The 120,857-nt window shown below is 36.5% G+C and overlaps 4 protein-coding genes, 1 non-coding gene and 2 pseudogenes across 12 annotated transcripts; 4 read left to right on the top strand and 3 right to left on the bottom strand.

Moving 5' to 3' along the window:
• Positions 1-28,194: 28,194 nt before the first annotated feature.
• On the top strand, positions 28,195-35,160 carry LOC131165963 (trihelix transcription factor ENAP1-like). Of its 3 annotated transcripts, none has more exons than XM_058124149.1 (2): positions 28,195-29,482; positions 34,737-35,160. In XM_058124149.1, exons 1-2 carry the CDS (start codon positions 28,582-28,584, stop codon positions 34,748-34,750), a joined length of 915 nt encoding a protein of 304 aa, XP_057980132.1. In that variant the 5' UTR covers positions 28,195-28,581; the 3' UTR covers positions 34,751-35,160. The 3 variants fall into 3 exon arrangements, 2 of the variants coding, with proteins under 2 accessions (XP_057980132.1, XP_057980131.1); XR_009139694.1 differs by having other exon boundaries at positions 28,277-32,017; positions 32,106-35,160; XM_058124148.1 differs by having other exon boundaries at positions 28,277-29,504.
• Positions 35,161-47,798: 12,638 nt separating this feature from the next.
• Positions 47,799-51,689, bottom strand: LOC131165942 (uncharacterized mitochondrial protein AtMg00810-like; annotated as a pseudogene).
• A 1,969-nt stretch (positions 51,690-53,658) lies between these two features.
• LOC131166390 (LOB domain-containing protein 21-like) lies at positions 53,659-54,473 on the bottom strand. The gene has a single exon (XM_058124905.1). It carries the CDS (start codon positions 54,204-54,206, stop codon positions 53,691-53,693), a length of 516 nt encoding a protein of 171 aa, XP_057980888.1. The 5' UTR covers positions 54,207-54,473; the 3' UTR covers positions 53,659-53,690.
• Positions 54,341-54,414, top strand: TRNAI-AAU (transfer RNA isoleucine (anticodon AAU)). Its single transcript has one exon. It is a non-coding gene; the product is annotated as a tRNA-Ile (tRNA).
• A 108-nt stretch (positions 54,474-54,581) lies between the features above and the next one.
• LOC131165941 (U-box domain-containing protein 1-like) lies at positions 54,582-70,833 on the top strand (annotated as a pseudogene).
• Positions 68,414-103,438, bottom strand: LOC131166360 (UTP--glucose-1-phosphate uridylyltransferase 3, chloroplastic). 6 transcript variants are annotated; one of them, XR_009139806.1, is made up of 21 exons: positions 102,615-103,434; positions 101,350-101,530; positions 101,117-101,266; positions 100,814-100,975; positions 100,521-100,693; positions 100,358-100,424; positions 99,131-99,297; positions 98,729-98,887; positions 96,589-96,680; positions 96,379-96,476; positions 95,038-95,115; positions 94,823-94,918; positions 93,563-93,637; positions 93,393-93,484; positions 93,148-93,310; positions 92,732-92,792; positions 76,938-77,054; positions 76,348-76,549; positions 73,727-76,203; positions 73,518-73,602; positions 68,414-68,756 (listed from the first exon to the last, which is right to left on the bottom strand). XR_009139806.1 is itself a non-coding variant. In XM_058124842.1 (17 exons), exons 1-17 carry the CDS (start codon positions 103,298-103,300, stop codon positions 76,942-76,944), a joined length of 2,610 nt encoding a protein of 869 aa, XP_057980825.1. In that variant the 5' UTR covers positions 103,301-103,438; the 3' UTR covers positions 76,676-76,941. The 6 variants fall into 6 exon arrangements, 2 of the variants coding, with proteins under 2 accessions (XP_057980825.1, XP_057980823.1); XR_009139805.1 differs by having other exon boundaries at positions 73,727-76,200; positions 102,615-103,418; XR_009139807.1 differs by having other exon boundaries at positions 96,379-96,473; positions 102,615-103,418.
• On the top strand, positions 73,787-75,784 carry LOC131166361 (U-box domain-containing protein 1-like). Its single transcript, XM_058124843.1, is given in 9 exon segments — positions 73,787-73,864; positions 73,866-74,197; positions 74,199-74,328; positions 74,330-75,125; positions 75,128-75,239; positions 75,241-75,377; positions 75,380-75,525; positions 75,528-75,738; positions 75,741-75,784. Coding segments are annotated over 9 exon segments (1,986 nt in total).
• Positions 103,439-120,857: the final 17,419 nt, after the last annotated feature.

Below are 120,857 nucleotides of genomic sequence, written 5' to 3'. Positions count from 1 at the left end.
ATAAATTTTAGGGAGGATTGTGAAATTTGTCAGAGATTTATGTGATTTTTAAAACCTTAGATATGTCTCTAACCTAAACAAGTTATACTCAAACCCATACTAAGAACACCCAAGTTTCGCAAAATAGGAACTTTTTAAAAATAGAATGTATAAGTATCTATTAAAATTCCTTTTAAAATCAATAGATGGGCACACAAAAAAAAAAAATTATTAAAACTACATTGCAGGAAAAAAGAAAAGAAAAGAAAGGATTGTAGAGTGCGAAGAGGTCATTTTCTTGCTTAATTAAACTTAATAGTTAATATGATAAATACAAAATTTTTATGTCACGTTTGGAGCTTTAAAAATATGATTAGAAAATATATAAAAGAGATGTACAATTTGACATGGGTCTATATAAACATATTAAAAATATAATTGAAAACTATAAAATAGAGTCGTGTTATGTGACATGAGCTCGAAATCATATAAGCCCATGTGATAGGGTATTCGTGAGTGCAGTAGTGTGTATCCAAACCCCGCATTGCTACACTCACTAATGCTCTATTACACGAGTTCATATTATCGCGAATGCGTATCACTATCTATTTTTTCTGTAAAGGGGAAGGGTAATCACAAGGCCATCGTGAATGTGTGTTGGGTTGCCTTCCCCTATTTCTCCTCTTTCCACGCTATTCTCGTGATGGTCCAAGATGTTCCTTGCTTCTGCTGAATAGGAGGATTGTAAAAGGATAATAGTGGTTGACAAAGTGAAGCATGGTTCTCAGACAACAAAAAATATTTAGGGCCTATTTAATTGTATACTACAGTTTTTAGTGTTCATTTTAGTTTTGAAGAAAATTAAAAAAAAAATTTAATTTTTTAGTTTCACAATAGTTGTATATAAAAATTGGAAAACAATAAAAAATTCTGTCAATATTTGATTGTAAAATTTTTTTTTTTTATTTTTTATTTTTAAAGAATTACAAAAATGTCATTTTATAATTTTCTAAATTTGTATAGAAAATTAGATAATATTTTATTATTTTTAGATTTTTGTTTTTTATTCTGTATTTGATAACATGAAATTTAGATTTTTTTCACTTGGATAACAAAATACAGCATGGATTCATATCGAGTTTCTTTCAAATTCAAATCTCAAAATCCATGATTTATCCCAACATTTGAAAAAAAAAAAAAAAAAAGGATCCTAGTTCGTATGTAATGTTTAACTTGCACTTTCCAAATTTGTATTTTTGTTTGTAATATGCTTCACTTGTTTTGTTAGTGAAAAAGATAAAACCTACAAATACAATTAGATTGGAAACTAAACAATGTTCCGTTGATGTCTGAGATGAAACTAGCTTAAGGATTCTTAAATTAGCACCCTTAACTAGTTTTTAAAGGGTAAAACAAAATTAAAATCAAACCATTTCTAATTTTCATTTATCTATATGTTTAATTTTGATAATGGATCATTATATCTGGCACACCTAAATTTTAAAACAGTAAAAGTGCAAAAATTAAGGACTTATTTAGTTTCATTTTTATTTTAAAAGAGTTATGAAATCATGAAATTAATTTTATTCTTTCAACAAATATTATATATATATATGATCTTCTTTTATTTTTTATTTTTTATTTTTTATAATTCGAAATTCCAACCTATTTGAGTCCTTCAAACCCCAATGCTATATCAACTATAGAAGGACGTGATTGATCTCACAACTAACTTTTGATAAATCAAAGAACTCCCTTTTACTGTTTTTGGGAGCATGAATTTTGGACTTCGGATTTGAATTTGAGTGGATTTAGATAAATTTTAATAAAATTTTGTATTATATTTTATCCAAATCTAATAAAAATTTAAATCCAAAGGTTATCTAAATATAGGGTTTGTGTTTACGGAAAAGAAGCTATTCCTCACAAGGATTTCACATAGGAGATCACGAATATTTATCGTGCCCATTTTATGCCTTCTTTGCTACGCCCTTCCATGGTTGTTTTCCCCTTGCTTCTCTTCTTTATCAATCTTGTAACTTTCCAGAAAATATCTGCTGATATAATAATAATAATATTTATAATAATACATCATCGTGACATCTCTAATACAATACTTTTACATTCCTTTTTTTTTTTTTTCTTTCATTTTAATCATAACACATATATACATGATAATATAAATATTACATTTGCCCATTCATTGCCCGCGGAAGTAAAAATAGACCTATCCATAACTATATATACCAGAATACTGCCTCTCAACCATTACTATACCATCTTTCTCAGACAGAACTATAATCCAAAACTCTAATCATTTATATACACAGATCCAAACTAACACTTACTCTATTTGTAATATCTACACCCCGTCCTTGAGCTCCTAGGCCTGGTTACCTGGTGATCCTGAAATGTTGAAATATTAATGGGGTGAGACACCTCTCAGTAAGACGGCGTCAACGGTTTGGCTTTTAACCAGTCAATTATGTAGTAACCCGAACCCAGAAAATAAAATAAAATAAATATAAAAGAGAGAAATAAAGGAAAATCAAAAGAAATGAAGGAGTTTGGTTTGGCAGGGCCCAAATCGTCGACAATTTCACAGAGGGTGAGAAAAACCATCGACGGTTTTCAGTTAACTAGGCGAGTCAATTGCCAAATCGTCGACAGTTTTCTCTCGAGCTTGCTTGCCTATAAAAAGAGGAAGGCTGATTTTTTTTTAGAAAATTCAAACTCCCTCTCTTCTCTCTGCTAGGGTTTCAAATTTTAAGGGTTCTCTCAGGTTTCTCTCACTCTCCTAAGGCTACTCGAAGTGCGTGCATATGCTCCGGGCACAGTTCTTTTGTTTCAACTCGTAGGAGCTATTTTTCAGCTGGTTTGGGAAAAGTTAGGGTTTCGATTTTTTAGCATCTCGGGTCGTTTTTCGGGAAACAGGTAAGGGAATTATAATATGTCAGCTAATCATATGAGTTCTACTGGATTGAAAATTTAGGATATATTATATGTATATTGTAGTGCTCCGAACCCTTTATCCCGGGTCCGACGCGTTATACCTGATAAAATAATCCATAATCCATAATATACGCAGCGGAATACATAACCATAGTCTCCACATATTATAATACTAGAGTTTACTAATTCTAACTACCAATCATAATAAATTAATCATCCATCAATATTCAAATATATGCATGTCTCCAAAACATTATCCACTAATATCAGTATGTTTTACAACTATCCTTTCATAACTGAGTTAAAGCATAAAGATATAAAACATAAAATATACATATCAGAATTAACATAAAAATATACCCTTTTTCTTAAATCTTCCAAAAAATGTTATAAAATCTCGAGCTTTTAAAGCTCGATCCTGAGAAATCCTGAAAAAAATGAATTCATATTCGGGTGAGACACATCTCAGTAAGGGAAGAAATAATATATTAAAATAGTGTGTGGCCAACATGAGTTTATATATGACATATTATTTAACATTTGAAAATCGTTAACATAATTTCTGAAATCATTCCCTGAACCTACTCAAATACATGCAAATGTTTAACCCACGAGATTACCCGAGGATAGGGGTGATTACCCGCCCATACAAGTAGCACCCCTCTGCTCTGATACCTAGGCAACCCAAAGGGCGCAGCTAAAGTATACCAGGGCACTCACCTTACTCAGTAAGCCCTCAAGTGTTAAATTAATCCCGTACTCATGCATTCAACAATAGTTTACCGGCAAAGGCCCTAAAGATAGGGAATTCTACCCCCCCATACAAGTAGGTTCCCTCTGCCCTAGCGCGTTATGCAGCTACTGCCACATCTGAAGCTACTAGTGCACTCGCCTTACTCAGCAAGCCCTTAGGCGAAAGGTACGCCTCGCCCAATCGTAACATGTTCTACGTACATACATACTTCTATTATCATAATACATCATTCTTTTCTGTCATTATACATTCACGCACATTCATTCCTGTTCATAACTTAACTTTGCATTTCGTTTCACTTTAAGTGACTCTTTCCCATTTACATCATTTACATTTGTCATTTCATTTCATTGTCATTTCATCGTCATTTCATTGCATAACATTTCATTTCATTACTTCGTACTACAGCTGGTCTTTAGCCATCATCAGTTAGTCTACGTAGAAACGTGCTAAATCTGCTAACACAGCTCCTTTTAGCTGTCATTAGTTAGTCTACACAGAAGTGTGCTAGATCTGCTAACATGACTCTCTTTCAGCTGTCTTACATTTACATGGTTGCATTTAACATATACAGGCAACATTGTCCATATCATATTTTTTTTTTCATTACTTTACTTACTTAACCTGCATCTCATACATTTAACATATATTTGCACAGAATCTCATGCCACACAATTTAGCAATAAAAATTCATACACTGCCTGTAAAATAAGTCAACCAACATTTAATGTTTATATCCTGAAAATACTTTTCATTTCTTACTTAATTATCCTGAAAATATTTCCCACTTTCATCAATTCATTTTTGCATATACATATCTAATAAACAGCCCTAAACTCGAAAAAATATAATTTAAACAGTTGGCATTTTACCCATACTGAAACATATACACGTACATATAACACAATTTTATTTTTCCATTAAATTCATAAATATTTTGATTTAATATATATTTTTCCCTTTACCTGGTTTCTTGAACTACGCCAACAGGGACTCCGAAAAATACCTACAGCGCTCACCCGGATCCTGAAATTAAATTCCTAATTCCAATAAATTATTCCTGAATAAAATATTATTTAAATATTTCCTAGAGCCATAATTCCTAAATAAATAAATATACCCTTAAATTTAGCCAAATTGCCAAATTTCTCAAATCCTACTCTCGCTTTGGAGTAGGGCCTAGAAACCCCCAATTGAAAAATTACCTACGCCAAAATGACGACAATGACGATTAGGACCCCGTGGTGGTGCCTGATCGTCGATTTAACAGTAGATTTAACCAAAAATTAAGAAATTGAGGAAAAATTACCTTTTCCCAGGAGCAGTACCTAAGCCGTTCCCATGACAAATCTGCTCCAGTAGAAATGTCGGTGGCGGAGTTAAGAACCCAACGACACCTTCCGTTCTCCGATTGGTCGAATATTCATCGAGAAATGAGAGGAGAGAGAGAGACGGAGACGGAGACGGAGACGGAGAGTGGAAGAAGAAGAAAGTATAGAGAGACTGAGAGAGAGAGAAGCTGAGAGATGCAGTATCCATCTTATTACCTTTAATATATATATTATATTATTAAATCTTATATATATATATATATATATATATATATACTTTAACTTATATAAATATATTATAATATATATATATATATATATATACTTTAACTTATATAAATATATTATAATAAACTAATATATATATATATATATATATCTTTATTTAAATTTTTTTTAATATTCTTTTATTTAATTAATTAATTTAATAATATTAATTAATTCATTAATTAATTAATAATTACTCATTTTGTTTTCATACTATTTTTTTTATTTGTTTATTTAATATATTAATTTAATAGTGTTTAACCATTTAATTAATTAATAATTTTAATTAATTTTTTTTTTCGGGTTATTACATATATAGTTACGACTTTCTAGGAATTCCGAGCCTAGGGTTTGATTAACCAACTTTATTTTCAAAACCAACCGATTAAATTCAAATATGACATTTTTAGATTAAAGTACTCGACCTTTTGAACGTTTTCACTGGTTGGAAATTTGAGATTTGAAACAATAGGGGTATTTTACAACGAACCAAATGCAGTAGGGTTGATTATCTCCGTTTTTCTTGTATTTAGTTATATATATATAGTAAAATAACAAGTTGGAGATACTCATACCCTTATTTTCAGTACAATATTTATTTTCTCAAGCAGTGTGTATTTACGAATTACCTGATGAAAAGTTGTGTGGCATGAGTACGGTTTTGATTGACATAAATGAGCAGGTTTTGTGTAATACTGATATGATACGACGACTATATGTTGAGATATGATACGACAGCTATATGCCGATATGTGATGTGACAGCTAGATATCAATTTTACCGAGACAGTATACAACAGATATTTTTACCGAACTATGAACAACTTATATTTTATGCAGTCTCATAAGATGAGTTATGATTTCAATTTTATACATTGTAAATTCCATACATGACCGTAGAGCCCTATTGATATGATGGTATGCTATGAGCACAGTATCGTTGCTATATATATATATATATATATATATATATATATATATATATTATAGGGGTGCAACCACACATCTTCGGTAGAGTGTGGATATAAGAAAGACGATTCGTGGCCTAGGTAAAGTACTCCCCAATGCAGAAATTTTGGGGCTCCATTCGATGCAGTAATTCTGGATGACTTTGCCTTCGGACATAGGGTAGGCACCATCGTACTACTTTATGTTGACTTAGAAATAGTCGGCCGACTACATTTTATGTAGCGACCCAGAAAATATGGATATTTAAATATTAAGAGAGAGAAAAATAGAAATAAAAAGAACAGAAGGAAGCTGCTAGGCTTCGTCGACGAACATAGGGTTTCGTCGACGAAGGCTTTATTAATTTGGTCGACGAACACAGGGTTTCGTCGACGAGAAAATACCGAGAGGGGTTCTGAGGCAGCCTGAATTTCGTCGACGAATACAGGGCCTCGTCGATGAAATTTGTAAAGGACTCGTCGACGAACACAGGGTCTCGTCGACAAAATCCGCTATTTATATATACGGAATCCGGGGAAAAATGTCATTTTTACGAAATCTCTCTCTCTCCTCTCTCTCTCTCTCTCTCTCCCTACAACTCTCTCTCCCTTCTCTCTTCATTTTCGGCCCCACCAGTTGCTGGATCGACGATCCGAGGCTACCACGACGCTCCTGGTGGAATTCCCTACAAGTTTGCCGGAGCGGATCGTCGAGAAAACGAAATTGGATTTCATCCCAAATTCTGGGTAAGGTCTTTTATTGAATTTTTGACTTCCTGACAGTTATAGAAATTGATGTAGACTAGGAAATACTGATGTTTTGTTCTGGGGGATTGCGTTTTCAGGATGTTGGGTTAGGAATCCTGCGGCTATACAGCTAGATTTTTATAAGGGCTTTTCAAAGTTGAGGTAAGGGAAATATGCTATGCTAGGAGTTTTAATAGAGTTAATAGAGATTTCATAAGCATATTTTTATGTCAGTTTATTATACTGTTTTTATAGAAAATAAGCATAAATGTTTGTGTGGCCTAAGTAGACTTTTCATGTGAAGAATGAATTTATACAGTTGTTATGAAACATCATACTATACTAAATACAAAGATATAGATAGTATATACAGTTTTATATGAATAGTTCATGAAACGGTTATATACATATATCCAAATACATGTATACAGATACTAAGATCAGTATTTTATATTACAGTTTATTATAGAACGGTATATACATATATACAGTGATATAACATGCCATGTTTTTCCTATTACCATAACATACAGAACACAGATAGAGTATATATATACAGAATACACAGATAGATATACAGAGGTAGCATCAAGATGCTACAGATATAGTGTTTACAGTACAGAGAGACAGAGTTATGGTAATTTTGGAAACACGATGAAAATTGTAAAAGAGTATATATATATATATATATATATATATATGTATATATGTATATATATGTATATATGTATATAGTATCAGATCCCTGAGGAAAGTTACACAGACAGATACAGATTACAGAGTACAGTACTGTTGCTAGATATAGATAGAGTGCAACCACATAGCTCAGATAGTATGTGGGTACCGTCAGCCGTGCTCGGAGAGTATGCAGCTCCCCAGTACACTAGGTTGAGGGGGCCGGTTTGACGAGGTAGTAGGCAGTCCCGAGCTTAGGAGAGGATGCAATTTGGCCGGGTTGAGGTAGTATAGAGTATGATGACCTCTCTGGAGGGCCGACCAGATAGAGTCCCGCCTACGGGTCACACAACCCTGTCATGAGGGGTCAAATCATGACGTATAGAGTCCTAGGGATAAAAGCACAGTTATATATATATGTTTACAGTTTTACAGTATAGTATGATATTATCAGTATGAAAAGTAGAAAATACAGACGATACAGTGTATTTTAAATTGAGAAAGATAGATATTTTTACAAATTGTTGCTTTATAGTTCAGTTGCTATATTTTAAGAACTTTTAACTTAACTGCCACACACTAGTAATAGCATATTTCCACTTACTGAGCGTCGACTTACCCCTTTATTCTCATATTTTTCAGGTGAGCCAGCTAGACGAGCAGATCAGGCTCGCGGATAGAGTGTAGCCCATATCACCCTAGTTATGGGGTGAGTTTTTGTCAGAGTAGTGTATGTTTTGGAATAGATGATACTTGAGGGACTTTTTTGTATGGTTTGTATATTCTGGGATCTGGTATTGTACAGTTTATGTATAAATGATTTTACGACTTATGTTTCCGCTGCGTAGGAATGTTTATAGTATATTTTTTTTTTAAATGATAAGAATTTTGAGGTCGTTACATTTTAGGTCCAGCCTACGGGCCGCACAACCCCTCATGGAGGGAAGCATGTCGTATGTTATGATTAGCGTGATGACACTAAGTAAGCAGTATAGGTTGTATCTGTAGAGACACGAAGAATTATAGAAATTAAATGATAAAAGAGGGTGAAAAAGGAAGCGTTTTTCAATGAAGCAGCTTATTGGGATTGTCGACAAGGATACGTGTCTCGTTGACGAGGAATTATCGAGAGGGGTGTTTCAGGGCCTAAACTTTGTCGACAAGGAATAAGTGCTCGTCGACGAAACTCCTTCTTTCTCTCGTCGATGAGATGACGTGACTCGTTGACGAGTCTGCATTTTATAAATATGCTAATCCCGGGTTTTTGGTGAGAAATTTTGCATGTGGAGTCTCTCTCTATAAAGTTTTGCCCTCCTCACCTTCTCTCTAACTTTTTGGCCCGATTCTTTATTGGATCGACGATCCGAAGCCGCCACACTATTCCTAGGAAGTTTCTCTTCATTTCTACAAGAGTGGATTGTTGGTTGGGCCGACTTGGGCGCCATCCCAAAATTTGGGTAAGATAGTTAATTTCAGTTTTATTGGATATTTGGTGTTTCTGTACTGAGGAGAATATGTTAGGAAGGATAATACTGAAGTTTTGTTAGAAAAATGTTAATTTCAGGGTATTGTGCTGGGAACATTGCAGGTATAGGATTGAGTGTTTTGTGGGCTTCTTAGTAAGCTAGGTAAAGGGATAAACTATGTCAGAATTTTTCATGAAATTATTTATTATTTTACAGTATTTAATTTCAAGAAAGTATGTATATTATATAATTATGTTTGTGAAATACTGTTATGAACAGGGATATGATTTAAACGTGTTTAATCAGAAAATATGATTTCGGAACAGATTTTACATTCATGAGGTTACCCTAATTCTGTGTGGCATGAGTTTAATTTCCATATAATTGTGTATATTATAATAGAATGTTTTTCCCAGATCAAGCATGATATGATAGTTTTCAGGACAATTATAAATAGTATAGGAATCATGATTTCACATATTAAACAGTATAAAAAAATTATGTTCAGTATATTATGTAATGCCGGCGTAGATGCCGTGATTCATGTTATGTTATGCCGGAGCAGATGCTGTGTTTCATGTTATGTTATGTCGGCGCAGATGCCGAGGTTCATGTTGGCGCAGATGCCATAATCTAATGGTTATATGTTGAATTGTATTTTGTGGTCGGGGGCCAAATTTTTGGAATAACAAGAAATATATGTGAACTGATATTTTAAATGATAATTTATATTATCTAAATTGCATGATATGCTTTAGGAACCCTGGGGACCAGTGTATTGTGAGCACGGTACCGTTGCTAGTTAGACCATGTGCACCCACATTGTCTGGATAGAAGTGTAGGGGGTCCAGCCGACCGCCTGTGTGAGGTTGAAGTAAGACCATCGGACCTTCAACTTTGCTGTGGATGCCTGCAAATGTGTTTGCAGAGGATGTTGTTTTTGACTTTGTTTGGGCTAATCACCCAGACTTAGTCCAACCTTCGGGCTGCACAACCCGTGTCATGGGGATGTAAATGGTGTGTTTGTCACAGGATTTGTCTTATATGTATATCTGTTAATTTATGTGAATACAGTTAATTAATAAGACAACTTTGAGGGCTTACTGAGAAAGGTGAGTGCCCTGGTAGCAGTAATGGTACTAAAGCAGAGGGAAGCTACTTGTATGGGCGGGTAATCTTCCCTATCCTCGGCTAATTGTGTGTGTGAGTGTGAAATAAGAATGTTTTTCATAAATGTGTTTATCTGTTTGATGAACTGGTTATTTTCTGTACACTAAATGCATACTAGTCACACACAGACATTAACTTAGACTTTCCCTTACTGAGTTATGCCTCACCCCTACTTTACAAACTGTTTTTTTAGGGAATCCTAGAGATCGGGTCTAGCATGCTAGAGGAGTCGGGCTAGTGGTGTAAATTTTATGTAGGTAGTGTGTAGATAGAAATTTTATTTTTGTTTAATTTTATGAGATGTAATTATGTGGAAATGGATATATTTGTGTATAAAGATAGTTAGAACTCTGGTAATGTAATTTGAGGATTTTATATTTTATTTTCACTGCATATATGTGTTTTATATATATGATGAACAAGGTATTAGGTACACTAACGTCACTAAGTAACACTCCGGGCCCACATGGCGGGTCGGGGTCGTTACAGTTATTAAATATAGAAATGTTAGTAGCTTCACCTGGTGGTTCAGTAGCTTCACCCAATTATTTAATTGTACTAGACATGCATGAGTTTGATATAATACTGGGTATGGATTGGCTGACATCTAACTAAGCTAATATTAGCTGTCGTTTGAAAGAAGTGATTTTCACACCACCAAGGAAGCAAGAATTCAGGTTTGTGGGGTCGCAGGTGTGTTCCCCGCCTTTGTTAGTTTCAGCTATGCAAGCAAGAAGGCTACTCCTGGATGGTTTTCAAGGGTTTATGACTTTTGTAAAAGAGATGTCAGGAAATGAATTGAAGCTTGTTTATACATCAGTGGGAAAGGAGTTCTTAGATGTTTTTCTAGACAAACTATTTGGTTTGCCTCCTGATCGCGAGATAGATTTCCCTATTGATATACTTTCCGGGACGGCACCGATCTCTAAAGTTCCTTACAGAATGGCTCCAACAGAGTTGGGAGAGCTAAAGGATTAGTTACAAGACTTGTTGAATAAAGGATTTATTCAGCCTAGTGTATCACCGTGGGGAGCTTTAGTGTTATTTGTAAAGAAGAAGGACGAGTCTATGAGGATGTGTATAGATTACAGGGAAATTAATAAGATGACAATCAAGAACAGGTATCCTCTACCCCGTATAGACGATCTATTTGATCAGTTTCAGGGTACGCGGGTCTATTCCAAGATTGATCTCAAATTAGGCTACCACCAGGTGAAAGTAAGAGTAGAAGATGTTTCAAAGGCAACCTTTAGGACCAGGTATGTGCATTATGAATTTCTCGTTATGCCTTTTGGTTTGATGAATGCTCCTACAGTATTCATGGATTTGATGAATAGAATCTTTCATTAGTATTTAGACTGGTTTTTTGTAGTTTTCATTGATGATATACTGGTCTATTCGAAGAATTTTTAGGAGCATGAGGTATACTTACAGCTGGTACTTCAGATGCTCAGAGAAAAGATATTGTATGCCAAGTTCAGTAAATGTGAACTTTTGTTGGAGAAAGTGACATTTTGGGGGCATGTTATATCAGGGGATGGAATTTCGGTGGATCCCAATAAGATTGAAGCCGTAATGAATTGGGTCAGGCCGAAGAACGTTCAGGAAATTAGGAGTTTCTTGGGACTAGAGGGATATTACCGTCGGTATGTTGAAGGATTCTCAGCATTATCAGGGCCTCTAATGCATTTGACTAAAAAAAATGTCAAGTTTGAATAGGATGACAACTGTGAATAGAGCTTTCAAGAACTGAAGTAGAGGCTTGTCACTACACCAGTGTTGATCATTCCGTCAAGGGGTGATGGTTATGTAGTTTACGGTGACGCATCTTTGAAAGGGCTCCGCTGTGTACTGATGCAACATGGTAGGGTCGTAGCTTATGCCTCCCGACAGTGAAAAGAACTATCCTACCCATGATCTGGAATTGGCTATAGTGGTGCACGCGTTAAAGATTTGGAGGCATTACTTGTACGGTGAGAGATACAAGATATTCTCCGATCACAAAAGTTTGAAATACTTTTTCACCCAAAAGGAGTTGAATATGAGACATAGGAGGTGGTTGGAACTTATTAAAGATTATGACTGCGCTATCAGTTACCACTCAAGGAAGGAAAACGTGGTAGCTGATGCTTTAAGCAGGAAATCAGTGGGACTAGCAATGATAGCTATAGAGGTGCAGCTTCCGATTCAGATGCATCTGGAGAGACTCGATGTAGAGTTGGTAGAAAGTGACCCTCAGACATTTATTGCCAGTCTGGTAGTGCAACCTACTTTACAAGAAAAAATTAAGATAGCTCTAAGAGATGATGCATAATTAGTAGAGCTGATAGCTAAGGTGTAGGACAGATAGGGAGAGGAATTCAATATTTCTGATAATGGGGCATTAAGGTTCCGTTCCAGGTTGTGCGTGCCTACAGATATGGACATCAAGTGGGTGATCTTAGAGGAAGCTCACGGGTCCTTGTACACAGTTCATCCAGGTAGTACTAAGATGTATAGGGATCTGCGAGAGTCTTACTAGTGGAGTGGCATGAAGAGGGAAATTGTCGAGTTTGTACAGTAGTGCCAGACGTGCCAGCAGGTAAAAGCTGAGCACCAGGGGCCAACGGGCCAGTTGTAGCCACTTTATATCCTAGAGTGGAAGTAGGATCATGTATCTATGGACTTTGTAATGGGTTTGCCATTGGCATTGTGTGATGACTCGAATAATAATGGTATTTAAATAATAAAGAGGAAGGGAAAATTGTCAGAGCCTCGTCGACGAACACAGGGGATTCATCGACGAGGGTATAAGAGGACCTCGTCGACGAAGAAAAGATTCATCGACGAGAAGATACCGAGAGAGGGTTTTAGGGAAATCTGAAATTCGTTAACGAAGGTGCAGGTTCATCGATGAACTTTCTACAGGACTCGTCGACGAGGTGACGTGTCTCGTCGACGAGGTGACGTGTCTCGTCGACGAATCCAGTCCTATAAATATCAAAAACCCAGATTTAAACTTCAAAATTAAGAAATCTCTCTCTCTCTCTCTCTCTCTCTCTCTCTCTCTCTCTCTCTCTCTCCCCCTTTGGCTCCCTCCTCTTCTTCCTTTGATTTTGGGCCGAATTTTCGCCAGATCGACAATCTGAAGCCACCACGACGCTCCTGGAGAAGTTCTCTACATATCTGCCAAAGCAGATCATTGGTGGAGCTCCATTGAAAATCATCCCTGAGTTGAGGTAAGACTTTTTAAGCCAAATTTGGTCCTACTGTAGTTATAGGAAATGATATTCGCATGAAAATACTAAAGTTTAGTATTGAGAGTTTTCATTTTCAGGTTATTGATTAGGAAACTCTACGGGTGTGTGATCAGAATTTATAGGGGCTTTCTCAATAGTCAGGTAAGGGAATAAACTAAAGTAGTTATCTTCCATGCAAATTATTATTATGTATGAGTAAACTTATTTTTAGGAAAGCATGTATTATATCAGTATATTACAAAGGAAATGCACGTTTGGGAAAATACTGCTATTATGCTAAAATGTATATATATGTATGAGATGCCAGAAATCATGATTTTTAGAATACAATGTATGACTTTATACAAAAAATGTGTGGCATGAATATTACCTTACGTGAAATGTATTACGATATGACTTTGTTATGAATGAAGCATGTTTTCAGGAATATGAAATGTTACAGTACAAATGATATTGAAAATACATGATAATTGATTTATTTTCAGAATGATATATATATGAAATGATTTTCGGCGCGAGGCCGTATTTATAAAATGTTTGGCGTGAGGTCGTATTTATAAAATGTTCGGTGCGAGGCCGTATTTATGAAATGTTCGGCGCGAGGCCGTATTTATGAAATGATGAAAAATTCTATAATATCATGTATTATATGTTATCATAACCCAGATGTTAGTTTATTTTAGTTCAGGAGCACAGTACCGTAGCTTATAGATCAGCTATCTATGATCAGATTAGTGCTAATCACCCCATGAGGGGGTGGGAGATGGATAGTCGATGTGGCTTTCAATAGAGTGTGGACGTCCACCTGGCAATCCGGACCAAGGTGTGGCAAGCCCATCGTACTTACAGACATTTTTGTCTCAGCAGTGGTCGGCCACCTATTGTCGGGTCCTGCCTTCGGTCTGCACAACCCGTCATAGGGGGTAATACATGACATTAGCTAACTACTCATCCTGGGTGTGTTTTCAATATTATGAGCTATAACAGACATTTCATGACCAGTATGAATTATTAGAAATATGAAAGTATATGATTATTCCATCATGTTATGATATATGTTTTTAGATATATGAAATGTACTGAGTATGTATAACTGCAATAAATATTCATGTTGTCATACAATTGTATTTAATTTATTTTCTCTTACTGAGAAGTGTCTCACCCCCGAACATTAAATGATTTTTAGGAAATCCAGAGTAACTGGCGGGTCAAGGCCGTCGTTGAGTGAGTTGAGCTTTCCTACTAGAAGGGTAAGGGTTGATCTAGGATTAGAAGATTTTGTTGTATGATCCTAGGGTTATTTTGATGTTTTGGAGATTGTATATAAATACATTATTTTGGTGATGTAGTGAACTCTGGTATTAGGTATATTATGTATTCTATGGTTTTGAGAATGTAATTTATATTTACTGCTGCTTAGGTTTCCACTGTGATTGACAAGTGTCCCCGTTACCAACGGGTTCGGGTTGACTTTTCTATTTATTATGTTTCATTTTATATTAAGATTTTAAGGTTGTTACACACTGCATGGTTAGAATGCTATTTGGGTGGTCGTTGATAGATTGACGAAGACCGCTCACTTCATTCCTTTTAAAGTCAACTACTCTATGGACAGACTGATATAATTATATATTTAGGAGATTGTTCAACCCCATGGAATGCCAGTATCTATAGTCTCGTACCATGACCCACACTTTACATCATGGTTTTGGAAGAGCTTGTAGGAGGTTTTGGGGTCTCAGTTAGCATTCAACACCGCTTTTCATCCTCAGACAGATGGTCGGATAGAGAGAACAATCCAGGTGCTTGAGGATATGTTGCGAGCGTGTGTATTGGATTTTGGGGATCGCTGGACGCAGTATTTGCTGCTGGTTGAATTTACCTACAATATCAGTTATCAGACTAGCATCGGCATGACACCTTGTGAGGCGCTCTATGGTAGGAGATGTCGATCTCCTCTTTACTGGGATGAGATTGGTGAAAGGTGAGTTTTGGGACCAAAAATTGTGCAGCAGGCGTACGATAAAGTTTGGCTTATCAGAGATAGGATCAGTGCAGCTGTAACGACCTGCTATTTAAATTTTTTTAAAAATATACTATAATATTCTACATGCTCTAATAACATACTGGGGGTAAACCCAATCATTAACCTAAACAGCAAGAAGCAGAAATCAAATAAACATATTCATACATAATCATATATAATACAATACCAGAGTGCTAACATGTTTCCCAAATTATACACATACCACTGTTCCCCCAACATCCTCAACCAGTGAGGGGTACACAAAAATATTCCCAAAAATATACTCACTCTCTCTTTGACAGGGCAGTACTAAAGCCCCTCTATTTGCGAGCTTGGTCTGCTCGCCTATCTGGATCACCTAAAAAATGATTCAACACTAGGATGAGACAAAGCTCAGTAAAACGAAATATGCTATTACTAGTGTGTGGCAAATGAGTTACAATATTATACAAATCTGTTTTCATGTAATCATGTATCACTGAATCTATAAAGCACAATACTAGAAATATAGTCCTCATCTTTATCTGTTGCTTAACATTTCCGTACTTTAGGTTTCTATGCAAAATACTACTAATATGTGTATATATTTTCCTGTTTCTGTAAAGCCGTATAAACAGAGTAATAACTGTAAACCTACCCGTGGATAACTATGTGTTGTGATTTAACCCCTCATGACAGGATTGTGCGGCCCGTAGGAGGGATTCACCCTGGTTGGCCAACTAGGAATAAATCACTATACTTCATAGTCTGATCAGCCCTCCTCAACCCATATCTGATATGGAGTCTGTCCACTCGTGGTGTAACGTCCCTCAATCAAAATACAACATAATAAATAAATGGTCAACCCGAACCCGTGGGTAGCAGGGACACCTGTCATACACAGCGGAAAACCTAACAGCAGTAAACATAAAAAATCCATACATCCATCCATAAAGCATAATACCAGAGTTTTCTATTAATATCAAAATACTATTCATATGTACAATCTCCAAAAAGTCAAAATAACACTACGACTATGCAACAAAAATCTCCTAGTCCTTGCTCAGGGCTTACCCTTCTAGTAGGGAAGCACCAATCACTCAACGGCGGCCCTGACCCGCCGGTCTCCCTAGGTTTCCTGAAAAATATATTAATATTGGGGGTGAGACACTTCTCAGTAAGGGAAAGTAAACTAAATACAGCTGTGTGGTAACATGAATATTTAAAGTGCTTATACATATACAGTACATTTCATAATTCTGAAAATAATCATAATATCATACTGAATAATCATGTATTTTCATATTCGTTAATAAATCATAACATACATAAACATCTGTTATAACTCGTAATACTGAAAATCAACCCCAGATGAATAGCTAGCTAATGTCATGTATTACCCCCCATGACGGGTTGTGCAGCCCGAAGGCGGGACCCAACAATGGCTGGCCTACCATTGCCGAATCAAATATGTCTGTAAGTACGATGGGCCCGCCACACCCTGGTCCGGACTGCCAGGTGGACGTCCACACTCTACTGAAAGCCACATTGACTATCCATCTCTCATCCCCTCGTGGAATGGTTAGCACTAATACGGTCTCGTGCCAAATCTGATCTACCCATAGCTACGATACCGAGCTCCTGGTCTGAACTAAACTAACATTTTGATTGTGATAACATATAATACATGATCATACATAACATCATTACTGCCTCGTGTTGAAAACATAGATACGGCCTCGCGCCGAAATCATACGTATGGCCTCGTGCCAAAATCATAGTAAATATGGCCTCGCGCCAATAATATCAATACGGCCTCGTGCCGATAGCATAAACACATGGCCTCGTGCCAAAATCATATAAATACGGCCTCGTGCCGATAACGTAAATATGGCCTCGCTCCAAATACATTTTAGGTAGTTACATTTGAAAATAACTCATTTATCATATATTCGTCAACTTAATATAACATAACCCATCTTTCCAAAATACCTGAAGATGTATTTTACTCGTAAATACATTCATATCATATCTCATTTTGCGTAAAATAATATTCATACCACACATGCTTTATTAAAAGTCATACTTCATATTTTGAAATCATGATTTTCTGACATCTCATACATACATATACTTTTTAAGCATCATAACAGTATTTTCCCAATCGTACATTTCATTCATAATAAACGAATATATCATATGTTTTTCTGTAAATAAATCTACTCATAATCAATAATAGTTTGCATGGAAAAGAACTGCTTTAGTTTACTCCCTTACTTGACTACTGAGAAAGCCCCTCAAATTTCCTAGCCTGACCCCCATAGGATTTCCTACTCAATACCTTGAAACTCAAAATCCCCAGTACTAAACATCAGTATTTTCATGCGTACATCAATTCCTATAACTACCATAAAGTCTAATTTGACTTAAAAAGTCTTACCTCAACCTAGGGATGATTTTCAACTTTGTTTTCCCAACGATCCGCTCCGGCAAACTTGTAGGGAACTTCGCTAGGAACGTCGTGGTAGCCTCAGATCTTCGATCCAGCGTAAAACTAACCCAAAATTGAAGAGTGAGAGTGAGAGAGCCGAAGAGGAGAAAGAGGAGAGAGAGAGAGGAATCTTCAAATGAATTAAAAATCGGGTTTTTCCATATTTATACAGGGGATTTCATCGACGAGCAGCACCCTTTGTCGACGAATTCTCATTAATTTCGTCGACGAAATTCAATTTTCGTCGACGAAATTCAGTCGGCTCCAGAACCCCTTTCGGCTTTTTTTTGTCGATGAAGCCCTGTGTTCATTGACAAAATTATTGAAGCCTTTGTCGACGAAGTCTACGGCCTCCTTCTGTTTTTGTCTCTATTTCCCTCTCTCTTTATTACTCAAATTTCCAATTTAAATTCGGGTCATTACACGTGGGCTTTATGCGATCGACCTTTATACCACGTATTATCTGAATAGGTAGTTGCACTCTATAAACTGTATGTAGCTACCGTACCGTGCTCTGTAAACTGTATGGTCCAATAGGGTCTGATACTATATAATACATTTCTATATACAACTATCTGTTTTACCATGATTCTGTATAACTATATAAACCATGACGCTGTAGAAAACTGTATCTATATCACTGTGTTTCTGTAATGAACTATAAAACTATATGTCATGGTATTGTAAAACTGTATAATCATGGTATTTCTGTAATTGCTGTAAAATACATTCACTGTCTATATATTCTATAAAAACATATCTCTGAAAATACTGTAAAACAAGTTTCTATACTATATCTATATTCTCAAGCCACATAATAATTTTAAAACATATTAATCACATTTGGCATACTGTGTAAAACTCTGCTGTAAACAATACTTTGGTGGAATATTTATAATTTCATATTGAAGACATTCTCATATAACCTAGCATAACATATTTCCTTTATCTGTTTTCTGTTAAAAATCTCCTACTATTATGGGTCTAACACCCGCAGGGTTCTCTACTCAACACCCTGAAAATCATAAATCTCAGAACTAAACATCAATATTTCTTGACCTACATCATTTCCTATAACTGTCAAGAAGCTAAAAACTGAATAAAAGACCTTACCCTAGATTTGGGATGAAATTCAAATTCGTTTCTCCGACTATCCGCTCCGGCAGACTTGCAGAGAACTCTACCAGGAGCGTCGTGGTAGCTTCAAATCTTTGATCCGGTGAGAAATAGGCCTGGAAATGAAAAGAGAAGTGAAAGGGTTCGTGGGAGAGAGAGTGGAGAGAGAGAGCACTGTGAAAATGTGATAAAAATCTGGTTTTTATCTATTTATAGGGCCAGATTCGTCGACGAGACACGTCACTTCGTCGATGAATCCTTTAGTAAATTCGTCGACGAAACCCTGTATTCATCAACGAAATTTAGAGTAGCCCAAACCGTCTCTTGGTATTTTCTCGTCGACGAAACCCTGTATTCATCAACGAAATCTGGCAATTTCCTGAAATTTTTATTATCTCTAAAATGCGATGTCGTCGACGAAGTCCACGGCCTCCTTCTATTCATGTTTCCATTTTCTCCCCCTCTTTATTGTTAAAATACTATTATTCTTCCGGGCCGTTACAGTAGCTCAGAGTCGGCAGAAAAGCTACATTGATACGCATCGTAGGGAATTGGAATTTGAAGTTGGGAACTATGTATTTTTGAAAATAGTGCCATTGAAGGGAGTTATGAGGTTTGAGAGGAAGGGTAAGTTAAGCCCTAGGTTCATTGGTCCTTTCGAGATTCTTGAAAGAATAGGGTCAGTTGCGTATTGGCTTACTTTACCACCAAAGAATAGGGTTAGTTTCCTATCGGCTGACTTTACCACCAGCTTTATTTAGAATTCACGACGTATTGCATGTTTCCATGTTAAAGAAATATGTCATAGATTCCTCCTATATCATCAGTTATGCCGAGTTAGAACTCAGTGATACTTTGGCTTGTGAGGAAATTCTAGTGCAGATTCTGGATAGGAAGGAACAGAAATTACGCAGTAAGAGGATTCCACTAGTAAAAGTTCTATGTAAGAATCACGTAGTGGAAGAAACTTCTTGGGAGTTCGAGGAATAGATACTACAAAAATACCTGCATCTGTTTAGTGGGGAATAGCAGTAATTAGGAAGAGATACAAGTAGATATGTAATGTTTCTTTTGCAGGTTGATCAATGCATGTAATAGTCTTTTTGGTAGTAGGAAGTATTTTAGTTGTGGGAGAATTTTTATATATATATATATGTAATATCCCAGAACCTTGAATGTAACCATGATATTCCTCCGCCATAAGTGAGGGTAAGTAATAAAATAAGTAGCCCATTTTCTTTTAGGGATGGTGAATCGCTCAAATAGTAAATTTCGAGAACGAAATTTTTATAAGAATTGGAGAATGTAGAGACCTGGAGAATTATAAAAATTACATAATAAAGAGAGTCGCGTTCGTCGACGAAGCGACTTATTGGGATCGTGGACGGGGATACGTATCTCGTCGACGACGAGGAATAACTGCTCATCAACGAAACTCCTTCTTGCGCTTGTCGACAAGTCTGCATTTTATAAATATGCTAAATATAGGTTTTTGGCGAGAAATTTTGCATGTGGAGTCTCTCTCTCTAAAGTTTCTCCCTCCTTACCTTCTCTCTAACTTTTTTGGCCCGATTCTTCGTCGGATTGGTGATCCGAAGCCGCCACGCTACTCCTAAGAAGTTTCTTTTCATTTTTGCAGGAGTGGATTGTTGGTTGGGCCGACTTGGGCGTCATTTCAAAATTTGGGTAAGATAGTTAATTTTAATTTTATTGGGTATTTGGTGTTTCTGTACTGAGGAGAATATGTTAGGAATGATAATACTGAAGTTTTGTTGGGGAAATGTTAATTTCAGGGTGTTGTGTTGGGAACACTATAGGTGTAGGATTGAGTGTTTTATGGGCTTCTCAGTAAGCCAAGTAAAGGGATAAACTAAGTCAAAATTTTTCATGAAATTATTTATTATTTTACATCATGTAATTTCAAGAAAGTATGTATATTATATAATTATATTTGGGAAATACTGTTATGAACAGGGATATGATTTAAACGTGTTTAATCAGATAATATGATTTTGGAACAAATTTTACATTCAGGAGGTTACCCTATTTCTATGTGGCATGAGTTTAATTTCCATATAATGTGTATATCAGAATAGAATGTTTTTCCCAGATCCAGCATGATATGATAGTTTTTAGGGCAATTATAAAAACAGTACATGAATCATGATTTCACATATTAAACAGTACAGAAAAATTATGTTTAGCATATTATGTTATGCCGGCGCAGATGCCGTGTTTCATGTTATGTTATGCCGGCGCAGATGTCGAGGTTCATGTTGGCGTAGATGCCATAATTATGTATGAAAAGACAAAATTTATGAAATATGAACATGACAGTTATTATTATGAAATACGAAACAACTATGTTCAGTATATGGAACTTATTATATGATATCAGAACCCGGATGACATGGTTTAGTTCAGTTTCAGGAGTACGATACCGTAGCTATATGTTCAGAATTATGATAGTACTACTACATGACCAGTAGTGTGGGAGATGACAGTCGATGTGACTTCAGTGTAGAGTGGAGTAGTCCCCCTAGTAGTCCAGGACTAGGTAGGGGCGGGCCCATTGTACTTACAGACTTATGCTTGATTTAGCATGGTCGGCCAACCATTGCTAGGTCCCACTTTCGGGCTGCAAAACCTAGTCATGTGGGGGTAAGACATGACATCAGCTAGCTATCCATTCTGAATGTATTTCAGTATTGTATAGTTATATAAGATGATTTTCATGTTAGTAATTTAGTACGTTATATTATGTTATGAGGAATCATGTTTTATTCAAGTATGATATTAACAGTTTTTACCAAATATGATGTATATGTACAACACGAAAATACTCATGTTGCCACACACTGATATTAGTTTATTTCCCTTACTGAGAGGTGTCTCACCCCAACTATATATAAACATTTCAAGGAATCCAGGTAAAGGAGCAGACCGAGCTCCGCGACAATAGAGACCGGTGGCGCTACCCTGTCTGAAGGGTGAGTTGTTGAGCTAGGGTCAAGTTTATTTTTGGGTTATGACCCTAGGGTACATTTGGCCTTTGGGGTGGATGATTGTATATATAACAAGTTTAGTAGAACTTTGGTTTTGTGGCTGGCTGGATATATGTGTGTGATTACATTTCCTGCTGCACAGGTATTAGAATGGTATTTTGGGTATATCCCTAGTACCCATAGGTCCAGGTTGTTTATGTTATTCAGTGGAACATGATTTCAAAATTATTTATTATATTATATTATATATATATATATATATATATATATATATATGGTAAATTAGGCAGGTCGTTACAGTATCTTTTAGGCATATATGGGCATATTTACTATAGAAAAGACTATATTGAGCCAGCAGTATATATTTTCAGATATACAGTTCAACATTGTTTTGAAATGTCAGTTAAATGATTTAAAAGTTAGCAGTAATATGCACACACGAAATCTCATGTTAGTCACACACTGATAATAATATAATCTGTCTTACTGAGAGGTGTCTCACCCTATTATACAATTCATGTTTCAGGTCCTTTAAGGGATCGAGTTTAGCATGCCACCAGGATGGTTTTGATCGTTGCTTGTTTTGTCAGAGCTGGAGAGTCATAGACAGTAGCTATGTTCCTTTTGGGGTTGTAATAGCAGAGTATGTATGTATATAAGTATGTATGTATGTTAGGAAACAGTTATATATTCTGGTAACCTTTTAGAGGATGTATGTTTTTTTTTTCACTGTGTGTGTTTATACAGATCACTATAGAACACTCCTTCCCCTTGTTTGGGCGGATTGTATGTGTATGATATCAGAAAAATGTATGTTATGTATGTTTAGTAGCACTCCGGGCTCACCTAGGGGGTCGGGGCATTACAAATTATTTACCGTTTTACCTTTACTGGCCCGCAGTAACTCAAAACCGTTGATGGTTTTCTGAGCTCATCCAAAACCGTTGATGATTTGACATGTGCCAAACCAAATTTCCTCTTTTCTTTATTATTTTTTTATTATCACTATTTTCCGAGTCTCTACAAATCCCTTCCATGTCATCTTATGATGGTCACATAGTAAGTAGTATTGTTGTTTGTATGGATAATTTTAAAATTAGTAAAAAGTAACTTTTTAACTTTCTTGTATAAATATTAAAAAATCAGGAAATAATGTACTGTCTTTTAATTAATTAGAAAACTAAAAAAATATTTTCTAAAACTAAATGAGTCATAATTTTCAACAATCAAGCCTAAAAAATTGTAATATTACTTTAGTCAAGATTTTAAATATAGAAAATGAAATAAAAGGAGTGAGGACTTTTTTTCATTATTTTAATAGTTTATTTAAATAAAGAAGAAGAAGAATAAAAATAATTGCTGAATTTATCTTCAAATTTCCTCTCAAAGTTCTCAAAAAATTTATAATTTGAAAATTCGAAAATAGCACAAGAAAATAAAAAACCTTTCCATTAAAAAAAAGTTCTTCTTCATTTCATCTTTTATAGGAAGAAAAAGATCTTATTAAGGGTGAGTTGTAGCTACCCGAATTTTGTACAGCGGAAGACCTCAAATTTATTATACCAGAGTACTAAACAACCTCATTATAACAATATCTCCAATAACACATCCTTAGAAATTTTAAATTCATTACCAAAAATAACAAAATTAATATTTAATCCAAACTGCTCTTTCTAATCCCACCCACACTTCCGTTACACAACTCTGATTTTCGGTTAGACTCCTCAAGGTATCTGAAATGTATGAAAATATATGGATGAGACACCTCTCAGCCGTGCAGGTGAGCAAATTACTCCTGGACGGATGACGTCTCCCGCACGTCTGACATACCGGGACGATTGGCGCACCCTGATTTCCCTGAGGTCCAGCCATCTGCCTCTGATCTCCCCTATCGCAACCTTCTCTCCATGGACCCCTACTGGAGTCAGCCTAAAAACCCTAAGGCGCAAGCCTCTTCCTCTGACTCTGAGCTGCTAAACCCCTCTAAACCACTCTCAATAATCGCAGCTCTATCTACAATCTCTGTGAATGTCTGAGCCCTAAAACCAATCACCTGCTTAAAAAAGTTCTGCCTCAGTCCCTCTTCAAACTTCCTTGCCTTTTTCTCTTCATCAGGTGCTAGATGCGGAACAAAACGCGACAACTCGATAAACCGAGTTGCATACTAGGATATGGTCATCTGCCCCTGTACCAGATGCAGAAAATCTGTTGCCTTCGTGCTCTGAACGATAGAAGGAAAATATCGCTCGAAGAATAACTCCTTGAATCGATCCCAAGTCACTAGCACTGAAGCTGGCCTCTGCTCCTCTATCAGTCGCGCTGCTCTCCACCAGCGCTTCGCCTCCCCTGTCAACTTAAATGCTATAAATACTACCTTCTGCTCATCCGTACATGGAAGTACCACCAATGTCTCTTTGATATCCTGTACCCAATTTTCAGTTACGATCGGGTCATCTCCTCCGGCAAAGGATGGGAGCTTCATCCGCATAAACTGCTCGATCGAACAGCCACGCTCCCCAGAGCTCCTGGTCATCTCAACCATCACCTGCTGAGTGACGCTACGCAGTACACCATCTGTATCTTCTCCACCTATGCTGGAAGGTCCTGGCCTATCCTTCCCGGCATTCGTGCCACTACTTCCTAGGTCCATCTTGAAAATAAGAAACACACTTAAGCACTTTATCTCCTATACGGACCTATCATGTACCAATTCAAAATTAATTACCTTCCCTAACCTTAACTCAATATCCAGTTCTGTCACCTAGACACACGACCCGACAATAGTTTATTATGGTTTTCCTGAAATCGTCACCCCAGGAAAAACACAAAAACCACCACGGAAATCCTGTATCCATACAACCGAACAAACTTCAAATCCTTTTCGTATACGCTGGTATTGCTTCTGCTGCACTCTAAAGTCTATAGAACCTAACAGCCTAGGCTTTGATACCAAATTGTAACAACCTGCTATTTAATTGGATTTTATATATATACTATAACATTTAAAATGCTATGATACCATATTGGATTAAACCCAATCATCAACCTAAGCAACATGAAGTAGAAATCAAATAAATATAACCATACGTAGTTATATACAATACCAGAGTACTAAAGTATTTCTCAAAATATACATATATGTCTGTTTTCCAGAATACCCTCAACAGGCTGGGGCTATACAAAGATTACTCCCAAAAATACTCAAACTACTGTCAGGGCAATACCGAGGCCCCTCTATCTGCGAGCCTGATCTACTCACCTACCTGGATCACCTGAAAAATGTTAAATTAATAAGGATGAGCCAACGCTCAGTAAGACGAAATATGCTATTACTAGTGTGTGACAAATGAGTTACAATACTGTGAAAATCTATTACTATATAGTCATGTACCACTGAATCTGTAAAGTACAATACCAGAAATATAATCTTCGTATTTTACCTATTGCTTAACATTCTTGTACTTTAGGTTTCTATTCAAAATACTGCTAATATATATATATATATATATATATATATATATTCTGTTTCTGTAAACCTGTATAAACATAATAATAACTGTAAACTTCCCTGTGGATAACTGTGTATCATGATTTAACCCCTCATGACAAGGTTGTGCGGCCTGTAGACGGGATTCACCCTGGCTGGCCAACCAGGAATAAACACTATACTCCATAGTCTGATTAGCCACTCCTCAACCCATATCTGATGTGGAGTCTATCCACTCATGGGCTCTATGCGATCGACCTTTATACCACGTATTATCTGAATAGGTGGTTGCACTCTATAAACTGTATGTAGCTACGGTACCGTGCTCTGTAACTGTACGGTCCAAGAGGGTATGATACTATATAATACATATCTATATACAATTATTTGTTTTACTATGATTCTGTAATAACTGTATAAACCATGACACTGTAGAAAACTGTATCTATATCAACTGTGTTTCTGTAATTAACTGTAAATCTGTATGTCATTGTACTGTAAAACTGTATAATCACGGTATTTCTGTAATTGTTGTAAAATATATTTACTGTTTGTATATTCTATAAAACACATCTCTGAAAGATACTGTAAAACATGTTTCTGTACTATATCTATATTCTCAAGTCACACAGTAATTTTAAAACATATTAATCATATTTGATAAACTATATAAATCTCTACTGTAAACAATACTCTGGTGGAACATTTATAATTTTATACTGAAAACATATTCAAATAACCTAGCATAACATATTTCCCTTACCTGTTTCTTGCTAAAAATCCCCTACTATAACGAGTCCAACACCCGTAGGGTTCTCCACTCAACACCCTGAAAACCATAAATCTCAGAACAAAACATTACTATTTCTACGTCTATTACATTTCTTACAACTTCTAGAAACTCAAATTCTGAATAAAAGACCTTACCCTAGATTTGGGATGAATTCCAACTTTGTCCCACCGATGATCCACTCCGGCAGACTTGCAGAGAACTCCACTAGGAGCGTTGTGGTAGCCTCAGATCGTCGATCCGGCGACTGACGGAGCTGAAATCGAAGAGAGAAGAGGGAGAGGTCGTAGGAGAGAGAGAAAGAGAGAAAAGAGCGGTGTTGAAATTCTGTGTAAAATGAGTTTAAACAAAATTTATATTGCAGGATTCGTCGACGAGTCACGTCACCTAGTCGACGAGTCCTTTAATAATTTCGTTGACGAACTTCCTCCTTCGTCGACGAATTTTAGTCTGTCCCAAAAACCCCTCTCAGTTCTTTTCGTCGACGAAACCCCTGTGTTCGTCGACGAGGTCTGGGGAAATTTTCTTGGAATTATCACCTTCAAGACGCAATGTCATCGACGAACACACCTTCTGTTACTGATTCCATTTCCCTCTCTCTTTATTATTTAAATATCATTATTTTTCGGATCGTTACACTTACAATCACAAAAATCTTAAATTTGCCCAATTATGCAATAAAACAATATAACTCATGCCCCACGATTTATATAATAATTATAATTTTATAAATTACGTGAGGAATTCTCATAAATATATACTTGGTAAATTTAAATAAAAATGCAAGTATGATCAACTCCCCGTATTTAAATTTAATCCCCAATATATTTAAAAACCCATATATGATCAAATTCTCGTAGTATAATTTAATTCAGACATATGAATATAATTAAATTTACATAATCAATTAAAATCAGACATATTTTTAAAATAAAAACTGAACATAGATTTAATTAATTTCATGTACTCAATTTAAATCGGACATATTTTAAATAACATAAATCTAATTAAATTCACCTACTCAAATTTAATTAGAAATATTTTTAAAATAAACTTAACATAATTTAGTCCACTTATACTAGCTCTGGAGTGATGCTTACGACATGCAAAAAACGAAATCTCTTCAGTTAAATTTTTGAAGAGCGGAGTTGGGATCCGAGAATGATGTTGTTCTGTAATTTCGCAGAGAAATGCAAGAAAAATTGATAGAGAGAGAGAGAGAGAGAGAGAGAGAGAGAGAAATTGAGATAGGTTGGGGACTGAGGTTTCCTTCAGCCTTCCTTCTTTTATATATATATATATATATATATATATATATTATAATATATTATTATATTATATTATATAATTAATTATTATTTTTTGATATATATATTTATATTTATATTTTTTTTACACTTTTATTCATATTATTTTCGAGATCGTTATATAAGTTTAATCCTTTTTTTTGTTCTAATTTTTTTTTAAAGTAAAAATTAAATATAACATGTTTAGTAATCAAAACTTTTAAAAAATAATTTTAATTTTTTTGAAAAGTTGTTAAAAGTTACAAATTTTAAACTTGAAAAGATAAAAATTATTTTTTAAATAAATTATTCCATTATATTATTATCTCCATTTTATCATTTTAAATATATTTAGACATCTTACAATTTTTTTACTGAACAGTTTCTAAGAACTTATTTTTCAAAAAAGAGTAAATATTTTTAAAATAATATAAATAAATTCTTTTATATTGGTCCTTTTAAAACAGTGACGCTTAAACCTTCAGTCCATTCCCTGCCGTTTTCATTTCTTTACTCTCCTTCCAAACAGAGTCTTATGTTGTTTTTATTTTATTTTATTTTAATTTTTATCTATTTACCGCCACTGCTGAAGAAGAGAGAATGATCGTAGTGATAGGCTTCCAGTGGTATTACTGATTTGTGCGAAGTCCAATAGAAAGCTGACGTCGTCGCCGGTCAGATGCACGGCCAGCGTCCCTTCTTCTCCTCTTCACTCCTTTTCCTTTGCTCCCTGGGCCCCGATCCATGCTTTTCATTCTCATCTCCTCCCTTATTCCTCCCCAATCCCCACTACCACCACTCTTCGTCACCGGCGTCCCTTAGCATCCCCCTCCGCCACCACCATCACCGCGAACCTCTACTCTCTCCTCCGCTCTATGGAGAGCCAGGCTGCTCACAACACCCCCCGGTTCCACCACCCAAGGTCTGCCCACCACGGCGGCAGCGGCAGCGGTAGCGGTGGCGGCGGCGGCCGCGAAGACTGCTGGAGTGAGGGCGCCACCTCAACCTTGATCGAAGCGTGGGGAGACCGTTACGTTCTGCTCAGCCGCGGTAATCTCCGTCAGAAAGACTGGAAGGAAGTCGCCGATGCCGTTAACTCCCGTCAAAACGGCGTTAAGCCCCGTAAAACCGACGCCCAATGCAAGAATCGAATCGACACATTGAAGAAGAAGTACAAGCTTGAGAAATCAAAGTCCTCGCCATCTAAATGGCCGTTTTATTACCGTCTGGATTCGTTGATCGGAGCCAACGGGGCTCCGCCGGCGTCTAAGAAGGTAACCGCCCCGGCTTCACTTCATAGACCTGCCGTTACTTTTACCGTTAAGCCGTCGAAGGAAAAGCTAGTCCCTAACCGTAACCGTAACCGTAACTCTAACCCTAGAGCAGTCGCGTTCACCGGTGGGTCGAGGCTGAACTCGGGGGGTTCCACCGAAAGCTCTCTCGGCGATGGTGATAGAGGAGACGACGACGGCGACGACGACGATGATGGCGGTGATGATGTGGTGTGTGATGAAGGAATCAGGAAACATCGGATGGAGTCTGTGGGGTTCTCCGATGACTCGGCGTTTCGGGAACTGGCGAGAGCGATTCTCAAATTTGGGGAGATATATGAGAGGATCGAGTGTTCGAAGCAGGAACAGATGATGCAACTGGAGAGGCAGAGGATGGAGTTCACCAAGGATCTGGAATTTCAGAGAATGAACATGTTTATGGAAGCTCAGCTTGAGCTGGAAAAGATTAAGCGCCCAAAATGTGCTGCCTCCAACTCCAACTCAGGTGATTTTCAAGACACCGAATTGTACGTAACATTTGGTTCTGGTGGTACTTTCGGAAATTTCTTTCTTGCTTCTTATCACTGAAATCAATATGAAGTTTAGCTTTCATGCTTCAAAAAGGCGTTAATTTAAACGATGTTCATTGGATTATGCAGTTAATTTTTTAGTTTTCTGGATTTGATCTTTCAATTGATTTACATTGCAGGCTTAAATTGTGGTTTGATGAGAAGCAGAGTATTTAAAAGATTTATAGTTAATTTATGTGAATGCTTTCTGAGTGTTGGTTATGATAATAGATTTGAAGTTGTTTTCTGTAGAGTTCTAAATATTGGATGAAGTGAGAGCAAGGAGAGTTTGGTGAAAAGCTATTTTTTTTGAATAGGGGGAAAAGGTCAGTCATGAAAAATCTGGTCCCTGATGAATTTCTTTGGCCCTCAGCTGCCTAATTCCTAAACAGGTTTTCTCCATTATTTGGTGCTTAGATCATGCCGCTTCTGATATGTACTTCTGTATGATGGAAGCAATCCCCCATTTTTACCAGACCTGTAAGGCTTAGCTGATGCATAGCTTCCAGTTGTTCTTCTCTTATGGTTCCAGTTTATTTTTCTTTTGTTGATATTGATGAAACACTGGAAGATTGGACATGCTGCACAAGTTTAGACAACATTATCGTAATGGTTATGAGTAAACCCTAAATCCTAAACCCTGTTGCTTAACATCCACAGTTCCTTCTTGTCCTAGGTTGGTGATTGGAAGTGAGCGTTTTTCCAGATTTCCTTTTTTGGAACATCTAGCATCATGTCACTAAAATTTTTTACGTGATTTTGAGCACTTTTTTCTTGATCAGTTCCTTCCCCTTTCCATTGATAACTTTGCCAATATGATAACCTTATGTTTGGGAGTTCGGAGTTGTGATTTAGATTTGAATTTGTGTGGCTTAGATAAAAAAAAAAAGTTTAAAATTATATTTTGGTTTGCCTGAAGCAATACAAATCAGATATAAAGTCTATCATCGCAAACACAACCAACCTAAAAGTGTTTCTTCTTTACAATTGTACATGGTTTGACCTTGAGCTTGCCATGACATCTATCCATGCTTGCTTAGTTTTGTTTGGACTGGACTTGACAAGCAATCAAAATGCCTAGGCTTGATGATGCCAACAACAACAACAAACTAGTCTTAAATCGTACTATAGATTTTTCCCCAAATTTTGATCAGACCTGTAAGGCTTAGCTGATGTATAACTTCTTGTTGTTCTCTCATGGTTCCAGTTTATTTTTCTTTTGTCATTATTGTTGAAACACTGCAGGATTGGACATGTTGCACAAGCTTAGACGACATTACCCTAATGGTTATGGGTAAACCCTAAACCCTGTTGCTTAACATCCACAATTCCATCTCGTCCTATGGTTGGTGATTGGGATTTAGCTTTTTTCTCTGGTTTTTTTTAGGAACATTTAACATTGTCTTATCCAAAATTTTGACGTGATTTTGAGTACTATTTCTTCTTGATCAGTTTCCTCCCCCTTTCCATTGATAATTTTGCCAATATAATAACCTTGTGTTTGAGAGTTTGGAGTTTTGATCTTGGATTTGAATGTGTGGATTTAAATAAAAAAAAAAAGAAGATACAGTGTAAAATTATATTGAGATTTGTCCAAAGTCGTACAAATTCAAACATAGGGCCCAAAATCTGTCATTGCAAACACAACCAACTTGAAGGTGTTTCTTCTCTGCAATTGTACATGGGTTGACCTTGAGCTTGTCGTGACATCTATCCATGCTTGCTTAGCTTTGTTTGGACTGGACTTGACAAGCAATCAAACTGCCTCGGTTTGATGATGCCAACAACAACAACAATCAAGCCTTAAGTCCTGCTAGGTAGATTTGGATACATGAATGTCTTTTTTGCTAATTTGCATGATCGTGGGCAATTTAGTCATGAAGTATCTTTACTATTTAGTGGGAAAGCAAGAATTTTCATTAAAGTTAGTTTTTTTTTATTAAGAACATTATCTTCAAAGCTTTGACGCCTTTTTATCATCTTTTTGGACGAGTATTTTAATGAGTTTGAGTTAGCATCAAGTGATATAACTTCAAGTAGGTTTGTGCTCGACTTCGCTGACAATTTTATGGGATTCAAGTTGAGGGAGAGCCTTGGTTCATTGGTAAGGTTATAAGGTTGTAAGATTACATAAATCGTGCCATCTTCAGACCCCTGAGGGGGCAGGAGCCCTGTACACTAGGTGTTGTGTGTGTGTGTAAATGAATATATGTATATATATTATATTCTTTCTATGAGATTCAAATTGACAGGTGTTTGATGGCTTTGATCTTTGTATAAAGATCAATGAGAACTTCCCCAGCTTTTTTATTGCAAAAATTTATAGTTTTATTTGTGACGAATCTCAAAGTTGAATATGATTCATGTCCTCTGGTTTTTTCTGTGAAGGATTTCTTTTAATGTATCCTGTAGCTCATACTTTGTCCATTTGTTACTCTGCGTGTTATTGAATGGATAACTTAGTAAATCAGGTGACTTGGATTTCCTGCTCTTTGACTAGTTACGGTTTTTGGTACTCCCATGGAGCTGTCTGATGAAAATTGTAATGAGCAAAATCAGGTGACTTGGATTTCCTGCTCTTTGACTAGTTACGGTTTTTGGTACTCCCATGGAGCTGTCTGATGAAAATTGCAATGAGCAAAATGCCCTCCCCAGTTTGGGAGTGGGATTTTTTTTTTCCCCGTTATTTGAAAGAGGTATATTTGAGGGAGCAAAATTATTTGGAGAACAGATATGGGAGTTAATAATTAAGTTGTGTTATTAAAGCCTGGACTTCTATTAGATCTGCGGGGAGAACAGTTTGGTTCAACTGCAACATAATTGACTCTGATGTTAGCTTATGTGCTAAGAATTTAGGATTAGTGTTGAATTTTGATCCAAATATTCCTTCTAAAGCTACTTTATAAATGCAGCTTGAACCTTGACAACTCTTGGTTCACATTCCACATATTTCCATCTGTCCACTTATGCATTTCTCATTTAGGCTGCACATATTTTTTGAATGTGTTGAAACTTAAGAATTTAATCTGTTCGATGTGTGTTTTTTTAGACTTGTATATTTAAGAATCCTGCTCTTCATTTTTACATGCATGTGGATGTATGAGGGTCCCGTAGTTGCAAGAAATTTTACTGATCCACATACACAAGGTTGTCAGAATTGAGATCCCATGTAGGATCATTGGAGGGTCCACAGGATTGGACTGTAGGATCAGATCGAGGATTGAAGATTCTACTTACAGTGCAAAATAAATATTAAAAATTTATATATAGAGACTTTTATGACAATTTTTAAGACTAAAAATTTGATTAGCATGTGTAAGAAGTTGAAAAACACATTTAGAAATGTAAGCTACAAAAAAAGCTTTTCTGCTTCTCTGCTTCTCTGCCACTGTAATTAGGCTAGTAGAATGATCATTCATCAGTGATCATTTGAAGTATAAAAATTTAGGATTTTGAGTAACCATAAGAAGGAAAGACGAGCAGAGAATCAAAGAAACAGTTAGCAGTCAGCAACTGTTGTTTGAAATTAGAAGGGAATCAGAAGAAATTTACTTAAGAGCTAGCTCTCTGGTTGTTGAAGGTGACGCTAGAGCTTTCTACATCTGTAAGATTGTATAAAGGAACAAGAACTCTGCAAGCTTATAAAACTCCAGAAGAGCAAAAACCCAAGAACTCCAAATTTTATTGAACAAGAAAAACTCTGTAAGAAGTGGCCCAAGAAGACCAGAGCTGATTGAACAAGAACAATTATGCAAGCTCATTGAACAAGAACTAAAAAATAAAAATACTACTGCTATTGAAAGTTCTCTGCAAGCTGTACTTTTTCCTTTCGAGCTATCAAGAGAGAGGAGAGTTCTCTGCAGGCTGCTGCTATGGGCATGTATATAAAGTAAATGAACCTGGGTGCTATTTTGCCTTAGATGTAAAGGAGTTGGGCCAAATGGGCCAACAGAGCTGCAACATGTAACTATTGGGCCAAGTAAAATGTATCTTGGACCTCATATTTAAAGTCCAAACAATAAAAAGGGAGTCCAGTTCACTAAGTAGAATTGGTAGAATACCACGTAGGATTCAGATTCTATGGTTCTGCTTGCCTACAATTCCAATTGGGATTCTACCTGAATCTGAATCTATACACAATTTGAATCACGTGGGTAAATCTAGGTCGTAGGATCGTAAGTTTCTATGATCCAGATTGAGATTTAGATAATGATGTGCGCACGCACACTTGCATGTTGAATGTATATATGTGCATGTTTGCATATGGTAGTTGATGCAGTGTGAAAAAACACAAATGATTAAATGGAGAACCTGGTGGCAAGTAGAATTTTCAATCGTCAAACATTATGTTTGGTTTGTAGAATGGCATGGTGTAAGAATGGAATGGAAAGAAAATTTGAATGGCGAGTCTGATGAAATTGAGTGATAAAATCTATTCCATGCCATTCCTATGTAGTAAACGTGTAAAAAGTTGTTGATGTTTATGCCTTGTCAAGTGTTAAGTTTTTTTTTAAAAAATTTTATTCTAAAAATGTTATTCCAGGATGATGATTAAAACAATAATTAGAAAGGGAATGAAGGTAAGTGAACATTCAGGAGGTAGTTGCTAGCTGGTTCCATCATGTTAAACCAAGTGCAGGGAGGTATATTTGATTCTGAAACTACATAAACATGGCAGCATGGTTTGCCTAGTTTCTATTGTGTATTGTTAGGGAAATGGGGAAGGTGGACTCATAAGACACGCCCGGGCACATTTTTCTATGGTTCAAAATGCTTGGTCAAATAATTTTTGGAAATTATTCTGAAATTGTGCTGGAGCGGCATATTCAACTGTTATTTTATGCTTCCCCTGGTTTGCCCTTAGCTTTTTAACATGCCTCACACTTCCACATTGGATTCCTGCTTCACTGCTTAGTAATTTTTTTCCTTGTTCCTGCCCTCACTGTGGTATCATATGTGGTATGTATGTGTTTTGTGCTCATGAGGTCTTTGTGGTTGAGAATATACCCTGCATGAGTGATTTGGTGTCGGCATAAGATTGATGTCCCTGCACTGCTTGGACGATTTCTAGTGCTAGTGAATCTTTTTGCTCTTTTAGATCATCTTCTTTTGCATGGCCAATTACTTCAATGCAAGTGCTTTCTAGTTAGGACTCTTATAAGCATTCTGTAAACATGACATCACAAACAGGGAAGAAGCTATAGCGGATGAGATGGAATGAACACTCTGAAAAGCCTCTGTGCAAGCCTTGTTTGAAGCTCTCACTTCATTTGACCACCATACGCACATTCTGCATTGGAAGAGATGTGGAGTTCTGATTTTGAAGCATTTCTAAGATATTATATCCCTGTATGAGTCCACGATTTTCTTTTTAATAATTTAATCTGTAACATGATTTTGTTGGCTCAGCCCAGATTTCTTCTACTTATATCAACGCTTCTTATACTCGGCTTTCATCTTTTTCCCCATACTGGTCCTATGTAATGACGGTTCGGGGGTGAGAAGATGTGTGATTGAACTTCTGTTCATTTCTTCTTTATTTTTTTCTTTTATTTTTATTTTTATTTTTTTGAGGATAGGACATCCACCTTAATGAAAGATCATGTTCAAGATATTTCCTCAGTGTTCTTTTACCATTTTAAGGTTTCTCTGCCCCTATGCCTTTTTGAGATTTTTAAACTATAATTGAGGCATTGCAACTGATGTAGTATAAACAAATTCTTCTATCATTAACTTATGATAAGTGATCCTTATATTAAATAATTATGTTTGGATCCTTAAGAGTAATGTCAGTGCATGACCTTTCAAGCATTATCTGATCAATTTTTTGAAAGCATAGCCTGACTTGACTTCTTCAATCTAACTGTTACTTTTTATTATTCCGTTACTATTCAAGATTTCTCTTTCAATCAAAATTTTTTCATTCATCGACTTTTCTAGATAAACTTGTATTTCTGGGTCCGTGGATCAAGAACCCAAAAATTTGTTCTCGTGTGGTTGTGATCGTGAAGGCTTCCTAATCCAATACCGAATGACATGGCAACATGTGATTGGAGAGAGCATTGTAAGGGTCAGCCAATGGCAAGGTGCCGCGCGTTGTGAAGGCTTCCTAATCCATTGCAGAATGACACATGGCAACATGTGATTGGACAGAGCATTGTCAGGGTCAGCCAATGGCAAGGTGCCACGCGTTCCAAACCCTAACCTCAACTTCGATTTAACTCTGTGGTTGTTTGCAGGGGCAAAAGATGGTAGCCGCACGTGGGGTTAGTGACGCTGGAGGGCCATTGCTGGGGGCACTCCCGACTTCACTACTCAGCTCTGTATCCCTTGGCGTGTGATGTGAGGTCACCCTTACCCATTTGATTGTGCTTGCTTTGTGATGGGATGGTTGCTGCTTCTTCTTAGAGAGAGAGAGACGTGGTGGGGTGGGTGGGGTGGTGACGGCGGTGGCGGTGGCTGGGGGCGGTGGTGGTGGTCACACTCACGTCACTCTGCTGTCTGCCTCTGCCATCTAATCAAATATATGACTACTTGTCATAAAGCGGGATTTTATTCTTGAGTTTTTTACGAAAATATTTAAATTAAAATGAAATAAACATAGTTATAGAAGTGGATGAGCTAATATTTATAAAAATAGACTCAACCCAAAATAGAAAGTCGATTTCAGTATTGAACACAAAATTGAAATGTGAAGGAACGGTTCTTGTGAAGCCGCCTGCGCCCCTCGGCAACCCTTCTCGCCCAATCCCCGGCCTATTTTTTTTATTCTTCCCTCCGTCTGTCTCCTTACCATTCATTTCTTCACCTTTTTAATCATAATATTTGTTATTATGCTGATATTTTTTAGTACTATTATAGGAATTAGTTTTTTGATTTTGATTTTTATTGAAAAAATAATAGTTCTTACTGATTTGAAAATAATTATTTGTTGATGTTTTGTTTGAAACAATATTTATTTGACTCAATTAGGAATTAATATTTGTTGAGAAATTTAATAACTGATGCAAACTAACTAATAGTTCTTGTAGGATTTGCAATTGTTGAGAAAAGAGTTTGCTAACATGGTCTTGATTTTTTCGGTGTATTCAGAATAAAGTGACCGATCATAGTAATTTGTGTCTTATATTAGATGGATACCCTAATATTATTGAGGTCATTGGTCATAATGTTGATTGAAAATTGCCTTATGCACATCATAAGTTTTGATTACATCACGTCGACAGTAACTCAATAAGAGGGTGTAGAAGAAAGTCACATTAAATTGTGTAACAAAATAGACATACGAGAGGGCAGTACGAAGATGAGCTGCGATTTTTACCACGAAGAAGGTCACAATCGCATTCGGTATTCAAAGAGGACTACATGTCATTGTGGAGCCGGATCATCACATTAATGTCTACTTAATGTGCATATTATGTATGATTTTTGTGTTTATCTCTATACATATTATTAACATACAGTTTGTTTTGATTTGTAATTATTGTAAGTATGATGTATTGATCTTTCTAATGCACTATTTTCTCAATATTTAAATAATAACCCCTTTCTTGTAAATGTAGGCTTTATAGCCGAATCACGTAAATTATTATGTTTTCTCTAAATGAAATGGCAGACAAAATTTACCATCGGTCCATCATTGTTTATTTAATATATTATTGTTAAGTTAATTTTTTTTTTTTTTTGTAATATAAATTAGAAATTTTCTAATACTTAATAAAAATTTTCACTAAGGATATGTTTGTTTTTTCGTATCTTTCTACAACATGGATCCCATTCCGATCGATCATTCACTCCTACGTTGGGTGCTTTCCATTCCTCCCATAGGGCATGAGAGAAGGATCATTCTGATGTCTTTAAAGGGTGTTAGTGTGCACATGCACTAGAGACATAGTGGCATGTTGATCTTAGGACCATTCCGTGGATCTGTCGTGTAACGCCCTAGACTCGTCACGTAGGGCCCAGAGTGTTATGAGACCAACACGCGTCTTTGATACCATTCACGCAGCGGAACTAATAAAATAACGTCAAACAAAATATACCAGAGTTCTATATCAACATACACAGATCCATATAATTACAATCTCATTCTTCATATTACAAAACCAAAATTAAAATATAGTAAACATAAAGTAAAATACATATCCGTTCTAATATATTCAACTCACAAAACTACCCTGTCTTGGAGCTATCTAAACTCGATCACTTGGATAACCTGAAAAGATTAAATCATCGATGGAGTGAGACACCTCTTAGTAAGGAAGAAATAATTTACAACAATGTGTGGCTGAAGTATTTGATATATAATTAAAATAGTCATACAAACGCATTCAAAATCTGATAGTAGCCAAGGTAACGTGTTCATAATTACACCATGGTCAATTTCTCTGTCCTCTAATCACGCGTCCACATACATAAATATTTTATTGACAATTCCCGAGAATAGGGAAGTCTACCCACTCATACAAGTAGATTCCCTCTACTCTAGTGCTAACACCAGGACACTCACCTTTCTTAGTAAGCTTTTGGGTTATGTATCTAGGTAAAGTCTCCGAGAATAGGGAAGGTCACTTGCCCATATAAGTGGCTTCCCTCTACTCTGGTATTCACAAATAATTACCAAAGTACTTGCCTTCCTCAATAATCCCTCGGGTGGAGCAATCTACTTTACCATAAATACTTAATTAAAGTTACTCACAACCAATGCCAATCATTTCACAAAGCTCCATTCAAGATAATTCATACAGTCTTCAATCATACCCACACAGGGTCTATGTCCACACAAAATGTAATCGTCCACACTGGACACTAGCACACACAACATACACGTCCACACAGGACTGTCAATTATACAACATACATATCCACACAGGACTGGTCCACACAGGACTAACCAATCACACAGATTACACGGTCCACACAGGACAAACCACTCACACAACATACATGTCCACATATGACTAGTCCACACAGGACAAACCAATCACACAACATACATGTCCACACAAAACTAATCCACACAGGACAAGACAAACACCTTGTTCATGGTAAATAGGTAAACGACCTCCTTATACCACTGTCAATGTTTACCTCCCAAAATAGACGCTCATATAACAACCTTCTCATACCACTGCCAAAGTTATATGACGGATATACCAGGTACGATATAACGACCTCCTCACACTACTGCCAATGCTATATCTTAAATTACATGAACCACAACACAAGTCAATAGCAAACTAATCATTCAACACATCCACAGTTCTACCACAGTATACACAACATCAGTATCTGCAATCAACCAGTATATTCAACCAAACAAAAATCACAACCAACAATATTCACAATCGCCATATATTATCATTCCACAGTACTCGCAACCATTTAAATTTTCAAAGCTATTTTCATGCCACACAATTTTTCCCAATATATATTATATATTTAAAAATTGTATTTTCAATACCAGCATGGTTCAGAAAATTATACCTGAATATGTAGAAATTATACCAAATATTAGTTAGTTTAAAATTAATAAAATACTGTTATAAAGTATTTCCCCTTACCTGCTCCTCGAGATTCGTCCTAAAATAAACAAAAACAAGACCTTGTATTTTAAAATTTTCAAATTCCTCAAATCTCAGAAAAATACCCTTATAATACTACCTAGGCTCCAAATACCTCAAAATAATAATAAAATCTTAAATTATCTCACTTACCTTGGTTTTGGGATATTTCCCAAACTTCTCAAATCGAAAATCTACTCTGCCTATATTGCAGAGAATCTTTCCAGGAATCTCGTGGTGATTTCTCATCGTCGAATGGAGCTAAATCTGACCTAGAATCGAAGAGAGAAGGCAGAGGAGTCATGGGTTAGAGAGAGAAAGTGAAGAGAAACAAAATTCCTCTGTTGAAATCTAATTTTTGCCCATTTATAAGCAACTTGCCACGTGACCTCGTTGATGAGACATCTGGACTCGTTGACGAGCCCAAGAACACCACTCGTGGACGAAATCGGGAGCTCGTCGATGAGATTCAGGTATCCAAAACTTTATCTCGGTAAACCTTCATCTACGAGACAAGCATACTCAGTGACGAGACTCAGAAGGTTCGTCGCTAACGAGAAAAATCCAGCTCGTTGACGAGCACCTATCAATTACCCCTTAAAATTTCTTTCCCCCCTTTCTTCTATTTTCCCCTTTTCCTTTTTATCATCTTCTTATTATTTTAAATATTTAAAATTTTTCGGGTCGTTACACGTTGGGCAAGTTTTTATCCACTGTACCAGATTTGGAACATTCAACTGGACCACCATCTGATTAGTACATTGCTTGTAGTGGCCTGAACAATAATACCATTTTAAATATTAGAGGGAGAGAAAATAGAAACAGAAACAGAAGGAGGCCGTAGACTTCGTCGACGACATTGCATTTTGGAGATAATATTAAATAATAATAATTTCAAGGAAATTGCTCAGCTTCGTCGACGAACACAGGGTCTTGTCAACGAAGGTCTTCAGAATTTCATCGACGAACACAGGGCTTCGTCAACGAGAAAATACCGAGAGGTGGTTCGGGCTATTCTGAATTTCGTCGACGAACACAGGGCCTCGTCTACGAATTTTGTGAAGGGCTCGTCGACGAACACAGGGTCTCGTCGACGAACCTGACCTTATAAATAGTGGAAATACGAGATTTTTATTCATTTCTCTCGCCGCTCTCGCTCTCTCTCTCTCTCTCTCTCTCTCTCTCTCTCTCTCTCTCTCTCTCCTACGACTCTCTCTCCCTTCTCTTTTCATTTTCGGCCCCACCAGTCACCAGATCGACGATCCGAAGCTACCACGATGCTCCTGGAAGAGTTCTCTACGCATCTACCGGAGCGGATCGTCGGGAAATCAGAGTTGGAAATCATCCCAAATTCAAGGTAAGGCCTTTTAGTCTCCTTTTGGCCTTATGGTAGTTATAGGAAATGATACAGGTAGAAAAATACTGATGTTTAGTTCTGGCAAATATTGGTTTCAGGGTGTTTTGTAGGAGGCCCTATGGGTATCAGGCTAGAGTACAGTAGGGGCTTTTTAGAGATAAGGTAAGGAAAATTATGCTATGCTAGGCTATTTCTAAATATTATACAGTTTATTTATTTATGAAAATTATGTATTAAAGTATGGTGTGGCTTGTGAATATGTATGTAGTACGGGGATATGTTTTACGAATGCTAGCTTCATGATTTTAATGAATTTCAGTACCATAATTTTATGGATTTACGTATTATGATTATGTGAACTTTAGTACCATGATTTTATGGATTTTAGTACCATGATTATGCGAATTCCAGTATTACGAATATGCAATTCCATGTTATGATTATTCAAACCTCAGTACATTATGCAGCATCATGGTTATTTCAGTACTTCAGAATCATGGTAAATCAGATAGACATGTATATAGAAATATATTATACGATATCAGACCCTGTTGGACTTGCAGCTACAGAGCACGGTACCATTGCTACAGATACTATGTTACTTTATGAGTTCAACCACCTATTCAGATATAAGTGGTACGGTCGACCACCTAGGCCCTAGAATAGGTTAGGCTCCCCATCCAGATATGGGTTGAGGAGGGCAGGTCGACTGACAGAATTCAGTGATTTATTCCTGGTTGGCCAGTCAGGGTAAATCCAGCCTACGGGCTGCACAACCTCGTCATGAGGGGCATGTCATGACATAGATAGCTACAGGGAACAATTTCAGTTACTATTACTTATGTATTGATTTACAGAAACAAGGATCCTACTATATACACTAGAAATATTTTGAATTATAACTATAATACTGATATGTTAAGCAATAGGGAAAAGGGGTGGTGTGCTTTATTATTTGTACTGTATTTTTGTACTCAATTATTCATGTTTATATGAAACAGATTTCATAATATACAGTAGCTCATTTGCCACGCACTAGTAATAGCATATTTTCTCTTACTGAGCGTTGGCTCATCCCAGTGTTGATCTATTTTTCAGGTGATCCAGGTAGGTAAGCAGATCAGGCTCGCAAATAAAGAGCGTCTGTAGTACCCCATCAGAGAGTGAGTATCATTTTGGGAGTGATTTTGTGTAGCCCTAGCTAGTTGAGGGCATTTTTGGGGATACAGTTATGTTGTATATATATTGCAAAACAATTCAGAACTCTGGTATTGAATGTAATGGTTTAGGTTATGTCTATATGATTATGCTTCTCGCTGCTTAGGATAATGTTATGGTATCAGAGTATGATAATTATTATAGTGGAAAAAAAAATCAATTAATTAAGCAGGTCGTTACATTGCTGGAGTGCTGGAGGCCTGAGACTCACACGTTTCACTTTCCCTACAGAGAGGCGACAGTAACGCTGCAAGATGTCGCCATCATTACAAGATTAACAATAGACGACAATACTATTACGAGCACGATACAACATGATTAGCCTAGCCTTTGTCTTAGACTCCCTAGATGTGACCTCCTACCAGTCAGAGCAGACAGTCTAGATCCTTACTATCAATGGTGTGGATGAACAACGACCTACCGAAACTTGATAATGATGTATTGGAGGCAACAGATCCCTCATCCACCTCACACAAGGTACGACCCAAATGGTCATTATAGGAATCTGCACGATTGTGATCAACGCGGAAATTATAACACTGATCGGCGTACCAACTACGATCGTACCCTCGAGATGTGGCTGTGGTAGTTGGACCATGTCGTACACATACTAATTGATATTCCACTCCCTAAATCTACATATCTGTGGGTTGAGGATGGATATAGTTAGTGGTATCAATATATCATTATTCGCTACATCAGTAGGGCTATTTGTAACGCCTCGACCCTCATTACGGTCCCGGAGTGCTACTACACTTGTATAACACACCCGTCTCTGATAAACATACATATACAATCCGCCTTGAAAGGAACATACGGGTTTTTCATACTGATCTGTATCTTCATGCACAACAAAAAATATAAACATTCATACGGAATCTAATAGACATACCAAATTTTCTAACTGTATCCTTACATACATTCATTCGTACTTAAAACATAACCTGTTATTACATTCCCAAAAATACATTCTGAACTAAATCCAGTACATATACAAAACTCTTACGTAGACTAATAACAATGCTTCGCTCCAAAATCCCTCTATCAACTAAGACCAATGCCTTGCAAGACCTGAAACAAAGGTTGTATGTTGGGGTGAGACACTTCTCAGTAAGGTGGACGATATTACATCAGTGTGTGACAACATGTGTTTAAACTAGTGGAAATTCGTTACATACTTAAAGCATTCTCAATCCTGTAATATAGGAGATATATAGATATAATTCTGGAAATAGATAGTTTAGCATTATAACAAGTGAGAGTTCCCAAGGTTAGGGTACGGTATAAGCTCATACACTTTACAATCCCTCCGCTCGGTACTCAAACCTGTGACTTTACCCATTTTAGTTTTTAAATCATGTATATGTATATTTAGAACACCATCCAACTTAGAAACAATCATAACTATGCCAGTAATTACCCCGTGGCAAGGGTTGTGCGATAATAAAGCACTGATTGAGTCCTATTCGTGCAAGCATCATCATGCATAACAGTTATTATATTCCAAGTGAACCTCCTCCACCTGGTCCGTTAATTCACCAGTGGCTCTTCATTCTAGTCGACTATCTCGACACCTACACTGAAAACATAGGTGTGGTTGCACTGTACCTGAATTATAGCAATGGTATTGCGCTTTAAGCTTTTTAAGACTTCCCCCAGTAACAAGCTGCGACCCAATATCATATATACAATTTACAATAATACATATTAACCTGTTTCCAATTCATAAATCATCTGTGCTGTTTCAGTATTTTTCACAAACTCATTCATTCATACTGTGGTATAAACTGACACACACACACACTCTCGGTTTAACCCTTTTCACATATAAAGCTCGGTATCTAACCGACAATTATTTTATGCATTTTCTGACAACAATTTGGAACTACAGTTCCCATATTCCATATACATATTTATCAGTTCAGTATATTCCATTTCATATCATATGTCACACTCATTTAGGTAAAAACCTGCTATACATAGTGTATAATTCATAAAATATCATTTGAACTGCGAATAAGGGTTTCAAGCATTTCCTACTTTAAGTTTAATGCAAATAAAGTGGTTTTGAGAAGTTTGGAGATCAAATGTCAAAACCCTAGTTTTTACCAAAACTGTAAAATCATAAAAATCGAAACTTTTACCCCATGAAAATTTGCAAACAAGCAGTCATAACGTGCATATAAACATAAGTTAACTTTCTAGCGGTTTAGTTTAAACAAATCTCCTTACCTTTTTGCATAAAAACGAACCCGAGCGGCTCGAAACGGTAAACTTCTAAAACTTCAATCCAGTGAAAATGCGTATCCTTGCTAGACCAAGGGTGAGAGAGACAAATGGGACCCAAAACGGAGTTTGAAAAGGCTCTATGGAGAAAAGGTTCCAAAACCCTAGGTGAGAGAAGAGAGCATTTTGAATTTTCTAAAAAAAATGAGCTTATTTCTATTTATAGGCAAATAGTCCCAGAGGAAAACCGGCGACGGTTTCCTCTGTCACCACAAAACCGGAGCTAGTTTTGTGGTTGACCCGCTTGTTTGACCCAAAATTGGTGACGATTTTTCTCTAGTTTAGAAAACCGTCTATGGTTTTATCCTAGACTAGTCCAATTCCTTATTTTTCTCTCATTTTCCTTTCTTTCTCTCTTTAATACCCTTTTTCTTTTATTTTTCGAGTTATGGTTCCTACAATCTCCCCTCCTTATAAGAATTTCGTCCTCAAAATTTGCTAACCGATACTAAGCATATTCTACCTTACATCAAAGATCTATGGAAGAGTCGACAGCTACTCACATAGCGGCTCTGACCCAAGTTTATTACCTGCCATCACTTATGGCAGAGGAATATCGTGGTTACAACGTGATGCTTCGGGAGATTACAATATACATATAAAACTCTCTCGAAGACCATTCTTGCTTTAACCTGAACCACCTATTCTGCCATACATACTTACATTCTTACTTACCTCTCTCTCTCTCTCAGCTTTCATATATATATAATCAAAAGTAAGGTGGTTTTTTTGTAATTATTTAAAACATTAAAAACTATTTGCATGAACTAATAGCATGAAAACTGTTTATTATTATTTTTCAAATTCCTATAAATATTGTAAAAATAAAAAATTAACTCATTTTTGTAATTTCCTTTCAACCATTTTTGCAAAATTTTCTATTTATTAATAAATCCAAAAAAAAAAAAATTGGAACAAAATAAAAAAAAATTTAAATAAAATGAAAAAGGTGAAAACATAAATTGGAAGAATGTTGCATGCATGGAAAAGGTATAAAAGAAATCTGAGTTTTTCTAAATCCATATGAATTCATATTTAATTAGAACCGATAGGAGATATGTAACGACCCGAATAATAATGGGATTTAAATAATAAAGAGAAAGGGAAATGGAGACAGTAACAGAAGGAGGAAGTCGACTTCGTCGATAAACACTTCGCGTTCGTCAACGAATACAGGGGATTCGTCGACAAAGGTATAAGAGAATTCGTTGACGAATACAGGGGACTTATCGACGAAGAAATACCGAGAGAGGTTTGAGCCGACTGAATTTCATGGACGAAGGACTGATTTTCGTTGACGAAATTATTGAAGGATTCGTTGACGAATGACGTGGCTCGTCTACGAAATCCCCAGTTCTATAAATATGAAAAATCTGGATTTTACTTCATTATTAAGCAAACATTTCTCTCCTCTCTCTCCCCTTCAATTCTCTCTTTCTCTCTCTCATCGATTTCGAGCCAAATCTTCACCGATCGACAATCCGAAGTCACCACAACGCTCCTGGGGAAGTTCTCTCCAAATCTGCCGGAGCGGATTATTGGTGAAAGTAAGGTGGAAATCATCCCAAATCCAGGGTAAGACTTTCTACTCAATATTTGGATTTTTGACAGTTGAGGAAAGTATTATACACGTAGAAATATTGAAGTTTAATATTGGGAGTTTTCATTGTCAGGGTATTGGTTAGGAAATTCTACAGGTGTTTGACTAGAATATTTTGGGGGTTTTCTCAGTGTCCAGGTAAGGGGATAAAATAAGCTAGATCTTTTTTGAGAAAATGTATGTATATATATATATAGCATTTGATTCCTGGAAAATAAATATATTTATATATGATATATGATCTATATTTGGGAAATATTGTTGAATATGATCGTATGTTGAATATGGAAAACTTGTTTAGTGTGACATGAGTAGAAATGGCTATGAAATACTGTTTTTCTAGAAACGTGATTATGATACGGATTTTCTGATGGAAAATCGGCGTTTGGACCAAGATTTTATATATATACGTTTTGCCGGCGTACGGGCCGTGCTATGTGTATGATTTGCCAGCGCACGGGCTAGGCTATGATATGATTTTCCGGCGTACGAGCCGTGCTATGGATGTGATTTTCTAGCGTATGGGCTGTGCTATGATATGTTTGCCAGGGTACGGACTGTGCTATGATGTGATTTGCCAGCGTATGAGCTATGCTATGTTTTCCGGCGTACGGGCCGATGATTTTCATAATACACATTTATACGCAAAATGATATGATTGATGTGAAAATAAATGATGTGTGATATCTATGTATCACAGTTTAGTATATGTTTTATGATATTAGAACCTGGTTGGCTTGGTCTAGGCTAGCACTTGCACGGTACCGTTGCTATGTGTCCATGGTCCTCGTGATTATGATATTTGTGTTAACGCCGCTGTACGGAGTGGTGTGAGATTGAATAGTCGATGTGGTCATTAAGAAGTGTGTGTGATCACCCCTGGTGTACGGACCAGGTCTGGCAAACCCATCAGACTTACAGGCAGTATGTTTGACTTGGCAGTGGACGGCCAACCATTGTCAAGTCCCGCTTTCGGGCCACACAACCCAGTCATGTGGGGGTAATACATGACAACTGCCAGCTAACCTACTAGGGACGTTTTATGTTATTATTATTATGATATGAGATGAGATATGATAATGAAAATGCAGTATGTTCTATCATGATTTTATATATGTATATATATATATATATATATATATATATATATATATATATTCCCAGATTTGATGAAATAGTTACTGAATATGTTATGTATGGTATATGTAGAACACGAAATACTCATATTGCCACACACTAGTATTAGTTTATTTCCCTTACTGAGAGGTGTCTCACCCCTAAACTTTATAAACTTTTCAGGAGCCCCAGATAGGAGAGTGGGAAAAGCCCTGCTGATATAGTGCTGTTTATCTACCCTTTTTGAAGGGTAAGTTTTGTAGGGACAGATAGATTTTGTGGGGAATGTCCCTAGATATGATTTTTGGGATGTGTATTCTGAGATACAGTGATTGTAGTAACTATGGTATTGTGATGTATGATATGATGAGATGTATGTGATTGTATGTTTCCTACTGCCTAGGCTTCTGCTATATGTTCTGATATATCCCTGGTACCCACGGGTCTAGGTGGACTTTGATCTACTAAGCTGGAATATGTGATATTGATTTTGTTATTATTATGGGAAAAAAAAATGTGGAAAAATTAAGCAGGTCGTCACAACATAACTGGCTTTTGTTAAACCCATAGAACAGTCGGAATCACGTCATTAACCCCTTCTCTCAACTTCCATATATATATAAAATTAAAAGTAAGGTGTCCTTTTTTTTGTAATTATTTAAAATTATTTATTATTATATTTCTATTTCCTATAAATATTGTAAACATAAAAAATTAATTCAACTTTGTTATTTCCTTTTATCCCTTTTACAATATTTTTAAAATTTTTTATTTATTAATAAATAACAACTAAACCAAAATTTAAACATATATGGGAAGCACGTTACATGCATGAAGGGGCATAGCCAATATTTTAATAGTCGATTCTCTCTCGTCTCACTCCCCTGATTCTAGTGCCTCTTATTGAGAGAGAGAGAGAGAGAGAGAGAGAGAGAGAGAGAGAGAGAGAGAGAGAGAGAGAGAGAGAGACAATATAAGAGAAGAGAATTGTATTGAATGGTGTAATTTGTATACAAGAAGGGTATCCTATTTATAGTCTATTCTAATGGAAAAGTTTGTTTATCATCCCAATGTGGGACAAGTGTTATATACATTAACAACTCCTCTCAAACTTAAGGTGGCAAAATGGAGACCAATTTGAGTTTGGAAACTAAATTCTGAAGGCGTCCAGGAAAATGCGTCTTAGTGAAGATATATGCAGCTTGATCAGTAGAAGAAACTGATAATAGTCCAATCGTGCCACGAGTGAGATGATGATGTATAAAATGACAATCAATCTCAATGTGTTTTGTGTGTTCATGGAATACATCATTGTGAGCAATCTGGATAGCACTTTGATTATCGCAGCTAATGATAGTAGCAGTAGAATGAGTGACGCCCATGTCTTCAAGTAACCAACGAAGCCAAAGAAGTTCCTGAGTTGTATCAACAAGAGCACGATACTTAGCTTCTGTGCTTGAATGGGCGACGACTATTTGCTTCTTGCTGCGCCAAGAAATAAGAGAGTTGCTAAGGAAGATGCAGTAGATAGTGGTGGATCTACGATCAGTGGGGTCACCTACCCAATCTGCATCTGAGTAGGCATGAAGCTTAAGTGAAGAGTGGGCAAAGAAATGGAGACCATGAAATAGGGTTGTAGCGCCCCGAACCCTTAAACCCGGGTCTGGTGCGTTATACCTGATCATATCCTCATAAATCATATTCCATAACATACGCAGCTGAAAACATGATCATAATCTCCATATAACATAATACCAGAGTTTACTAATTCTAATTACCAACCATAATAAATTAATCATCCACCAGTATTCAAATATATGCGTGTCTCCAAACCATTATTCACTAATACCAGTATGTTTCACAACTATTCTTTCATAACTGACTTAAAACATAAATTATAAAACATAAAATATACATATTAAAATTAACATAAAGATATACCATTTTTCTTATATCTTCCAAAAATGTTATAAAATCTTGAGCTCTCAAGCTCGATCTTGAGAAATCCTGAAAAAAATGAATTCATATTCGGGTGAGACACATCTCAGTAAGGGAAGAAACAATATATTAAACTCAGTGTGTGGCCATCATGAGATTATACATATCATTTTATAATATTTGCAAATCATTAACATAATACTGAAAGTCATTTTCTCGTCCTAAACAAACATATGCAAATGTTTAACCCACGAGATTACCCGAGGATAAGGGTGATTACCCGCCCATACAAGTAGCACCCTTCTGCTCTGATACATTTAGCAACCCAAAGGTCACAATTTAAGCATACCAGGGCACTCACCTTACTCAGTAAGCCCTCAAGTGTTAGATTGATCTCGTACTCACGCATTCAACAATAGTTTACCGACAAAGGCCTTAAGGATTGGGAATTCTACCCGCCCATACAAGTAGGTTCCCTCTGCCCTAGTGCGTTATGTAGCTACTGCCACATCTGAAACTACTAGTGCACTAGCCTTACTCAGCAAGCCCTCAGGCGAAAGGTACGCCTCACCCAATCGTAACATATTCTACGTACATACATACTTCTATTATCATAATACATCATTCTTTTCTGTCATTGTACATTTATGCACATTAATTCATGTTCATAACTTAACTTTGCATTTCGTTTCACTTTAAGTGGCTCTTTCCCATTTACATCATTTACATTTGTCATTTCATTTCATTGCCATTTTATCGTCATTTCATTGCATAACATTTCATTTCATTACTTCGTACTATAGCTGGTATTTAGCCATCATCAGTTAGTCTACGTAGAAACGTGCTAAATCTGCTAACACAACTCCTTTTAACTGTTATCAGTTAGTCTACACAGAAGTGTGCTAGATCTACTAACATGGCTCTCTTTCAGCTGTCTTACATTTACATGGTTGCATTTAACATATACAGGCAACATTGTCCATATCATATTTTATTTTCATTGCTTTACTTACTTAGCCTGCATCTCATACATTTGACATATATTTGCACAGAATCTCATGCCACACAATTTAACAGTAAAATTCACACATTGCCTGTAAAATAAGCCAACCAACATTTAATGTTTATATACTAAAAATACCTTTCATTTCTTAATTAATTATCCTGAAAATATTTCCCACTTTCATCAGTTCATTTTCGCATATACATATCTAATAAACAACCCTAAACTTGGAAAAAAAATATAATTTAAACAGTTGGCATTTTACCCATATCGAAACATATACATGTACATATAACACAATTTATTTTTTCATTAAATTCATAAAAATTCTGATTTAATATATATTTTTCCCCTTACCTGGTTTCTTGAACTACGCCAACAGAGACTCCGAAAAATACCTGCGGCGCTCACCCGGACCCTGAAATTAAATTCCTAGTTCCAATAAATTATTCTTGAATAAAATATTATTTAATACTTCTTAGGGCCATAATTCCTAAATAAATAAATATACCCTTAAATTTAGCCAAATTGCCAAATTTCTCAAATCCCACTCTCGCTTTGGAGTAGGGCCCAGAAAACCCCAATTGAAAAATTACCTACGTCAAAATGACGACAACAACGATTAGGACCCCGTGGTGGTGCCTGATCATCGATTCAATAACAGATTTTATCAAAAATTGAGAAATTGGAAAAAAATTACCTTTCCCTAGGAGCAGTACCTAAGTCGTTCCCACGACAAATCCGTTCCAATAGAAATGTCGGTGGCGGAGTTAGGAACCCAACGGCACCTTCTGTTTTTCGATCGGTTGAGTATTCGTCGAAAAATAAGGGGAGAGGGAGAGGCGGAGATGGAGAGGCAAAACGACGAGAGAGAGCTGATGCTCTCTGCAATTTCCATCTGCAGAAGAAGCTTCAGCAAGCTTCTGTATCTTGTTTTTTTTTTCTTTTTTTTTTTTGTTCTTTCTTTAACTTACCTTAACTTAACTTTACTTAACATATATATATATATATATATATATATATCTTTATTCCATTTTTTTACTATTTATTTATTTAATTTAATAACATTTAATTAATTCATTAATTAATTAATAATAATTATTATTTTTATACTATTTATTTTAATTTGTTTATTTAATGCATTAATTTAATAGTGTTTAACCACTTAATTAATTAATTATTATTATTATTTTTAATTTTTTTTCGGGTTATTACAAGGGTCCCCTTGATGTACCTGAGAATGTGAAGTACTGCAGCATAGTGGAGAGTGCGAGGAGTAAAGGAAATTGACTGACAATGTGGATGACATGAGAGATGTCCGGGCGAGTCACTATAAGATAAACAAGACTCCCAACCAACTAGCGAAATAGGGTGGGGTCATCTAAAGGTGTACCATCCATATGAGTGAGTTTTGAGTTGAGATCGAGAGGTGTGGTGCATGTCGTACTATCTGTGAGTCCTACTCGAGTAAGAAGATCTGAAGCATACTTGGCTTGAGAAAGATAATATCCTTCAAAGTTAAAAGTGATCTCAAGTCCCAAAAAGTAACTGAACTTCCCAAGATCTTTCATCTCAACATGTTGGCTGAGATGGGTCTTAAGAGCCGAAATTCCGGATGCGTCATCTCCAGTGATGATCATATCATTGACATAGAGGAGAAGAAGTACAGTCCCTTGGTCTGATTTGCAGATGAAAAGGGTGGAGTCATGCGGGCTGGAAGTGAATCCAAAATCTCCAACAATGGTACTAAACTTGGCAAACCAAGTCCGAGGAGCTTGCTTGAGACCATATAGAGCTCGACAAAGTTGGCAAACTTGATGCGGAAGATGATAAGAACCAGGAGGAGGACACATATACACTTCTTCAATAAGTTCACCATGAAGAAAGGCATTCTTCACATCCATCTGAAATAAACCCCAATGACGAATGGCAGCAACTGCAATTAAGCTGCAAACGGAAGTGAGACGAGCAATCGGAGCAAAGGTCTCCTTATAGTTGATCCCATACTCTTGGGTAAACCCTTTTGCTACCAAGCGAGCTTTGTACCGCTCAATGGACCCATTAAAGTGAATTTTAATTTTGTAAACCCACTTGCATCCCAGAGCGTGTTTTCCAGTTGGCAGGTCCACGAGATCCCAAGTGTGTGTGTTTTCGAGTGCCTATAGTTCCTCATCCATTGCTTTCTGCCAAAGAGGGTTAGAACTAGCTTCACGATAAGACTGAGGTTCATGCTGAGTAAAAGTAGTGGACAAAACAAAGTCACGAAGATGAACATGAGTTTTTACCCTATCACTTCGTCGAGGAGGGAGATCAGGAGCTATTGGTGCGGATCCATCAGTAGAGACAAGTTGCTCAGAAGTAGGCAAGGTGGATGACTCAGGTGGAGTATCTGATGACATGTTAGGTGGATCTGTTGCTGGGGAAGTTGACTCAGATGAAGAGCTTGTCTCATGAGTATCGGGAAAAAGATCTGTGGGGAGATTGGTGAAGAGGTGCGAGGTGTTATCGTGCGATAGTTGAAATTTGGATATGGAAGCAAACATCTTGTGTTCCCAGAAAACAACATGACGTGACACTCTGAGACGTTTGGAGTGAAGATCCCAACATTTGTAGCCTTTGTGTTCAACACCGTATCCCAAGAACAACCTAAGCGGGATCTAGGTTCTAGTTTGGTATGCTCATGGGGCTGAAGGAGAACAAAACATGCACAACCAAATATCTTAAAGAGTTTTATAGTCTGGAGGGTGACCATAGAGACGTTCAAAGGGTGATTGATTCCCAATGATAGGAGAAGGCACACGGTTCTTGGTGTAAACAGCAGTAAAAATAGCTTTACCCCCAAAACGGTCAGGACACAAACCAAATATGAGAATAGCACGAACGGTATTAAGAATGTTTCGGTATTTGTGCTCAGCACGCCCATTTTGTTGAGAGGTGCTGGGACATGAACGCTAAGAAAGAGAGCCATGTTGGCTAAGAAAATTAAGGACTCGAGAATCTGTGTATTCAGCCGCATTACATGCATGAAATACTTTCATATTGCAAGAAAATTATGTTTTGACCATGGTAGCAAAATCAATGTATAAAGGGGGTAAAATTCAAATAGGTTATGCATAAAAAATATCTAGGTGTAACGAGAGTAATCATCAATAAGAGAGAATTAATAAAAGAGAGTTAAGATGATCTTATATTGACTTGAGATTGTCCACAGTGACAATATGAGACTAGATACACACCAACACCTCTTACTTCATTAATACATATTTTTAATATTTTCTTAAAAGAGAGCTGACTTTTAAAAAATTTGTTCTCCACCTTTTCACTCCCCCAATAGTGTTACATAAATTTTAAATATAGAACTGACTTTTAAAAATTAGTTTCCTTCATTTAAACTCTTGAAATGACATTTAATCTAAAGCTTACTTTTAAAAAAACTACTTTACTTAAAATCCTACAATTATGTTTATTCCAATTTAAATTAAATCTCTCCCCAAAAGCACTCTTCAATTCCACTCATCATTTTAAAGCCAATTGTGCAAAACGTTGTTGTTCATGTGTCTTGGTCTAAAAGAAAGAATTTTAGAAGAAAAAAGTTTAAACTAATCATGCACCTGATGGAATCGGGAAGAAAGGAAAAAAATTTAAAAATTGAGTTTCTGGTGCTCCTATTGGGTTTTGTAATGATTGCTGCACTGTACTGACACTGCAAAAATTATCCTCTGGAGAGTTCTCTTACCAATTTTGCTTACTTATTATGGAAGGAGGCAGGCAGCTATCGTAGCTCGAACCATTGCCACCAAATTAATGGATTTCGTTTCATTTTCTAAAATTGCCTTCTGCTTTAATTTAAAGTTTACCTCTTTAATTAGATGAATGAGAATGAGAGTCGTCAGTCCCCATGCATCGAAATTCCCAACACGGCAGCACCCCCCTCTCCCACCAGGTTAATTATAAATCGCTAGGTGAGCATAAACTGAAGGCCTAATTCTATGAAATGGGAAACAGAGACTGAAAGAAAAAAAAAACAGAGCTGCGAAACGAAGAGTGAGATAGATTATACACATCAAAACTCAAAATGATTCACATCCGACAAGAAACCCTGATTCAAACAATCACCCCACAACGGAAACAAGTCGGGCAGAAGAAGCCCCTCCACGTCCACGCAGTTCTCCACCGGGAGCGGCGGTGCACCGCCAACGCAGAGGAAGCGGGCGAGGCGGGATCTGGCGACGGCGAGGTCGTGTTGGAGCTCGGCCATTTTGGTCTGAAGCTGAGCAATGGCGCCAATGCAGCCGTAGACGGGGTCCCTGAGGCGGAGCTCCGCCTCGTAGGCGAGGGAGTTGACGGTGTCCTCCCGGTGCTCCTCCGCCACCTCCGTGAGGATCTTGCTGACATTGCTGGCTCCGAACACCTTGTGGACTCGGGCGAACTTCTTGGGCTCGTCGGACCGGAAATACGGGGCGAATATACAATTGGGGCCGCATCTCCTTTTCAGCAATTTGCAAGCTGCGCAGGATGAGGTGGAGCGAGCCTCACTGCTCCTATTACTACTACTACTACTACTGCTTCTAGGCCTCATTTCAGTATTCTGAAGTGTCCTGCGATCTCTCCTCTCCTAGTGTCCTACGCACTGGCATTTATAGGGGCTCTTGGCCTCGCGCAACCCCTCCTGCCGAAGGTTTTTGTAGATAATTTTGAGTTTTAAAACCGTCCGGCCTATTAGCTCAGTTGGTTAGAGCGTCGTGCTAATAACGCGAAGGTCGCAGGTTCGAGACCTGCATGGGCCAATTTTGTTTTTTTTCCCCGGTTTCAGTTTAAAGGTGTTCTAAAATTGGAGAACAGGACTCGAAAGATCCTGAGCTTTATGTCTCTACGTATTTAATAATAATTTGAGGTAGGTTTGGAAGAGGTGGAGGCCATACATGAGGGTGGGAGAGGCAATAGGCCATGAGTGATGGGTGAGGGTTTTGCTGGGCAACACAAACACTGGATTGAAGGCTTTGAAAGAGACCCTTCAGCGAAGAGTACTTATAAATGAACCATGTGTCTTTCTTTTCTTTTTGAATTATTGGGCAGAAAGGGGAAGCGGGGTGGGTGGGCTGGTTCAACAGAGTTGTATTTAATCATATAGGGGATGGTTCAGCAGGAAATATATAATATATATATATATATATATATATATACGGACACCCCGGAGAGAGAGAGAGAGAGAGAGAGAGAGAGAGAGAAGACGTACTCATTTCATATTTCATCACAGATGAGCTGATATGAAATGATATGATATGATGTGATGTGATATAATGTGATGTGATGTGAGAAAGAGAAGAAGCTTTGGTTTTGGTTTTGATTTTGGTTTGAATTCACAAGAAAAGAGACACGAAAGAGAGGCTACTATATCGAGTTTTTTTTTTTTTACGAAAATACTTAAAATAAAATAATATAAATAAAAAAATAGGATAGTTGGGCTAAAATTTACCAAAATACATCCAAATGAATTTTGAAAAATCGATTTTAATATTAAAAAAATTGAACTATTAGGGAAAAAATGGTTGATAGTGGAAAAAAAGAAGAAAACTATTCAGATAAAAAAAAATATATCTACGTGTCAGTTGACGTGTGTCCTTGTCAACCTGCACATTTTTTTTACCGGACAGAAAAAAAAATTTTAAAATTAATTTTTTAAAAGTCAGTTCTAAAAATAAAAAATTTGTGCCATTAAAATTTGATTATGAAATTAAACAAATAAAAAAAATATTAAAAATCATCCACGTGTTGAGTGACGTGTCCCTGCCTCCCTTGCGACCCTACCCCACCACACAACTTCTTTAAACAAAAAAATAAAAATAAAAAAAGCCATAACGACTTTGCAAGAGTTATTTATAACATCAATTATTAAAATAAATTATTTTTGCCACGCGACGACTTTCTACACCCCCTTCGCCATCCCCAACCCCCCCCAACACACTTCCTGGAATGGGTGTGCAATCAATCGGTTCGATTAATTTGACTAATTAGTTGAATTTTTTCAATTAACTCTCTATTATAATCGAATCGATTTAATTACATTTTTAACTGAATCATACCTGACTGAATCGAATCAAATTATAATTAATTATGAAAAAAATAATAATTGTATAATTTGTATGCTTTCAAAATTCAGCTTAATAATTTATATTTAATTATTAATTAATTACATAATTTGGTAGTTTTATGGATTTAGGAAATTGTGAGAACCCTAAATTATATAATTTATATTTAATTAGAATGTAATTACATAATTCAGTCAAATCGGTTAACCAAAATTTACTTTCTCTATAATTGAACCGAACTGAATTAAAAATTAACTGAACCAAACCAATCGAATTTGATCTATTAATTTAGTTAAAATCGAATTATGTTCACCCATACTTACTACGGTCATACCCTAGAAATGCGGTAGTGGTGACTGGACCAATATCGTAAAGATACTAGCCAAAATTCCACTCCCTAAGCCTACCCCTCTGTGCCTTGAAGATGGATATAGTCGATTTTATCAGTCCATCACTGTTAACTACATCAACAAGACCACTGGTCTGCTTATTACAGTGGTGAGTAAATAAATTATTTAATGCATATGATTAACATACAAATTTTTTCAATAACTCATTAATATTACTACAACATTTTGTTATAGGAACAGATAATGGAGGACATTCAATTATTTGACTTCGTCTCGACATGTCCTATTAGACAGAGGGTAGCGACTTGTATGCAATTTGTGGTGGAGTAGGCTCACCGGTTAGTTCACAGGGCTGCCCTTGCCAACAATGATGGTGCACATGATGTCACATCCGACGATGACATCGTAGTTGATGCGTAGATGCCACATAGGAGACGTAGTGTCGGGCGTCATTGGAGGCATGGAAAGGTCGCACTCGAGGAGATGGGGGAGCACTGACTCAACCACCACAGTGCAACTAGGGTATTGATGATTATACGATACTATTGGCAGAACAATTTATACATGCGCATATCTCCCCGTGGCATGTTGAGGCTTCTTATTCCCTTTCGCATGTGCCATATGCCTTTATAAAGGCATCTCAGGATCCATATGGAGCATCTAGCAGTACACCGTATGTACCAAAATTATCGTAGTCTATTCCATTATACCCTTCCCCGATCTACTAAAGACATGAGCGATGCAAGAGACATCACATGTTAACGAGGATGCACATGGACGTGGAAGACGACAGCATGTGCACAGAGTGCCCACAGAGCATCAACAACCACATGAACGACCAAGAAGATAGAGAAGACGCTCACCTTGTGGGACATGATTGTAGTTTGTTGGGGCTTAATTGAATTGCATTTGTGTTTTATCATGAATAAAAATTAATCAAAATGAGCAAAATTCCAAATTCCTTTACGTTTTGGACCTCTTTCATGAAAGCTTCCAATTTAGGAATGATTATTCCATATTCTTTATTTGAATGGTAAAAAAAAAAATGCACATTATTATTTGTTTATAATAATAGCAGAATGGTGATGCATGTCAAATACATTATGATGCATATGAAATAGTAGTATTTAACAATTTCATAATATAAAAAACGTTTATTTTAATTTGAACCATCAGGGCTATTGTTGTGTATAAGGCCTTATACTCTTTTACCAAAAAATAGAAAAGCTAACAAGTGATAGTCAATATAAATGTCAGGCTTTTGATATCATTTTCTAGGTGTGTAAGATGTTCATCTTTCTTAACAATTTCAAGAGGTTGATACATAAACAAGAAATAATAAGTTAATAACAAAAATGTATATTAATCAATAAATAAATAGAGAGAAGATTTTCATAAGTATAATGTTTCTTTTAAAAAAAATATTTTAAAATTTTCTTATAAATATTTTTAGAATAATTAAAAATTAGTGTGATATAATAAATTCGCAAGCATTTTATAGTTTGTATGTATAAAAATATGGACGCTACATGCATGAAAAGATCATAACCAACTTTTGGAAAATTAGTTTTGATTTTTTCTTTTTTTGTCGATTTTCACTGTCAACTATATATATATATATTTAAAAAATTCTAAATTTAATTTTTGAAAAGTCTATTAGGTGCATTTTGATAAATTTCAACTCAACTACCCTATTTTTGTACTTATATTATTTTATTTTAAATATTTTCATAAAAACCTCCAACAATATCTGCTACGTGCAACCCTTTAATTGACCAGCTACCTTGTAGACTCTTTGTGTACTTGTAGGTCTGAGGTGTGCAGATCTTGTCTGCTACCCAAATAGCAATACATAATAAAATGCCTATTTTTGAATTTTGAAAAGAGGAAAATCCAAATCTCGATTCACTGAAAATTTAAAACGCTGGGAAACCTTAGGAGGAGTTGTGCCTTTTGTTTAACTAATAATAAAAATATTTATTAATTTGGGTGAATATATTATATTTTCTACAATGATTTGAAGGTCATTAACTAAGGAAAAGTATTCATTTCTAGAAGTAAAAAGAGATATTATAAAAATTATTCAATTCCCATAATGACATATAACTCTTTAATGATGCGCACCCTATCTTTACAGACGATAATATACGACGCATATAAAAGACATCAATGAAAATAAGGTTTTAGTGAGACTCTATATAGGGCACTCTATATAGTGAGACTTGTTTTCTAGAGGCTGTAAGAAAATTCTAGTGGACAATTTATCAGAACTATTTTCTAAATAATACTTATGTCTAGATAAAAGAATCGATCGATAAATTTGAAAGGGGGAGAGTAAATAAATGTATCTCTTCTAACTTCTAAAACTTTTCTGAATTCTTCTAGTATATAGGTGCCTAAGAGGTGCCTTCGTGCCTCGTTCGAGTTTAAGCAAAAACAGGACTTCAACCCATACAAAAGAAGAATTTCACAAGAAGAGATTCTTATAAAACAAATGTTTATTGAGTTCTCTCAATTTTCCCTCTCCGAACAAAGGGTCGGAACTTCCTTTAAATAGGCAAGCTATTGAAAGGATAAACACAACTTACTTTCTCATCCAAATAGGGACAATTTCTCCAAAGGATCCCTAAATAGATGTTAACAAAAAAAGTTGTATTCCTCTAATCTCCTGAAAAAAGAAAAAAACCATAAACCCTTTCTAAAAAAAAATTATCTTTTTACAAAATATAAGAGGAGATTTGTGTCTTTTTGACAAATTTCAGGAGAGATCTTTGAAAATTTTGAAATCTTAAGAAAGATCCTTGGAATTTTTGAGACCTTAAGGAAGGTCATATCTTTTACCCCATATTATATGATATTAGAAGAATGAATTCAAAAATAAATTGAAATTGTTTTGAGGCGCGCAACGTCACTATTTTAAAGGTGATATTTGTTTCTACTTGAATGGATTTATTGCAAGAGAATATAATAATTCACCTTCAAAATACAACAAAATTGCCAGAAATCTGCAAGCAACAATTTTGGATATATTCTGCAAAAAATTTCTTTAAAACAAAGTGCTTAGATGATAAAAATTACAAGGAAAAGAGAGGGACGAATTTGAACAGATAAATATGTTGTCGAGAGCCCTAATTTATAAATATCAATATATACAATCATACTCCTTCCACTGGATATCAAAGAGTAATGTTTTTTTAAATAGATATGACTGTTATATTCAAATTTCAAATTGCATTCTAAAATGACAGTGATTTTGAACAGTAATTTAATTCAAAAATTAATTATAAAATTTGAAAAAACACCCAAGTCAGAAGTATAAGCCTCAATTAATAACACATGCACATGCCAAGTAAATATATTTTCAATCCTTTCAAACATCCGGGACAAGTTATTTCATTTCCTTATTGTTCGACGCAAAATTTTCACCTAAAATTTGTACATAAAATTTTGAGAAAAGAATGGTTAAGAATTTGTTTATTCTAGAAAACATCTTTATTTTTTATTTCTCTAAAATACAAAAAAAATTATATTATTTTCAATTTCTCAAAAATTTGTTTATCATTTGAAAAAAAAAATCAAACTTTTTTATTTCTTAGAAAAATGCTAAAAGTTCAAAATTTAATGTGATATTTTTAATTTTAAAAAATTAAAATGTAAATAAGAATTATTTTTGACAGCATGCCCTGATCTGTTTAGTTATAAACAAGTAATTTTTATTTTATTTCAATTTTTAATTAAAAAAATTAAAATTTCTTTTAATTTTTGAATATTTATCGAACAAATCGTTAAAAAAATATATTTACTACTTTTCTTATATAAATGGTGAAAAAATTGTGAAGTGAATTATTATTTTATAATTTTACAAAATTAAAAATTAAAATAAGAATTATTTTCTACAACATGCCTTAAGATTTTTAGTTGTAAAAAATAATAATTTATATTTTGATTCCAATTTTCAATACAAAATATCACATCCTTTTCAATTTCTAATATCTATATATACATTTAAAATATATTTTCTTTTAAATTTGCTTTATATAGTATTTTTATAAATTTTAAAAAAATAAAAATTGTGCATAATCAAATAGACCTGTGTAGTTGTGAAAATAATTTTTTTCCCCATATTTTCGACAAAAATACTGAAAAATTAAATATAATATGAAACATTTACAATTATCTAAAACACTTAAAATGAAAAGTAAAAGTAGTCCTCCACAACTAAATAAATCAATTTCCCTCTTTAAAATTTATATGGAAGGTTTTCAAGTGAATGAAAAAATTTTTAGAGTAAAAAAATTTTGTCCCTAACATGATCAAATCAAATTATTGGGAACTTTAGGGATGACAATACATTTTTCCTTTTGGTTTGGGGTCAAAATTGATTCCAGATTGAGACCTAAGAAAGTCTTCATGTGGACCGATACATATCCTTTGATCCCATGTGAATTGCATTCAATGTTATTTCATACATTTACATTTCATTTTAAAAATTTTAAAGTACAATTTAATAGTTAAGTCCCGTTTACAACTCAAAAAATATTAGGAAAGCAAAAAAAATAACAATGAATTCACATTTTTTTTTGTTTGGTTGTCAAGAAAAGTAAGAAAAAAAAATACATCAAATTTATAAACAAAAATTTGATTTTACACATTATTGATGTTTATTTTTTCTTAATTTTTAGTCATATTAAATATTTTTATTATTTTTTATAATATTTTATGTAGAAGGAAAATATAAGGAAAAATAAGTTTTCTTTTTATTTTTCGAAACAAAATCTTTGATTCAAACAAACCTTAGTGTTTTAGAGTTTATATGTTAGCTAGTTTCTTATCCGAATTGAATATGAAATCAAATTGATTTGATCTTTATATCTGTATACATTGACTATATAATTTTTTTTTTTATTTTAGTCCTAATTTATTTTATGTCAAAGTACCAAAATTACTTTTTATAAAAGGAAAAATAACTTTTTAAGTGTTCTTTAAAAAATGCACACTTAAAAATCATCATTGTTGAGATTAGGTCTTGTCACATCATAACATTTAGTGGAATCAAGTGAATAATGTGATGTTGATGCTAAAATATATCATTCTACCTTTTCCTTATATAACAGTTTAGCTAGATCATCAATGCTTCTAGTGAAATTTTATTTTTTAGATTGAAAATTTTATATTTTATAATTTATCTTGTACATTTGTGACTTTCTAATACTTATATTTAAAAGATGATTTTTTTTTTCTATTGAATGATATTTTATAAGGTTTATATGGATGGATAACTGTTTTTTGAAAATGTATATTTAAAGCAGTATCACTAACATTTGACTTTAATTCTATAATTGTATTGAAAATTGTTTAGGCCACATTACAGTAAATTCGATTGCATGACATAATATGATATGATCTTAATTAATAATTAATTTTTAAAAATAATTTAGAATGAAATAATGAGTTGATAGTTTTGAATTTATCAAGGAAATTGTCTATGATCACATAAATTGGTGAAAACGGTTTCATGTAATGGACCTACCTAATGGGAATTCGTTGAGTTACCATAATAGAAAACATAAGCATAACCACTAAGGGGGCGTTTGGTGTTACAGTTAAAAATTTAAAAAACAAAAATCATAACAAAAACTAAGAAGAATCAGAAATAGAAACTAAAAATTAGAAACCAGTAACTTGTTTGTTTAATATTTATAAAATTAATATAAATTAAAATTTTAATTAAAAATGGTCATTTTCATATTTAAATTAAATAATATTATAAAATAAAACTACAAACAATACAATTATAGAAAAAATTATTATATTTATTTTCTTAATTTTTCTACTTCAAAATTTTACTTTACAATAAAAATTTTATTGAACATGGCAATTGAAAAATAGTAAAAGTATTTTGTAATTATTTTTATTATTTTTTTAAAAAATTTATGTATGTTTTTATTTTAATTATGTTCAAATTCATATGGTCATTTAATTTTTATTGTAGTTTAAAAGTGTATAAAATGAATAATTTGATATAAAAAACTATTTCTAAATATTAAAATTTCTAATAATAAAAAATTAGTTTTCAATTTTTTAGGAAACAGCTGAGACCCGACAACAGAAACATAAAATTGACAATACAAACAAATGCATTTTTATAATCTATCTCTTCACCATGGAGAAGAGAAATAAAAAATAGAAAATCACAATGATCCTCCTGAATTAATCACACATTTTATGCTCCACACTCTCTAAGTTTGAGGGATTTGTTTTTTAATGATTTCAAAGGGAATTGAAGGAATGATGAAGCGACTCCAATTCAATTTCACATTTCCTCATAAGAAAAACAATAGAACTCTGAAACTGTAAGTATTACTGCCATCAACCACCGTCTTCTTTACTCAAGTTCGATTGTAATTTATACAATTGTTATCAACCATCATCTTCTTCCTTCTTTCCTCGTGAACATAAAAACATTAATGCGCCTATGACATTTTTTTTTTTTTATCATTCTCAGAGTAAAAGTACTAACCTTCAGTTCTTCTTCTTCTTCTTCTTCTGCGTTACCTTCTCTCATATTCATAGAAAACTAGAAAAGGGTCACTTCAACAACAGCATGTATGGTGCGGTGCGTGTGGTGGTGGTAGGAAAAAGAGAAACCAGGGCCTGCCCACTTCAAGAACCCACCCATTTATATGTATATAATGCATGTCGTTCTCCTAAAAAGTAAAAACAAAACAGAGTAAAAAGGGGAAGCATGAGATTCAGTGGACAGTGGCCAATCAACTGGAGAGTTAGTCTCGCGCGCAAAAGAGGTTGCAATTGCATGATTGGATTAGGGCACAAAAGGAGATCCACTTGTGGGGGGGCTTTTTGCGACTGAAAGAGTGATGGATAGATTTAAGATTGACAGAGGGAGATGGCGATGGGGTTGTGTGGAGCACTGTGGCTTGACCTCCGGTTGCTCCCCCTCCACCTTAACTACCCTTTAATTTTTTCAAGCCCAAAAGTGTCCATAAAGTTTGCCCAAATCTCGTTTGCAAGGATTCACGTCATCCAAAAAAAAAAAAGTAAGAAAAAAAAAATATATATATATATATATACATCATTAATATTTTATTTTTCTTAACTTTAAATCATATAAAAATAAACTTTTATTTTATTTTAAATAGATTATAATATAAAAAGAAAATATAATGGAAAATGACTTTCCTTCTCCTTTTCTTTTTCTAAGTAAACTTCCTCGTCTAAATAGACCGTTAAAGTTTTTAAAATTTTGACAAAATGCAGACATTTCTTAAAGATTTATCTGGTAAGCTACAATAGAATAGATATGAATGAAATTAATCTTTATAGTTCTCTCAATTTTTTCATATGATTTTTTATTCTATTTTACTCTTAGGTGGAGTTTGGTAATTGAGAATCAACCATTGGAATTGGAATTGGAATGATTAATGCCCATTCTTAATGTTTGTTTTACAATTATCTTCTTTTGATTTTGATTCCATGCAAGAATAGGATTCTTCCTTTTACTTATATTTTGTTTTACAATTTCTATTTTCAACCATTGGAATAGGTGCTTGTTGAGTTATTTTGACTTGAATTAAAAAAAAAAAAAAAAAACAACAACAACAACAACAACCTGGGCATTCTATCAGCAAGCACGTGCATGCAAAGATTGGCCATTAACCTTATTTCTTGGTGTATGTTTTCAATGCCTCTTTTGGTGCAATATTAGTACATTTTAGTTATGTTTTGTATCTAGAAAACAATAATTGAGGTTCTCAATGTTTGCCTGATGATTACTTATGTTGTTTATAGAGGCAAAATCCATTATTTCTTTTAGACTACCTCAACAAATGACTACACTCAAATTAAATAATCAATAATGTAAGGCTATGAAGGTACTATTCTTAACTTGTTGAGGTTTGACCAAGTTCCTCCCAAGGGAAAGATGCTCATGTCCTTAATTGTTGCAAAACTTGATAAACTCATCATGTAACTCATAATTAAGGCATTTGGGAGTAAATTTAGTTGTTATGTTTCAACAATTAGGACTCATCTATCTATATGACTTTCAGTATAGTATGATGAGGTGCAATAATGCAATAAGAGTGTCGCTAAATATTTTGGAAAATTGAAAAAAATCAATTTTATGTGGATTTATAGGATGTTTATGCTACATCTTTATTGGATTGCGATTTATATTAGTTAGTCATCTTAGGATGACTATGAAAGTATTTTAAAATGGTGTTGAGGTTATACGTATTTGTTGCATTCTAAAGTAGTTTTGTAAATCTTGTGAATAGAATGTTGAATGTAATGGGCTATGAGCATGATTTTGTAAGTGAAAATGATTATTTGTCAAATTAAAGTCATGAGCCTCCCCCAAATACCTGCTGCGAAACCATCTAGATATCTTAGAAATTTAGATAGTTTTTCTGGACATTGTATTCAACATTAGATAATTTTTTTTGGTATGTTTTAATATATTTTGAGACATCCTTGTACCTATTTGGGATACATTGATCCTTGAAGTGGTTTCTTATTTTGGATACAATGTGGTTTCAAAGTACGAAGTATGACGTTAAATTAAATTTAAGTGATGGAAATTGTTTACCCATTTTTCTACCGTGGATTTAGATTTTGTCCAATATACAGATTCAATGTTCTAATAGGATAAATGAAATGCTATAGGTTCTCCAACTTACATAAGTTATCCTTTTTTTTTTTTTTTTTGGTGATGATAAGTTAGCTTGGTGCCAAATTGGATACTTGAAGCAATTCAAAATGCCCCAAATATTGAGAAAAATAAAAATATAGGGTTTAGGTTTTGAAACAAATTTAAAGGCGGTTTAGGAGCTCCATGGATGTGTGTAAATTGTTGAACCTTTTACATTCGCCTTCTCTCTTTCAATTTTCTTTATTTTTCGTAATTTTGTGTGCGCGCATAATGTTAGGGCATGATTTCACAAAAAGTACATACCTTGATTCTCTTTCACCCTTCTTCTCATCTGGATGGTTCTTCCGCTCTTTGCTTCGTGCACTTCTTAGCTCCCTTCTTCTCCTGGTCTGCTGCGTGCATGTCTACATACCTAATTCTTTGGTTTGTTAACGTGATTCATCTTATATACTTATTTAGGTTTCTTCTTGTCTACTTAAACTAAGCCAACAAGGTTGTCGGGCACGTAGCTCCCCCTACGGTATGGTACAACACATTTGAGTCGGGCATAATGTAATTCTATTATTAAATGAGATTATAAATACATATTACAAGCAAGGGTTGAAAACTTAAGATAATTTTCTTTTGATAATAATGAAAATTACATAGGAGCTCCTTGGACGTAACCACATTAAGAATTTTCTTTATTTGTATGCATAATTCAGGGCGTGATTTCGCAACATGTACATATCTTGATTCTCATTCACCCTTCTTCTCATCATGGTCGATCTCCTGCTCTCTACTCCTGCTCTCTACTTCATGATCCTCTTAGCTCCCCTCTCCCTTCTACTGTGTCCTACTACTGCTCCTACTGCATGCATACGTACCCAATTTTTTTTATTTTTCAATGTACTTCGTCTTTATATGCTTAATTAGACTTCTATCTTCTTAAACTATGTCCAATGCAAGTGCGTTTGAACTAGGACATAAGGTAATTGTATTATTATATGAGGATATTTTAGAATTTTTCATATAAGACTATATATATATATATTATAGTCATGGTTTGAAATCCTAAAATAATTTTCATTCGATAATAGTATATTGCACAAGGGTTCTAGGGATGTAAGCACAATGTCGGACCATGTAAATTTATTTTTCTTCCCTCCTTCAATTTTCTATATTTTTTGTAATTTTTATGTTGCACAAGGCTTCTGCATACATTGGCACATTACTGAACCATGTAAATTTATTATTCTTCTTTTCTCTTTTAATTTTTTCTACTTTTCGTTTTCGAAATTCTTCGTATGTGTGCATAAACCTTAAAGAGTGTGATTTCACAAGTACATACCTTGATTCGCAGTAACCCTTCTTCTCGCCTTGATTGACCTCTTGATCTCTGCTCCATGCGCTGTTTAGCTCTCCTTTCCTCCCAGTGCTCGCATACTTTACCCAATTCTTTGATTTTTTAACATGATTAGTTTTTATATACTAAATTATGTTTCCTTCTGTCTTCTTAAACTAAGCCCAATGATACGATACAATATATTTAGGCCAAGGCATACTGTAAATGTATTATCATATGAAGGTATTTTGGAATTTTTCATGAGACTATATACATATTATTGTCAAGGGCTAAAACCCTATGATAATTTTCGTTTTATAATAGTGAAAATTGTGTAGATGCTCTACAAACGTAAGCACATTGTGGAATCATGTAAAAATCAGATCTTGAATTATGGCATGCCACTTTCAACCAACACATCCCATCAAGATGTAAAAAGCATGAGCGGGAAGCAAAATGAGGATATTGAATATGACCCCCTTTGAAGAAAATGTACGTCACCACTCTTTTTTTTTTCCCTGTACGAGTAATTGGTGGCCTTATATTCTAAAACACATGAGTTACTCTTGCCATTTATAATTCCAGAAAGAGTTCTGTAAATTATAAACATTTAAAAATTAAGCTAATTTTTAAGCAAAATGTCTTCAAAAATTAAGCTTATGGTTTTATTAACAAATCACAGCACGCTATGAAACCACTGAACAACTGAGACTACAAACCGAGGTTTCAAATTAACCCAGCGTGGGAACAACTCATCCCCATAGTATCAATGGGTCAAGGGGTAATGCCTTCCAATGCATTGTTTTAAAAGTTGGAACGTAGATAAGTGAAAATGGGACACTTCCCCCAGCTTAGCTTCTTGGGAGAAATTCCAAACTTACTTTATAGAACTACTGAGCTTGAGGAATGGTTTAAAGCTAAGCTGAGTGACATATGAGGATTAGAAATATCACTGTTAAAACTTAGTTGCAGTCATCCATCGCCTAAGAACTAAGCAGGGACACTAGTTATAGAAGCACTTACGATGCCATGTATTGGTTTTGAGAATAACAAGTTATTCAAATCATACATACAACAATTTCTACCTCACTGGTTAATTTGCTGCCAATTAGTGTACATGTAGAGTATGGTGCCGATGCCTTCCATAGTGGACTGAGGAATTAACTATTGGAAAGTGATTGCTGATGTTTTATCTAAATGGGGAGAATGTTGGAAGAAGAATAATGAGGTTGAGGCTAGTTATTCCTTTGTATCTTGGCGACAATCCACTTGGGGGAAAACAAATGAATCACTCAGACTGGGGCTTTCAAACCAAATAAAAAGAAAAACAAATGAAAAGAGGAGAATGAAGATGAGAAGGAAAGGGATTACAATCACGGAATAAGATGAATGAAGGACGACTTAGAATAATCTCACCTACAGGCTTTCTACTCTGGCACTTTTTTCACTCCCACAAGTCCAAAGCCCAGCAGCCTCCAGAACGATGATGGCAGAAATAAGTATTGACTTCTTTCCTCAAGGAAAAAAAATTAATGCTATGTTTGGGAAAATGAATTTCAAACATGAGGATTTATGTGTTTTTTAATAAATTTTAACACAATTTATATTATAATTTATTTAAATTCAATATAAATCCAAATCTAAACTCTCTAAATATAGGCTAAGTATAATTATATTGATGATTTTGTGAAAACCTTTAGGCTCTGTTTAGAACTCAGAAAATGTAAGAAAAAGGAAAGAGAAATATCAAGAAATTTACAATTTCAATTATCAAGGAAAGTGAGAATATAAAAAATATAGCAAATTTATAAATAAAATTATAATTTTACACATCATTAATATTTAGTTTTCTTAATTTTTAGTCTCTAAAATAAATTTTTATTTTTAATAGTATTTAATGGAGAAGGAAAATATAAGAGAAAATTATGCTCCTCATTTTTCTTTCCTTTCCTTTTGATAGAATCTTTGTTTGTAACTATAGATATATCCTTTAGTTTCAAAAGAAAGAAATCTCACAAAATACATCTAAAAATAAATTTTTGGATTGGATTTAATAGTTTTTTTATCTTATATAGAGAGAGAATTTTAAATGAGAAACAACTTCTCCATGTTCTTTTCAAATTCATTAAAAATTATAAATTTCATCAACAGAAAAAATCGTGGCTGGGCACTGATGAGTGTGTGACTGGTGTTTCTAAATTAATTTTAAGAGATTATGGGGAGTTGTGAAGGCAATCAAAATTTTTAAAAAATTATATTATTTTATCAAATTATTAATACACCCATAATTTGTAGATATTCTAACTAAAAATAAATAAATTGCAAGATTCAGGATATTCAGGAATAATAAAAAAAAAAAAAAAGAAAATGTAAGTTGAATTAAGAACTTTGTACTGGAATAGATCCATTACAACGGTAAAAATAAACATAATATATATTTTTTAACGGGCATCTGTATGTAACTCATATGTTCCAGGCAAGAGCAAGCCCACATAAGACCAACCCTTCCTAGCTAAGGAGGCAGTAAAAACTAGAAACAGGAACAAGGACATTGAGAATACTACTTAAATATTTGTTTTGAATATTAAACTGGCATGGTAAAATAAAACTCACCATACAAGGCTAGACTTTCCTCCAAATGGCAGCAGCAACCCAAAAGTCCTCTTAGCAGCCATGTGAGTGTTTCATATCTTAGCTGCACAAACAGAAGCAGACGAGTTCAAGTTAATATCTTAAGCTTTTCTCATCTTGGAGAAGGCCACTCCAAGTAATCTTAACCCTTATAAAAGCAAACTTAAAAAAAGAAAACGAACAGCAACATATACACTGAGATTCTGAGAATCAATAGAACCTGCTCATCCCCTCACGATCCTATCGGGCTTTCTTCCAACTAGGTCTTTGCTGCAATCATTGATTCATACAACCAATGAAATTTTTTCCATCCATGGAAAAGGCTTCCCTTTGTACAGATAAAGAGCACCCCAACCATTATAAGGAGGATCAAACTTCTTTCTTCTCTATTTGAAGAGATTCAAGATACAAGTAATCCACTTCCTCTTTCTTCAATACTGTGCTTCACCAAGATATTTTCCATAATTCTAAGAGTGAAATTATTGATCCAAGGGTGCTTGGAAGGTAGCACTTTGTGGAGCCTTGTGCGGAGTGAACGAATTTCAATGCAATTTCATGTTTAAGTGAAGGATTTGAGGAGGGCACTAGGCATTCGCCCCCTGAGCTTGCTTAACAGAACAACAGTTGTTAGACAGCAAATTATGCTTCTTCAGATGTAAGTGAAAAGGGCAGATTTGCTTATTGACTCTAGAGAGATTCAAAAAAGAGAGGAGCTCCTCCAAGTAATTGCCAACAACTATGAAAAGACAATCAAGAAAAAAAGCTTCATTGATTTACGGAAAGTACAAGAGAATGTAAGCAGCATTTGTTTGAGACCCTTTGATTATGAAGAAAAAATTCCTAAGTTGGAGACAGAAGTCCAGAAGCAGGCAGGCACAGGCATATTGACTGCGATTTCCAATATCAACAGCTTAATCTCCCTCCTTTCATATTCCAAGTCTATGTTTTTAGTGATGAACAAAGTCAATGGAAAACTCAAAAGAACTCTAAACAGCTGTATGCAAACTCAAACACAAATAATGATTATTCCTTTTATTCAGAGTCTGGTTCAGAACATCTCTACCGAATTCTGCTGCCTTATTACGCTGGACTTGATGAAAGATCCAGTGATTGTAGCAACCAAACACACATTTGATCAGAACTCAACAACCCAGTGGATCAATTCTGGCCATCACATATGCCCCAAAAGTGGACAGAAACTGGATCACATGGCCCTCATGCCCAATTATGCATTGAAGAGTCTTCCATCAATGGCTCCAAGAGAACAATATTCCGTTAACTGACCCTATATATCTTCATCTTGCCCATATTTGAACAGGAGCAGCAGCAGCAATAGAAAACTACGTGAGAATGGTGTCAATCATTTTTCTGCCACAAAAGCTTCCATGGATGCTGTCAAAATGATAATTGAATTCCTAGTGGGAAAACTAGCAGCTGGGTCACTGGAACTCCAAGACAGGCAGCATATGAACTTCGTTACCTAGAAAAAATTGGTGTGGAAAACTGCAGGATAATTGCTGAGACTGGGGCCATTTCCTGGTGACATTACTAAAGTTCAAACGACCCAATAATTCAGGAAGATGCAGTGACAGCCTTACTCAACCTCCTCCTTTTTATTACAGTAAGACTTTAACAATGGCAGCTGGTTAAATTGACTACATCATAGATGTTTTAAAATTGGGGAAAAGCAAGGATGAGTGGAAGATGACCATTGGAGCCCATCCTCAAGTTATTCTAAACTTGGTGGTGCTCCTGCAAGAAGGCACCATGGCTGGAAAAAGAGATGCCATGACAGCACTCAAAAATTTAGCAGTTCATAAACCTGACACTGCTTAATCTATTTTTAGGGTGCTTTGAACGGCTGGAAGAGATGAGGAAGAGAATGGTTCTGGTGCCTCTTCTCATTGATATCCTAAGATTTGGATCACCTGAAGGGAAGGAGAATTCAGCAACTCTTCTTTTCGGTCTGTGCAAAGATGGAAGAGAGGAGGTTGCCAGACATATAAAATCAATCCCTGAAGTATTCATTCACTTCAAAGTGCAACTACCAACGCATCTCTGAAAGCTCAAAGAGATGCTGCTGAAGCATTACTTAATTACTCAATAGAATTTGCTCTCAATTGCAAAGTCCTTTTGCATGATAGAGACTGTTAAAAGATTCCATTGTGAACAGTGGGAAACTGAATAAATCAATATCGTATTCACTTGTTTCTGCAGATGAGTCCAAGCCTTTATTTCCATATGATGGGAGAGTACATTAATGCGAAGTACATAAATTAATAGTGTGTAAAACTTATCACCACTGATTCCAAGCCTTTATTTCCAAAACCATGTTAGAATTTCTGGGTAACTGTTTCGGGAAATGGTTCAGCCTTTTGTGCCTCACACCTGCCAGAAACAGTTGGTAGATCAGTCTTAGCGCAGGACCCTAAGGAATCAAGCACAATTACGGTGCTACTTCCACACACAAAGTAAGGTGGACCTAACTGCTGAAGAGAATCTAATGCACATTTTATGCACAAATAAGAACCAGAAGCCAATGTCTTCTGGAGCTCTAATTTGACATATTTTTTTTTTTTAAAATAACAGGAATGGCTCAACTTGTGTTTAGCCCCTCACAATTGACTGGGCCGACAACATGAAATTGAGCCCAGGAGTCCCCCTGTGAACCACAATTCACATGAGGCAAGTTTAAGGATCTGTGCTCACTATGATTGAGGATTAGTATTTTAGAATCTTTCATCGTTTTGTACTCTCGTAGATATTCATTCATTCATCGTTTTGTACTCTCTTCTTTTCTCTAATGCCAAAATGGCTCAGTTGATTTGATGGAATAACTATTTATTGGAATAAGATAGAGTTATTGCTCATATATTCCTAATTTATTTCATTCAACATATAATAAGAAAGAAATAGATATTAGTTATTCCTTGTTTATTCCTTATTATGAACTCATAAAATGTTTTACATTATTATTTTCTTTATAATAATAACATAATTTCTTAACCTAATGAAACTAATCTATTCTTGTGAATAAGCATTCCAAAAATAAAACGTAACTTAATTATGATCAAAGTCCTTTTTGAAATCCTCTTTCTTAAATTCCAAACTTATCCCTCTCTAATTCTCTCTTTTTTTTAAAGGCTTATTTAGTGATGGTAAATATGTAAGCTCAAGACTGGCACTTTTTTTCACTCCCAAGCCCAAAGCCCAGCAGCCTCCAAAATGGCAAGAATAAATTTGACTTCTTTCCCAAAATAAAAAGATTAATGTTATATTTGAAAGTATGGATTTTATATCTAAAATTTAGTTCTGAATGGATTTGGAAAAAATTTAATACAATTTTATATTTCATTTTATCCAAATCTGATACGAATCCAAATTCAAAATCTCTCCAAACATAGGGTAATTATAATTATAATTATATTGACAAATTTTGAAAACCTTTAAACTCCATTTGAACTCAGAAAATATAAGGAAAAGAAAAAGAAAATATTTACTAGTTTGTTACTAAGAAAGATTCTATCATTGAAAATCTGTTTAGATTAAGGATTTTGTCTCGGGAAAGAAAAGGAAATGATAGGAAAATTAGGAGAAAACTTATTATTCCTTATATTTTCCTTATTTATTAAATACTATTAAAAATAAAAATTATTTTAATATGATTAATAATTTAAAAAAATTAAATAATAGTGATGTGTAAAATTAAAATTTTATTCATAAATTTGGTATTATTTTTATTTTCTTTTTCACTTTCCTTATAACCAAACATGAAAATGAGAACTTTTAATATTTTCTTTTTCTTTTTCTTTTCCTTATATTTTCTGAGTTCTAAATGGAGTTTAAAGGTTTTAAAAAATTGTCAATATAATTATAATTATAATTACCCTATGTTTGGAGAAATTTTGAATTTGGATTCGTATCAGATTTGGATAATTGTCAATTGTGGGCGCCTACATGTGCTTCACAATTTAAAATTTAACTGATCTTTGTGAAAATTGATAATTTAGCCTACATGATTTTTTCAAGCCAAATACAGTATTATACAAGGCGAATACATGTTAATTTTTAGCCAAAATAAAAATAAAAATAGCACGTACTTCTAAAGCTAATCCCACAAGATTACTCTAGCAATACTAGACAACCACTCAACTTTGGACACTAAAGAAAGAATCTAAAGCAAAGGACAGCATGCATGATACTTCTGGGAAGTGGAATTTGGGGTGATAATATGAGTTGATTATTTGAGTTGGGTCGTGTCATGAATGGATGGAACTTAAACAGAAATTCAAATGAAATATCACTAGATATTTGTTAAAAAAATATATAGATAGTATTTTGGAGCATAAATTTCGGATCTTAAATTCGGGTATGAGTAGATTTTGATAAATTTTAATACAATTTTATATTACATCTTATTTAAATCCAATACAACTCCAAATCCAAGGTCTCTCCAAACACATAGACAATATATTTATTTAGTAATGATGTATTGAGTCAAATCTCAACAATTAACAAATGGGTGCTAGCATAAAGTTTTGATGTGGATTTGGGACCCCAGAGCACAAACTTTTTGCTAACAGATCCATTGCTACAGTAGAAGTAAATATAATATATATTTTTAATGGGTATCTGTGTATAGCCCATATGTTCCAGTTTCAGAGCATAAAAATTCTAATTCCGGGCATGAGCAAACCTACATAAGACCAACTCTTCCTAGCTAATGAGGCAGTAAAAACTAAAATCAGGAACAAAAGGATATTGGGAATGCTACTTGAATATTTTTGTTTTGAATATAAAACTGGCATGGTAAAATAGAACTCACCAAACAAGGCTAGACTTTACTCCAAGTGGCAGCAGCAACCCAAAAGTTCTCCTCTTAGCAGCCGTTTGATTGTTTCATATCTTAGCTGTACAAACAGAAGCAGACGAGTTCAAGTTAATATTTTAAGCTTCTCATTTTGAAGAAGGCCACTCCAAGTAATCTGAACCCTCATAAATGCAAACTTGAAAAGAAAAGGAACAGAAACATACACACTGAGAACCAACGGAACCTGCTCATCCCCTCCTCATGATCCTTTCGGGCTTTCTCCAATGAAATTTTTTTCACCCATGGAAAAGCTTCCCTCTGTACAGATAAAGAACATCTCAACCATGATAAGAAGGATCAAACCTTCTTTCTTCTCTATTTGAAGAGATTCAAAATACAAGTAATCCACTTCCTCTTTCTTCAATACTCTGAAAATTTCTTCAATACTGTGCTTCACCGAGATATTTTCCATAATTCTAAAGAGTGAAATTATTGATCCAAGGGTGCTTGGAAGCTAGCACTTTGTGGAGCCTTGTGTGGAATAAACACATTTCAATGCAATTTCATGTCTAAGGGAAGGATTTGTGGAGGGCACTAGACATTCGCCCCCTGAGCTTGCTTAACAGAACAACAGGCGTTAGAGAGCAAATTGTGCTTCTTCAGATGCAAGTGAAAAGGGCAGATTTGCTTATTGACTCGAGAGATTCAAAAAAGAGAGGAGCTCCTCCAAGTAATTGCCAACAACAATGAACATAAGAGCAATAAAAAAAGCTTCATTGATTTTCAGAGAGTACAAGAGATTGTAAGCATCATTGATTTGAGAGTTGAGACCCTTTGATTATGAGGGAGAAATTCCTAAGTTGGAGACAGAAGTCCAGAAGCAGGCAGGCACAGGCATACTGACTGCGATTTCCAATATCAACAGCTTAATCTCCCTTTCATATCCCTAGTCTATGATTTTTAGTGATGAACAAAATCAATGGAAAACTCAAAAACACTCTAAACAGCAGTCTGCAAGCTTAAATAGATGATTATTCCTTTTATTCTCAATCTATGGTTCTCACATCCCTACCGAATTCTGCTGCCTGATTTCACTTGACTTGATGAAAGATCCAGTGATTGTGGCATCTGAGCACGCATTTGATCAGAACCCAACAGCCTGGTGGATCAATTCTGGCCATCACACATGCCCCCAGAGTGGACAGAAACTGGATCACATGGTCCTCATGCCCAATTATGCATTGAAGAGTCTAGTCCATCAATGGCTCCAAGAGAACAATATTTCATTAACTGACACTGTATCTTCATCTTGCCCATATTCAAACAGGAGCAGCAGCAATAGAAAACTATGTCAGATTGGCGTCAATCATATTTCATCCACAAAAGCTGCCATGGATGCTGTCAAAATGATAGCTGAAATCCTGGTGGGAAAACTAGCAGCTGGGTCACTGGAAATCCAATAGCAGGCAGCCTCTGAACTTCGTGTGCTAGAAAAAACTGGTGTGGAGAAATGCAGGGTAATTGCTAAGGTTGGGGCCATTCCATTCCTGGTGACATTACTACATTCAAACAACCCAAGAATTCATAAAGATGCAGTGACAGCCTGACTCGACCACTCCCTTTTTATTACAGTACGACTTTAACAATGGCAGCTGGTGTAATTGACTACATCATAGATATTTTAAAATCGGGGAAAAGCATGGAGGCAAGAGAAAATGCAGCAGCAGCAATCTTCAGCTTCAACAATAGATGAGTGGAAGTTGACCATCGGAGCACATCCTCGAGTTATTCCAAACTTGGTGGTTCTCCTGCAAGAAGACACCATGGCTGGAAAAAGAGATGCTGTGACATCAATCAACAATTTAGCAGTTCACAAACCTACAAGACAAATGCTGTGGCTGCTGGGGCAGTTCCTTTGCTTGTTGGCCTGCTGACAGATGACAAGGCAGGGATCACAGGCTACGCACTGACACTGCTTGCTTTACTTTTAGGGTGCTCTGAAGGGCTAGAGGAGATGAGGAAGAGAATGTGGTTCGGGTGCCTCTTCTCATTGATATGCTAAGATTTGGATCGCCCAGAGGGAAGGAAAATTCAGTAACTCTTCTTTTCGGTCTGTGCAAAGATGAAAGAGAGGGGGTTCCTAGACATATATTAATTAATCCCCAAAGTATTCATTCACTTGAAAGAACAACTATGAATGCATCTCTGAAAGCTCGAAGAGATGCTGAAGCATTACTTGGGTTAATAGAATTTGCTCTCAATTGCGAAGTCCTTTTGGATAACAGAGGCTGTTAGAAGATTCCATTGTGAACAGTGGGAAACTGAATAAATCAATATTATATTCACTTGTTTCTGCAGATGAGTCCAAGCCTTTATTTCCATATCGTGGGAGCATAAATTAATGCAAAGTACATAAATTAATAGTGTCAACTTATCATCGCAAATGATTCCAAGCCTTTATTTCCAACTGATAGGACGTTTTTTTCAGTCATTAAACCATTTTCCTGATGATAGCTGAGTTGAACCATTGAACCAAGACCATGTTGAATTTCTGGGTAACTGTATCAAGAAAGGGTTCAGCCTTTTGTGCCCCACCGCCAGAAATAGTTGGGAGACCAATCTTAGAGCAGGACCCCCAGGAATCAAGCACAATTAAGCTGGGCCACTTCCCAACACAAACAAAGTACGGTGGACCTAACTGCTGAAGAGAATATAATGCACATTTTATACACAAATAAGAACCACAAGCCAATATGGAGATAGAAATAATAAGAAATAAAAGAGCAATACAACTAAAATATTTAGTAATCTGTGAAGACAGCAAAATGAAGAAGCCAACACTCACAAATTGCAGCTAGACCAACTTTACAGCCAACCTTACTGCACAAAGCTGGTTCAACAACATCTATTGAGAGTACAGAGCCCAATAGCTGATGATGCAACAAAAAGAGGCATCCATGGAGTCAATAGTAGCCAGATTTCATTTCCATGTCAGCACAAAATGCGTCCTTTAATATAACAGTGACCTCTGGCTCCGACTATCTCACCTTGAAAGCAAACAAGTCCAACCACATTAATACATGGTTTACATCAGAAGCAAAATTTGCATATTTGTGATTTTCTTAACAGAATTAGTTGGTAATTGTAATAACAAGGAAAATAAACACAAGATAGATAAACAATAAAGTGAATAATTATTATTAATGGAGCTGTTGCGCTGTTTTAACATACATATTATTACATTTTAAATTACAGGAGCTGCAACCCAGATCCTCAGTGTCTTCTAAAGCTCTAATTTGACATATTATTACTAAAATACAACAGGAATGGCTCAACTTGTGTTTAGCCACTCACAACCAACTATATGAAATTGAGCCCAGGAGTCCCCCTGTGAACCATTATTCACATAGGGCAAGGTTAAGGATCTGTGCTCACTATGTTACAACTCTATCAATTCCAACTGAACGTGCCCGTCCTTTATCTTGTAATTCCAGAACCAGCTTCCGCAATCCATCATATCCTGTTCAATAGGTTTTAACTGGGCTGAAAAACCTGAAATATGAATGGAAACTATGTGTAAGTATACTGATAGATATAGGCATACAGATAGGTGTCAACGGAACAGCAAACAGCAAAAGATTTCCTTCCTTATTTCAGCCCACAATTATTTCCTTATTTCACCATTCATTATTTTGTACAATTAGCATATATTTAGTTTACATGTATAGGGCTTGAGAGATTATAGTTTACATGTATAGGGCTAGAATCATGCTAGAACTTATTTACTTTCCATGTATAGCATTCTTGTAAAGTCTATATATAATATACAGAACTCAAGGCCAAACCATTTGGCCATTCACACAATACTTTGTCATGGTATCAGAGCCTGCCGTCTGCTAATTTTTTCCCCCTCCAATTTTGTGTTTTTGTCTTCTCGGTTTCAGAGGTGTCTCTCGTTTCTGTGGCTGTTGTTCTATTCTCTTCTGGAATTTTTTAATTCTCTGTTTTTCAGTATTTCTGTGGCTGAGTGGCTGTCTGAACAGCTTTCTGTCGCTGTGTAATGAATCTTCTAGTGGGTGCTGTGTAATGTGAAGAATTAAAACAGAAAAGAGGGAATGAACGGGATCAATGGATGAATGTAGTTCTACTGAATGCAACAAAATGGAGATGGTGAAGCTACGGGTTGGCTGGTTTGAGAGAGCCACTGTCCAAAAACAGAAAAACAAACTAATTCCAATTTTCTAGCTAACCCCACTATTCCCGCTGCCCCCAGCTTTATACCAATACCTTGTAACTACTTGTTCAGGCGTGCCCATATGGGCTCTACTTCACTGGGGCCTCTAGTGGACCCTTCTACACATGGGCAATAGTAAAAGAATTAAATGGATAATAGAATGCAAATGAACTTTGGTCACAGCGCCCAGCCCAATTCCCACGCTGATGAGATCTCAGCCCACGGTGCTCAGCCTGGCTTCCTGCGACAACAAGCCATGGCACACTGAGCTTTAGCCCACACACCAGGTCTGCAAGTCCCATCAGCTTCGCCTTTTGCCTAAGCCCCTCCGTCTGCTCGGGTCCGTCTGCCCGAGCCCTTCTGCGAGTTGCCTCAATCTGCTCAAGACCTCTTGTCCATGTACAAGATCCGTCCGACCTCCTCAATTAGTTTGGAACCCTCTGTCCGAGCTCCTCTGTCTACTCAAAGCCTCTGAGCCCCTTCTCGTCGTGTCATCCTTCCGAGTCCCTTCTCCCGTCAAGTCGTTGGCTCAGAACCTTCACCCCGAGTCCCTTCTCCCCTCTGGTCATCTACTCGTAGCCTCCCGCCCGAGCCACTTCTCCTCTCTAGTTGTCTGCTCGGACTCCCCGACCTTCCTCTATCTCAGCCCGTAGCAATACCCTCCCCTTTTGAGCACCTTGCCCACAAGGTGAGGAAACTTCTCCTTCCACTTATGATACCACTTCCATGCATCCTCCTCCTCCTGTCCCTCAGCAACTTCAACAGAAGCTCTCTTCAAAACTTCCCCTGCTCTGACTTCTTCGAACTGGAGCTCAAATAACAGCGAAGCCACCTTCTCTTCCTCATCCTCAGCTTTCTTCAAGGCTGCAATTGCTTTCACATTGATACCTGCTTTAATGTAGAAATTAGCCACCATGGTGGAAGTGCTCCAGTCCATGGAGATGTAAGGTTCACTCTCCATTTCTTCTAGAAGCTTCTCCATGTTCTCAATATCAGATCCTATCCCATACGAGCTACAGAAAATTCTGTAGCTACAGTTATTGGGAGAGAATCCATTCTCCTTCATCCCTGATAGCACATTAGGAATTTTCTCAAGCATGCCAGCCTGTGTGTAGAGACCCATGAGGTTATTGTAAGTGAGATTTGAGGAGATAAAACCCATCTCATCCATTGTTATGCTAGTCTCTGCAATATTAGTTGCAATTATAACCTTTTGTATGTCATGAGAGGGCCGTAGAAACATTTTTTCCTTATCTGCAGCAGCTATGGATGATGGTAAAGGAAGAATCCAATCAAAAGATGCCCCACCAAATTGATACGTAGCAGTTAGTCCATCAAGCAACACATAAATTTCTAAGACTCCAGGCAAAAATATGAGTATGGCACCTTCGGCATCAGTTTCATCAATATGGCAAACCAAGTCTTCAAGGAGATCATAATAAATCACACCTTCATTCAATCTTTTCAAATTAAGACAACTCTACTCATTGAATGATTGATAATTCTCAAGAATATAGTATGGATTAATATAAGCAAAGATTCGTCACCCCAAGCAGATAAGATGAGATTTTTCTCCCCCCTCTGGTGGCTCATAGGACCTTTTGGAAGCTTTGCTTTCATGAATGACGTATTTGGTATAGACGTTAGAGAATCTGAAGCAAGATGGTAGTTGAGGCTTTGATATGTATCCTCTAGGAAGTTTGTTGTAATAGGATGTGTTCGGTCTTGAGCAGTAACAACTGGCAATGACCAAAATATCTTGAAAATAAGTTTGAATCGACTGTTGCCGACATAAGGATAACTTTCAACTTCTGAGTGCCATCAGCAAATTGTTTCTCAACCAAATTCTTCAAAACAATAAGCAGAGAATCACCCAAAAGAGACCGCTCATGCACTTCATCAACAATGACATGAGTAACACCAGGCAAGTTGTTGTCAGCTACAATTTTCCTCAAAAGAATGCCTACAACAACAACAACAACAAAACCAAGCCTTAGTCCCACTAAATGGGGTCGACTATATGAATCATTTTCCGCAAATTGATGCGATCATGGACCATTTCTTTTGATAGATTCAAGGATATTAAATCCTTACTCACTATCTCCTCCCAAGTTATTTTAGGTCTACCCCTACCCCTTCTACTGCCCCTCACAATAAATAAGTCACACTTCCTCACACGTGCACTATAAGGCCTACGTTGCAAGTGTCCATACCATCTAACTCGTCCCTCCCTTATCTTATTTTCTATAGGAGCTACACCTAACTTACCACGAACATGTTCATTTCTTAATTTATATTTCAATGTTATACCACTCATCCATCTAAACATTCTCATCTTGGCAACTTTTACTTTTTGGATATTATGTTTCTTCGTCGCCCAACATTCCGATCCATATAGCATAGCTAGTCTTATAACTGTCCTAAAAAACTTCCCTTTCAATTTTAAGGGTATTCTACGATCACATAGCACACTTGAACCACTTCTCCATTTTACTCAACCAACTTTAACTCTATGCACTACATCATCTTCAATTTCTCCTTCAACTTGCATAATAGATCCAAGGTATCGAAATCTACAAGTACTATTTATTTCTTCATCATCAAGTTTAACTTTGTCTCCAATATTCCTCCAATCATTACTAAAATTACATTTCATATATTCTATTTTATTTCTACTTATCCTAAAGCCTCTAGATTCCAAAGCTTCTCTCCATAATTCTAACTCAACATCTACTCCGTCCCTAGTTTCGTCAATTAATACAATATCATCTGCAAACAACATACACCATGGAACCTCCTTTTGAATACTCTTAGTCAATTGGTCCATCACTAAAGCAAAAAGATAAGGACTTAAAGCAGATCCTTGATGTACACCTATGGTAATTGGAAATTCTCTAGTTTCTCCATCTATAGTCCTTACACTAGTCATCACTCCATCGTACATATCCTTAATGACATCGGTATACCTACAACATACACCCTTTTTATCTAAAACCCACCATAGAACTTCCCTAGGTATCCTATCATATGCTTTCTCAAGGTCAATAAATATCATATGCAAGTCCCTTTTCTTTTCCCTAAACTTTTCCATTAATCTTCTTAAAAGATAAATAACTTCTGTGGTAGATCTCTCAGGCATAAAACCAAATTGATTTTCTGAGATCTTCGTTTCTAACCTTAATCTTTGTTCAACTACCCTTTCCCATAGTTTCATCGTATGACTCATAAGTTTAATTCCACAATAGTTATTACAATTTTGAATATCTTCTTTATTTTTGTATATAGGTATTAAAGTGCTTTTCCTCCATTCATTTGACATTTTCTTAGTTTTTACAATTGTATTAAATAAACTAGTTAATCATATAATTCCGTTATCACCCAAGCATTTCCAAACTTCAATTGGGACGTTATCTGGTCCCATAGCTTTCCCATTTTTCATCTTTTTTAGTGCAAACCTAATTTCGTTAACTCTTATTTTTCGAATAAATCTTATATTTTTAGTTTTTTCCTCATTTGACAATTCTAAGTTTAAGCCTTCTATTTGGTTTTCTTTAATATCTTCGTCCTTAACCAAGATAATATCATCCTCACTTTTTATACATTTTACATTTTCTAAGTCCTTGCTCTTCCTTTCTCTAACTTTAGCAAGTTTAAATATATCTATTTCCCCTTCTTTTGTACCTAATCTATCATACAAATTATTAAATGATCTATATTTAGCTTAACTAACGGCCCTTCTTGCATCGTTTCTTGCCTCCTTATATTTATCAAAGTTATCTCTAATTCTACATTTTTGTCATGTTTTATACCAAATTCTTTTTGTCTTTATGATTTTTTGTACATCTTTATCCCACCACCAACTCTCTTTGCTATTCGAGAATCTTCCCCTTGATTCACCTAAAATCTCTTTTGCTATCTTTTTAATAGAGCTAGCTAATCTATTCCAAAGAGTATTTGTATCTATCCCATCCTCTAAGGTCCAATCCCCATCTTTAATCATTTTATCTTTAAATTTTATTATATTTTCTCCTTTTAGGTTCCACCATCTAGTTCTCCTACACTGGTTTATTTTATCCTTTTTCTTCCATTTTTTAATACATATATCTAGCACTAAGATTTTATGTTCTGTGGTTAGGCTTTCACCTGGAATAACTTTACAATCCTTGCATGATAAACGATCTATCCTCCTAGTTAAAAAAAAATCTATTTGACTTCTATTTTGTCCACTTTTAAAGTTTATTAAGTGTTCTTCTCTCTTCTTAAAGCAAGTATTCATTATACTAAAATCATATGACATAGCAAAGTCTAAGATCATCTCTCCAAACTCATTTTTGTCTCCATATCCATATCCTCTATGTATCCTCTCATAATTTTTATTATCTCTTCCAACATGTCCATTCAGATCTCTTCCTATAAATATTTTCTCAGTCCCTGGTATGCCTTGTATAATACTATCCATATCTTCCTAAAATTGTCTCTTAAGATTTTCTACTAAGCCAACTTGAGAGACATAAGCACTAATGATATTTATTTTCTCTTGTCCTAATACCATCTTGATTTTTATAATTCTATCCCTTACTCTAGTTACATCCACAACACTATCTTTTAAGTTTTTGTCTATAATAATGCCTACTCCATTCTTATGTTTTTCTTTTCCAGTGTACCAAAGTTTAATTCCTGATTTATCGATTTCTCTAGCTTTCTCCCCCACCCACTTAGTTTCTTGAAGGCAAATTATATTAATTCTTTTTCTAATCATTGTATCACAATTTCCATGCTTTTACCCGTAAGTGTCCCTATATTCCAAGTTGCTAATCTAATCCTAGTTTCCTGAACTAACGTCTTTACCTGCCCATGTCTAGAATGATACAGGAACCCTCGCATATTTGACATCGTACCCGAGCGCCGACATGGCAAGTCGCTTCGGGGCGACGACCTAGCCCACCCTCGCCCACTTTTCTCTACACCCGGGAAGTTCAAGTGCAACACGTCGCTTGTAGGGGATGCCCCAGCAAATATTCGGTAAGGATTCATATCATAGTGATCTAACAAATTTTACGCTAGCTGTCAGCTACCTAACGCAACCCTCCTCCTTAACCCGGGCTTGGAACCGGCGGGAGTGGGACCGGCTGTGTGTGAAAAAATTAGGACATTAAGTGCATCACAGGCGGAGTTCCTCAAAAGAATGCTTCTTGTGCAAAATAGAAGTTTCGTTTTCTCATTCCTCTCACTATCAAGACGAACTTGATAACCAACGAGAGAACCATCCAAACCAAGTGAAGGTTCACAGCACTCATGAGCAACTCTCTCAGCCACGGAAATAGCCTGCTCGTCAAAACCCACACTGACTGCATTATCCTTCCACATTTCATATTCATCCTCTTCCTGTTGCTCCACATAGTGACGAATCCAATCTGCATGAGATGAATGGTGTGACTCTAGAGTATCATCATCCCACCGCAACATATTATCTAGATCCATCGATTTAGGTGTATAGTCTCCCGGGTCGAACACAACAAATAAGTAGTTTGCTTGAAGGAATAAATCTTTGTTGTAAGGCTTAATTTTCTACAGCCTTCTTGGAGGAGAAGGAGGAGGAGGAGGAGCTCTTGTCTTGTTGTGCGTGCACAGAAACACTGGATCTAAACACTTTCTCGCCGGATTGTACAGACTCAATCCCTTCTCGATCAGCTGAGTGAGTCTGGGACTGCAACTGGATTTTTGTTGATGCAAATTTCTCTTACCATTAGGTCCACCCATTTCAGTCACCTTTTTGGACGACATATCCGAGTCTGCTGCAGCTGGAGCCAAGGGGTCTTCTCTCTCTGTATTGTGTTGCTCCCCATCATAGCCCTCATAGTGTTGATGTTTGAAATCATTGCCAGATGTCCCTTTTTGGCTTTCTTGGTTGATCTTCTGCTTGCCGAGCTGCTTCACACTCTCGGAAAGAGCTTCCAACTATTGAGTAATAGTGATCTGACGTGCGGTAATGGATTCCAAAATCAGGTTTATGCAAGTTCTCTCTCCCATGGTCGCAGGAACTTGGCTCTAATACGAATTGTAATGAATCTTCTAGTGGGTGTTGTGTAATGTGAAGAATTAAAACAGAAAAGAGGGAATGAACGGGATCAATGGATGAATGTAGTTCTACTGAATGCAACAAAATGGAGATGGTGAAGCTACAAGTTGGCTGGTTCGAGAGAGCCACTGTCCAAAAACAGAAAAACAAACTAATTCCAATTTTCTAGCTAACCCCACTATTCCTGTTGTCCCCAACTTTATACCAACAACTTGTCACTACTTGTTCAGGCTCGCCCACATGGGCTCTACTTCACTGGGGCCTCTAGTGGACCCTTCTACACATGGGCAATAGTAAAAGAATTAAATGGATAATAGAATGCAAATGAACTTTGGCCACAGCGCCCAGCCCAATTCCCACGCTGCTGAGATCTCAGCCCACGGTGCTCGGCCTAGCTTCCTGCAATAACAAACCACGGCCCACGGAGCTTCAGCCCACACGCCAGGTGTAGTAACCCGACCCCGAAAAAAAAAAAAAAAATATTTTGGAGAAGATATTTTTGAAAAGAGATATTTTTAGATATTTATATATAAATATCTTGGAGGAGATATTTATTTAGATTACTTAAGGGCTAAGTAAGGATTTATTCTATAAATTCTCTTATCCTCTCTCATTCTCTAACTCTCTCTCTCTCTCTCTCTCTCTCTCATTTTCTCTCTCTCCAGGATTTATTCCATAAATTCTCTTATCCTCTCTCATTCTCTCATTCTCTCTCTCTCTCTCTTTCTCTCTAAGATCCTTCGCCGTTCATCATCCGTTTCCAAAAACGGAGGGTACTGCGTGGATCAGAAGAGGAAACTCTACACTTTTAGTAGATCGGATCGTCGTTTCGGAGAGTTTCGGGTTTTCCCAAGAATCGAGGTAGGAATCTGATCCTAATTTTGATTGGATATTTGGATAGCAGTAGAAAACATAGTAAGGTTATGTTCTGTGGTTTTAGGTTTTCAGGATCCCGAGTTGTCGTTTTGGACCGTTTTCGTACGAAGTTTCATTTCGAATATAAGGTAAGGGGAATTTGATTACAACAGCATTTTTGGAAAACTAAACCGCTAAAAAGCTAGTTTATGTTATTATCTATGATTTAACTACTTATTTGTGAAATTCCACCCAGTAGAAATGCCGGTTTGACGATTTTACGATTTTTGGTAAAAACGAGGATTTCGACGTATGATCTCCAAATTTTACAAACATCTTTATTTGTGTTTATACTATAGTAGGAGAGACTCGATTCCTTTATTTATTTAGTTAAACTATGTATATTGAATTTCTATCATTTAGCGGGTTTTTGTATTAAACTTGTGTGATATATGTTGAAATGGAAATGAATGTATTTTCTATACTACTGATATAGAATATGGGAATGAAATTCCAATTTGTTATACTGACAATGTGATAAACAGAGGCTGGTGATACACCGAGCCGCATCAGTAAACAAAGAGGGGTAAACCAGGTGGAAAGACGCCGGTTTGAACCCGCTGGAATTATTTCTATACTATTGATATAGATTATGGGAGATAAAATCATATTTGTATAAATTGAATTTATGATACACAGAACCACAGCTTGAGAGTCTCGGGAGGGTTGAAAAATACTTTCTTTGCAGAGTTGAAATAAACTACTGTTATACGATACGGCACGATATCGTAGCTAGATGTACACGCGCAACCACACGTACTAAACGATGTGGGTACCAAGATGGTCGGCTAGCAGGGTGAAACCATTGGCTGATATTGGGCCAATGGAGGCAGTCGGATCGTATGTAGGTACTCGACAGTGTCTGCACGAACAGGGCATTGGACGAGTACCAGTGCACAACCCGAGCCACGGGGTAAAACTGGTTATAGGGATATTTTACTGTTGGTCATCTGATAAATCATTAAATGGTCGAAAGACAGATGTGGGAATTTTGTAATATGAATAATGATATACCTGATGCATTACTGTATTGAAAATATTTGATTTATATTCCAGATGTTGAATGAAAATATGCATGTATGCAGTCACACACTGTTGTAACTCCTTCTTCCTTACTGAGAGGTGTCTCACCCTATCTTACAACCTTTGTTTTCAGGTCCATCCGTGCGTCGGTCCTAGTAGATAAAAGGACTAGGGAGGTTATTTTGGTTAGCTTACGTAAGCATCTAAATTTTTGTACTAAACTTGATGAAAGTCCTTTTTGGAGGGTTGTAATATGACGATTACTCTAAGTCCGAATGTATGTAAATTATGGATGTATTAGTGAACTCTGGTATAAGGCTAGTAGTAGTCCCAATGGATGTTTATGTTTTTCCGCGACATTTACATCATGATTATGTATGTTTTACACCTGTATGTCCCTGTTTAGGGCGGGTTGTTTCCATATCTTGAACAGGTATAGGTATTTGATGTATGTGAGTGACACCTGAGTCCGTGTAAAGGGCCGGGTCGTTACACCAGGTCTGCAAGTCCCGTCAGCTTCACCTTTCGCTTGAGCCCCTCTGTCTGCTGGGGTCCATCTGCCCGAGCTCTTCTGCAAGGTACCTCAGTCTGCTTAGGACCTCTAGTCCACGTACAAGATCCACCCAACCTCCTCAATTTGTTTGGAACCCTCTGTCCGAGCTCCTCTACGAAAAGCCCTTCGTCCGAGCTCCTCTGTCAGCTCGGAGCCTCTAAGCCCCCTTGCAACGCGTCATCCTTCTGAGTCCCTTCTCCCCTCAGGTCGTCAACTCGGAACCTTCCACCCGAGTTCCTTCTCCCCTTTGGTCGCCTGCTCGTAGCCTCCCGCTCGAGCCACTTCTCCTCTCTGGTCATCTGCTCAAACTCCCTCGACCTTCCTCTGTCTCAACCCGTAAAATGTTGTTCCGGTGCTTCTCTATCCTTGTGATTCTCGACACAGTCGGTTTCTTGGTTTGCAATTTATTTTTAGTGCAGGCAGGTCAATCGGAACAGCTTTTGTTGCCGTTTCTGGTGCTTCTCTGTCCTTGTGATTCTCGGCACAGCAGGTTTATTGGTTCAAGATTTATTTTTTAGTGCAGGAAGGTTGATCTTGGTTCTTTCTGTTGCTGTTTCTGGTGCTTCTCTGTCCTTGTGATTCTCAGCACTACATGTTTCTTGGTTCAAGATTTATTTTTTAGTGTAGGCAGGTTGATCTTGGTTTTCTTTGTACCTGCATTGATTTATTTTTGGGCTTCTCAGATTTCTGGTAGTATTTTTCTTTCAGCACAGCCTGTTTTTTTGGGGCTTCTTGATTTTCTCTTTATTTAGCATGGACTCTGCACCTGTGTGTGCCAAGTTTACGGGCAACAATTATTCTACGTGGGCTTTTTAATTTGAATTTTTCCTAAAGGGAAAAGATCTTTAGGGTCGTATTGATGGCACGGGTTGTGCACCCAATCCTGATAAATCCAAGGATTCAGTGGCTTGTCCTTCATGGGTTGTGCTTGATGCTCGAATTATGTCTTGGCTTCTTAGCTCGGTTGAGCCACATATTGTCCCCAACTTGCGACCTTATTGCATCGCTCAATCCATGTGGACTTATTAAAAACAATATATCATCAAGATAACGGTACCCGTCGTTTTCATTTAGAGCATGTGATTGCCATGTTTCAACATGACAATCGTTCCATCCAAGACTATTATTCGGCGTTTATGAATCTTTGGAACGAATATTCTAATCTGGTTACCGCGGATGTTCTTGCTGCCTCTCTTCCCATTATTCAACGTCTCACAAGACTAATCATCGTGATCAGTTTCTTATGAAACTCTGCCCCGAGTATGAATCAGTTTGCTCTTCTCTGCTGAATCGCTCTCCTGGTCCTTCTCTTGATTTTTTTTTTTTTTTTGGTGAGTTACTTCGTGAAGAACAACAATTTAGTACTCAAGTTACTCTGGCACAATCTCATGGTAGTTCAGGGTCCGTCCCTGTGGCTTATGCTGCTCAACAACGAGGACCGCCTGTGCATCCTAGCACCTTGCAGTGTTTTTGCTGCAAAGAATTTGGGCATATCACTGCTAATTGTTCCAAAAAATACTGCTCTTATTGCAAGAAGAAGGGTCACATTATCAAAGACTGTCGTATCCGCCAGCAGAATCATCAGGCCCAGGCATTACAAACTTCTGTTATTGTACCCCCCCCCCCAATAGTGACTTTTGCGGCCCCTGGCTCTTCTTTAGGTGACTCCTTTGTTCCTGCACCTCCTACAGTGAATTATTGCACACTCGAAATGGTGCAACAGATGCTAATATCGGCATTATCAGCAATGGAGCTCCAAGGTAACAATTCTACTAAACTCTGGTATGTGGACTCGGGTGCCTCTAATCACATGACGAATAATCACTACTCTGTGTCATGTTCGGCCCTACACTGGTCAATCTGCTATTCAGACTGCCAATGGCAGTTTTTTGCCAATAGCTGCTGCCAAAGATGCCTCTTCTAAGTTCACTAATGTGTTTCTTGCTCCTCAGCTTTCCACAAATCTTATTTCTGTTGGCCAATTAGTTGATAACAATTATGCTGTTAATTTTTTTGGTGACGGTTTTGTTGTGCAGGACCAAGTAACGGGGGAGCCGATCACGAAGGGACCTAAAGTGGGGCGCTTGTTTCCACTACTTTTTCCTGTTCCACCACTTTCTCTAGTTTCTTCTATTAAGTCTTTTGCTTGTAATAATGTTTTAAATCTTAGTATGGTGTGGCATCGTCACTTAGGTCATCCCAATACTCAGATCTTATCTCATGTTTTGAACTCTGATTTACTTGGTAATAAATAACGTTCTTCTATATCTCTTGAGTGTGCTTCTTGCAAACTTGGTAAAAGCAAAACTCTTCCCTTCCCTTTACATGCTAGTAGAACTTCTCAGTGCTTTGATTTTATCCATAGTGATGTTTGGGGACCTTCCCCGATTAGTTCACATGAAAAATTTAAAAACTATGTGACTGATGATCATAGCAGATTTACTTGGGTCTCCTTTCTTCGCTCTAAATCTGAGGTTTTTCATACTTTCACTGAGTTTTCAGCGTATGTTGACAATCAATTTTATGCTTCTATTAATACATTATGCACAGATTCTTATGGTAAATATTTGTCTACTAAGTTTCAGGCATTTTTAGCTTCTAAAGGTATTATTCATCAACGTTCATGTTCCGCTACTCCCTAACAAAATGGAGTAGTCGAACGCAAAAATCGTCATCTCCTAGATGTGGTACGTACTCTCTTGCTGCAATCCTCTGTTCCATCCTTGTTCTAGGTTGAGGCTCTGAAAACTGCTACTTACTTGATTAATCGTTTACCTTCTCAATTCCTACTCATGGAGTCGCCCTATTTCCGCTTATTTGCTAAGCAACCTAGTTACGATAACCTCTGTACCTTTGGTTGTGTATGTTTTGCTCATTTACCTCCTCATGAATGACATAAATTATCTGCTCAATCTGTTCGATGTGCATTCTTGGGCTATAATGTGTGTCAAAAGGGACTTGTTTGCTATGATCCTACATTACACTGTACACGCATTTCTAGGAATGTTATTTTCTTTGAAAATCAACATTTCTTTCTTGTGTCCTCTGTAATCTCCTCTTCTACTGCGAATCTCCCCTCCTTTGAGCAGCAGTTCTCGGATCCTCATCAAGTCAGTTCTCATTTTAAACCAGGCATTGTGTATACGCGACACTCCCACCCACAGTCTCTTCCAATGGCTCATCCGATATCTGATCCTACCACGCTCCAGATTTAGTCAGCTGCAGCACCTCCAGAGCCTTTGGTACGTCACTCTCCTCGAGTGTTTGTACCCCAGATAGGCATGGGCTTCCCTCTTCCAGTTCTGGCAATTATGTTTCAGCTCTTACTGCTGCATTGTCCAATTTAGATATTCCCACATCCTACTCACATGCTGCCAAGCATGATTGTTGGCAACAAAGCTCCGATCTGATGGAAGTCTAGATCGTTACAAAGCTCGCATTGTTGCAATTGGGAATAATCAGGAATATGGTGTCAATTATGAAGAGATCTTTGCTCCTGTGGCTAAGATGACTATTGTTCGTATGATTCTGGCTATTGCTGCTTCCAGTGATTGGCCACTACATCAAATGGATGTCAAGAATGCTTTTATTCATGGGGATCTTAAAGAGTGTATTTATATAAAACCACCCCCTGACTTGTTTCCCTCTCCGACTTCACATGTGTGTTAGCTTCGTCGCTCTCTTTATGGTCTCAAACAAGCTCCAAGGGCCTAGTTTGATAAATTCCGCACCACTTTATTACAATTTTCATTCAAGTAGAGCAAGTATGACACTTCATTGTTTCTTGGGAAATCAGACATGGGTATTGTTGTTCTTTTGGTTTATGTTGATGATATTGTGATTACCGATTTCGATTCTGCCTTACTTGCTAAGCTCAAGACTCATCTCTGAGAGTCCTTTCATATGAAAGATCTTGGCTCTCTCACATATTTTCTTGGTTTTGAGGTGAATCGTAGTCCCTCTGGTCTTTCACTCAATCAACATAAGTATGCTAGTGACTTGGTGGCTACAACTGGCCTTCAGGAAGATACTTTTGTTGATACTCCCATGGAATTAAATGTCAAGCTTCACAAAGAGGAGGGTGATTTACTTGTTGATCCCATTTTATACCGAAAGTTGGTGGGTAGTCTTGTCTATCTCACCATTACTAGACCGGACATTTTTTTTGTTGTACAAGTAGTCAGCCAGTTTCTTCACACTCCTCGCCATCTTCATTTGGCTGCTCCGTAGGATCATACGCTATGTTCAGGGCACTTGTGCCCGTGGTTTATTCTTCCCTACAGGCAATTCTACTCACCTTGCTGCTTATAGAGATGCTGATTGGGTTAGTTGTGCGGATACACATTGCTCCATCACTGGTTGGTGTGTGTTATTAAGTGATGCATTGATCTCTTGGAAGAGTAAGAAGCAAGACAGAGTTTCTAAGCCATCGACAAAAAATCTGAATACCGGGCGATGTCTCTTGCTTGTTATGAAATTCTTTGGCTTCAAGGTTTGCTTGCTGAGCTAGATTTTTCTGAGACCGATCCTACACCTCTACATGATGATAATACAAGTGCTATCCAGATCACGGCCAATCTCATCTATCATGAGCGCACGAAGCATATTGAAGTCGATTGTCACTTTATCCGTGAAGCATTTGAAGCTCGTGTTATCACTCTTTCACATATTTCTACTAAATTAAAAATTGTTGATATCTTCACCACGGCTCTCACTCGTTATCAACATTGCTTCCTAAGTAGAAATATGATTCTTGTTGATCAACCCGCATCAATTTGAGGGGGGCTATTAACGGAACAACAAACAACAAAAGATTTCTTTCCTTATTTCAGCCCACAATTATTTCCCTATTTCTCCATTCACAATTTTGTACAGTTAGCATATATTTAGTTTACATGTATAGGGCTTGACAGATTATAGCTTACATGTATAGGGCTAGAATCTTGCTAGAACTTATTTACTTTCCATGTATAGCATCTTGTAAAGTCTATATATAATATACAGAACTCAAGGCCAAACCATTCGGCCATTCACACAATACTTTGACAATAGGTAGCTCAGCAGCAACCATTGCACAAAGGACATGCATATACATGACGTGCATGTACACGAAATAAACTCATCCCAGTTCAACTCAACTAAGCCTTAGAACTGGCTGCTTGGGTTTGGTTACCAGAATCTCCTCCTGGTACTCCACTCTACTAAAAATTGTATTTTCTATTAAATTCTGGGAGATCATGTCTTTTCTCACCATTGAACCAAATTGATTTTGTATACTTTTCCATCCATTGGCTTTCGTTGTGCTTGTCTGAACCATTTAAAATTTTTATTTTTGCTTACCTTCTCCTGAACTCCATGTGATATAAGCAAATTCTGATGGATATTCATGCAGCCTACAAGAGTTAAAAGTTTTTTGTGGATGAACATCCATCCATCTTAATCTCTATTCAATTCCACATGTTTTGAACATGCTGAGCAAATTCGGACAAGACATTTACTTAGCCTCCCTATAATTGTCCTATGCTGGTCACTACTCCCATCATACAATTTAATATATCTTACCAATTTTCCTTTCCTTTCTACACCTTTTTTCTTGGGGAATTATCGAGGCACTAAACCAAAATTTTTTTCCAATACCATCATATAAAATTTTAATGTTTGCTCGATCATAGTCCCATTGGATGGCATATGGTACCATAGTGTAACTCTGTATATTGTCTTCATTCTTAATAAGCACTAAGCATTCTAAGCATTTTCCTCCATTCATAAAGCATCTTCAAGGTTGCACATAAATTCAACAGAAAAAAATGTAATCCATGCGTATATGAGAGAGAGAGAGAGAGAGAGAGAGAGAGAGAGGGTGAATAAGAAAGAATATCCAAGTGCAAACTCTTTTGTCCCTTCTTTCTGGATGCCAAGTGACAAAGAGACAACATGAGTGCAATGGAAATCCTCTTAAGGCAGTTGATTAGAAAAACCATTTTACATTTGAATGAATGAGCAGATATCATATTCCGAAACCCCAGAGGTAAGTGGACAAAAATGCCTGTAGCAGTTGCAAGCCCGACCAGTTTTCATTATGGTTTCGACGTTGAAGTTTGAATTTAATAATATGACAAAAATGGAAAGCTTAGCTATCTATTCAAGTGATTAATTTTCATAAGAGGAAAAGAGATAATCGTAAAAATATAATAAACACAGAGATCTTGCAAATGGTTAATAAGTATATTAAGCATTAAATTTGGCACAAATATACACACTGACATATTTACATGCTCAAAGCCTCCCAAGAGAATGATTTAAACATTTCTAATTTGCATGCATATATGAAAAATCAGTCTTGGTTAATTGTTCCCTGACTAAATCAAGTAGATAAACTATGCAATTGTGCAACAGAGACGGAGAATAATAATAGCTCAAGAAACCTGGATTGCCTGACATAATACTCAATTTGTAGCCATTTGGAACTTCAATTACATGATTTCCCTGCATCAGGAAAATTAATCAGCGCTTATTGTTCCCTGTTGGTATTTGGCAAGATAAATTCATACACCCATAATTATCTAATAGTTTCCATGTCACTAAAATACACAAATTCAAATTTGCAGCCCTCCTCCTTAGATGATAGAAATTTCCATACAAAAGTGCACGATTGATTGGATTAATAATATGCTTTTTTTTAAGCCAACAGAAAAGTTCTACATAGGACTGCTGTAGGTAGTAAATTTTTAGCATGTAAAGATTCTTCATACCCTGTAGAAGTTGTGGTTACTTCCACTGTATTCGAACGGTTAATTTATCCTTGTTATGCAAATCTACACAGTGCTCATGTCAATCTAACCTGTATGATGCAATCAATTGCCTCAAATTCAGCATTTCCATGCAGTATGACCTTTAACGCCTCAAACCGCTTCACATCATGCTTCCAATATATATTATCTCCAGAATTCCAGTAAATTCCATCATTCAATACTTTGACATTCTGTAACTTACATCTTCCACATCTGTGCATATGAACTTGCTTTTGTCATTAAAATTTGATTTCTATTTCCCTCCAAAAGTTAAAACAAGTAAAATAGTTATTACCTGTGCCCATACTGTAGAATGGGCTCCCCCTTTTCATTAATCTTACTTGAGCCCATAATGTTTTCAGCCACAATTATCATGCTTCCATCAAGCTGAAATGCAGAAGCTGGATCAGATTTAAACATAGAACTCTGCACGTCTTACTATGTAAACTATCATTATAGTATAACCTGAACATCTCTCCACATGAACTCTGCCACCTCAATCTGCAACTCAGAGCCCTTGGAAATGGAACCACCAAAAAACTGAAACAGTGAAGACAGAAAGATAGCAGGGTTATTGCCCCCATTTAGGAGCACTTATTAGATAAGCACTTATGCCACTTATCACTAATAAGTGTTTGTATTAAAAAGTACTGTTTGGGATGTTCTCCAACAAAGTGCTATTTAGAGAAGTGCTGAAAAACTGGCACTTATGTACGTGGATTTTGAGAAAAGCTACTTAGGATAGCTTTTTTGGCCAATTATAAGTGGCTATTGTTCATGTACAGTGGCATGAATGTAATTTTATGCACATTTAGTGGCAGTTCTGTAATTTTCAGTTAACTTTCCTTCCTCCACCTTCTCTCTCTCTCTCTCTCTCTCTCTCTCTCTCTCTCTCTCTTAGCTGTGTGCAGGTCCTCCATTGACGGCAGTTTGGAGCTCAGCACACAGCCTCCTTGCACCGTCTCACACCACTGCACACCCTCCTTGCACCACTGCACACCCTCCTCCTAGGTCTTCTCACAGTGATTTGGCATTGCCCTCCTCACACCACCACATGCCATCATCTTCGTCCGCCATCACCTCTGTTGCCGAACACCGCTGGAAACACAAGCAGATCATGGCACCCATAGGCCTGCATATCAGCCTCTTCAGATCTACAAATTTAATGGCATTTTAAGGTTTGACTAATATATTAATTGGAAATTGTTGAATTCTAAAAATTATATTATAAATTTAATAATATTATAAATATAACATTTTTTTAGTGAACAGTAAACACCATTTCATTGCTATCGGGGAAAAAGAATAAATTCTTACAATCATCAGAAATCAAAACAATAACAAACACTACTTTTCCTCACAACCAAAAGCTCCTCGTAACAATAATAGCTTTTCTTGTCTTTTGGTCTAACCCTGCATTTCCACCTTGAAATAAGACTATATTTCTTAGTATTAATCCCCTTAGTATTAGCTGATTAATCACCTTCTCTGCACATAATTAGACTCTTAGACCTTTTCTCTTTGGTTTCAAATACTATTTTAATTTTAAAAATATTTTCTCTATTTTTGCTTATAAATTAGGGTGGCTACTCCATTTTCTTCATTTCCCATTCGTTTCACCCTTTGATGGGCACGCCAATCACTTGTGTGAGTCGCAACAATATTACAAAGTAACATTGAAATTGAAGCATTTATTTTAAGTTAGCCAGAAGACTGTAGAATCACCTTTTGTCTGGTGACCTCCCAAAGTGGGCCCAAGGCAGGATGGAGAAGGATAAGAAATGGTGGCCCAGAATCTACATATTTGTCATTACCTTCGAGCTACAGAATACAAAGAAAGGAAATATCAAAGCAAATTAAAGATTTTAAGAAAATGAAGCAACAAATACAACTGGAAGACTCCATGGCAACAATATTGCCTGAGTTTAAAAATCGTTTACCTCAGGAATTTTTATAGCACAAGCGGACAACAGATCATAGGCATTTCGCATAATATCCAGCAGTGATCCATCTGGAGTCTGCATATAAATTCAAATGCAAATATACTTGAAATTGACAAAGTCCATTATCATGTCCAGCCACTAGTCCATAATATGAAGTGCAGGGCCTAAACTTCAGATTTGATCTATATTCCAGTAATGAGACATTTTTCTGCAAGTTTAAAACTTTAACGGAGTACAATAACCATAAATTTATGCTGCAGTTATGCTGTGATCACAGCAGCCCAAAAAAGTGGAGTAACTTCACAAAATTATATAAACATACGGCAGGATGCTCCTCACTCCTCAGTAACATTTAGGAGGACAGGTCAGAGCTCCCATCACAAACAATCCAACCTTTTGCTGCATATGAATGTGTTGTCGCAAAGAAGTTGAAATTTGGCTTTGTGAGTACATTTATGTGGGGAAAATGATCCTCAACTAGCAGAGCACAATCACTTCTGAGGCTTTTGATATGAAAAACAGGAAAAACACAAGGAACAGATACTGTCAAGTCAGATGAAGTTGGTAAAAGAAACACGCATGGCAAAAAACCAGAAAACAACCAAAAAAAACTTGCGATCCTTTTTATTGAGAGAGGAAGAGTACATGTAGAAACATGAAAATAATGGAAGAAAGAAACAATAGTATCCTTTGCAATGAACCCAATTCTCCTTGTTGTTACCCAAAGGGGAAACCGATTATGCACAAAATAATATGAGGGCTGTCAAATTAAATGATCATCAAAAAGTAGGAGAGGCAGGAAGAAATATCAGAAAAAGATTGCCAACTGTTTTCCTGGCAATAGAACAAATTGACATCACTGTTAAGCCACAACATGCTGTAAACACACTTCATTTACAAGGAAAGGGAACCACTCTAAACTTTCTGCATACAGATCTCTCAAATCAAAGTACGGTATTTCCTATTTCTAATGAACAAAAGGCTCACATGCATAGCATTACAAATTTACAACTAAGCTTGTAGTAACTATCTAATAAATATCTAATTTAACTGTGGCCAAATGAGTGTGACAAGACCTAGGAATAACCTCAAGAGCCTATGAAATAAGGGATGACTGATTCAGTGATTCACAACTAAAAGAATCCAATAATTCAGACATTGCCAAGAGGGCATCGAAGTGCCCAGTTAGACGAACTGAATTAGTGCAGTAGAAGGAACAGAATAAGTGAGATCAGGAGTGACAAATGAACAGGAATGGATAGAAGACATGCATACAGGATTCATGTCTCTGCGACAAGTGAATGAGGTGCATAATACAAATTATCAGAAAAATGTTACCTGGTGCAAGGACTTGTCTGCATGTCCCCTTTTCCTCTTAGCAGAAGATGTTACCCTTCTACGTTGATTATACACAATAAAAGTGTCTAGCTCATCTGCTAATATATGCCAGCCAAAATAGTTTGCATTAATGTAATTGAAACATGAGGAGCATAGAATTGAAAACATTGAGAAGGTGTGACAAGAGGCAAACTGCATGCAGAAACATACTCTCCACCCCGTTATAACATCGAGAGGAATATGCATTGAAAAAGTTATCTGCAATATTTTGCATTGTGCATTCCAGCCTGCCTCCCAATACACTAACACAAATAAAACATGGTTAATACTGCATCTAAAGTTCTAAACATGATGAAAAAGAAATATATTTCAGATGGTTGTTGTTACAAAACTTACAATTAGGTTGGTCACCATATGTCCTTTTTTTAATATGGATGTACAAGTATAATACACAGCAACCAACAATTTATACATGAAAAGGAGAAGATCGAGTATATTTGAAAATAACAATATGAAGAACCTGATAGAAATGTCAAAGAAATTTGTCAATATAGACTTAATTATAAAGAGTGTTTTGCCCTAACCTGAAAGTCCCAGGTTCAAATTACAGAGACAGCCTATGCATGTGCAGAACTAGCTTGCATACATAACACCCTCCAACCCTGATATGGCATGGTGGCATTGCACATTAGGTCTTACATTTATCAAAATAGACCCAAGGTTGTCCAAATTATGATTCAGAACACAGAAGTTTTTGTTTCTTGAACAATATTTTTTATTGAATTTCTGTCACCATTGACCATCCTCTTAGATTTTATTCTCACATATCTATTTTTTTTTTGTTTATGCTTGACCTTTACACCTTTCTAAGATTACTGAGAACAAAATAACAAGAACACATATGCAAACAACTTGTTTAATTGTTTTACTTAGTTTGTGCAATCTGAGTTCGTTCATATTTTATTAGTCCCAACCTTCCAAGATGGGGGCTTATTCTACAGTTGACCTACATCCAAAGTTTTAACAGGTAAATGGGAAGATCTAATGCAATAAGTGTACTTTTTTCTTCATTCTATAAAATTGGCTTCCCAATTTACACAACATTTGAATATGCAAACTTATAATTTTTTTTCTTATTTGTTCGATCTAACAAATAGATGTAGAATAATAACAGCGTAACCCATCTCTGACATACACAGAGGAAAGATTATAAAAATGGTAAAAGCTAAGACATCTGTAAGGTGTACCATAACAAGTTGTGCATGCTAATTTAGTTAGCCTCTTTGCATTTATCAAAATTGCAATAGATAGTAGCATGTGCAGCATGTACAACATTTAGCTTCCAAGTAAAATACCACATTAAGAGTTCTGAGTGCATATGTTTGTCTTATAGGGGTTCACCATTGTGGTTTCTGAAGTTAAGAGGCTGTTTAGTATCCTTTATGTTTTCCTTTTTTGTTTTGCTGCAATATAGTGAAGTAACAGCTGGCAATAAAGTGTTTGCTTGCATTGCTAGTTTTTAGTTCGTGTTGTCAATATTAAGTTGTCGCTAACTAAAAACCAGATTTCAGAATTCACTTTTACAGATAAAATAATTCTGTATACAATTTTTAATGAGAAACTAAATTACTAAAGTAAAAACAATTTTTCAACCTTCATATACAATAAGATAGTTCTTGGAGCACTAAAAGGTAATAATTATAACTAATTTCAATTTTTTTATTATAATAGTCTCTAATATGTATTCTTTTGCATTTTCATTATTCTAACCATTATTTAAATAGTTATTTGATCCAAGGACAAAAATAGGCATGCATTCGAGTTAAAAATATAATAATTTGAGCAAAATAATTACAACTAATTTCTATTTTTTTATTATAATAGTCTCTAATATGTATTCTTTGCATTTTCATTATTCTAACCATTATTTAAATAGTTATCTGATCCAAGGACAAAAATAGGAATGCATTCAGTTAGTTTTCAATTTGTCTTAATTTTGGGAGTATTAACCAGGTTGTAGATTTTTGTTTTTTAGTTTCTTTTTTTTTTTAGTGCTTGATTTCATAATTTTTCACAATGAAACCAAATGGCCCAAAGAGAGTGCCCTTTTGGCAAATGTAGTAGGCTTTCACCTCCATTAGCACAAAAAACGCCTTGCCCTCACCCCAGGAATTTTAGGATTAATTTGGGCAAGTTTTACCAGTATTAGGAACAAAGAACCCAGGGTAAAGTACGGATTTTTTTCAAACATAAATAAATCTAGCAGAATGCACATTTAACCAATCATAGAGAGGAATCATAGGTGAAAGAAAAATTGTTGAATTTAAATATTGTGGAAGCAAGTGTGTACCTCTGTTGGATTCCATAACGGTCCTCATATACAACAGGCTTCTTAATATTTAGCACCATGCCTGGTAAACTGGTTTCATCATTACAAGATCCAACTAACTCTGCAGAAGACAAATCCACATAGAGAATATTTGTATTGGCAGGAAACTCTGCCTGCAAGCTTAAACATGATGAACAAGGTTAATTTGGATTACATGAAAGAATCTTTTACTCAAGGAAAATGAGAGAAACAAATGAAGAAGAAATACACAGAAAGAAGATGAAGTAAACATGACAAGCACAATATAATGGACAAATAAACAAGCAATTGTGTCCCTCAGTAAATTCGAAAAATGCATGATGATGCAGAATCAGAATGGATCTAAAACTTTTGAGAAACAAATAATCATATATAGTTTTATACCTGTCAGGAGAACAAAATCCATCCAAAATTCCAAACTTATCGAACTCAGTGTACTCAATGCATGATAAACCATATGTCCAGCTCCCATCAAGATTTTTTTTCTCCATGAGAACATTAATTCCCTCTGTAGCCCCCAAATTCCGCTTGCAGGATGCAAACCCCAGTTTCTGTTACACATGTGATTGGAGGAGAGAAGGAATAGGAAAAAATACAAAGAAAAGGGAAAACACATAGGTTTACAAGGATAGTTCTAATAAATCAAAGGTACTTATGTCCACGCAGGCAATAAACTCCACAAATTAATGGATTCCTTACCGTGTTACAAAGAATCAAAAAAATTTGGTAGACAATGCAAAAATATAAGGATTTGGTAGCTTGTAAAAGAAGATTGTAATCAGAAAGCAAATGACAAAGCAAAAATTCCATAATATGGAATAGACAAGGAATGACTACACCAAATTTTCACTAGAATGTCTATACCTACCCTACTCCATGTTGGATGTGATAACACAAGGTTTCGCATGAGTGACGTTTTACCTAAATTATTGATCCCATCACAATTTTTATTACATTCCTATCATTCCATTCTAGCCTTAGGAATACAGATTCTGCAAAACAAACATAAATGGATAAAATTTAAATTCAATATGTGCCAAGGGAGTGTTTAATAAAAAATTAAAGAGTCAGTGTTCAATAAAAACTACCATTAGGCAAAAGGAAATGGTACTCAAATAAATGAAGAGAGATGAAAATTGCATGGCATTTAAGTAAATCTGAGAACAAAATATATTCTTATTCACATATACCGACATACAAATAATTTTAACTTAATATTTCATCTTCACATAAATATTGGCATGCATCTGAAATATGTGAGTATCAACAATAAAAAGCTGCAGGAAATGTCAACTTGGAGAAAAGTATCCCCTCTGTACCCAAATGAGTGGCATCAAGCTGTTTGGGATAATGGGACCTTTTTTTCCCTTTTTTCTTTTTTTCTGTTGACATCAATCTCCCAACATGATCTTCATTAAGATCACAGACATGTCCATCAAAACTCAGTGCACAAACTGCAATCATCTGTAACTTCAGATCTCTAGGATTTTGTGCTTATATTAATATTCTTATTGACATTACTGAATACTGAAAACATTTCACCTTGAACATTGTGCAAAAACAATAACATTGAAAAAAAGGTAGCATTCAAATTTTAGAATCCAAGCCTACCTTTCCATGGTGTAAACCAATACCCGCCAATGCCAAGAGTGTCAAATCTGTAGCAGCCACCACATTACTGCAAGAGCACAAAATGTCAGTATAAGACTCCATTCTGCTTGCAATTCAAATAAATAAAGGGCTTGAAATTTGAAATGTATAACCCAAAACTAACCTTGCTTGTCTAACAGTTGCACCTTTTCTTCCATGATCATTAAACCACTGAAAGACACCCTTGTCATGTGCAAGTTTCCATATCACACCATGACCACCAGGCTTGCATAATGGGGTAAAGCGTTCAGTGACCAGCCAATTACCATCTTCTGCACTAACAGCTGGAACAAGAGGCTGGAAAAACATAAATTAAATTATTGAATAGACAATATATTCACATACCCAAAGATCTAAAAATCAATCACTTAACAAAAGCACTACTAGAAAGTATTTCTGTAGTCTTTTACATTAAACCTGTTCAAAAAGTTGGAAACTTGATTGACCTCTTCCAAACCATTTGAGTCTTTCACAAAGTGAAGTAATGTGTTTGTGGTTGTTCTTTGCTGAACTTGTCATAATTGCAATAGGGGTGACACATTGTTTTCCGTACATCTTGAAGTACAAGAACTCCCTAGCCTTGAAGCACGTAACAAGTGAGATTTTAAATACACATACAACTCATCATCTATTGCAAAAGTTTCGATGCTAGCTAATTCTTTTTGCCAAGCATCAAAAGCATAAACCACTTTTCTGAGCTTGAAAATGGCAATCTTATACCTGAAGATCTCTGATCAGACCTTCCAGTAAAGTTCGTCCACAGTAAGGAAGCATTGCAGCAGGAAGGCATTCACCTGTGTCAGGATCAACCAAACCAAGCCTGTCGGCAGAGCCTCCCAGAGGATAAATTTCACCCAAGTCTGGCAAACCCTGAAAAAGATAAAATCTTTAATTCAAAAATAATCTGTAGCACACCCACAATTTACCAATGATAAGATATTTTAACTGCTGACCTCAATGCCCCATAGGACTGCCTGGGATGCATACTCTTTGTTTTGGGAAAGGTCAAGTCCATCAGGACGATGAATCTCTAAAAATTGGCATTTCATTGACTCATTAATGTGCTGGGACCAATTTATGGCTTGCCGTTCAATTGTTGATTGGGCAAGAAGCTCTAGTGCCACTATCTGATACCTGCAACCAACATGTTCATCAAGTTATTAAAAACAAAGGTCTTCATATGTGTTAAGGCCCAAAATACACTGCTAACGTTCAACCAAACAATTTAAGTTTTAAGGTAAAGTGATGACTCATCAATATAAATATATCAACATCAAACTGCTAGAAATCAAGCTGTCAAAAGAGAATGATAGCTATAGTTATAACTGCACTGTAATTAGCAGATCAACACAAGACCAATAAATGAATTGATCATATATTTTTGACATAATTATTCAAAATCATGCTTCACTCAATCACGCCTTGCTCTCCTCATAGTTATTCAAAATCATACTTCACTCAATCACGCCTTGCTCTCCTCATTCTAACATAAGACTTAGGAGAACCCAATGAACAGTAGACTAAAATAAAGAACTGATGCATGTTGAATGCACATTTTTTTTTAGTTTATTTGAAATACAACTAAAATATTGTAAAAGAATTCGGAATGTATGCTTTATTTCACATTGCAAAAATTCCAGTTGCTCTACCAGCCAAGATTTGTACGCTGATATGTCCCAGATATATAGTCACTGTTTTTTTTTTAACTAATTTTTTCCTCTTTCCAAAAGTAAGGATGATATTACTTCTTTTGATGATAAATTTGTGATAATCAGTCAGTTCACTTCATTGTTTTAGGAAATAGTCATCATTGAGCCTCTAGATAAACTCCTGTTAATGTCAGTGAACAGGAAGAAATTATTGTTACTGCCCTAAAAAATGATTAAGGCAGATGACTTTGCATAGGAACAATCAAATGCTTTTCCCTTGCAATATTATTCATCTTTTCCCAAAATTGGAACACAGAGACTATCCTAATGGTTAACAAAAATTAGCTAATCTAGGATACTGTCTACAGTTGTCACTGAGATTTAGAGAGTCAACCAACGGAAAAGAAGAATATATACATACATACATATATATATATATATCTTCTGCATTGTTCATAATATTGCAAACCAGCATTTAACGTCGATATTTTTAATACCAAAATTCGAACAGTAAGCCTGAAAAAAAAAAAAAAAAAAAGTGACAAATCACAAATAGGAAGACGACTCACCCAATAATCCCCCCAATGCAGTCATAGAACTGTTCAATGTCTGCTAGAGTCTTCAACAGTTTCTTCAACGCTTCAATTTCTTCTTCCTCCAAACACGAACCATTTGTCTTCGTCAAACCTTCGCTGCCACCATTTACATCCCACTTCTCAATCATCTCCACCAAAGCGCAAAGCGCACTCTTTAACGAACCTCTCGCGGACTCGAATTCGCCCTGGGCACAATCCCAGGGCGCGCAGAGTACGTGTTCTTGCCCCGCCGCAACCACGCACTTAAGCAGGAACAGCTCGTAGGAATCCAATCCGAGCGGAGCTAAAACCCTAGCAAACCCCTTCCGATAACCACCGAAAAAATCTCTCACTCGAGAATCACCATCGATCACTCGAAATTTCTCCTCGACACTACTCAAATTGGAAAGCCTCGACCGCAGACTGCGAAGCCGAGCGATTTCTCGGCGGAAATCGAAGTCCGGTTCCGGCGGGGCGCACTTGGTCGGAGCTGTCGAGACGCGCGTGATTATAGAGGACGACGACGACAATGATGAATGAGAAAAAGAGAGTGAAGGAAGAGGGTTTTTTAAATGAAGAGCTTTGGAAGCTTTGAAGAGAGAGTGAGGAGCACCGCTGGAGTGGAAAAACAAAAAAAGGCTCCTGTTGTTCTGGTGAAGGACTGGAGGTGCGCGCGCCATGGCTGTTTAGAGAGAGAGAAAAAGAGAGATTGGCAATGGAGGGAGAGGGGGATAGGAAGAAGAGGGCGGAGGGCGGGGGGAGGATAATGAGGAGATGCCAGAAGCATATACCGCGGAGAGAGAGAGAGAGAGAGAGGTGTTAAGAAATCAAAATGGGTTTCTTGTTAAGGCGGTGGGGGTTGTGGGCGCCTCATCCTGTATGGCCGGATTCGATTGGCCGAACAACTTCCCTTCACCCCACCCATTTTTTTATCTTTGTTCGAACTTTCTAACCGTTAAAAACACTTCAAACCTTTGGATTTTGGTGGACAACTCGCACGTGCGTGATATGTCCTTTTTTTACATTTTTTATTTATTTGTTTTTTTGAAAGTTTTTTCCCTTTCTAATTTTATTATTTAATAAAATATTAAATAATACTTTGTTTGGAAAAAAAATTCTCATTTTAATGCTTACATAATCTCTCTTTTTTTTTTTTAGATTACGCACCGGGTATCTACGTGTCCGTTTTACATTCCACGTGACTAATCTTGTGCCCCTTGAAGTTGACCCCACAATTCCAAGGGAATTTGTTTGTTGATGCGTGTAGCCAAATCTCACAGGATCAACCTGCGAGATTTGCATGGACATTACAGAACCAACCTGCGAGATTTGCATGGACATTTACGTGCACGTTGTGTACTCATCGGTAATTTCTGCTGCTACTTCGTTTGTTTCGTCGTTGATGGGGGATATCGATGGTAAAGGCGCAGGTGTCGTAGCCACAAGCAAGGGCGGGAGCGTTGTAGCAATTGGAGCAGGTGAGGGAGTGGAGGAAGGCGCAGATGGAGGAGTTGCAGGGGACGTGGCGGTAGGTGGAGGACCGGTAGCTTTTCTGGCAGTCGACCCAACGAGAAGGGCAGTTTCTGTTTGCAAAGAAAGTGCAGAAGAGGAGGCAGAGAAGAAGAAGAAGAAGAAGAAGAAGAAGAAGAAGAAGAAGAAGAAGAAGAAGAGGAAGAGGAAGAGGAATGAAAATTATAAAATAAAATAAAAAAGTTAAAAAATATATATATGTGAAAACTCTGTTTATCTTGTTGAATTATGACTAATTCTAGAAGCCTACCATTCCCATTGAAGTCTTCAATGGTGGGCTATTTTTTCAAAGGTAGGTGATTAGTGGTTGTAATAGTGGTATTTCCTAACCTATATAAACCCATCACCTCCATTTATAATCTCATCCACAAATTTGCCTACTTCTCTCTTAGGCATATTCTCTCTTCTCTCTCTCATTTTGTAATATTTCTACAATAGAGAAATATTGATTGATAGTGTCCGATAACGTAGGCACAATTAGCTGAACCTCGTTAAATTCTGGTGTTCTTCATTTCATCTATTCAGTAGTTAGCTTTTGTCGAGTATAGTTGTAGTAATATATTGTGTTAATTACATGTCTAAGGAAAATTCTGTATAGGAAAGAGGGATTTAAGCCGTCCGTTGTGACCCCCCACTTCCCTGAGAATTTACCTAGTGTAATTTTGCACAATTATTCACTCTCTATTTACCTGTACAATAGTAAACTGTGGTAAAGTTAGGTGGAACAATCTCAAGTTTCGCAACATATCTCTCTGCACAGGAATAAAAATCAATTCATCTGTTTTCAAAAGCACAAAAATTGTTTTCAATTGAGCAACAATCGGTTTAAAAATTCAAAAATTCGAAAAAGATCCAAATCAAATTAAAGAAATTCACCTTGCTATGCTTATGTATTGTTCACGGAGATAAATTAATCTGGGGGAAAAAGTTTAAAAGATACCTCATGCACACTGGGACTGGAACAAGTGATCACAACTGATTCTATGAGTATGTCTAATCCAGAAGAAGACCCTTCCAAATAAAATAAAATCATTTTAGGCACCTTTGACAAGGAGAATTGCCTTCCAACTTCTCCCAACTCTCCTTTGATACAAAACTTCCGCACAGGGTAAATCTATTAACCAAAAAACAGAGCAATCAGAGAGAGAACACTGGCTAGAACAAAATCTTTAAAATTATTTTAATCTTGTCTTTAAGCTCCTAGTATAATTATGTGTTCTTGACAAAACTACGGCAATTCCCAGTTTAATTCTTGCAATTTTCAAAGTCAGGTAGGAATCACTTTGGGTTATTAATAGATCAAATTTTAAACCAAAAACAGAGTATTCAAAGAGAACTCTAGCCAAAACAGAGAGCCTTATTACCAAAGGATACAAAATGTTGCCTCAAGTTGGACTGAAAAATCATTTTAGAAACCGGGGATTAAAACTCCAATTTCTGAAGTGGGTTCTCGCAATTTGAGTTCGAATAGCTGTAGCAAAAGCGGTTTGAGTGGTTCGTCATCGGCAACAGAGTAGGCGAAAAGAGTCTACTTTGGATAATATCACCGAACTTGATCTCATCCTATTCTTCATATTTCAAGTCATACAACTCTTTTGCTGAACAAAAGGAATATGCTGGTTTGGGTTTAGCGTCGTCGGGTCGGGTCCAGCAAAAGCAATACATCGGATTGGGTTCACTGTCGTCGGGTTCAGACTGGACATTAGAAAGGTTCCGGTGGTCTTAATGGCGGACGGAGAGCTCAAACTCGACGGGGACGGCGAGGCTGAAGGGGTTGTCAAGCGGGGAAGGGACGCCAAGCTTGGCAAGCAGCCGGCGGGACCCGATCGTGTTCGTGGAGGAGAACAAGCCCAAGGAGTGGGTCGCGCAGGTGGAGCCTGGCGTCCTCATCACCCTCGTCTCCCTTCAAGATGTAGCGAAGCAAACATTTCCATGCAAATCTCCAAGACCATCCTGCGAGATTTGGTCCCTTACTATTTAAATCTCGCAGGATGGGCGTGCGAGATTACGTAAGACTTAAAATGGGAAAAATTTTCCCAAACAAAGTATTTTTTAATATTTTATTATAAAATAATAATAAAATGGGAAAAAAACTCTCTTATTTATTTACCGAAATAAGGTTCTCCCCTACTCCTAAATCCCATAATATACCCTCTTTTATGTTAGTATATGAAATTTAGGCAAAATTTTTAGTATCACATTTCATTAAAAATTCATAATTTCCACAAAATTGGTTAAGGGATGATGTTCAAATAAAAATTATATTTTGTTTATATTTAAAATCTTGACATATATATAAATTACGAATCCCTCATAGAGATCTAATGAAAAAGAAACGGCAAAAAAATAACACTTCTTTTGGGAACATAGATTTAGAATTTAGAATTTAGAAAATTTAAAAAAGAATTTTATGTTTTATTTCATCTAAATTTACAAAAATTCAAAACCAAAACTCCTTCACATTAAATGAATAACTCTTAATATTTAAAAAAATTTACAGATTTCTCTAGTAATTTGACAAAAATAAGTATTATTATTTAAGAAAGGAGTATTAGTATTTTAGTTATTTAATGTTAACAAATATATTTCAATTTTTTTTAAAAGTCAATAAAGATTTTAACTTTTCTAATAAATTTCTTGAGAGGTTTATGATATTTTTAAAATTTTTGTACAAGTTCACATCTTTTCAACAAATCTTAAAATAAGTTAGTAACTTTTATTTTAGTATTTCGATATTAATACGTGGTTACATTTACACATAACAATATTTATGTCACGCCTCGAACCCGGAAATGGGACCCAGGGGTGAAAATATAAACCAACCAGTCTCTGTACCATACAAAATATCCAAAATACAGGACAAAGGATGAGGTTATGACCCCGTGGGGTTCCCAGGCACCCTATACACATCCAAACATAATAGAACATACGCAACGGAATAAGGACTTACCATATACATATAGTACCATACTAGAGTCTATACAAGGACAGAATCAAGGTTCCATCAAATAACATACAAACGGGTGCCCAACATATCTCAAAATGGCAACCCACAAAATACAAGTCCTAGCACTTACCCAAGCGCTACCCGCAGTACACCGGCCACTACGCTCCCTACACCAGGATGCTAGTTCTGGTTACTCGAAGGACCTAGAAAAATGTACGTACAGTAGGGGTAAGACACCTTTCAGTAAGGAAGAACACAGGTTATATCGGTGTATGGCATTTTAGTGTTATCATGATGCAACATACACGCAGTTAAATGCAGTTCCAGTACTAATTTCACAACATTGCATACACGCACACACAAACATGATTAGCGATCCCGGTGTCGTCACACCCATCAGCCCGAAGTTGGCCCGCGACATACGACGTTGGCCCGTAGCCAACCCGCGAACACGACGCCACCGGCACATGGCTAGTCCCCAACTCTCATGGCATCGTACCGGCGCTAAACTGGTGGATCCACACTCTTCAGCCTGATCTTCCAGAATAGGCTCACGCCCTCGGATATATAGCCGGACATTCTCAGTACCTGGAACAATTCAGAACCGCATTCCTACTAACATTTCAACCAATCACACACACACATGCATGCTCATATAATCAAACAAACCACACCCATTTGATAATCTAAAATCATGGTTTTTCAAACACATATAGTTTAAAACAAGCCAAGGCACAACCATCCCTATAACACAATATAAATCAACATATACATTTGATTTTCAATAAAACCAAGGTTACAGCCCGTCACCCCCTTTTTCCCAAAACTATAATCATGAAAAACCCATAGTTTTCCCCATTAGATCCCCCCAAATGAGTAGCCAAAACACACAGAGGACCGTGAACCACAGTTCTACCGAGTCCGATTTCAAAAATAATCAATATAAACACAATTCCCCTTACCTTTCCCCAAATAGCAAATCCTGAACTCTAAGGCCCATAAACAACGAACCGAGTTCCAAAACCTACAATCAATAGTATAAAATATACTCACAAGACTGTTTCCTACAAAACTACCGGATCAGAACTAAAAATTGAGTCTTACCTCGATTTTACGCCAAAACTTGAAACCGACCGAACTGAAAATCTGATCTGTAGAACTTGTAGAGAATCCTTCCACGATTCTCGTGGTAAATTTAGAATTATGATTCTCGCGACGAGCGCTGAAGAAATCTAGAGAGAGGAAGTGTAGGGAGAGTTTTAGAGAGATAGAGAGATAGGATTTAGTTTTCTTAGTTGAGAAGTAAAGAGAATTGATTCGTCGATGAGATGATGTACTCGTCGACGAGATCGTATAGACAACTCGTCGACAAGATGGTGGATTCGTCGACGAATCCTAATATCAACGGTTTCTCGAAATCTCTCAGCTTCTCCTCGTCGACGAGCCTCTGAACTTCATCGACGAGACTTACATGGACTTCATCGACGAATCCTACTAAATTCCCAATTTGCCCCTCTCTTATTAATTTAAACTTATATATCACAGTTCGGGTTCTTACAGTCTCCCCTCCTTACAAAATTTTGTCCTCGAAATTTGCAATCTCTCATTCATGAACTCATTCATACAACTGAATACATACACGCAACTCTAAAAAGAAACTGGTGACTACTACAGCGTAGCCCCATCATACACATACACATACACATACATACCCTCACTTATGGCGAAGGAATACCGTGGTTACATATACACCCATCTCAGGAGTTCACAATACACACACTCCCGACGACTAACCACCTATCCCAACCCAAAGTAGGATAACATACAAATACTCAAAACAATTACGGATACTTCTGGTGTATTTCTGTTTCCAGTTCCTAAGAAACTTCCTCAATCTCGTGGTTTCGCCACAATACCTTCACTAATGGTATCTCTTTAGTACGAAGCTTCTGAATTTTACGATCCAAAACTTGAACAGGTATCTCCTCATATGCTAAAGTATCCCCAATTTCCAACTTATCATAACTGATAACATGTGATGGATCCAGCACGTACCTCCTCAACAAGGATATGTGAAACACATCGTGGACCCTCGAGAGTGTTGGGGGTAGTGCAATCCTGTAGGCTACGGGACCCACTCGTTCAAGAATCTTGAATGGTCCAATATACCTCAGGCTTAGCTTGCCTTTCTTTCCAAATCTCATCACCCCTTTCATTGGAGCGACACGCAGAAATACCTTACTGCCCACCTCGAACTCTAACTCATGGTGGCGAACATTTGCGTAACTCTTCTACCGAATCTGAACTGATTCAATCCTCTCCCGAATCAAACCCACCTTCTTAGATGCCTGCTACACAAGTTCAAGTCCTAACACCTGATGTTCACCAACCTCATCCCAACACAAAGGAGATCAACACCTCCGACCATACAAAGCCTCGAACGGTGCCATCCCGATACTAGCCTGGAAGCTGTTATTATGAACAAACTCTACTAGTGGCATAAACTGTATCCAGCTACCACTGAAGTCTAACACACAAGCTCACAATATATCTTCCAAGATCTGTATTGTCCTCTCCGACTGTCCATCAATCTGGGGGTGGAACGTTGTATTGAAAGTAAGCTTCGTCCCTAGTGCCTCCTGCAAGCTCATCCAGAATTGAGAAGTAAACCTCGGGTCTCGATCTGATATAATGGACACCGATACTCCGTGCATTCTCACAATCTCATGCACGTACATTCCAGCTAACTTACTTAAAGGATAGCCAACCTTCATCGGTATGAAATGAGCAGATTTCGTCAACCTATCCACGATTACCCAAATAACATTATGCCCGTGAAGCACTGGTGGCAATCCAGTAACAAAGTTCATAGAAATGTGCTTTCATTTCCACACCGGAATAGGCAAAGGCTACAATGGCCCTGCCGGCCTCTGAAGTTCAGCTTTCACCTATTGACACGTCAGACACTAGTCCATGAACTGAGCAATCTACCTCTTCATACCAGACCACTAGAAGGTCTCACACAAGTCTCGATACATCTGTGTACTACCCGGATGTACCGTAAACAAAGAACGATGTGCCTCCTCCAAAATTTTCCTTCTGATCTCATCATCGTTTGGAACACATAACCTGGTCCCAAACCTCAGTACACCTCCCTTAGAGATGTTAAACTCTGTAGCCAGTCCCTGCCGTACCTTTTCTATAACCTCTGCCAACTCTGCATCACTAGCTTGCGCGGCCTTAATATGCTCAAACAAAGTTGGCTGGACCACCAAACTAGCAAAGAAAGCCTGATGATCACTAGACACCAACTCTATACACGAGCTCTCCAAATCCCATCTGATGTGGCACTGAGTTACAACCATAAATACAACCACAAGTCCCGACTTCCGACTTAACGCGTCAGCCACCACATTAGCTTTCCCCGGGTGATAGCTGATCGTGTAATTGTAGTCCTTAATCAACTCAAGCCACCGTCTCTACCTCATATTCAACTCCTTCTGCGTGAAGAAATACCTAAGGCTTTTATGATCAGTGAAGATCTTACATTGCACACCATACAAATAGTGTCGCCAGATCTTCAGTGCATATACAATAGCAGCCAACTTTAGATAATGCGTAGGGTAATTCTTCTCATACTCTTTCAATTGCCGAGAAGCATAAGCTACTACCTTACCCTGCTGTATAAGCACACATCCCAAACCTTTCAAAGATGCGTCGCTATAAATCACAAACCCACCATCCCCCGAAGGAATGGTCAACACTGGAGCGGTAACCAGCCTGTGCTTCAACTCATGAAAGCACTGCTCGCAATCACTGGTCCACTCAAACTAGACTCCCATCCTGGTCAATCGAGTCAGAGGCCCACACAGTTTAGAAAAACCTTCCACGAACCAACGATAATAACCCGCCAGTCCCAGAAAACTCCAAACCTCCTATACATTCTTCAGCTTGGCCCAGTCGACCGTCGCTTCGATCTTGCTAGGATCAACTGAGATACCATCACCAATCACCACGTGGCCGAAGAACGCCACCTAACCCAACCAGAATTCACACTTCTTCAATTTAGCATACAACTTCTTCTCCTGCAAAATCTGTAATACTAACCTTAGATGATTCTCATGCTCTTCCGAACTCCTCGAGTATACCAGAATGTCGTCAATGAACACCACCACGAACCGGTCCAGGTATTCATGGAAAACCCTATTCATCAAATCCATAAACACCGCTGGAGCATTCGTCAACCCAAAATGCACGACTAAGAACTCATAGTGGCCATATCTGGTTTGAAAAGTTGTCTTCGCAATATTCTCTAATCTAATCCTCACCTGATGATATCCCAACCGCAAGTCGATCTTCGAAAAGACCCGCGTCCCCTTCAACTAGTCAAAGAGATCATCGAAACGAGGTAAACAATAGTGATTCTTCACAGTCACCTTGTTAACCTCACGGTAATCAATGCACATCCGCATCGACCTGTCCTTCTTCTTCACAAACAATACTGAGCTCCCCAGGGCGAAACACTAGGTCGAATGAAACCCCTGTCCAATAATTCCTGCAACTGCTCCTTCAACTCTCGAAGTTTAGCTGGAACCATCCGGTACGGAGCTTTAGAGATTGGTGCCTTACTAGGCAGTAACTCTATAGCGAACTCCACCTCACGATCCGAAAGTAAACCGGGTAAATCATCTGGAAACACGTCCGGGAACTCGCTGACTACCCGAATGTCCTCGAGCCTCAACTCATCTCGCGGCGGTTCCTTCACACAGGCTAGGTACCCCTGACACCCGTCCAAGAGTAACCTCCTCGCTTGTAGTGCCAATAGAATCTGTGGCATCGAACGCACACACGATCCCATGAATTCATACTCCTGCTTCCCGGGAGGTCTAAACACTACTACCTTCCTACAACAGTCGATCACAACATAACTGGAGAACAACCAATCCATCCCTAGTATAACATCAAACCCCAACATGTCGTATACCACAAGATTCACCGGTAGCAGCTTCCCCTGAATTACCACTGGGCAATCTACCATCATCTTCCTACAGAGAGATACAGTCCCAGATGGCGTAGTAACAGATAACACCTCGTTCATGACTTGGGTCTTAACCCCACACCGTCCCACAAAATTCACAGATACAAAAGAATGGGTTGCACCTGAATCAAATAAAATAGAAGCCTTATTTGAAAGCAATAATAAGGTACCTGTCACTACGTTCCTTGCATGCTCAGCGTCCGCTGGAGTAAGGGAATATACTCTAGACGGAGCTGGATTCGTTTGAACGGTTCCCTGAGGTATCCGATTGCTCCCTCGATTCCCACCAAATGCAGGCACATCTCGTTTCGGTGCACAACAATCACGAAACATGTGACCTGACTAGCCACAGTTGTAGCAGTTACCCCCAAATGACATGCACTCACCCTCATGCCATCTGTGGCATCTAGTACAACGACCACTACTCTAGCTCATCTGAGAATCTTGGCGCTCGATATTCTGACGATAACCCGAGCCCTTGTTCCTTTTCTTCCACGATCTCTAACGAGATCCTGTCTGAGAACCAGAAGGTACTATCCTCTTCCTCGATTTCTGGTCCACCTCGTCCTCTCGGATACCGGTCTCAATCACCGTGGCTTTATCTACCAACACCGATAATTCGCGGATCTGAAGCATACCCACTAGTTTGCGGATATCCTTCCTCAGGCCCTTCTCAAACCTCCGAGTCTTCTCGTACTCGCTCGAGATCAAACACAGTACAAACCAGGACAGCTCTATGTACCGAGCCGCATACCCCTGCACCGTCAAACTCCCCTGAGTCAGAGTAGAAAACTCATCCGCCTTCGCATCACGTACAGAAATCAGGAAGTATCTGTCAAAGAACATGTAAAAACCCCCAAAAAGAGATATAAAATATTAGTGGATTGATTTCCAAAATAATAATAATAATAATAATAATTAATTAATTAATCGGATTTAAAAGAAAAAGAAAAAGAAAAAATTAATTAATTAAAATTTATTTTTATTTTTATTAATAAAATATATTATTATTAATATTAATTAAATTTATTATTATTATTATTATTATTATTATTATTATTATCCTCCTCCTGAAGCTTGCTAGAAGCTTCAAGAGATTCAATTTTAATTTGAATCTCTTCTTCTATCTTCTTCTGCTATCTTCTTCTTCTTCTTCTTCTTTATTCATTTATTTATTTATTCTTTACCTGCAACTCTCAGAACTCTCTTTCTCTCCTCTCATTCTCTCTCCCTCTCTCCTCGATTTCGTGACGGATTTTCGCCCGATTGAAAATCCAAAAATACCACTGGACTCTATTCGCTACTGCCGTCATTTCTACCGGAGCAGATCGGTGGTAGGAGCGGCATAAGCGTATTCCCTGGGGTAAGCCATTTCCCCCTTTTTCTTTAATTTCTTGCAAAATATAAGTCCAATTGACGAACGGATACCACCACGAGAATCTAGGGATGATTCTCTACAAGTCTAGTGGGACGGAATTCTCGTGGGGGTGTCGGGCCAAAACCCCAAATTTGGGGTGCGGCGGTTATTAAGGGGCTTATTTTCAATTAATTAGCATTAATTTAGAAATGCTAAAATATTAAGCATTTGGGACTGAAGTAGGATTTCTGGAATTTAGGGCCCGAGTGAGCGCCGCGGGTCTAATTTTGGTACCCGCGGGCAAAACTTGGAAAATTAAGTGGGGATGTTAAATAATAGTTTAAATATTAATTTGAGATATATGGAGCCTAGGGAAGGGTAGATGAGTATTATTTTGGAGAAATAAATTAATTAATCTGGGGAAAATGTAAATTGCAGGAATTAAATTTCGGGCGCCAATGGCGTGAAATTTTGGGTCTTAAGGAATTTCTCAGTAGGCAGGTAAGGGAATAAACTAAAGCAGTAATTTTCCATATAAATTATTATTGATTATGAGTAAATTTATTTTCAGAAAAGCATATGTTATATTGTGTATTACGAATGAAATGTACGATTGGGAAAATACTGCTATGATGATTAAAATGTATATGTATGTATGAGATGTAAGGAATTCACGATTTTAGAATATGAAGTATGACTTTTAACAGCATATGTGTGGCATGAATATTATTTTATATGAAATGTATTATGATGTGAAAGATTTTACGAACCAAGCATGATTTCAGGTATTATGAAAATATGAGTTATGTTGTGATGGTTTTGACGATTATGTAATAAATGATGTATTTTCAGTATATATATACCTGAAACAATTTTGGCGCGAGGCCATATATTTATGTTATCGGCACGAGGCCGTATCTATGTTTTTGGCGCGAGGCCATATATTTATGTTATCGGCACAAGGCCGTATTTATGTTATTGGCGCGAGGCCATGTATTTATGTTATCAGCACGAGGCCGTATTTATGCTATCGACACGAGGCCGAATTTATGTTATTGGCGCGAGGCCATATTTACTATGATTTTGGCGCGAGGCCATATGTATGATTTCGGCGCGAGGCCGTATCTATGTTTTCGGCATGAGGCCGTAATGATGTTACGTGTGATCATGTATTATATGTTTTCACAACCAGGATGTTAGTTTAGTTCAGACCAGGAGCTCGGTACCGTAGCTATGGGTTAATTTTGGCACGAGGCCTTATTAGTGCTATCGTCCCACAAGGGTATGGGAGATGGATAGTCGATGTGGCTTTCAGTAGAGTGTGGACGTCCACCTGGTAGTCCGGACCAGGGTGTGGCGTGCTCATCGTACTTACAGATATATTTGATTCGGCAGTGGTCGGCCAGCCATTGTCGGGTCCCGCCTTCGGGCTGCACAACCCGTCATGGGGGGTAATACATGACACCAGCTAGCTATTCATCCTAGGTTTGTTTTCAGTACTACAGTTATAACAAATGATTTTATGTATGTTATGATTTATTAATAGATGTGAAAATATATGTTTACCCAGTACGATATGATGATGTTTATAGAATTATGAAATGTACTGTATACGTATAAATGCATTAAATATTCATGTTGCCACACAATTGTATTTAGTTTATTTTCCCTTACTAAGAAGTGTCTCACCCCCAAACTTAATTAATTTTTCAGGAGCCCCTGAGAGACCGGCGGGTCAGGGCCGCCGTTGAACTAGTGAAATTACCCTGTGAGAAGGGTAAGATTTTGTAATAAGGTCAGAGTTATTTTGTGTTTGACCCTAGAGATATTTTGATGTATGTGAGGATGTATAGAATACTCTGGTATTATGTTTTATGATTGGATGTTTGAGATTTTATGTTTACTGCTGCTAGGTTTTCTGCTGTGTTTGACAGGTGTCCCCGCTACCCATGGGTTCGGGTTGACCATTTTATTTATTATGTGATATTTTATGTTAAGAAATTGAGGGTCGTTACAGAACACCTTCTTAAAACGGCTCCATGACATCTCCTTAGGACCGGCTCTCTACTTCTCCAGCTGACTCACTACAGTCCACCATCGACCCGCCTCCCCAAATAGCTAGAAGGTAGCATAGAGGACTCACTGCCTATCCGTAGAATGCAGGACCTCCAAGATCCTCTTAGTCTTCTCCACCCAGTCCTCTGCTATCATTGGGTCAAGTCCTCTAGAGAACGTCAGAGGATGCATGCGTGTGAACCTCTCAATGGTGCACCTCGTAGCAGTAGGAGAGTGCTCGCATCTCCTCACACTCCGGCCAATCTCCCGTAACACCTGCCTCGTCAAACCTCGAGGCACAGAAGGGGACTCATCACTCACAATCTCCTCGAAGCCACTTCCTAGGTCATTATCCTTGGGCTCCATTCTGTAGCATGATAGGAAACTATCAGTATCCCTACAACACATACAGTTATCACAATGATCTACTACTAATCGTGTTAACTACTCCTTGTCAAGTCTAAGTTTGTCTTATCACACCAACATGAAAGTCATCAATGATCTGCCCTGCTTTTACTAGAATCGTCATCCCAGGAAAAACACGGAATACCATCGACAAATCCCGGTCTAGCAACCGAACAACCCTCAACCAACTCTACCCATATCCAACATCCTATACTCTAGTATGTACTCACAGCTAAGCCTAACCAAGTTTACAAGACCTAACAACCTGGTTAACTCTGATACCAAGTTGTCATGCCCCAAACTCGGAAATGGGACCCAAGGGTGAAAATGTAAACCAACCAGTCCCTGTACCATACAAAACATCCAAGATACAGGACAAAGGATGAGGGTCCGACCCCGTGGGGTTCCCAAGCACCCTATACACATCTAAACATAACAGAACATACGCAACGCAATAAAGTCTTACTATATACATACAATACCATACCAGAGTCTATATAAGGACAAAATTAAGGTTCCATCAAATAACGTACAAACGGGTGCCCAACATATCTCAAAACAGCAACCCAAAAACTACAAGTTCCAGCACTTATCCAAGCGCTACCCACAGTACACCGGCCACTATGCTCCCTACACTAGGACGCTAGTTCCGGTTACTCAAAAGACTTGTAAAAATGTACATACAGTAGGGGTAAGACACCTCTCAGTAAGGAAAAACATAGGTTATATCGGTGTGTGACATTTGAGTGTTATCATGATGCAACATACACACAGTTAAATTCAGTTCCATTACTAATTTCACAACAGTGCATACACGCACATACAAACATGATCAGTAATCCTGGTGTCATCACACCCATCAGCCCGAAGCCGGCCCGCGACATACGGTGTTGGTCCATAGCCAACCCGCGAACATAACGCCACCGGCACATGGTTAGTCCCCGACTCCCATGGCATTGTACCAGTACTAAACTGGTAGATCCACACCCTTCGCCTTGATCCACCGGAATAGGCTCATGCCCTCAGATATAGAGCCGGACACTCTGCCAATCTATGGCCAGCGATTTCATATGCCCTCGGATGTAGAGCCGAACACTCTCAGTACCTAGAACAATTCGAAACCGCGTTCCTACTAGCATTTCAACCAATCACACACACACACACATGCATGCTCATATAACCAAAAAAATCACACCTATTTGGTAATCTAAAATCATGGTTTTTCAAACACATACAGTTTAAAACAAGTCAAGGCACGAGCATCCCTATAACACAGTATAAATCAACATATACATTCGGTTTTCAACAAAACCAGGGTTGCAGCCCGTCGCTCCCTTTTCCCAAAATTGTTGTAACGAATTAGAAAATATTGATATTCAAATATTAAAGAGAGAGGAAAAAGGAAACAAAAATAGAAGGAGGCAGTAGACTTGCATTCGTTGACGACATCGCATTCTAGAGATAATAATAATTTCAAGGAGTTACCAGGGAATTCATCGACGAATACAGGGTTTTGTCGACGAGTTCATAAGGAAATTCGTCGACGAATACAGGGCTTCGTCGACGAGAAAATACCGAGAGCCGGATATGGGCTGCTCTGAATTTCGTCGACGAATACATGGACTCGTCGATGAGGTGACGTATCTCGTTGACGAATCTGGCAGTATAAATATTTGAAAACTGGGATTTTTATCCATTTACCAGCGCCCCCCTCTCTCTCTCTCTACGAATCCTCTCCCTTCTCTCTTCGATTCCGACCCCACCAGTCGCCGGATCGACGATCCGAAACTACCACGACGCTCTTGGTGGAATTCTCTACAAGTTTGCCGGAGCGGATCGTCGGGAAAACAAAGTTGAATCTCATCCCAAATTCAGGGTAAGTTCTTTTAACCTATTTTTGGTTTTATGGTAGTTATAAGAAATGATGTAGGCAATGAAATACTGATGTTTTGTTCTGGGGGATTGTGTTTTCAGGATGTTGATATAGGAATCCTGCGAGTATAAAGCCAAAATTATTTAGGGGCATTTCAAAGTTAAGGTAAAGGAAATATGCTATGCTAGGAGTTTTAATAAAGTTAACAGCAATTTTATAGATGTATATTTATGCCAGCTTATTATATAATTTTTATCAAATATGAGTTTAAATGATTGTGTGGCCTAAGTGATTTTCAAGAGATGAAGTTGTCGCGACGTCCCGGCGCGCGTATGCCTCGGGCGGCGAAATCAAAATCAATTTTAATTTTCAAGGAAAAATATGAAATGTTGGAGTCGCCACTAACCTTTAGTGTGGTTAGAACACATGATTACTACCCCGTTAGGGGTAGAATGGGTCTACGTTACCAGAGCTGGGGTTGGGAGTTCGGTTACGCGAGGGGAAGGTACGAGCACCCCCTACGCGCCCGTTCTTACGAACGGTACCTAATTAATTTAGAATTATCCCTAAGTTAATCTAAAAAGTCTTTAAAATTACTCCTCTAGTAAATTTATTAATACACGTGTAAAGTGAATAAATAAATAAATAAATAAATAATACAAAAATATATGTAAAATCTAAATATTTACATATTCCCTCAAAACTAAAGGTACGTGAAGCCCGAAGGTTTATACCCCAGCATTAAAATCATAGGGATAAAAAATTAAGAAAATACTTAAGAAAATACACTCCCAAATTTTGATATTGTATTAAATTCTTTTATAGGAAAATACTAGTATGGGAGGTTTTAATATATAATAATAGGATAATAAGTAACAAATTATCATAAGATAATATATGTATCAAGATACTAAAGACATCATAAAAGGTAATACCATATATATTAGAAATAAAAAAAAGAATATCTTAATAGATAATACCTAATATAAGTATAATAGTAATACCATAATATTCTATATATTATAATAGCAACTTACCTAATGGGAACACACAATCAATACATTTATAAACAAAATTACCAAAACTAAGGAAATAATCTACTCATCAAATTAAATCAAGTAACCCTAAGACTAGCAGGTAATTATACAAAGGGTAAGCAAGCTGTGAAACTATGGAAACAATTTAAAGCAAATACTAATATGTAAATATCCAATATGACCATCAAATGGGAAATTATGGAAATAAATCAAATCAAAAATTAATGTACATATGATATAAACACTAAATATACAAAATAATAATAACCCCACATGTGAACCTTAATTATGACAAAAACCCTAAACGCAAAATAATCAACACATATTATAATAGTAATAAATACATGACAATACGGGAAAAACGAACAGACAGAACTTTAACAATAAATAATAAAACAAATAACGAGAATAACAATAAATCAATTAACATCTACAACAAATATATGTAAAAAAGAAAATTATTAAAATCCTACCATAACGAGAATAGGCTAGTTAATGTCTACAATAAATACCACAATAATAAAAACCCAAAACTCAAGATAAATATATATAGTGATACTATGACTAAAAAGCAATTAACTTACTAACACATACACCTTAAAAGATCTTATGAATAATACCATATAATAGAAATAAAAGAACTTGAAAATATTATAATAAATATAATAATATACAGCCTATATTTAGCGTGTGCAGTGTACACGTAGGCAGTGTGCTGAGTGTGTGTAGTGGGTGTGTGGACAAGCTATCCAAGAGATGAAGATAAAATTAAGAAGCTCAAAGAAATTAATCAAACCAGTAAATATTAACAAGGGAGAGTCAGAAACAATCGAGTAAGGTTTCAGATCGATCAGATAAGAAATCGCCGCTCAATTGGCTTCATCTAGTTGAATGCGTAGACGCCGACGATTCCACTGCTGTGGCGGTGAGACGGCTGTGCAATAAATTAAAATGAAGTCATAAAACTCAAAATAATAATCTGAATGGTGAAAATTAAGACGAAAGGGTAAAAAACAACCTAGTAAAATTTCGTATTGATCGGACAAGAAATCCCCGCTCGATTGGTTTCATCCAGTTGGATGCGCAGACGCTGATGACTCCACTGCTGCGGCGGTGATACGGCTGTGCAAGAAATTAACACAAAGGGGGAAAACTCAAAAGAATAATCTGAATGGTGACAATTAAGATGAAAAGGTTAGAAAATACCTCGTAAAGTTTCGCATTGATCGGATAAGAAATCGCTGCTCGATTGGTTTCATCTAATTGACTGCGCAAACGCCGATGACTCCATTACTGCAGCACGAGACTACAAGGTAAGGTTTCTTTTTTCTTTGGTCTGTGCTTCCCCCCCTTATATTAAAAAAAAAAAAATTCTGTAAACCCTAAAAAAAAACTTCCTTTTTGATTTTATTTTTCTTTTTCTTTTCTTGTTCTGCTTTTACTATTATGGTAATAATGAAAATAGTAATAATTATTATTATTATTATTATAATAATAATATAAGGATCAATAAGGTAATAATAATAATAATAATAATACTAATAATAAATAATTATAATAAAGATACTATCAGTAAAATAATAATAATAATAATACTAATAATAATAATACTAATAGTAATAGTAAAAAATACTAAAAATAATGACAATAATAAAATAATAATAATAAAAGTGATAAAAATAATAATAATAATAATAATAATAATAATAATAATAATAATAATAATAAATATATCCAAAATAATAATAGTAAAGTAATACTAATAATACTACTGGTAATAAATAATAATAAATAAAAATAATTATAAGAAAGTAATAATAATAATAATAATAATAATAATAATAATAATAATAATAATAATAATAATAATAAGGTAATAACAATAATAATGAAAAAAATAAGAGGGGACCCCTTGTTCTATTTGGTTAGGGCAAAAATAGGGTGTCTACAGAAGTAATTTATATAGCTTTTATAATATATACATCATACTATACG

Source organism: Malania oleifera, chromosome 10 (genome assembly GCF_029873635.1).
Source record: "Malania oleifera isolate guangnan ecotype guangnan chromosome 10, ASM2987363v1, whole genome shotgun sequence".
NCBI classification, from domain to species: Eukaryota; Viridiplantae; Streptophyta; class Magnoliopsida; order Santalales; family Ximeniaceae; genus Malania; species Malania oleifera.
Note: the sequence above shows the minus strand (reverse complement) of the source record. Positions and strands in the feature narration are given on the sequence as shown.

What these genes read in the sequence shown, in the direction of transcription:
- LOC131165963 (XM_058124148.1), top strand. Translation starts at nt 28,582, where the DNA reads ATGGAGAGCCAGGCTGCTCACAACACCCCCCGGTTCCACCACCCAAGG. An exon ending in GATTTTCAAGACACCGAATT is followed by an intron (nt 29,505 to 34,736) that starts GTACGTAACATT and finishes CATCACAAACAG; the next exon opens with GGAAGAAGCTATAGCGGATG.
- LOC131166390 (XM_058124905.1), bottom strand. Translation starts at nt 54,206, where the DNA reads ATGAGGCCTAGAAGCAGTAGTAGTAGTAGTAGTAATAGGAGCAGTGAG.
- LOC131166360 (XM_058124840.1), bottom strand. Translation starts at nt 103,300, where the DNA reads ATGGCGCGCGCACCTCCAGTCCTTCACCAGAACAACAGGAGCCTTTTT. An exon ending in GGATTTTGTTCTCCTGACAG is followed by an intron (nt 98,888 to 99,130) that starts GTATAAAACTAT and finishes ATCATGTTTAAG; the next exon opens with CTTGCAGGCAGAGTTTCCTG. An exon ending in ATGTTATAACGGGGTGGAGA is followed by an intron (nt 96,477 to 96,588) that starts GTATGTTTCTGC and finishes GGCATATATTAG; the next exon opens with CAGATGAGCTAGACACTTTT.